This window comes from Oreochromis aureus, linkage group 3 (assembly GCF_013358895.1).
Source record: "Oreochromis aureus strain Israel breed Guangdong linkage group 3, ZZ_aureus, whole genome shotgun sequence".
NCBI lineage: Eukaryota > Metazoa > Chordata > Actinopteri > Cichliformes > Cichlidae > Oreochromis > Oreochromis aureus.
Genome location: NC_052944.1, coordinates 65,164,976 through 65,309,154, shown reverse-complemented (window position 1 = coordinate 65,309,154; position 144,179 = coordinate 65,164,976). Strand labels below are relative to the sequence as shown.

Sequence of the window (144,179 nt, the reverse complement as noted above, 5' to 3'; positions counted from 1 at the left end):
TGTTTAAAAATGTGCTAACCACGGTGGCACCGTGGTTAGCACAGCAAGAAGGTCCTGAGTTCAATTCCACCATCAGTCCGGGGTCTCTCTGTGTGGAGTTTGCATGTTCTCCCCGTGTTTGTGTGGGTTCCCTTCGGCTACTCTGGCTTCCTCCCACCGTCCAAAGACATGCAGTTTGTGGGGATAGGTTAATTGGATCCAAATTGCCACTAGGTGTGATTGTGAGCGTGAATGGTTGTCTGTCCCTGAGTGTTGGCCCTGCGACCTGTCCAGGGTGTACCCTGCCTCTCGCCCTATGACAGCTGGGATAGACTCCAGCGCCGCGACCCTGAAAAGGATAAGTGGATGGATGGATGTCTAGTTTGTCTTAGTTTTTCCTCATGCAAATCTTCAGATGTCCTTTTTAGAGTATAAATACTCTAAAAAGTATTTATTATATTTTATTTTATTCTAGGCCTTTTACCGTTCCAAACAAATCTAGAGATGAGCCAATCACAGTGGTTGAATTTCTCCACTGGGATCTTAACTGGCAGGGATTGGAAAAGGTACAATAGCTGTGGGAGGATACTCATTTTTATTGTTGTGACTCTTGCACTAAAAAAGTCTAGTTGAAGAGTTGACCATCGGTTTATATCATGTTTAATATGAGTACTCAGTCCAGCTGTAGCAGATTAGTAAATAGATTTGATACACATCACAGCACCGTCATTAAAGCCAAACCTTTCAAGCACGGCGTATAGGAAGCTCCAATCTACACTGTGGAAAGCCTTGGTAAATGGTAAATGGCCTGTATTTATATAGCGCTTTACTAGTCCCTAAGGACCCTTCTCTGGATCCAGACTTATTAGGGCTGAACTGTCCTTTTTTGTTTGTATCCAATTAACTATCTGGAGGGTCCTTCTTATACTGCCTTGAGTTCTACGTCCTGTGATAAAGTCAGTTTGACCTTCATTAATTAAATCTGTCATAATTGCCCCATATTGTTTAGCAATTATAGATGTGTATTCAGTAATCCACAGTGAGTACCGATATGAGTCTGTAATTGATACAATATTCAGTGACTTTTCCCTCTTTAAGGGTTACTGAGATAATCATGATCGCCTCTCTCCACATGGCACAATGATCAGAAATATCTGTCACTCCAATTGTGTATTCAGTTACTCTATATAGATCCCATCTGTTCATTACGACATAGTCAATTCTTGAGTAAGTGTTGTGAGTCTTTGAGATGTGTGTATCCTCCTTATCCAGCGGATGATGTTCCCTCCATACATCTACCATTCCCTGCTCTTTCATAAAGGTATTAATCATTCTCGCCAGGCTGTTTTTGCTTCTACTCATACTTGTATCAATCCTATGGTCAAATACTACAAAGTCTCCTGCACACAACACTATCCCTTCAGATTCTGACATGACTGTTGTAAGTAGTCTTCACATTTTGTTGATTGCTCTCAGGGGGAATATAGAGATTGATTAGCGTCACCACCTCCCGTTCTAGTTTACCTCTTACAATAATGTCCTCAGTTTCTTTAGAACATTCAAAATTAACTGAAGTTTTTTATAATTTTGCTACCCTTTGCTACCTTTCTCATTTTAAGCATCACTTTACATCTCTTACTTGAGTTATTCATCCCATTGACATCAGAGACCACTGTCCTCTGGTTGATGATGGATGAACCTCAAACCTGAGCCACACTTGTGTGTTTGTGTGTGCAGAGTTTCTACCAGAGCCAAATGTCATCGACTCCTCACTGAAGTCGTCCACCAGTCCAACCACTGGAATCCAGCTGCTGCTCTCTAACTGGTCCACACAGCAGCTCAGACCTGACACATTCACTGTAAACACACTGGTTTATATTCTGTTTGTTCTCCTCATGAAGGAAACCTCACACAACCACTGAGAGCAGAAAGTTCAAATGGAGAGTTTTTGTTATTTTTTTTTCTTTTATAAAGACGCTCAAGAGAACAGGCTTTTCAGAATAAAAGTGTGACCAAGACATAATTTATACATAAACAATAATAAATGGTATTTAACTAAAATTTAATGTAATCCATGTTTTCATGTCTTCAGTAACTTTGCTGTTATTTATGTTATTTCTAAGTGTGCTGTCGTCTCCACAGCAGTGATCTGGTTTCTCTGCAGGTTCAATCAACTATGGTCTCACTTGGTCTTCTCGTGTGCTTCTGTGGGTTTCACAAAGATGTCTGATGGAAACGTGAGATGTTTTCTTTTCCTGATGGGAACATAGAACCAGTTCTAGATTGGTCACTGTCTCTATAAATACTGAGGTACGACCATGAACACAGCTGTCTGAGCCCTCGTGCAAAGTCCTGGTTGAGCCAGTTACACCGACACCTTTGTATGACCAAGTTATTTAGTTTTTGTTTTCTGTTCATAGCATCAAGAGACAACAGCTGTATAAACTTGTTATATTATGACAATTAATGTCTAAATGTTGTCTCTCGTTACAGTTTCAGAGTCAAAGTGAGAGAAAGTCAGGGAGCAGGTTTTCTGTCAGGTTTTTAATGCAGTTTGATTCTTGCTTAGATCCAGTTTACACATCAGCTCAGTGAGGTTTGTTTGGGTCCAGCTCAGATTCAGTTTCACTGCAGGATTATTCATGAAGCAGCAGGAAACAACAAACACCATCTGAAGGCACTTTTACAGTAAAAACATGAGAAACACAAAGTCCCTGAAAACTGCACAAACTGAGTCAACAGGTCAGAAAGTTACATTAAAAAGATGAAACCTCATCATCCACTATTGTAACATGCATTAAAAGTAAATATATTAAATAAAGAACAATAACAAAGTTAAGAAGTGCGTTCAGTGCTTAAAGCTGTATATAATCAGAAGCTCCTCTGATATAAACATGAGAGAAGCAGCAGGTAGTTTGATCTTAACCTCCTAGGACCTGGCGTCTGTGATCCACACAAACATGTGGTCACAACTGTGAGTTAAGTGGTGTGATATATGGAGGTAATTGTGCATATGTCACTCTGCTGGTTTACTGGTATAATGAGGTTCACACAGTCAGACTAGTTTTGTATTACAGGGGAGGTCACATCACTCTGGACAGCAGAGGGCAGCAGAGTGCTGTGGGGACTGAGTTGTGCGCACAGCTGCTGTGAGCTTGTGGTTCTGGTACGACTGACCAGGCGAACAGCAGCGTGTTTCCTGTGTTCACTCTCTCAGCTGGGCCTGTAACACATCCACACATGTGGACATCACATTTTGGGTCGTCTTGACCAAAATACAGAATTTTACTCTACAAGGGCCTGATATCCACGTACGAGGACGTTATACTGACACTGTTCTATGAAATTTAAAATTTAAAAGAATTTAAAATGTCCTCTTATGTGGATCTGATTTTTCTCAGAAACAAAAGTCAGATTAAAAAAATAAAATCTGGTAATTCTTTGTTTTCACACTCATCAGGTCCCAATCAGCCCAAATATCAAAGAGAAATTAAAAATGCCATGAAAGAGTTTGAGTCTCAGGAGGTTAAAGTAAAAGTTAAAGAGATGTTAGCTCAGCAGGTGGTCGAGGTCGAGACTCTATGATGTATGTTTAAACATAAAACCTGAAAATGTTTCCTGGATTGTTTGTCGACATTTTGCACCAAAGAAAAAGAAAATGTAAAAATAATTACAAATCTTTTTTTGGCACTTCGTAATGGCATGTGTGACATTTGAGTCTGCACATGTTTCACTTACATGATTGGAAACCACAACTGTCTTTACTCTGAATGCTCAGTGTCACCTCTGAGAAGCTGAAACAGCAGGAGACTCAGATCAGCTGGAAAAAACTGAAACATTTCAAACAGACTGAAGTTCAAGTGGAGCCTGATATGGAATCTGGTTACATTTTTTTGGGTAAATCAAAAAAACAACACCACCAACAAGAAGCACAGCAAAAATGACCAGACCAACGATCAGTCCAACAGATCCATCCTCTGTGTGTTCTCCTGTCTGACCTGCAGGTGAGAAACAGGTGTGAGGTGTCAGCTGTCAGGTAGGTGATGAGTGAAGAACAGAACAGAATCCATTTCCTCTTCAAACTGCTGTCAGACATTATCTACTGCACTCTGATCACATCACTCAGACCAGCTGCTTTCTACAAAGTCTCATCAACAACATCTTTAGAAACAAACATCAACAACCAGGAAGCAGCTTCACCTCTGATCACACACACACTCAACTCTACTCACTCACCTGGAGGATCAACATGAAGGTAGATGCTGCTGATGAGCTTCATATTGTTTTCCTTCTTAGTCATGACACGACACTCGTATGTTCCAGTGTCATTGATCGTCACATCCTTCAGAATCACAGACACGTCTCCATCCTTCATCTGTCTGTCCTGCAGATCCACCCGGTTCTTGAAAGATGGATGCTGGTCATCTGGAAGAAAGCGACCATCCCGGTACAAAAGCACATATTCATCTTCCTTCAGGTCAGCTCTGCTCCACTCTACAATTATGATGTTGTTATTGTTTGGAGCTTCACATGTCAGAGTGATGTCCTGTCCAGGCTTCATTGTGATGATTTTCTGCTCTAAAACTGGAAACAACACAGAGCAGAGAGGTTAAAGGTAAAAGTACAACTGTTCACTTCTACAGCAGCCAATCAGATGAAAGAAAGAATTGTGATGTGTGCTTGTTAAACCGCTTGTTAAGCCCATAGTCTGCAGTAAGAACAAAGGATGAAATATCTATTCCAGTGCAAATAAAAGTTACAACTAAAGACACAAAACGTCTAAAGAAGTTCAGCTGCTTTCTTTTACAAGCTCTTCACAAGGGTCTTCCTGGGGTTTTTTGGGCGTTGGCTGTTTTTTCACTCAATTTCAGTTCTTGTACCACTTTACCAAAAATATTGAAATTATCATAGTTGTGGTCATTATTTATTTCAACTATGATCTGGGTGTATTTGGAGCTCGACATGTCAGAGTGACGTCCTGTCTAGACTCAGCTGTGACAGATTTAAGGTCTGAAAGAGGACATGACAGAGCAGAGAGGTTAAAGGTCAACTATTCACTTGTAGAGCAGCCAATCAGAGTGAAGATCAGAGATAAACCACTGACCACCTGAGCATCACACCTGTTAGACTCTTTTAGAAGAAGAACAGGGAATCAAATTAAGCCCAAAGTCTGCAGTAAGAACAAAGGATGAAATATCTATTCCAGTGCAAATAAAAGTTTCATGTCAGCTCAGTGTTCTCTAAAGTAGATTTTAAAGAAAGAGAAAGTTGCTTATTTATAGTTTTGAATTTGGTTTGAAATTTTATGAAATTCTTAGTAAAAACATGTTTTTATGTCAAAATGTGTGATGTTGGTAGGTTTCTAAGTATCACTTTAAATAATGAGGATCAAGAACTTCGTGTAGACCAAAAAGGAGTATAGTATTTCCAAGCTACTCGTAGAATCCAGCATATGAAAAGTCTCTCTGTATTAAGGTTTCTGTGTCCAGGTCACTGTTGAGCTCAGACACTGAGCAGATGAACGATGCCTGCTGTTTTACAACTAAAGACACAAAACGTCTAAAGAAGTTCAGCTGCTTTCTTTTACAAGCTCTTCACAAGGGCTTCCTGGGGTTTTTTGGGGGCGTTGGCTGTTTTTTCACTCAATTTCAGTTCTTGTACCACTTTTAGAGGAATGATTTATTTGTTGGGCCACTTTACTCTAAACCACAGATCCTTCAAGTATATAAAGCTATCTAACTCAAGAGGTGTACTACACATAACTGACAACATAGCAAGACAAAAACAAAAGAAAAAGTGTCTTTGGGCACCTTTTTCCTAGCACCCATCACAAAAACACATTATTTCTCCTTATTTCCTATCTGGAAACAATCTGACTGCCAGCGCCTTCTGCAAAATCATACCTGGATAGAAAACCCCCCCACAATGGGAGCCCAATACATGACTTAGTGCCAGTGCCAGGAGCAAGGATCCACATCTTTTTATGAACAGAGTCAGAGTTGTAATTACTGAATTCATATTTTTAATACTACCACTTCTACTTATCACACGTGCATGTTTTAATGAGAACAATAAGCTGGAGTTCTGGATCGTGAAGACTAATATACATCATCTAATCACTGGAACACCTGGATCTAAAGTGTAATTAAAGTGTAATAAATATTATATAAACATAAAAAAATAATTTATAAAGGTCTTATTTGAATGATTACTGTCATACAGATGAGAGAATGACAGACACTGGTGGGTGAACTCCACTCACTCATATCAGCAGAGAAACCTGTGCTGTAAATTCATTCAAACATCTGAATGAAAACTGTCTCTGCTTTCAGTGAGAGAATAAAGTTTCAGCTCCGACTCCATCTGTTCTCTAGTTTTTCTACTTTCAACAGAAAATGAAGTGACTTCATTCTCATTGTAACCTGTTGTGCACACACACTGTGCCACCATAAAGAATATATTAATACTGTAAAAAGAAAAACTTCAAAAGCACATCCATTAGTTACAGATGATCTGTTTTTCAACTATTTTAATAACAGAGGAGCTTTTCTTTTACCTTTTTATTCCCACTTATGCTTCTGGTGTGAATATGTCATAAACGGGAGTCAGGTTCACTGTAACAAAACCTCCAGACTCACAGTAAAACATCATCACGCCAGTGTTATAACATCCACAGAGGTGGAAAGTTCAGGGAAGTGTCTTCATGATCCAGAGGTCGCTAATGGAACATTACCATTGGTTAGAAATACCCCATCAAAATATAATAAATGAAATAAAATTTACTCTTTTTCCATTTAAATATATTTTTTAAGCTTAATTAAACTAAAACCTAACACTATGCCAGCTTCTAGCTTTGCTTGACAGCATGTAGAACAAACATGATGACATGAACTCCTGGAAAACTTACAGTCAACCAAACAAATCAAAACTTTTTCTTTTTTTTTTTTGCTGTGAGCAAACAAACAAAAAAGAAGTAAAGCCGACTGAGCCCAAAAGACAGCTGTAAACATGTGTGGTCATTACAGTCACAGATTGCTGATCATTGAACAGCGAATTGACCAGCAGGTGTCAGGTTGTTTTCAGACTTCAGTGTTTCACGAAGCCTCGCTTAGCTTATCACTAGTTTTCTTCACCATGTTAATGCTATGCTACTCCCACACCAAGCTCACCTGTATTAGCTCATTAGTATTTACATACAAATAAGTTACGACACGATAAATAATTAAATATCCCAGAATAAATCACTTTGATTCTTCGATGAGCCTCGGTAAGTGAAGTTGTATGTACCCACTACAGTTGTAAAACTTATACATAACGGAAGCCCGACTTGTTTTACGCTTGCGTGAAAAGAGCGTTTTCCCTTTTCGTCCTTTCACAATAAATCTTGCCCGCAGTATATAAAATGCAAGCAATTTATAACTACGGAAGCGTAGAGCTGCCACCCAGGCAAAAGAAAAAAAGAAGTATATCACGTTATAACGTGAAAAGTTTATTGTTCTAACAAGATACTTTTCACGTTTGTACAATATACTATCATGTTTGTACAATATACTTTTCACGTTTGAACAATATAATATCACGTTATTACAATATGCATAAATATCACGTTCGTACAATATATTTATATTGTACGAACGTGATATTTATATTGTAATAACGTGATATTTATGCATATTGTAATAACGTGATATTATATTTCAAGCGTGAAAAAATATATTATTACACAAACATGATAGTATATTGTACAAACGTGAAAAGTATCTTCGTTAGAACAATAAACTTTTCACGTTATAACGTGATATACTTCTTTTTTCTTTTTTGCCTGGGTGGCAGCTCTCACGCTTCCGTATATAACAGATTTTAGTGTTATAAGATAATTATGCGCAGCTTCTTTGGATGGGTCCTATGGACATTACAAACTACGGAAGCGTAGAGCTGCCACCCGGGCAAAAGAAAAATAGAAGTATATCACGTTATAACGTGAAAACTTTATTGTTCTAACAAGATACTTTTCATGTTTGTACAATATACTATCATGTTTGTACAATATACTTTTCACGTTTGAACAACATAATATCACGTTATTACAATATACATAATTATCACGTTAGGTACAATATAATCATCACGTTAGGTACAATATAAATATTATATTGTACGAACGTGATAATTATATTGTACGAACAATAAAGTTATCACGTTATTACAATATACATAATTATCACGTTCGTACAATATAAATATTATATTGTACGAACGTGATAAAGTTTTCACGTTATAACATATCTTTTATTGTTCGAGCATGATATATTGCCGTAAAACATAGTGAAGTGGTGACAGTACAGATCAGAGTGCGAGAAAATGGCACGTTTATTGGAATTAATTAAGTTCTATTTTATGCTTGGATTGAGGCATGGGGAGATTTTGCTGTTACTGAGCAGTTTGGACAGTATTGTGATAAGCATGCGGACACTTAGAAGAAACCTAAAACGCATGGGACTGTACAGGAGAAAGAACGAGTCCGATCCGATTGAGGTGGCAGGATTTCTTATTGATCAACTGGAGGGACACGGGAGGCTCCATGGATACAAACTACACCACCTGAACTGCATTCAGGCAGGTTATGTTGTCACGCAGAGTACTGTGAGACATTTACTGAAATATCTTGACCCTTACGGTGTTGAGCAACGACGCAGAAATCGCCTAATGCGACGCACGTATGTAAATCCTGGACCAAATTTCATGTGGCATGTTGACTCCTATGACAAACTCAAGCCTTTTGGAATCTGTATAAATGGAGCTATTGATGGCTTTTCGAGAGTTATGATTTGGCTTCATGCCTATTCAACAAACAATGATCCCAAAGTCATTGCTGGATATTTCATAGCAGAAGTTGAAAAGAGGATGGGAACACCTGCTAGGATTCGCTCTGATTTGGGAACAGAAAATGTCATAATGGCCGAGATGCAACGATTCTTGCGATGGACTATGGATCCGAACGTCAGAAACTGTTTTATTACTGGATCCAGCAATCACAATCAGCGTATTGAAGGCTGGTGGGCCTTTCTGAGACGACATCATGCTCAGCACTGGATAAATCGTCTCCAGGAACTAAAAGACCATGACTGCTTTTCTGGATGTTTTTGGACAAGCAGCTCATATTGTTTACGTGCCTGAACGTCATCGAGGTATGTAACCATGTTTATATTCTTTTAATGAGTCATTGTGTGTGTGTGTGTGTGTGTGTGTGTGTGTGTGTGTGTGTGTGTGTTAGAGAAAGAGAGACACGGAGAGAGAATAAAAAGTTTGCTTTAACACCCATCATGCACCATCCCTATTATCACTGTGTTCAGGATATGAAAAATGCATATTTCACTGACCAGAAACATAAAATCACACTGTCTAAAACAATTCACGTTTAATAACTTTAAATTTTCCACAGTATCACGTGTCTATCACTGTTATTCTTGTTGAGTATTTTGATAAACTCTGTTTTCTGACTGTCACTGTGTGGTGCTTTTGGGTAACATGTTGAGCCAAGAGAAATGTGTTCTTTTACTGATATGAGATTTTTAATTTTAATATTTAATAGGAAGAGCTGCAGCAAGTTGCACATATGTGGAACACCCACATAATCACGCAGAAGCAGAAATGCAGTTGCTCCAAGTGGACGTCCGATTCTCATGTACACCATCCCTCATCTCTTTGGAGGACAGGATCATCTGAAAGAGGTTTCTCGGGAGGCAGTGGATGCTTGTAAGCAAGAATGCCAACAGAGAGGACCTTATACCTGTGATGAAACCGTTTTCAGCTTGTGTTGCCTTATAATGTCAGAGAACTTCTTACTTCCACCAAGCACAGCAGATGAATCCATTGAACTGTATCTCTTCCTGAGAGCCTATATACTGAAGGACTTATAAACCTTAATATAATTGGGTTTGGGACTTTTTACGCACATATTTTTTGGTACAATGTTTTATTTGTGCAATAAACAATAGAAAAGACAATCATTATTATTTTGTTTGGATTTTTGGTTCAAGATAGTAGCAAGCAAGCATGTCTAAATATATTTAACCAAATCTGTGTACTCCAGTGAAGAATCAAAATTAAAGCAGGTCCTTGTATTAGTATTGCATTTCTTTTTTTAATATTTTGACTGAGACATTTATGCAAAAAACAGGTGTTTGCTTCCCATCTAAAGAAAACATTTGACACCTGTTTATTAATGAGAACATTGAAGTAAATGCTTGAATACGCAAATGTTTTTTAAAATAAATCAGCAGAAAGACGTGCATTGAATAATCTCAACCTTTTGGCATTTCCAATTATTTTTAACTGAATTTCTATTATATCTGATTTCTGTTTTAAGACTGTTGAAAAAACATTTTTAAACTGCTGATCCTATACATTCTCATTCATGAAATATTGTTTTCAATTTTACTGAAAACATTGTGCAACTGTTATTCACCCACGAACAGTTTCTTGTAAACTGGCAAATATAAAAATTCTGCATTATGTAATAATTACCAAACACTGTTAGATGTTAACCTCCCTTTTATTTGTGTTCAAGGAGAAGAAAACACGGACTCTTGATAAACACTACAAAACTTAACTTATGTGCCAATTTTCTGTCTTTTATCCCAGTCAACTATTGCATCAAACACACTGCCTTCCAAAGTTATTCCCTTAAAATATGTTCTAAACAAATGACTGGTGGAAAGGTAAAAAAAAAAAAAGATACCTGAAAATAATTAATATTAAATCTTTTGAATTATTACTAAACAAAACATCCCCTCTAGCAGACATCTTGTATCCTACAAAACTGTACCACAGACCTGTGGAAAAGGACCTTGACACATGATAAGAACTAATAATAAGCATAGTTCACCTCTTGCTGGTAACCATATGAACTTATTAAACATAATTAGTTAACATTTAAACTAGTAAAACTTTTAAGTATGAAAACTTAAACTGAAATTTACATTTTCATGGTGGAAACCAATTGATGTTATCCACAATTTTTGAAAATAAATTCAAATATGAAAAAAAAAAAGTTTTTGGGGGTTACTAATAAAACACTTCCCTGAAATCTAAGCTCTTTTTTTTATTATACAGCTATAAAGTTTGGTTAAACCCACAAAGAGGAACACCCTGTTTGTGGGTTTAACCAAACTTTATAGCTTCATAGCCCTCATTGTTATTGCAAACCTTTCATTATTTGGTTTAAACATGATGGACTTTAATCAAGCTATGCTGAACTCATAAGAGCTTTTAGCAGCCAAAACATTGTCCAGTTCATTTCGTAGTTCTGGGTAGGACGTGTATGTCCATGGTAGTTCCAGAAGAGGGCCGCATGTGTGTGCCACAGGTCGTCGTGCCAGTCCATCCACAGGCGTGAACAGTACCTCAACCTTGTCAACACAGATGACATCTGACCCAGTAAGAAACCTGAACATCCTTCTCAGTCCTGTATCGTCAAGTCCTCTGATGTACTGGTGCAGAAATCTGAAGCTCTGCTTCTCTGCTTGAGTGGTGGGAGAGGCAGTAAGCAACTTCAAAAGCTTTCTCGTTGTTGGCTTTTTATCTTCATACATTTGTAGGACATCTTGTGGGCTTTGAAAAGCTTCTTTTAGGAAGTGGCTTGCAACTAAGGACATTTTCTCTGCGGCATATGCTGGTTTTGGATTAATTGTTTGTGTGCGACTTTCAGAAGAAGGCCTTTTAAGTTCTCTTTGGTTGGAAGCACTGATACATCCAGGCGATCCATGAGATCCAGCACTTCATCCCTGTCTTCATCTGAAAGATCTTCTTTTAGAGCCCTTGTTATCAGATCCCTATCTGATTGACTTAGGTAAAGAGAAGACTTTCAAACAGCAGATCATCTGATACTTGATTCTCACCGAAGATGAGTGCCACTGTGAAAACAGGAGCAAGGCGACAAGGAAATATCCATGGTCTTGAAATCCCTTCAGTAAAATTCTACCCATGGATTTCCACTCTTCTTCCTGCCATTTAGGTGACAGTGATGGCACTCTGAACTCCTCTCCTTCAGCTGTGTTGTCCACAAACTCTGACCAAAATGCAGCATACACATCTCTTGATACACCGTCTGCATCAGCTCCTTTTTCATCAATGTAGGTGTATTTTAGAGGGTGTATGAGGAGTGCTGGATCTTTGAACTGGCTGATCATCTCCTCCATAATAGTAACCCTGTGAAGTTTGATGGTAATGCAGACAACATCATATGATCCTGCAGAGCTTATTGCTTCATTGCTTATAGATGTATCTGGACTACTGACTGCTGTGTTTGTTGGAGGAAGTGTAATGGATGTGATGACCAGATCATCTTCCTCAAACTGCAGGAATGGTTCATCTATTACAGTGTCATCAAGTTGACAAGGCAGAGGCTCTCCAAGGTAGGGTCCAATCATTACCTCAGATGTGTCTAATAATACATCTTCATCAGCATTCCTAGATTCTGATGATGAGATCACAACAGTGTGGAAAGCTTCTTCATCTCCTTGATGTGAGTCAGTCAGTTGTGTAACATTGTTTACATGTGTTTTCCTCTATCATAAACTTCTTCATCATCTTCATCATTGGAAAATCTTCTTGTGCACAAGTAAAATCTCAATATTCCCATTTTAAGTGCTGAGTAGAGTTCTCCAACTGTGACATCTTCATCAAATACAGCCTCTTCCTGATAGTCTAATATGTCATGACTGAACACCTCCCATCTTCCAAATTTGCTTTTTCCACTTGGAAAGAAAAGATCTTTAGCATACTGTAATATGTCAGCTTTTTTGGAGTCTTTGGGCACATCAAAGGTCCTTGTTCCTCCTCCTCTGCGCTTTCTCACTTGCTTACCTTCATGGATCCACCCTAACTCAATTTTTCGAGTCTTTTTCTCAGCCCATCTGTTGTTTTTTTGCATATGTTCTTTTCTCTTAGAAACAAATGCCTCCTCATGATCAGGTTTCTTCTCATTTTCATTGATTCCCATCTTTTCCTTCAATTTCTCGAGCAATGAGTTTTTCTTGATTCCTTAGTACTTGCACCACTGTTTTCCAAGCAGAACCGTCTGGCAGCTATTCGATCACCATATGTTGGGATGTAACCAGACAGGGTCTTGTCATCCATGAAATCAATCACTGTGGCATCAATCTGTAATAACAGAGATATTTATTACCATACAGAAGTACAAGGTATACCTGCTGCCACACCACATGAGGTACCTCACTAAAAAATGTATGTACATTTCACATGTGTTTGTGTAATTGTCTGTTATTATTTTAGTGGCAGCCATCAATATTTAGCATTTATTCTTTTCTCTCTCTATGCCAGCAACATTAATCAGATTCCCTAACATGTCATTAATAGAAATATTACAGTATATACAACATTTGAAAAAAGTAAATTAGTATTCACGTATCTTTCATTTGCACAGTGCACAAAGGGTTGAACTCATTGGTTTTTAAAATTGAAGCCAAATATCAATATAAACACAGTTTAATTCATTTGTTTTTAGATAAACAAGGAAACATTGTGCATCACATAATATAGTGATATATTTAAGAAACCTGGAATCTGCAATTAGTAACATTTAATAACTGTGGTCATAACAACGACCCAGTTTTATACAGCGGGTTAATTTGTTTTACATTCTCGATTCCATATAGATCCACACCAATGCAGCCTACCGTTACGTCCTTACGCAGTCAAAGCGAGAGAAGCGAAAACCGCTGTGGTTGCTAACTTAGCAATATGTCACATTTTTAGACGCTGTAACTTCGTAAAAAGCGAGTTTAACAAATTTCCCCCTCAAGAGAGCACTTACGCGTTCTTGTAGCATTCGTATGAGACAGTCCTCAGGTACACCACGATTCCGAAGAAATCTCAGAAGTGGGCTATCACTGTTTATGTCCATGTTGAAAGCAGGGCATTGAAAGTTAAGTGCCAGTTCTGAAGAGCATGCGCTCTCCACACCTACCATAGATTTGGGTTTCCGAACGCAAGACGTTTTATACGGAAACGTAGAGCTGCCACCCAGGCAAAAGAAAAAAAGAAGTATATCACGTTATAACGTGAAAAGTTTATTGTTCTAACAAGATACTTTTCACGTTTGTACAATATACTATCATGTTTGTACAATATACTTTTCACGTTTGAACAATATAATATCACGTTATTACAATATGCATAAATATCACGTTAGCACAATATATTTATATTGTACGAACGTGATATTTATATTGTACTTAACGTGATATTTATATTGTACTGACGTGATATTTATATTGTAATAACGTGATATTTATGCATATTGTAATAACGTGATATTATATTGTTCAAACGTGAAAAGTATATTGTACAAACATGATAGTATATTGTACAAACGTGAAAAGTATCTTGTTAGAACAATAAACTTTTCACGTTATAACGTGATATACTTCTATTTTTCTTTTGCCTGGGTGGCAGCTCTCACGCTCCGTAGTTTTACGTTCTTACAATAAAAATGTTATTCTAATGGTATTTTTTTTTTACGTTAGTAAATATAATATTTATATTGTACGAACGTGATAATTATGTATATTGTAATAACGTGATAACTTTTATTGTTCGTACAATATAATTATCACGTTCGCACAATATAATATTTATATTGTACCTAACGTGATGATTATATTGTACTGAACGTGATAATTATGTATATTGTAATAACGTGATATTATGTTGTTCAAACGTGAAAAGTATATTGTACAAACATGATAGTATATTGTACAAACATGAAAAGTATCTTGTTAGAACAATAAAGTTTTCACGTTATAACGTGATATACTTCTATTTTTCTTTTGCCCGGGTGGCAGCTCTACGCTTCCGTAACAAACACACTACTGACACTGACAACACTCAGTATAACTCTTTTATGCATTAACTTGGTTTGTGTGTGATTTTAGTGACATTTCTATTTGTTGAACTTTATTAATATTTAACAGCTTCTTGTTTTTTGAGCTCTGTTGTTTTTATTTACTACTAATTACATGTAAATATTTAGATTTTTGAACGTTATTGTTGTTATTACATCGTAAAGTTATATAGTGTATGTCTAAAGAGGTTTACTACTTATGGAAATAAGTGGCTTTAATTCAAGCTTTCTCCATGAAAACAACATTCACACACTCACACAAACAAGAGAGTGTTTGATAATTTCAGGAATCCGCTTTATATAACACAGACTTCGACGTAGACATATTATACAGATGTTAAGTAAGTGTTTCAGTTTTTCAGTCTTTTTAATTCAGCGCAAGTGAGAAAAACACATTTCCTTCACTGGGACAGGAAGTAGGTTTTTTTTCTTTTAGACTTAGGGAGCGGGGCTTGTTTCTGGGAAAGCTCGGCTGTGACAGTGTTGTGTTTCCTCGCTCCTTCTTTTGACGGATTCTTTCGTTTGAGAACAATTTGTTTTATCTCAGTCGTTAGAGAGATGATAGAAACAACTTCTGAACACAAACGCTGCGTAATTAGAAAGTTTAACGAGGATATTCAGACGACTTTAAAGAAGAAGGACCGTGTTTGGTTTCGGAGAGAAGCTTCATGAACAGGCGTCGAGCAGACACCGCCCTCATCCTCCGCGTTCTCTGACGTCGATATGGGAGGACTTTTGAAAACATGATGTTCATGGTGTCTGTTCAGAAACAGACACGAAAGACAGCTGCATACAAATGGCCTCATAGAACTCATATCTTAAACTAGATGTCTGTTCACAGTGAGAGCGGGGCTGACTGAGTTTGCACAAAGGGGAGGACATTGGCTGATATCGTAACTATGATGTGAAGGTGGGTTGTTATGTGTTCTTACAGAGTAACCCGGCATTCCAGTTGTAGCAATGGGAATTTTATACAGAGAACAAGATGAAACACCAGTGTGAAGAAAAAATCAGGTTCTCGCTTTAACTCACCTGCAGACACGATCGAGAACAGACAAGCAGCCAGCAGAGTCCAGCAGACTGATGTTCCATCCATTACTCGTAGTTTTGTGGGTCCTGATCAGTGTTGCCAACTCCTCAGTAAGGAAAATCGCTATTGGCTGTCCTAAAAGTCGCTAGAAGTCGCTAAATGACGTCATCACCTAATTTGCATAATTGGTCACGCTAATATAATTGTAACCTATGTTGTTGGAGAGAGAAATAACATCGTGGAAGAGACATAAAGTGAGTAAAAAACGTCCTAAATGCATTTAGAGTTTATTTAGAACTACAAATTAAATTTCTTTTAGCAATTATTGTTTTTTTAATGTCACAATTCCAACCCTGCTCCTTTACCCGGGCTTGGACTGGCAAAAGTGACCCGAAATAGGCACTCTGGTGGAGTTACTTTGTGTTTGTGTGTGTTTATAAGTAGTTTTAAACCTTGTGATCCACAAAACAGCAGAAGAGTAAAAGATTAAAAGAAGAACTGACTGCGTTACAGCACCCGCTGCTTGTTGAGAGTAAAAGCGATACGCGCTTTCACGTCTTTTTTTAGCGACTTTTTATAGAAAAAAAGTCGCTAGGGGGTCTGAAAACTCGCTAAATATAGCGACAAAGTCGCTAAGTTGGCAACACTGGTCCTGATCAGATCAGAGTGGTACAAAAGTTGGAGTGAAAAGTTCCCGACCGATCGTGAATTGTTGCTGGAGAATGATCGCTAACGCACCAGTTACACAGGACAGCAGATCGATGAGAGACCCGCTGACAGCAACCGAAAAATGTGTTGCTCGCCGGGATGGTAAAACCTGTGCTGTGCTGCTGTTGGGACAGTCAATGTGTCTAAGTTGAGCACAAAAAAATCAAATGAGGGTGTCTGACACTGTTGCAGTAAAGGGACCTGGCTTCCATCAGTCACATGATTACTATTAACCAATGATCGCCCTTGACGGCAAAGCGCGCTGGTTAGGAGCTGGGAATGAGCTCACGAAGAAAAGGAGGAGAAACACAAACTAACTCAGAGACACAGACTGATGCGACACAACCAGTAAGTAGTAGTAAGTAGGTAAGTAGGTGTACGGCGCACACTGTAGTCTACAGCACACAGCAGTATTAGCTTATTATGTACACGTTGGTAAGTTGTCTTGTGACAACTGACGAACTGAAACAAATGAGGGTGCTGTGTGTGCAACAGCGCGACAAACCTTACCTGTCCTTTTATTAACTGCACAAGTAGTGCTGGTCATAGCTGCTGGCTGACTGGGTAAGGCTGTCATGGGTCTGTAGCTCTGTCACCGTTTTAGGGAACATATGTAGTTTTAAAGTAAGTTACAGGGCTTTTCCTGCCTTTCTGGGGGGATTATATTTCACTAAAAACGATCTAATATGCATGTCAACATAATTATGCATTATTATAATATTTTAAAAAACACACTGTATTTAAAGATAATACATTATAAAGCAGATTATATTAGATTTATATTTTAAATATAAATGCTGATTTTACAGCAGTAAAGTTATTGTATCTCTACAGTTTTAACATGTAATAAGCTTCCTGCCTGCACAGAGTGGATAGTGAAACAAATGGAATCATCATAAATTATTTTGATGATTATAATTATATTGATTAAATTATTTCAAATTTATTACTTTTTTCCCGTATTGCCTTATTATTGTAGCTCTAGTAAGTAACATTAACACATGTACCAGTTGTTGGAGAGGTATTCCAGTATAAAAATAATAATAAGCACAACTGGAATGTTTTGCTTCTGTAACATTTTTCTGTCATCATTTTATTATAGATTAAGTGTAAGAGTTGTTAATTGTGGATAATTAAATAATAGAGTGTGACTGATAGATGAGATGATGGGATGGAAGGAGGAAGAGAGGCAAAGAGTGATTCACACACAGAGCCGAGTTTATTTCTCACAGTTTTTTGTTGCCTTATGGTTCCAAGCGCTGTCACCAATCTTTGCATTTTGTTATTATCTCATGACACTTGTTTAATCAGCTACCATCTCTCCTATGGACTTTTTAATGTCTACAGTCTCAGATCAGCACAGCCCTGCCCTCCAGCACTATCAGCAGCAGAAGCAGCAGCAACCCCTCAACAGCAACATTGTACCCATCAGGTAAAACATAGGCTACGTTTGCTTCGCCTTGTCGTCCATATTAGATTTTTGATAAATATGAATTGTTGTTATTCAGCCTGGTTCAGTGTGCCCCTTTTTAACTTTGAGCACCCGCCCCTTTAAACGTCTCTGCACGGCCCTGCTGCTCTGTGTTGTAGCATCCTGATGACACCCAGTTTGTGCTCCAGTGGATGATGAGAGTCAAACCTTAGATACTGATCCGTATGTGTAGGTTTACAGTACACGTCAGCTTTTAGATGTCCCACATTACTGATGGAAATCTCACAGACTAAGAAGGCTAACCTGCCACTTTTCATATCCTCCCTGGTGAATTTGATGTGTCGGTCCACCGAGTTAATGTGATCCGTGAAATGTAGTACGTCCTGAGATTTGATTTTCACCCAGGTGTCATCCACATATCTGAACCAGTGGCTTGGTGGTGTTTCAGGGTAGGATAGCAAAGCCCTCTTTTCCACTTCTTCCATGTACAAATTGGCCACGATGGGTGAAACTGGGGAGCCCATGGCACACCCATGTTTCTGCCTGTAGGACTGACCCTTGTATGTGAAGTAGGTGGAATGAAGACACAGTTCCAAAAGCAAACACACTTGGTCGATGCTGAGAGTTGATCATGCAGACAGTCGGTTTTAAAGGTGCACCCTGTTCATGTATTTTTGGTAAACCATACAGACTTGGTGTAGATTACCCTGGGTACAGCCTGTGGTATGAGGTCCGGCCTTGTCTTGTTCTAACTGCTTCAGACAGTCTATCACCCTCTTCCTGTAACTACTCCCTGGGTCTCATTTCTGGAGCTTATAAGTACTTTCGTCAGTGAGCAGTGACACAATTTTCTCATGATAGTCTTTCTGGTTTAGCAATACTGTGCACCTACCCTTGTCTGCCGGAAGGATGACAATGTTGTTGTCATTACTAAGTGGTCTGAGTGCCTTCCTCTCCTCCATATGATGTTGGATGCTGGGGGCTTTGCATTGCTGAGAGTTTCATTCGTAGTAGTTCTGCTTCCACTTCTGCAATATTGTTGTTACGAATTGCTGTTTCTGTGGCTGTGATCAGCTCCACTAGCGGGATTTGTCTCGGGTCACAGCAAGATTCAAACGTTTCTCCCACTGAAAACACTACGTCCAGATGAACAGAATCAACTTTTGGGGATTTACTCACCTGGATGATTGAGCATGCATCAAGACTATAAGTGACAGTGCTAATGTCTGTTCATTATTTAAGTTAATAAACTGTTTAGCAAATGTTCTTGTTGCCATTATTACTCTTAACACATGTTATCATTTGATTTGAGGATTATCAGCTAAATACTATATTAAAAACACTCAGATGAAGGATGTTTGTCCACCAGTGCTACACTGTGGCAGTGTGACTATGGCAGTCCAACCATCTCTCTCCCTCTTCCTTTGCTGTCAGTGTGTGTTTGTTGGTGTGTGTGTGTTATTTGTCTTTCAGAGGTGGTTTGTTTTTGATTACCTGATTTTGTACCTGCACAGTATCAGAGTTGTTCCTGACAGCTGTGGTGATCATGGTAGATTTACATACCATAATCTATTTATATAACTCTTTAAAACAACACACGGCCGACCAAATTACTGCTCAGAATTATAAAAACTACAATAAATACATAACGATTAAATAACACTGTGAGTTACCCGCTGAAAAGCCAGCAAATAAAAAAAAATATATTTAACCTGGATTTAAAAACCAACACTGAAGTAGATTGGCGATCATCAAAGCTTCAGGCCCCCAGTAGAGAATGCTCAGTCTCCTCTAAGTGAGACCATTTAAGGATTTAAAAACCAGGAAAGGGATTTTAAAATACATCCTAGATTTCATTGGAAGCCAGTGTAAGCAGACCAGAACCAGAGTAATATGTTCCAATATTCTTTTTACCAGTTAGAAAACGTGGTGCAGCATTTTGCACCAGTTGCAGGCGTGACAAAGTGCTTTGGCCAATTCCTATTAAAAGGGAGTTGCAGTGATCCAAGCGTGATGTTATAAAAGCATGGATGAGAGTTTCCAAGTCACGGTTGGAAAGAAAATCTTAACCTTTGACAGAGTCTGAGGTGATAGAATTTATGTGGCCATCAAAATGGAGTGCAGTGTGGATTTTTACCCTCGCGAAACAGCGAGGCTGCGAAAAGTGAACCGCGTTATAGAGAGAGACCACTGCAGTTCAGTGGCTAAAGCTTACTTTCAAAATCTGATAAAACATTAAAAAACTTTCCACGTCGTTCAGTTTGTCAAATAATTTAAAAAAATTAACAGTAATGCCCTCCCTGTACCAACATAGAGCAGAGCAGCTACCTGAACGCTACTCCAACAGAGGTCGATTATCTTGTTAATAATTTTACCTCCTCACTACGTACGACTCTGGATACTGTAGCTTAGGGCTGCACGATTAATCGTTAGAAAATCACGATCTCGATTCATACTTATGTGCGATCTCATTTCCAAATGACAACGATTTAAAAAAAAAAAAGACGACGACGATTGTACCGCATTTTGATCCGGGACGTAATCTGCATGAAAACAAGCGCTCCCTCTTCCTGCTCAACAAATGACAAGGGCGGAGCCTTATACCACGTGATACAGAAGCTGTGCCGTGATGCTCAAATTGGCAGGAAAAAAACAACGGAGAACACGTCAGGGATGACGAGAAAGTGACAGGAGAAAATTCGTCCCGGTCAACCACCCAAACATCAATAACGGGAACCTTATACAGCGCTTCCCTATACACGTCGACCTCCCGCAGGCACAAAGAAATTACGGAGGCTATTACTTATCACCTGACCAAAGATATATCAACGCTGTGCAAAACGAGGGATTTAGGAAAATGATCAACACCCTAGACAAACGCTACACAGTGCCGTCCCGCAACTATTTTTCTATTGTTGCACTACCTGCTCTATACACGCAGTGTCGAGCAACGGTGGAGACGGAATTTCAAGCAGTACAACATTTTGCGGCAAACACAAAATGTGAGGCATTTATTGTTTTTATGTTTATTTATTGTTTTTATGTTCAGTTTCAACTGTTACGAAGTTGATGTGCAGTTAATAAGTGCAATAAATATTTATATTGGAAAAGAAAATCGTGAGAGAATCGTGATCTCAATTCTAAGCAAAAAAATCTTGATTCTCATTTTATGCAAAATCGTGCAGCCCTACTGTAGCTCCAGTGAAAACTAAGGTCTCAAATCAGAAGTACCTGACTCCATGATATAATTCTCAAACATGTAGCCTAAAGCAGATAACTTGTAAGCTGGAGAGGAAATGGCGTGTCACAAATTTAGAGGATCATCATTTAGCCTGGAGAAATAGTTTGCTGCTTTATAAGAAAGCCCTCCGCAAAGCCAGAACATCTTACTATTCGTCACTGATTGAAGAAAATAAGAACAACCCCAGGTTTCTCTTCAGCACTGTAGCCAGGCTGACAAAAAGTCAGAGCTCTACTGAGCCAACAATCCCTTTAACGTTAACTAGTAATGACTTCATGAACTTCTTCACAAATAAAATTTTTATCATTAGAGAAAAAATTACCAATAATCATCCCACAGATGTAATATCGTCTACAGCTACTCTTAATACCATCAATGTTAAGTTAGACTCTTTTTCTCTAATTGATCTTTCTGAGTTAACTTCAATAATTAATTCCTCCAAACCTTCAACGTGTCTTTTAGACCCCATTCCTACAAAACTGCTCAAAGAAGTCCTGCCATTAATTAATTCTTCAATCTTAAATATGATCAACCTATCTCTAATAATCGGCTATGTACCACAGGCCTTCAAGCTGGCTGTAGTTAAACCTTTACTTAAAAAGCCATCTCTAGACCCAGCTGTCTTAGCTAATTATAGGCCAATCTCCAACCTTCCTTTCATATCAAAAATCCTTGAAAGAGTAGTTGTCAAACAGCTAACAGATCATCTGCAGAGGAATGGCTTATTTGAAGAGTTTCAGTCAGGTTTCAGAGCTCATCACAGCACAGAAACAGCTTTAGTGAAGGTTACAAATGATCTTCTTATGGCCTCTGACAGTGGACTCATCTCTGTGCTTGTCCTGCTAGACCTTAGTGCAGCGTTCGATACTGTCGACCATAATATCCTAGTAGCGCGATTAGAACATGCTGTAGGTATTGTGGCCACTAACTTTCTGCTTCTTAATTCAGATAAAACTGAGGTTATTGTACTCGGTCCTGAAAATCTTTGAAATTGAGATTCTTACTCTGGATGGCATTACCTTGGCTTCCAGTAATGCTGTGAGGAACCTTGGAGTCATTTTTGACCAGGATATTTCCTTCAACGCACACATTAAACAAATACGTAGGACTGCTTTCTTCCATTTGCGCAACATCTCTAAAATTAGAAATATCCTGTCTCAGAGTGACGCTAGTTCATGAATTTATTACTTCCAGGCTGGACTACTGCAATTCATTATTATCAGGATGTCCACCCTGAAAAGCCTTCAGTTAATCATGTGATTGTTGCATTTCTCTCTGTATGTACAGTTAAGCCCATAATTATTCATACCCCTGACAAATTTGACTTAAAGTTACTTTTGTTCAACCAGCAAGTTCTTTTTTGAGCAGAAATGACGCAGGTGTCTCCCAAAAGATAATAAGACGATGTACAAGAGGCATCATTGTGGAAAAAAATATTTCTCAGGTTTTATTTATATTTTAGCAAAAAGTATCATGTCCAGAATTATTCATACCCTTCTCAATAATCAATAGAAAAGCCTTTATTGGCTATTACAGCAATCAAACGCTTCCTATAATTGCAGACCAGCTTCCACAGGCATTTTTGCCCATTCATCTTTAGCAATGAGCTCCAAATCTTTCAGGTTGGAGGGTCTTCTTGCCATCACCCTGATCTTTAGCTCCCTCCACAGATTCTCAATTGGATTCAAGTCAGGACTCTGGCTAGGCCACTGCAAAACATTAATGTTGTTGTCTGCTAACCATTTCTTCACCATGTTTGCTGTATGTTTTGGGTCATTGTCGTGCTAAAATGTCCACTGGTTCCCAAGGCCAAGTTTTTCTGCAGACTGCCTGATGTTGTTGTTGAGAATCTTCATGTATTGCTCTTTTTTCATGGTGCTGTTTACTGTGATTAGGTTCCCTGGTCCATTGGCTGAAAAACACCCCCAAAGCATTAGGTTCCCACCACCATGTTTGACAGTGGGGATGGTGTTCTTTGGGTTGAAGGCTTCTCCTTTTTTATGCCAAATGAAGGCAACATCATTGTGACCAAATAATTCAATTTTTGTTTCATCTGACCATAACACTGAAGACCAGAAATCTTCTTCTTTGTCCAGATGAGCATTTGCAAAGGCCAAACGAGCTTTTGCATGCCTTATCTGGAGAAGCGGAGTTTTCCTTGGTGTGCATCCGTGGAACCCAGAAGTGTGCAGTGTCCGTTGGACTGTCTGCCTTGAGACATTGCCACCAGCAGAGCCCAGATTCACCAGAATGGCCTTGGTGGTGATCCTTGGATTCTTTTTCACCTCTCTCACTATTCTCCTGGCCAGCACAGGTTTCACTTTTGGCTTCCGACAACGTCCTCTGAGATTTTCCACAGTGCGGAACATCTTGTATTTTTTAATAATACTTTGCACTGAAGCCACTGAAACTTGAAAACATTTGGATATGGCCTTGTAGCCCATTCCTCACTTGTGAGCAGCCACAATGCGCAGCCGCAGGTCCTCACTGAGTTCCTTTGTCTTATCCATGAATGTCCACAGACCACCTGCAGAGAGCTGCTGTTTTTCACCTGTTGAGTTGATTAAAACAGCTATTTCCAATTAATCAGGGTAATTAGGATGCTTTAGAACAGCTTTGACTATTTGGAATGGTATGGAACTTTGGATTTTCCCAGAGACTGTGACAGTTTGTAAAGGGTATGAATAATTCTGGACATGATACTTTTTGCTCAAATGTAAATAAAAGCTGAGAAATATTTTTTTTTCCACAATGATGCGTCTTGTACATCATCTTATTATCTTTAGTGAGACGCCTGTGTCATTTCCAGTCAAACTTGCTAGTTGAATAAAAGTAACTTTAAGTCAAAATTTGGCAGGGGTATGAATAATTATGGGCTTAACTGTATTATTGTAGGGTCTACCTTACAATATAAAGCACCTTGAGGCGACTGTTGTTGTGATTTGGCGCTTTATAAATCAATCAATCAATCTTTATTTATAAAGCACTTTTCATACAAAAAAAAGTAGCACAAAGTGCTTTACATGGTTAAAAGCAGCCCACCCCACCAACCCTCCCACTCACTCCCCACACTCTCATTAACATAAACGATCATGAATACACACATTCTCCCCCCCACACACACGCACACACACACGCACAGACACACACACGCACACTTAAAGAGTAAAATTGGGCTGGGTACGCATTAGCCAAGTGAGGAAACACTATCACAGGGAGCTATCTGCACCGGGAGCCAGTCACAGACCGCAGCCTCCAGGCTGGGCACACAGCAGGAGGGAGGCAAAGAAGCCCCCCAGCCAGGCTGAGAGGATCCACAGGGCCCCAGCAGCCACGGTCGATCACAGCCCCGGTGCAGAGAGCCCCCTCCGAGGAAACACTGGAGATATGACCCAATAAGGATACATACAGGATAAAGAGATAAAATAAATAAGAATGGGATACAATATAAACATAAATATAAATAGAGTAAGAAGATAAAAAATGAATAAGAATAAAATCAATAAATATTAGGTAAAACCTAAATTAATAATATAAATAGAATAACAGGATAGAATAAATAAGCATAAAATAAATAAACGTTAGGTAAAAGCTAAATTAAAAAGGTGGGTCTTGAGCCTGTTTTTAAAAACATGAACGTTCTCTGCGGCCCTGAGCTCCTCCGGCAGGCTGTTCCACAGACGAAGACCATAACACTGAAAAGCTGCCTCTCCGTGAGTATGTGTCCTGACTTTAGGGACAATCAAAAGGCCAGTACCAGAGGACCTCAGGGTCCGCGAGGGTTCATATGGTAAAAGCAGATCTGAAAGATAAGAAGGCCCAAGACCATTTAGACATTTAAAAACCAATAAAAGAATAACAATAAAATCGATCCTGAAACACACGGGGAGCCAATGCAGCGATTGTAAAACCGGTGTAATGTGGGCCCGCCCTCTGGTCTTCGTCAGCACACGAGCTGCAGAGTTTTGTAAAAGTTGCAAAGGTGAAATATTCTTTTTGGGGAGACCAGAGAGCAGGGCATTACAGTAATCAATGCGACTGGTAATAAAAGCATGCATCAGCATCTCCGTGTTGGCCCGAGAGAGAATAGGGCGGACTCTGGCTATATTTTTTAGATGATAAAATCCAATTTTGGTTACGTGTTTAATATGTGGGATAAAACCAAGCTCAGAGTCAAAAATAACACCCAGGTTTTTCACTTGTAGTGAAGGGCATAGTGAAAATGCCTGTAATGCCTAACCCTTTAGACAAGAGTTTCTCTCTCTGAGCCTCAGGACCGATGATTAAAACTTCAGTTTTGTCCTGGTTAAGCTGTAAAAAGTTTTCTGCCATCCAAGATTTTATATCTAGAATACAGTTAAAAAGGGCATCCATTGGTCTGGTGTCATCAGGAGACACGGAGATATACAACTGAGGATCATCAGCGTAACTGTGGAAGTTCACTCCATGCCTCCTGATGACGCCGCCAAGAGGGAGCATATACAAATTAAAAAGTACAGGGCCTAAAACCGACCCTTGAGGCACACCACATGTCATTTTATGGATCTTAGAGGAGCATGTATCCATACACACCATAAAAGTTCTGTCTGAGAGATAGGAAGTGAACCAGTTGTGTACAGCACCAGAGAGGCCCACCATGTGTTTCAGTCTGTTTAAAAGTATAGCGTGGTCTACTGTATCAAAGGCTGCGCTTAGATCCAGTAGCACCAGGACTGAGAGCTTTTGGGCGTCCCAATTACATCTAAGATCATTTAAAACCTTTAGGAGAGCGGTCTCTGTGCTGTGGTTCACCCGAAATCCAGACTGAAATATTTCTAGGATCTGTTTATCATTCAGAAAATCATTAATCTGAGTAAAAATGAGTTTTTCTAAAATTTTACTTAAAAATGGTAAGTTGGATACAGGTCTGTAGTTATTAAAAATCATTACAATCCAAATTGCTCTTCTTCAGAAGGGGCCTCACCACTGCCGTTTTAAAGGCAGCAGGGAAGACACCCGACTGAAGAGAGCAATTCATCATGTATAAAAGCTCAGCTTCAAAAAATCCATAAAGTGTTTTAAAAAGTGAAGAGGGGATTGGATCTAAAAGACATGTGGTGGGTCTCACTGTGGAGAAAACTTTCCTAAGGTTCTCAGCATTAACCAGGACAAAGCTGTCCAGTGTCTCCTCGGGTACAATCGAGCCCTCAGAAGTGTTTAAAATCATAACACAAGAAGATTTAATATCACATCTGATGGTGCTGATTTTTCCCCTGAAGTGGTCTGCAAACTGCTCACAGAGTGAGTCTGTGGGGGTTCTTTGGGAGCTGTTAAAATCAGGGTTAAATAAGTGATCTATGGTGGAGAAGAGGACCTTGGGATTATTTTTGTTATTACTGATTATTTTGGCGAAGTATGAATTTCTTGAATTCCTTAGTGTATTATTGTAAATTTCAAGTTGCTTGCAAAGTATTTGATGGTTGATTGCATTTTTATTTTTCCTCCATCTCCTTTCTGCTGCCCTGCAATTTCTTTTGAGTGTTTTGACTTCTTCGTTTCTCCAGGGTGATACACGTTTTACGTTAATCTTTTTGGTGGTGAGTGGAGCAACGGAGTCAAGGCTTTTCTTCAGTTTGCTGTTAAAAATATTAAAAATAAAATCACAGGGTGCAGGTAAAATCACAGGGGGGCATTCGTCTAAAACCCTGGTAAAATTTGCAGCCACTTCAGAGGTTAGATAGTGCCTCCTCACAGTTCGCACCGAGGTCTCCCGCTGAATAAAACCGGTGATGTTAAAAAACACACAGTAGTGGTCAGAGACAGCCAAGTCAACAACAGAGGACACACTGGTGGACAGCTCATGGGTGATGACCAGGTCCAGAGTGTGTCCTCTGTTGTGAGTCGGCTGCGTGACGTGCTGGGTAAAATCCATACAGTGATGAATGTTTAAGAATTCTTTTGATGTAGGGTCAGAAGGATTATCTATGTGCAGATTAAAATCACCGGTTAAAATTATCATATTATATTTTGAATGTATGTTTGTTAAAAATTCTGAGAATTCCTTGATAAAAGCAGCACTGTCTTTAGGTGGTCGATAAATGGTGACTGATAAGACTGGAGGGCTGCTAAAAACAATAGCGTGGAATTCGAAAGTGGTAAAATGATCAAATAGAATTTGTTTGGTGGTGAGTGTGTTGTTGGTTAAAGATGCAGTCCCACCACCTCTCTTACCACTTCTAATAGAAAAAGAGAAATTAAAATTTGGTGGGGAGGCCTCAGTGAGAACAGCTGGTGCATCCGAACCCAGCCATGTTTCAGTTAAGAATAAACAATCAAGTTTATTATCTAAAATTAAATCATTAATAATAAAAGACTTATTCAACAGAGAGCGGACATTTAAAAGTGCCATACTAATTGAGACTGGTGGATTTTTGACAGTAGAGTTCAATGAATGCTGACATTTTTGAAGAGGCCGGATGTTATTAATGTTTTTGGAGTTACTGGATTTATGATAATTCTGTTGCTCTCTGTTTGTGATTATGACTGGTATTGTGTTGACTGTGGGAGAGAGAGTTTTGTGTATTACTGTTAAAAGTGGAACAAATATAGGAGCTGGGACCAGGGGGACATCAGTCAGTGGCGGACAGATCAGCAGGTAATGTCGGTTTGGGGTAATGACAGGGCCATGTGCGGGAGTGCTGTACACCAAATACCAAATTGGCGGACAGCAAACGGCGTCCCCAGGCATTGAGGTGGAGCCCGTCTGCCCCAAAAAGATGCCTCCTCTCCCAGAAGGCATCAAAATTGTTAATAAAACCCACACCGTGGGAGACACAGGCGGAGGAAAGCCAGGTGTTAAAGGTTGAGCAGCCGGCTGAAACGGCCTATCCCTCTGTTGCAGGTGGGGGTGGGCCCGGAGATAAAAGCACTCACCTGCAGCTGACCAAGGAGGCTGAAGAGTTGGCCTGTGGGTGGGACGCCAGGATGTTGGGAATTCTGTCCACTATGTCGACGACGGTGGCTCCCGGTAACAACAGCGTGAGCGCCCCCCTCATCCGCACGTTCCTGACGATGGAATCCCCGAGGACCAGCGTGGAGAGAGGAGGTGCCACCGGGGGCTGCTGACCATCTGAGACGCCCACTTGTACAAGGTAAGGTCTCCCTTACCTATGCAAAGTGCTGTCACCAGTCACCTTTGCACAGGTTATGCCGGGCTCACACTGTGCGATTTTTGGCCCATTTTGAGCCGATTTTTGAGTCGTGCGACCATTTTGTCGATCGGCCCGATTTTGGCCTTCATCGTGCGTCGTGCATCGTGTAGTGTACGTGGGGTAACGAGAAGCGATTAACACCTCACGACCAGCTCCCGATTGCTTGGTCGTGAGGGTGTCACCGCAGCTTTTCACACTGCGCACGCGCAAACACAAATGTCAGCAAAAAGACGGAGCAGCACGGCTGTGCAGCGTGTGATCTGGACACAAGCGATGGAGGCTCAGCTTGTAGAACTTTGGAAAGCTCATCCGAGCCTTTTCGATGTGGCCTCACAAAATTATCACGACCACAACAACCGTGAAAATAGTTGGATCTACATTGCTGCTCAATCACAGCTGCCTGATCAATGTTTTTCATTAGCAATTTAGCAAAGTTGATGGTGGTGGTGTGCGTGTCTGTGTGAGTGAAAGACAGAGAGGGAGAGCGAGCGACAGAGTTTCTGTTATAACCTTCATTTTTATGGACGCACAGTGTGAGCACAGTAAGAACAACCAAAAGCTAAGAAAGGTAAATAATAAACTGTTTTCTACTTCTCAAGTTTTCTCAAAATTTGTAAGGACTTGCACACGAGGGGCGATCGTGGCTCAAGAGTTGGGAGTTTGCCTTGTAATCGGAAGGTTGCCGGTTCGAGCCCTGGCTTGGACAGTCTTGGTCGTTGTGTCCTTGTGCAAGACACTTCACCCGTTGCCTACAGGTGGTGGTAAACAGCTGTCAGGATTGTTTATTAAGGCTGGATTTGCACATTAACTATCTGTTTTTGTAGTCAAGTACCTCAAAGTCCATGGACCCCATAAAATATAAAACTGCACAAATCATGTATAAAGCCAGATACAAGGCTAGCAAACGATGTTTTTTGACAGAGAAGAGGACTGTAACCTGAGGAAAAGTTAAACTTTAAAACTCCTAATACATTAAAAACAGTTTTTTTTTTTTATTTCCATTTGTGGAGTAAAACTGTGGAACAAGTTTACTAATGTTCAGGTGATATTCCATAAAAAACTCTTTGAAACCTTTTGGGAGAAACGGTGGATGAATGATGAATGAATGAAATGGTGGATATAATTAGATGGTAGACATAAACTATAGCTGAATTATAGCTGTCATTAAATGTATACATAATGTGTTTCTTTCGAGTCCTTACAAGTGCTGATGGTGAATCAAGTATTGATCGTGGTGTAGTGATTGACAAACGTGTGTACTGCTCCCTCCTCCATTTTGAACGTTGTGTGTATGTGCGCACATATTATGCAGGCGTGTGTGTATATTGGTTTGTTTCATATGCCAGAAATAAAAGCTCATCATCACCTTGAGAGCATTTTGATGTCCCACAGTGGTCACACTAACTGATCAGCCACAGGACTCAAATGAACATCACTGTCTTGGTTTTATTTTGCAGCAGCTGTATTTTTTTTCCTCCTATGGAATAAAAACATATTCTGACTTTTTAAACAGAATATATTTTTGGCTACTTTTAGTTAAATTCACGAAACAGCATTACAATAAATAATAGATCATTTTTATTATTATTAAGAACACATTTTTGTTCTTCTTAAGGTGAAAAAATTCAGGCAAACTCTGTTTGAACAGAAATGCAGGTTTAGAGAAGCTGGAGTTGAATATCTATTTAAATTTATTTTGAATATGTTGCACTGTGATGGTACACTGGCATAAACATGTGTGTGTTCGTGTCTGTGGTGTGTCTGGTGACCATTTAGCCTGATGTGATAGATCCAGTGTGTATGTTATGTATGTTTGCACTGATTGCCGATCACGCTTCAACTGAGTCGTCCTCGGTCAGAAGGAATGGCACTCCACAGTGATGTAGTTCAAGTAACTTTAATACGGAGGTGGCAGATGACATCAACAGGATGTACAGCGTTGGTGGGGAGGCGATTGCATTACTGTATTCAAAAATGCAGGTGAAGGGAGTGTGAGTATGTATATGAGTGTGTGGTCATCTGTCAACAGAAAGAACAAACATTTGTATTAACCCCTATGAATAGCAGTGTACCGCTTCTGCAGTACTGTGGGTTTCCAGCGTAATGTTATATGAGCTGCCATAACCTCATGGCCACTAGATGGCACCCTAAGACCATAAATGAATTTCTAGCTGGTATATACATTAGCAAACAGGATCTCTACAGATTACAACGATTCAGATAATAAACACAGTAAATAGTTACATCCACCTCCAACCGCAATGCTTGACCGTAGGTCGTATATTAAATGAGATATCAGCTGCGAACAAGGCTGCCTGTAGTAGGCCAACAACGTAGCTTAGCGATAGCAACGGGACTAGCTTCTTCGTAGCAAATTACACAGAGCAGATTACACAGATAAAGTCAAACAATTATCACTCTCATCTTATAATACTCACATGATAAGCACGCACACAGGGTTAACACACACAGGAATGCAAGGAAAACGTTAATCCTCCGACACCTCCGACACACCTCTCATCTGTGCAGAACTGCGCTGAACACATTCCCAACCGGAAGTACAGATACCGAGGTGCATCATGGGTAACGTAGTCTAAACAGTTAAAGTGACCAAGCGGACTTTTAACAGCCGCCCCTGTATTTGTATGGAAATACACACATGCTAAAGTCCTTCTATTTTGAAACAGTATCATCTGAGTCCTCAGGAACTTTGGGAAGTTCCACCAGCTTAGTTACCGGGCGAACATAGATACTGTCTTTAACCTTGACTTGCAGCTCGAACAATGCCATCAGTCCCTGGAAAAACTTGGGAAATGGTACCCACAGGCCAAAGGCCTCTAGGCAGATTAGCGTCCACAATCATAACAGCTTGTCCCACGGCCATGTTGTCAGTGGACTTCCTCCATTTCTGTCGGAGTTGCAGTCCTGGGAGGTAGTTCTGTATGAACCGCTTCCAGAAGTGGTCGCTGATGACCTGACTGTGTCTCCATCTTCTGGTTGAAAGAGTACCTGAGGGGCCGTAAACTGCCTGGGGCAGTGCTGAATCATGTCGCCCCATCAAGAGAAGATTTGGTGTGATGGGATCTGGGTCAGCTATGTCAGCTGATGCATAGCCGAGTGGTTTTGAGTTCAAAATGCTCTCAATCTCTATGAGGGCTGTGAGTAGGACTTCTTGGCCACAACTTGGTCCTTCAGGACTACTTGCAGAGCTGACTTCACTGCTCTGATTTCCCTTTCCCAGGCTCCTCCGAAATGAGGAGAGTGTGGGGATTGAAGCAGAAGTTGATAGTCTGCTTGGCTAGCTGCTGCTTGAGGTCAGGCTCCATGTTTTCAAACGCCGTTTGGAGTTCTCTGTGACCACCTCTGAAATTGGTCCCTCGATCCGACCACATCTCGTATGGCTTTCCTCGGCGTGCGATAAATCGGCGTAATGACATAAGGAAGGAATCGGTGTCAAGACTAGGGAGGAGATCGAGGTGCACGCATCTGGTTGTAAGACACTTGTAGATAATTCCCCAGCGTTTCTCTCTTCTACGACCTATCTTTATCGTATGCACGGTCCAAAACAGTCTACGCCCGTTGACCAGAACGGGGGCTTATAGAGTCTCAGCCGTGATGAAGGTAAGTCAGCCATTTTGGGTGTAGAAGGTGAGGCGCGCCATCTCCTACAGTCCACACACTGGTGCTGATGTTTCTTAATGGCTTGGCGTCCTCTGAGAATCCAATAGGTGCGCCGTGATTTCCATAAACAGCCTCTCTGCACCTGGATGAAGGAGCTGGTCATCATAAGTTTTATGATGAGCTTGGTCAGGGGATGTTCAGCTGCTAACACAATGGGATGAATACTGTCTGGATCTAAGTCGGCGGCTCGACGGAGGCGGCCTCCGACTCTGATGAGACCGGTAAGACTGTCATATTCAGGGGACAGCACGCTAAGACGGCTGTCCGAGCGGACTGGGTGACTGATCTGGAGGGCTTTGGCCTCCTCTGGGAAGCTGTCAGTCTGAGCCGAGCGAAGCAGCATGGTCTTGGTTTCTAGTTGCTCCGCTGCTGTAATAGGAGTGTCGGCCGCCCCGTGTAGGGTACGGTGTGTAGCAGCAATCAGCTCATCTAGTGTGGCATACTGTGTTGGATCTGGTAAGGTCGGGATACCGGCGTGCCCACAGAATGCAGTCTTCCTGAGCTCTGCCTCGCTGCATGCCGGGAACTCTGTTGGCAACTTAGGCCAAGTGTCAGCAGTTTGTGACAGGAAGGGTGGACCATGTGACCAACGATTGGGGACTGTTAGGTCGGCGAGATGTTTCCCTCTGGTGATGTCATCAGCGGGATTGAGGTCAGAGGTCACATACCGCCACTGTTCAGGTGATGTCAGCTCCTGTATTTCACAGATTCTAGTCCCCACAAATACCTTATAGCGACAGGAACTAGACTGGATCCACTGCAGCACCGTCGTAGAATCTGTCCACAGGTAGATCGACTGCAGGAGGATGGTGAGCTCTGTCTGGAGTACTTTGGCCAATTGGGCTCCTGTGAGTGCTGCGCAAAGCTCCAACCGGGGCATTGACACCTGTTTGCGTGGGGCCACTCTGGAACGAGCCAACAGGAATGATGTGGCGATGGGCATTTGTTGCTCGATTACTCGGAGATAAGCCACAGCCCCATAAGCCTTTTCTGATGCGTCACAGAATATGTGAGCCTCATATGTCGCATTGCTGGAGTTGTGAGGAGGAGCGTAGCAGCGGGGAATGGTGACGTGCTGGAGGTGTGACAGTTCACCTTCCCACTCAAGCCAGGACTGAAGTAGATTCCCTTCGATGGGCTCATCCCATCCTCTCTCGGTGCTCCACAGGGCCTGTACAATCAGCTTGGCCCTTGTAGTATAGGGACAAATGTAACCTAGGGGGTCATACTGGGTAGCTAGTACCTTGTACACATTGCGCAGCGTGACCGTGGAGTAGGTTATAGGGCGGTGCTTATATCCCAGGACATCTGTCGGGCAGTGCCAGCTGAGTCCTAATGTTGACTCTTGTGGGTCGAGACTTTTGAAGTTCAGCCAAAGCTCGCAGCTCTCTGATCTAGCTGAAGCGGGCAGGTGAGCAACTACTTGGGCACGCGTTGCTCGCCCACTGTCGTATCTCAAATCCTCCTTGAATAAGTAAATCTCTCATCCGGTCGATGAGCTGCTTTGCCTCTTCTGGGTTGGACAGGGACTGTAAACAGTTATCCACATAGAAGGCTGTGTGGACAGAGTCGCAGATGTCCCTGTGGGTGTCTTTGTGCTCCTTGCATGTCTCTGTAGGGGCGAAAAATAGCACAACAGGGGCTACATGTCGTTCGAAGGGCAACACTCTCCACTCATATACGTCTGGGGGCCGGTCAGTTTCACAATCCCTCCACAGAAACCGTAGCAGAGGACAGTCCTCTGGGAGCAGCCGAATCTGATGAAACATGGCTTTGATATCTCCACTCACGGCCACAGGGTGTTGGCGGAAGCGGAGCAATACCCCCAGCAGAGTGGGCCCCAAGGGAGGTCCTGGTAAGAGGTAGTGGTTCAGGACGGTCCCCTGAAACTCAAACGAACAGTTGAAGACCACTCTAGCCTTATTGTTGTGATGTACCATGTGGTGGGGTACATACCATGACTCAGAAGAGCTATGTGTCTCATCTGGGCTCAGCTTAACAACATAACCAGAATCTACTAACCTGTGGATCTCCTGGTTGTATGTGAGGGTCAGATCAGGGTTCTTGGCCAGCTTACGTTCGGTAGATCTGAGGAGGCCTTTTACTGCTTCAGGAGAGACACACATCCGTGGAAAGTCCCTTCTTCTCAGCAGCGGAGTGGCGTATCTCTCGACACCATCTACTGGGACTCTGATGGTCTTTGTTTCCAACATAGCTACTGCCTCTCTGTCCTCCTTCGACCGTATGACCTCCTTCTCTGTCCTGTAGGGGGAAGCATCTAGTTGCCACAAACGCTTCACATCTTGATGCAGGGCCTCTGCAGGAGAAAGGCACATGTTCAGGCACTGCAGGTCCCCTCAGATGTAGGCATACTACTGGCCGGCCCCTGGATGGCCCATCCGAGCTTGGTGCAGACGGCTACCGCCCTTTGGACGACCCCCTCAAGGACAGGACGGATGGGGTGATGAGATGAGCATTATCTGAGCCAATCAGCACCAAAGGTTGGACCTGGTTGAATCCTTCAATCTGGGCTTTCTGCAAGTGAAGATACTTCTTCTTCAGCTGGTCAGCTGGACATGACTGAGTAGCTAGACTCAGCTGGTCGGCTGTGAAGGCATGTGCTACTTTGTGCCTCACTTTGGGCTTAGCCCTTGGTGACACCTGAAATGAGACAAAGCCTCCCTTCATCTGGATTACATCTCGACGGATAGTTCTTAGTGAGGGTGTTGCTTCCTCCTGTTCCAAACCTAGAGATTTAACTGCCGCAGGAAGCACAACAGTCTTCTCTGAGCCGTCATCAAGCACAGCAAATGTGTCCAGAGATTTGCCACCATGATGTAGTTGGATGGGTACTACCTTAAGCATAACACGACCTGAGTGACTTGAATAGTCTAGGTAAACCATACTAGTACTCACAGTTAGTATGTTAGGGTCCCGCTTCTTGGCCTCAACCAGGTCATGGAGCACCGACAAATGCTGGTCACCACAGGTGCTGCACGGCTTCTTCAGAGTACACTGCTCTGGAGAATGTTTACGGCCACAGCGCCAGCATTTGGCCTTCTCGGTAATCCAGGTAGCCATAGCTTTGAGGTCTAGCCTTTTGAATCCATCACAGCCATTCAGATAATGCTCTGTCCCTTCACAGTATGGACAATAAGGTTTGAACTTCTGTCTCTTCTTAGGTTGGACTGCCGGCTCTGGAGCTGTAGATTCTCCCTCTTGTTTTAGCTTGGCTTGGGCTGGGTTTGGGCCGTAGTAGATGGACGCAGATTTGTTGTGTGGCTTGAGCCCTGCTGAGGCTTTGAGTAGGTTCTTCTCTGGACGTGGCCTGTCAGGGGGCATTTGAGAGGCTTGTCTGGATAGCTGAAGGACTTGGGATTTCCGCCCAGCCATTCTGAGAAGTCGTACATGTTGTACGCTCGGCTGCTGCCAGTGCGGATGATCCCCGGGTGATACAGTACTCGATGAAGCTGTCTCTGTAGTGCAGGGGAGCTTGGTAAGCAGTCTGTCCACATGTGAACCACAATGGAGCTCACTGGCTGCTACTTCATCCATGGTACTGAGAAGCCCGACCAGGCTGGACACAGACAGGGACAGGTCTTCAATAGCTTGAGAGTCTCCGGTTCTAATAGGGGGGCAGTTTAATATAGTGCTAAGCTCACTTTGGACTAACTGCCTTGGCTGTCCATACCTCTGCTCTAGCGCCCTCATTGCACTAGTATAGGGAGTGCGGTCGTGAATGTAGCGCTTGGCTACCTGTAGGGCGCTGGGATGCTCTAGATGATCTAATAGGACCTGAAACTTGTAATCTTCTCCCAGATGAGAATGTGGCCCTAAGGTGCTGTCCAGCCCTTTCTTTAATAAGGCGAAGTCACTCTCTCTGCCCGACCTGAAGATCACCAGCTTAGGCTTTGGAATGCCATATGAAGACGCTACCATCATCTCCATCAGGTTTGGTAGAGGCGTTCCTGCTGGGTAAGTTGTGGCAACCTGTGGATTATGGTGTTCAGCAGAGGAAGATGATGGAAAGTTACTTCCTGAGGGATAAGGAACATAGTATTTGCCAGCTGGATCATGCAAAGCTTCAGGATGCAGTATGTTGGGCACAGGGCCATGAGCTTCTGCCCACTGTGATGGCTGGGTCGCAAGTTCTGGTGGACGTGAAGGTTGGTAGGTAGGATCAGCAGGATGTGGTGGTTGCTGCAAGTACACAGGATTAGCTGGATGTCTGGCTTGGAAGACGGGAGCAGCGGGATGTGACGTCTGCTGCAGACTCACTGGGTCCACAGCCTGTGATAGCTGGTGTACTGAAAGATGAGCAGGTTGTAGTGGCTGATCAGCTGGGGATGCAGGATGTAATAGCTGCACTTGGTCTGGCCTGCTTATAAGGAGCTGATGTTCCGATCGCTGATATGAGAAGGGTTCAGCAGTGCATCGTTCAGGTCTCCTGAGTGGCGTCGATGCGGCTACATAAGTGGCAGGGTGCAGCACGGGCTGAGTGTGAAGGCGCACTTTACGAGGAGGTGATGGAGCGGATGTTTCCACTGGCGTCAGCATGTTCACAGGTGTTGTGGTGTCCTGCTCTGAGGGTATTACTGGCACAGTTACTGGCTCTGTGGTGTGATGTAACACCTCACTGCTAGGTTGTAGTGGTGCAACTTCTGTTGTGGAGGAACTAGGTTGGAGTTGTTCTAACGCTCCTGTTTCTGGGGGGAGAGGACTGCCAGGTTTAGAAGCCTGCTCCAAACGCTCCACCCGCTTTAGTAATGTCCCACGAGTTTCCTCCATAGATACCTGCAATTGAGTCATGTGACGGAGGACACTGTTCCAGACTGATTCCATCTTCTGCCATCTCTCCTCCTCTTCATTATCGGAGCTGCTTGAACTACTTGGAGCTCTAGATGGCTCGGATGGCTCAGTTAGGTTGTGCTCATAGTCCACCAGATGTCCCGGAAGTTTCTTCTCCCGCTTTGGACGGGGGCTACTCGATGCACCTCTATCCTGAGGGTTTGCCATCTCATTAACTCAGCCAAGGCAATCCGGCTCGAAGGACCACTTGTTATGTATGTTTGCACTGATTGCCGATCACGCTTCAACTGAGTCGTCCTCGGTCAGAAGGAATGGCACTCCACAGTGATGTAGTTCAAGTAACTTTAATACGGAGGTGGCAGATGACATCAACAGGATGTACAGCGTTGGTGGGGAGGCGATTGCATTACTGTATTCAAAAATGCAGGTGAAGGGAGTGTGAGTATGTATATGAGTGTGTGGTCATCTGTCAACAGAAAGAACAAACATTTGTATTAACCCCTATGAATAGCAGTGTACCGCTTCTGCAGTACTGTGGGTTTCCAGCGTAATGTTATATGAGCTGCCATAACCTCATGGCCACTAGATGGCACCCTAAGACCATAAATGAATTTCTAGCTGGTATATACATTAGCAAACAGGATCTCTACAGATTACAACGATTCAGATAATAAACACAGTAAATAGTTACATCCACCTCCAACCGCAATGCTTGACCGTAGGTCGTATATTAAATGAGATATCAGCTGCGAACAAGGCTGCCTGTAGTAGGCCAACAACGTAGCTTAGCGATAGCAACGGGACTAGCTTCTTACGTAGCAAATTACACAGAGCAGATTACACAGATAAAGTCAAACAATTATCACTCTCATCTTATAATACTCACATGATAAGCACGCACACAGGGTTAACACACACAGGAATGCAAGGAAAAACGTTAATCCTCCGACACCTCCGACACACCTCTCATCTGTGCAGAACTGCGCTGAACACATTCCCAACCGGAAGTACAGATACCGAGGTGCATCATGGGTAACGTAGTCTAAACAGTTAAAGTGACCAAGCGGACTTTTAACAGTGTACGTCACACACTGAAGGAAGACAAGGTTCATCCAGGTGCACATTGAGATTTATTGCTATGAAACAGCAAAACAGCAGTTCTGTGTTACTCACGGCTTCCATTACAATAACTGGCCTACGTTACTGTTTTTTTAGGGATTACATGTATTGGAACTTTAGTAATCAGAGTAACTTATAGACAATAAACCAGTTAACAATACACAACATAAGATGTGCTGGCTGGTTTCTTATAACTTTAACTTAAACCAAATTGTTTTCTATCACATTTCTAATGGAACAGCACGGTTACACAGTCTAATGCAGGAGATTAACATCACTTAGCGTTACTAGTGTTAGCCACAGATAACCTGAATTAACTTCTTTATTTGGTCTCATTAAAGGCCTTATAAACAGGAATTACACTCCAAACATGTCACTTTAAATAAGTATCAACTTTACATGAATGTATACAGTGCTCGTATGCTGCTCTCACTTGAAACAACAAAACAGCAGTTCTGTGTTACTGGCAGCTTCCATCACAATAACTGGCCTGTGTTACTTTTGTACGCGATTACTTTGCCAGTAACTCATTTTTCTGAGCCGCCACTGCCACCTACTGGCGGAAATCAACATCGCACCACTTAAGGTGGCAGCAAATGACCTTTCCCCTCTGTGCTATGATGTAAACTATCATCACAACAAAGGCAAAAAAAAAAAAAAAGATGTTTTTTTTTTTGGGGGTATGGAACGCCAGGACTGCCATAATGAATTAATTAAATACACCATTAAATAATTAATTAAATGTAGCAATAATTAATTAAAATTGGAATTAATTAATTAAATAAATAGTTATGACACATGTAAATAATTAATTATTGACACATTTAATTAATTATTTAATGGTGTATTTAATTAATTCATTATGGCAGTCCTGGCGTTCCATAGGGGATTGAAAATGCATCAAAACAATATTTAAATATAGAAACAGAAATAAAAGCACTTTTAATGTTTCCCAAAGCTCAGTATTTGAAACAGAGTTAAATTTCACTGCTGTAAATTTTTAATTAAATACGTTTCAAACAACACTTTACAAATTGATCTTTAGGTTTAATGGCGAGAAACCCTCAATCTCACTGTAATAGCAGAGAGAGAGAAAAACAGCGGCGCAATTTAAGATCCACACTCTTACAACACAACCATAAACGTTTACAACCTAAAATAACTTAAACTTCTACATTACAAACTTAACAAATGCAGTTTCTTTCTCCCAAAATATTTAAACATATACTTATTTACATCATAACCATACCTTGTGCCTCTATAAAGGGGGCTGCTAATAACAAAATAAACTTTTATAAACTCCATTAGTATACCTCCAACATCCAACCCGCGCCGATTGCCCCCAAAACAGTCAAAACCAAAATTGAAACCGGAAGTTTAGTTACAAAACTTCCGGGGAGGGTCTCCTCCAGTGTCAGCCAGTGTCAGCGAGCTAGTGAGTGATTGACAGCAGCCTTATCAAATCTAAGGCCAAGATAACAGGCGTGCTGTACTGTCAACATATCGCCTCCAGACTTCCAACATAAATCCGTTCGTGCAGTCTGAGTCTCCATTAGCTTCATGAAACATGTTTGCTGTAACATCTCCGTGGCTCTGCTGGACTTTACTGTCTGTCTCATTCGTGGGGTTTACCTGTGCAGGTGAGTTTTATTTTAAAATCCTATCGATTTATTTCTTACCCGCTGTTAGAAGTTAGAGCTGCTTTAGTTCCAGCTGCTCACAGAGAGGACGCAGGTCTCCTGTCAACAAACCTCCTCTGTCATGTTAGAAAGTGGATGTTAGTGTTTAGATGTTCTCACACACGTTTACATAACAGTTTGTATAATGAAGCTGTGAAGAGAAGAGCCTGCTGTAAAAGAAACAGTTTATAACTGCATTACCCATCCTACTTCATTTAAGTTTGCGGTTGTAAGGCAGAAAAATGTGTAAAGGTTATAGTGGTATGAATACTTTTTCAAGACACTGTATATGCAGGTATGTGTGTGTATATTGGTGTGTTTGTTTCATATCAGAATCAGAAAGACTTTATTTATCCCCAAGGGGCAATTAACATACAACAGAGCAGCATGAAGGACAATAAGAACAGGCAATGAGAGTGAGATAATAAATACACAGAATATACAGTTTTCAAATTACACAGTTTAAAATTAAAGTGACTGAAAGGTGAATAAATAACTGTAAGTGAGTAAAAGTGAATAAAGTGTCGGCAGTATAAAGAGTAGTTTATGTTTATGGGTGTGGGAAATGGTTTTATCAGTCGGTTAAAACGCAGGGTGGCTTTGGGGACAAAGGTGCCTCTCCTCCTCCTCTCAGTCCTGCAGGAAATGCAGCAGAGGCATCACCCAGAGGGGAGCCATTGAAATGCGGGTTGAAGAATGTGAGAGGGGTCGCTGATGAGTTTGGCTGCCTGTCTAAGGGCCTGTTGGCTGAAAACCTGTGCCAGAGTTCTGACAGTCAGGCCAATGATTTTAGAGCACACTGATGGTGTGCTGCAGTCTGTTGCTGTTCTGAAGGCTGAGGGAGTGGGACCAGCAGGTGATGGAGAAGGTCATGATGCTTTCCAAGAAGGCATAGTAAAAAGTCATCATGATGGGTGTGCTGACTCCAAAGGAGTTGAGTTTCCTAAGGAGGTATAGCCGTTGTTGGCACCACCTGAGAATCTCCTCTGTGTTGGCAGAGAATTTCAGGAGGTTGTCAAAGATGGTTCCCAGGTATTTGTACTCCTCATCTACCTCCACTGGCTTCCCGTGGATGATGGTGGTGACTGAAGCAGCCAGATCCCTCTGCCTGCTGGAGAATTCACCACCATCTCTTTGGATTTGCTCACGTTCAGTTCAAGTTTGGAGCTGTCACACCACTCAACAAACTCCTGAAGAGCAGGCCCGTGTTGTGTGTTGTGAGGGACCTGACAGCAGTGACAGGAGAACTGTGTCGCCAGCATATTTCACCAGGTGACAGTTGGGCTGTGTGGATCTGCAGTCATCAGTGTAGAGGGTGAAGAGCAGGGGGGAGAGCACACAGCCCTGGGGGGAGCCAGTGGAGGTGGAACGGAGACCGGAAAGAGAGTTGTTCACCCCGACTTTCTGAGCCCTGTTGGTCATATATATACACATATATGCCTGAAATAAAAGCTCATCATCACCCTGAGAGCATCTTGACGTCCCACAGTGGTCACACTAACTGATCAGCCACTCTTTCAGCTGTACCCAGATGAACATCACTTTCCTTCTACACCTTTGATTATAACTCTGTCTGCATCCTCCCGTCTCATCTTTTCTGTTACAAGGTCTGAATGAGTTTGGCCACATAGAGGGAGGCTAATAAAACAACAACAAATATGTGTCTTTTTTTCTAAGAAAATGTTTGTTTGTTTACACAAAAATGGAGGTTCATATTCTGTACTTTGAACAATACACTGGCATGCGTGTGTGTAAGCTGTCTGGTGAGCCATGTAGCCTGATGTGCTGGACCCAGTGTGTACACTTCTCTCTCTCATCTATTTCATGAGCTCTGCCTCACTCTGATTGGCTACGTCTCTGTGTTGTTTTTCTTTCAGGCCACAAAATCATCACAGCTGAGTCTGGAAAGAACATCACTCTGACATGTCGAGCTCCAAACAACAACATAGTAGTAGAATGGAGCAGAGCTGACCTGGAGTCAGAATATGTGCTTTTGTACCGAGTCGAGCTGTTTATTCGAGATCACCAGCATCCATCTTTTAAGGACCGGGTGGATCAGCAGGACAGACAGATGAAGGATGGAGACGTGTTTTTGATTCTGATCAACGTGACGACTAATGACACTGGAACATACGAGTGTTGTGTCTTCATGGGAGAAACACGCTCATGGAAATCCATCAGCATCATCTATCTGATTGTTGATCCTCCAGGTGAGTGAGTAGAGTTGAGTGTGTGTGTGATCAGAGGTGAAGCTGCTTCCTGGTTGTTGATGTTTGTTTCTAAAGATGTTGTTGATGAGACTTTGTAGAAAGCAGCTGGTCTGAGTGATGTGATCAGAGTGCAGTAGATAATGTCTGACAGCAGTTTGAAGAGGAAATGGATTCTGTTCTGTTCTTCACTCATCACCTACCTGACAGCTGACACCTCACACCTGTTTCTCACCTGCAGGTCAGACAGGAGGAGACACAGAGGATGGAGAGGAGGAAGATGGAGTTGGTAGAAGTCATCAAGGTCGACTGATGGCTGCTGATTTATTACTTGCTGTGATCATTCTTGTTTTTGCAGTTGTGATCTCTAAAAAACACAAGAAAGATCCTCCTCTTCATCCTCCTGATGAAGAAGCAAAGAAGGAAATGGTCTGAAGCAAAGCACCATGGAACAAGAGAGAGAGGGAGAATACATTAAAACCAGTTAAAAATGTTTAACTATAAAAATGACAATATATATACGTATAGATGGATAGTTGTATGAGGGTAACTGAGAGTGACTTTGGCTTAGTGAGATGAGTAGCTGCCTTGAGACTAAGAGGGCCAGGTTGGAATCCTGCTCAGGGCAACATTTTAGGGGGCAGGGATAACTCAGTAGGTAGAGTGGTGGCCCCATGATCGGAAGGTCGGGGGTTCGATTCCCCTGAACAGCTACCCTAAGGTACCCCTGAGCAAGGCACCGTCCCTACACACTGCTCCCCGGGCGCCCAAAGGCTGCCCACTGCTTCACTGAGTGAATGGGTTAAATGCAGAGAGGAATTTCCCCACAGGGATCAATAAAGTACACTTTCTTTCTTTCTAACGTCACGAGGAGAACAAAGAGAATATAAACCATATATGTGCTTAGATCTGTGTGGACCATTTTAGTTTAATATCAGAAGCTGTTTGAGTTACATTTCATTGCCCCAGATGGTAACACCTCCACACCATCTGATAAGTTTTGGTTGAAGATTTATGTAAAGCAAACTGTCAGAGAAACTCTTGGATCTGTGTCGGCTCCTCTTGATCTCAGTGCTTTGATCCTGTGGATCACTGCAGACGTTTAGAGACAGTGATAGAGACTCTCAGAGTTTCTGACTGGATTAAACTGCACAGATGGAGGATTCTTTGTACGTGGTAGTGAATCTTCATCCAGGAGCTACAAACTGAACCATGGCGCTCCACAGGGTCAGATCTGGGACCAGTGCTTTTAACATTTACAGGCTGTAACTTTGTGATGTCATCAGGAGACACAGAATGATTACACTGATGATACACAACTTTATGTTGCTGTGTCTCTTGATGACACAGAGCCAATCAGATCTCTCTGCATCTTACATATTAAATCCTGGATGGCAGCAAACTTCCTCCAACTCACTCAGGATGTGGAGACACAGACTCCTTCTTTCATCTGCTGCAGGATTGATTGCTGCAGTGCTCGTCTTTTTAGTTTTCCAAAGAAACCCTTGTTACTGCAGCTGCTTTAAAAATCAACTCCACAGCCTTAATTACACCAATGTTATTGTCTGTGCAGTCAGAGTCGTCTTTAAGATCCTTTTACTGGTTTTTAACACTCAGTGTTTCAGGACCTTCTCATCTTTCTGATTTACTTTTATGCTATGAGCACTTCAGAGCCCTCTGGGGCCCGTTCTTCGTACCTCGCTAAGTAAGTTAGCCGGATTTGAATGTTGACGATTTCGCGTGATCTTGGATTGTTCGGTTCTCCGAAGCTCATCTGGGACTTGCTGTCATAGCAACAGATCCGTAAGCGTAAACCTGCTCGGGAGCAGGTTTACTTTATGTAAACAGGATTAGATCGCGGCCACTCAGGTATGTCCGCTGCAGTTATATGAAAGCAAGAGCGATATTTCTCCACTGTGTTACCATAAATAAATATTATCAATGTCACTAAAGATAATGTAGCATTTGATTCTTTTATTGATTTCATACAGATACATACAGGTCATTTCCGAAAAAAAGGGAAATGTACTATTAATCATTCTATTACATGTAGTAGATCATGTCAGATGTAATTCATATTTTAGAGTAGTAATAGTAAATTACTACGTGCAATCAAGATGAGAGACCACGGCTATAAAAGCGAAGGTGGATTTGGGAAGTCTGTCGCAGCCATGTCCTGTCCGTTTGTACGCGAGCAAGGAAGGTGCAAGATTGATAAGGAGAGTTTACAGAATTTAGCGTATATTGCGGGATAGACAGGATCCTTTAGCTCAGCACGACGGTGTGCTCATAGAGAGATATCGATTCTCCCGTGAGGGTATTATTTTCTTTCTCTCTCTCTCTCACTCTCTCCATACATACATATATATATATATATGTATATATATATCTTTATTTGCTCTGCCCTTTTCTTGGTTGCTTTTATAAACAAACAAACAGATTATTTCAGGGTCTCTTTTCAAGAGACTAAAAGCAATATAAGTGATAAATATTACCATTCTGTAGAATATTCTTATATTTCACTTTTACTTGTTCCCATGTTCTAGTGGGTCCTGTTGTGGCTCTAATGTGGAAGAGGATATGATGTAATATAATATAATATGGTATAATATAATATCACATGATATAATGTAATATCATGGATCACTTACGAGTTTAATTTGTCAGCAACTTTCTGCCAGCCCTCTCTCCTTGCTTTTGCAGCCTTTGCAGTGTTCCCCTGCGTTTTAATTAAACTATGAAACTCCTGAAATCCCTCAATCAAGAGTTCTTGGTCTGCTGCCGTAAAATACTGAGGGCGCTCCTTCGACATCTTCGCCGACCAATCACAGGGTTGCCGATCAATGTTTCTACTATCGATGCGTAGCCCCTTTTAAGCCACCCAGTGATCTCAGATTACTTCATCCAGCTATACTAATCGTCAACAACAGGTGTGTTCGGAGAACCGGATTAGCGAGCTCAAAGTTAGCGCGATGATTTGATCTTGGATGTGTCATTTGATCTTGGATGTAGTAAGCGAGGTACGAAGAACGGGCCCCAGGACAGGAGACTGTTGATCATCTTTATTTATCATGCTGCACTTTATTTCATTTTACTTTTGATGTATTTACTGTTTTCTTTGTTTATTCCCTTTTCGTTATATTTCATGTATTCTTAGTAGCCTTGTTATGTTATTTATCATTTCTTTTTAATCTCCAGTGTTTCTGTATGATGAGTGTCTGATGTCTGGGTGTGGGAGTGGGGATGAAGGAGTGATGAGAGGATGTAATGAAGTTGATGTATGTGTATTTTTTCTGCTTTTAATTTAACATCATTTTGAGTGGCTTCCTTACTGTGTGAGAAGTGCTATGTAAATAAAGTTTTGAGTGATATACTAAGACTTGAGGCATTTATACAACAAGTACATTGCAAAAAAATCACAAAACACAATTTTTTAACTTGCCCAGTAACATATATACATGACAAACATGTTGTGTTTTGGGTAAAATTCGTGCTGGATTCAAACCCAGGACCTTGTTGCTTTGAGGCACCAGTGCCATCACCCAGTGGTGATAACAGTCCTCAGTCCTGCAGAGCAAATGTTTTACATTCAGCCTGATTTGTTTTTCTTCTCCTCCATCATCAGTGATCAGAGGTCTGCACTGTGGAGCAGGATTTAGTCTCATCCAAGTCACTACAGGATTAACTCTGGTTTTACTGCAATATTAAGATGGTTCACTTCTCATTCCCAGTTTATGCTTCAGTGGGAAATCTATGCTGGGACCTTACACATAATCTGATGTAACTACACATCGAGTTGACACAGCCTCCAACTACAGTACTGTGATTGGCTGATCAGCACTGTTGACTCCTCCTGTGCATTTCTCACTGCTTTTTCGCAGTTTTTGAATTTATCAGTGAGAGAATGATTCAGTGAGAGAATCACGATCATCTCCTCAGTATAAAGAATAATAATCAAGTGTTCTGATAGCACAGGGTCACTGCTGAGAGGTAAAATGTGTTGGTTATGTACAGCGGGTAAAATAAGCATTAAACATGTTACCAATTTTCTAAGTAAATATATTCATAAAAGTGCTACTGACCTGAAGTGTTTATAAACCATCCACACAGGCATTTTTTGTGGCCCACATTTGGCTGTGATATAGACACCAGTGTGGATAGTTCAATGATTTTATGACTGATGGAAGTGAAACAGGACTTATTTCTATTTAAAGTGTGTACTGTACATATTTGTAGGCTCCAGCAGCTGAATGCTGACCTCTTCCACAGAGCACTGAGGGGTGAGTGAGGAACTTACAGTCAAGGCCATCTGCACTCTGATGACTCAGGTGTTTCAGCACCAAGGACAGTGTGAGTCCAGGGTCTGTTCGTCTGCCTGCAGTGAGCTCTGTTACCAGAAGGGGGCGACCGGCCTGTGGGCCACCACTGCTCGTGTTGTTGTTGGTGAAGGAGAGCAGAGTTGTAGCACGCAAAGAGCTGAAGTGTTCAAAACAATTAAAAGTGTGACTGCTGTCACTGTCTGTGCTTTTCATACTTTATTTATTGGGATTTGAACTTTTCCCGTTCACGGTATTGCTCTCCGCTCTAGCCATCGCTTTAAGTCACATGACCGACTCACTACCCTGGTGGGTAAGACATTACTCCATCGTGACTCCAAATAGTGGAAAGTTTCTTCACCTGTCTGGAGCCAAAACTGCTTGGATCTGTCAATGGAGGAAAACGAAGATATGAATTTTGACATTTGTATCACCATCATTTCCTAAATTTATAAAGTTAAATGTTTTCAAATTAATTTATTCACAACCAAAAGTCATTCAGAAAAAGAACACAGACCGTAAAAGTGATTTAAATGAATCTAAACGTTGGTTGTTGTTGGCAGACAGGCTGGTCTGAGTGTTTCACAAACTGCTGATCTGCTGGGATTTTCCCACACAGCCACCTCTGGAGTTCACAGAGAGTGAAAAAGAGGAAATATCCAGTGAGCAGCAGTTCTCTGGGAGAAAGTGACTCTTCGATTTCAGAGGTAAGAGGAGAATTACAAGAATTTGGTGAAAGCACATTTATTTGGCACATTTTGGGCTTCTTAGTACAAACTAGGCAACTTTGAGACATGGTGAAGCAGGAGAGTTACATCATGGAGCTGAGAAATCTGCAGCAGCTGTGTGACGCTCTCACGTCCACATGAACCAGAACATCAGAGGAATGTTTCCAGCACGTTTGAATGTTTGAATCTCTGCTGTAAAACATTAAAGCAGCTCTGACGGCGAAAAATGTGTACCTAATAAAGTGGCCAGCGAGTCTATATTACTGAAATTAAATAAAAACTGTGAACACATTTGTTTTTATATCATAAAAAGTATTTACAGAAGACATTTTGTAAAGTTTACATGTGTTAGTGTGAAGTTTCCTCCACATCAGACACTAAACAGCTGCTGCACATTCACAAAGTATAAACAGTAAACTTTCATGGGTGCACAGTAGACTCAGAGAGTGTTGTTACACTTTAATGTCAGTAGATGGCAGCACGATGCCATGGTTTAATCTTGGCACAGCAGCAAATCAGTTTCTCATTAAAGAATCAAGCTTGACAAAAATAAATAAATAAATACCACCATCAAGTATAACCTCCTTTCAGGTGACGTCACACCTGATACCTGTCACACTGTCATATTTCTGGTAGCAGTGGTCACTTCCTTTGAATACAACCTCCCTGCAGCCCTGACTGGTGACAGAGCTGCAATAAGCATCAATACACTTATTACAGTCTCATGAGTTTCCACGGTGGTTGGTAAAAGCTGCTCAGAGACACACACGTTGTTTGTATGTGAGGAACATCCTGATGAGCATGCGCAGTGGGCCACAGAGAAACAGAAGCACAGTCTAACTCCACTGGAGGGCGCTCTAACATATACACGTGACCGTCTGTTGAAGACCATTTCACTCAGAAAGAAAAACCCTACACACTGTAGATGAAGGCAGTTTATTAATAGAGTAAAAGAATCTCCATCATTTTACAAACCACATCTGTACCTGTTAAAATAAGTGATAAATATAAATTCATAAGATATGAATCCATGTGACAAATCATCTATAAATATTTATATCTGTACACTGTTTACATTTACACAATCGATGTGTTAATATTCAGATTTTAAATCATCGTATCGCACAGTGACACAGACAGCTGTGACATCACAGTGATTCATTCCCCTATGAAGACTCTCTGGTTCCACCTGATTAGGACTCTAAGGAGTCGGGGTGAGTAACACATCTGCTACATAAAAGTCATGCTGTGAGTGAGACAACGTGGTGTGTAATAGCAATAGATGAGTATCTGAAAAGAAAAAGTAGTCAGTCTGACCCAGGCCCTAGCAGGATTAGTGGTCAGAAGAAAGCAAAAAAGGTATACTGAGGAAAAACTGAGCCAATGCCTGGTGCACGGGGAAAAATGATCAATACACTTATTGTGACTTTTTGGTTTGGTGGTGTTTTTTAATGTTAAACATGTCGTGTTTGGGAAACACTGATGCAGGACCTTTAAAGAAACAAAAATTCGAGTTTAGTCTTGTGTAAGCCTTTAGACTAAAATTTGGTGGATATTACCACTGTGTGGCTGTAACTGCAGCCATCACAGTTATTGACTGATTCCCTTTCTGACAACGATCGTCAGAGTAACAGATGTTACAGATGTTCTCTTTATGACTCGTGAGACAAAACCTGACCAAACGTTCCTGCAGCTTTTACTTTGTGGCTGAAGTCGACTCATGTTTGTTCTTTGTTATCTCAGACAGGTGTGTTTGTTAGCCACAAGAATTCATGTTTCCATCAGACAGAAACAACCAGTGAGGCGCAGACACACACTCACATTTCACATCTTCAGAGGTTTCCTTCATGAGGAGAACAAACAGAATATAAACCAGTGTGTTTACAGTGAATGTGTCAGGTCTGAGCTGCTGTGTGGACCAGTTAGAGAGCAGCAGCTGGATTCCAGTGGTTGGACTGGTGGACGACTTCAGTGAGGAGTCGATGACATTTGGCTCTGGTAGAAACTCTGCACACACAAACACACAGGAGGAGAATATAAGCACAAAGCAGAGCCTCTCTGTTCTCTTTATGTGTGTCATTCAAAATGCTGCGTTCAAATTTATCAGTTTTTCACGTTATTTTGTCATATTTAATAACACGTGAACATCTTTGTAGTAACATGTTTACCATCTGTTTAATTGAAGTGTTTTTCTTCATTTTCTGTTTAAAATATAACAGTGCTTCTCAAACTGTGGTCCGCGTACCACTGGTGGTTTGTGGGCTCCCTCTAGTAGTTTGTGGGAAATCTCCAGAGTTTTAAGATTAAATAATATAAACCATGTTCTGATTGAGGGATTTCTGAAAAATTAAAACGTACAGCTCTGAATGAACTCACAGATGTCTTCACAGTAAAGTTGGGCAACTGCACCAATTTATCGACCAACAACCAGAGGCCAAGCGTTTCACTGATCGCTTTTAAAAGAGTGATTTATTTATTTATTTGTCCATGAGTAAGTTTGTTAATAATGCTGATTTAAGCAGTGATTCCCAAACTTTTTTTGCTAGCCCCTCCTTTGTTTTTACAATAAAATCTTTGCGCCCTCCCAGCACAAACACCTCCTCCAACCACACACACCCGTATTTTGTTATCAAACTCCACTGCAGTTTATTTCACCCTCAAACCTTTTGTGAACAATTAAATAAAAGTAAACTGCAATCAATTCCAGGTTGCAATAAAATAAACTACTACCTCTTTTAAATAACCTGAAAACAAACCGTCTTTATGCTGTAATTATTTTACATGTAATTATTGTTTTGTTTTTTTACTGTGTAAGAATATTCAACATTGCTATGAATACACATAAAAAATGTCTCTCTGTGCAAAAATGGGTTTAAAAACATAAACAGCTGCAATGGATCTGAAAACATGTACACATGAAAACCAGCAGTACTGAGCTCAGTCTCTCAGGAACCTGGTGGGACCGGACTGACTAGATTCCCAACTAATGACGCGGTGAATGTGCATCATCATCTGTCCTCTTGTCCACCTTTGATAGATTACACTGATTCTCTTGTGCCTTTATTTGCCTTTTCACCATGTTACTGGCACATACCCTCCAGAAAGATTAGCTATTACTGTCAAAGACAAACCTCAGATTACAGAGGCAGTGCCATTCCCCATTCTCTGAACACTCACAGTCCCTCACAACTCCTACAGATTGAGCTGTGATGAAGCTCCACTGTGATGATGATGATGCTCCCGCACACACACTCTACCCTACTGTACTCTCCTCCCAGTATGCATTAGCCAGGATTACCGTGGTGTTAGTTCCAATTTCCAAAATATTTATCAACCCAAAGTGACCCACAGGAACACACATTTTATTACTGTGATGGTGGTCATGCTGAGCAGGGAGGGGATCGATATGGATCAACAGCACTGTAGTGTAACATTGGTTTATAAAAAACAAAGAAAAAAGACATGAGGGGAGATTAGGTAGAGCATATGAAGGTCCAGTCACGCTACATGGATTTATTTTTACCAACAAGTGTTTTAAAGATAGCTCCTGCTTGGCACAAACACCTGTGTGCCTTCAGAGATTCAACTTCCATCAAATATGTGTTTTTTAATTAAGGCACAAGTGCATAGGCAGTAGTCTACGCTCAGAAAAACCCCCCAAAACATTTTATTTAAATGTAAAACACCATAGTGGGGAAACACAGAGAAACTTCTTTTCTGGACCAAATAACGAATACAAAATTAAACAAAAACAAAGTATTTTGTGCGATGTGACACATCTCACATGAATAAATACATAAATACTCCAAACAGTAGCTATATTAGCAGTGAAACAAACAACAAAAGAAGTTAAAAACAAAATGTATAAATTCTAAACGAGCAAATCAGTCTGTGCATGATTACATTGCTCCGCCCATCAAAAAGTGACCTGTGCGAATATCACATCTCATTTATACGACTGATGAATGTTGGTTGGAAAAATTTTAGTCCAATCTTACTTCACAGAAATCTTTAACACATCACTGAGTCAGGCTGTCGTTCCCACAAGCCTCAAAGTTTCCATCATCATTCCTGTACCGAAGAGGTCGTGTCGCTCCTGCTTCAACGACAATGATACAATTTCAACTGCTCTGCACTCAGCCCTCACACATCTGGACACTCATACGTTACAATGCTGTTCATAGACTTCAGTTCAGCGTTCAACGCCATCTTTCCCGAGGCAACTCATTCACAAACTGGATCTGCTGGAGATCAGCACCTCACTGTGTAACTGGCTGCTGGATTTCCTGAGAGGAAGACAGCAGCCAGTACGGGTCGGCAGCAACACGTCCAGCACAAGAACACTGAACACGGGGCTCCCCAAGGATGTGTGTTGAGCCCCCTTCTCTTCTCTCTGCCCCATATATATACATAGACGCTGCTGTGTATATAAGATTGTATTGTATTCTCCTAATAAGGTGTAGACACAGTAATAAATATTAACTACCTGAATATCAGTAAACAAAGCGACCCCTGTGTTCTAATTTCTTATAATTTGCGGTGTTTTAAAAGGTGAAGTGTTCAAAAGAACAACAGGCCTGATCTATGCTGAGGTGTTAAAGAGCCCTGCATGAAACCAACCAGGTGGACCAAGCTCTTATTTTAGGATGTGATGATAAGACCGCATACAAACTTACAATTACGTGATAATAATACATTTGTAATACACAACATTTTGCTTGTAATTGGTGACATCTGTGATATCACATTTTTTTTCCATCAGGGGAGAAGAATGATGTGATTGAGACCTTTTGAGGTCAATATGGTGACTGAGCACAACGGGTGTAGAAAGCTTGTCAAAGCATTTGAACCCCACCTGTGTTCTTCCCACAGGGCAGGTGTGGATCTGAGTACGAGTATTTTTCTTCATATTTTGCCACAGGCCCACTCAATGTAATATCTGACAGTGTTGTCCCTGTATGTGTCTTTGTTCGGTCACTCAGACATGTGCTCCCATCCTTACACACCTGCTGTGTGTCATTCTGATATTTACTCTTCCTTTGTAATCAGTGTGTTTACATGGGACACCTTCCACCCTGCAGAGTTTCTATTCAGCCTGATTTGTTTTTCATGTCTTCTCCTCCATCATCAGTTATCAGGAGAGCAGACAAAGTACAAGAATTCAAACAAACACAGAGATTCTACTTACAGAGCAGACACAGCACAGATGTTTCCTTCATCGTCCTTCTCACTCATTTCAGCTTTTTTTCATTTCTGTCACTGACACCAAGTAAAGCCCGCCCTCTTCCTCTGAGCACCAGCTTTTCTTTCATTGCAAAGAGAAGAAACCATTAAAAAACTTAACCACAAACACACTGTCGTGCCTAACAGGGGTTAAGGTGATCACCCAGAGTCAAGTACATTGGTACCTACGGAAAGCGACGGTGGAGAGCACCAAAGTCTAAGCAGCTTGGAAAGAAAAGCGTCTGGACTTCTTTGAGTTGCTTGAAGACGTTTCACCTCTCATCCAAGAAGCTTCTTCAGTTCTAAGGTCAAATGGTGGAGAGTCCCAGATTTAAACCTACTGGAAGTTTCCCCCCAAAGAGGGACAAAGGACCCCCTGATGATCCTCTACCTAATCACATGAGCCAAGGTGTGAAAGTGGGCGTGGCACATTGGCTCATGTGATTAGGTAGGTAGGTGTATTTATGTGGAACATTGGTAATATTTCATTTGAACCTAGGCCAATATCAACGAGTTACAGCAAGCTTTGAATTCATTTCAGACTGGATGTAGCCAGTTACAATTCAAGTCTCCCATAAGAAGTATTTTGTTAACTTCCAAATCAGATAAAAGCTTCGTTGAAGAGTGTACGGCATCACTAACACCTGAGGGTGTTCTATAGCAACATCAGCTGTGATGTGCAAACGTTTGGAGGCCTCGAGGGCCAAAAGGTCAGATCGCTGACTCACTGACTCAGAACAGGACGTTTACATGGAACTTGCTTTTGACAAATATTGCAGTACCTCCACCTTTTTTGGGTTGATCTGTCCTATATACATTATAGCCATCAATACTTATAAGCCTACTTGTAATAGATTTGTTTAACCAGTCCAATGTGCCCATACACGGAGCATATCCATCATGGAACATAAGCTACCAAGATGGATATGATGTGGTTCAACATTCCCAGAGGTAAGAAGTAGCAGAAGAACGACACGCTTCAGCTTAAAGATTTCCTAGAATTATTCTTTAAGAAAGAGACATAGAACTATTATATTATTCCCTCTTTGTGCCCAGCAGAGGGCAATGCAAGCTTAAGCTGACTACCAGTGTAAATTACCCACATGCTCAAATATTCAGCATTAAATTAATAATATAGTTTTCATTCTAGACTGACAATCAAACCATTGAAAACAAGACAAAGATTATGAGACAAATACAAACTCTTTATTCAAAACATGAACTTTTTGTTCCTATAAATATATTTTAACAAAACCAAACACAGTAACAACAAATGACAAATGGCCTTTCAGACTGAAAATATGGAAATCAAAGTAAAAGATTGATAAAAGAAAGAAACAAATGAAGCATATAAAAAGCTTGATACACTCGTTCTTTTTAATGTACACTACTGGATGAATGGTTGAAAAAATAAAGTATGTTAAAAAAAGGTAATACCTGTATTATAATATGTGACTTTTTTTAAGCTTGCCTCTCGAAACAATAATGAAAACCTCTCTTTTCTTTCTCAAAAAATAGTGGGAATGCTTTTAAATTACCAAAAGGAAAATATGGTGAAATTACCAGCTGAAACATACTGTCTCTTATTTTTTGTCAGCTGTTTTGAAACACAACTTCTAAAAAAAATCATCAGAATTAGACCAGGACATTGTTGTTTTAACTTACATAAAACAGACAGCAGGACATTCCAGTCAGCTGCATTTAGACTCCCGGACAAACTCCCTGTGGTCGTGAGGAGGGCACTGCCTGACTATAGCGTGCAGGAGGCAGGAAACAGGATGACCACTCATTAACTGAACTCAGCAGAATATTCTCTATTCTTGATTTTGTACAATTAAACATCATGCATTTTTTACTAGAGAACTGGCATGTTAAAGACAAGATCTAATGATTCATACGGTTTAGGGCTACATAGGTGAAAACAGCCTTTTTGTTGCTTGTGGGAAAACGATCTACACTAAAAAGAAACTGAAGAACAATTTTGAATATTCATGAGCAAAATTATTCAAATCTTTAACTGTGGATGGCAATGAAAAAAAACTTTAATTCTGTAACATAAAGGGTTGCTCAGTTTGAATGAAGCTGCTTTTAGATGGTTTAAGTAAGGCACTTTCAATTGGAGCATTAAAGTCTCTGCTTAAACAAGGTCAACAAAAACAGGGCACCAAAATCTTAGCGCAAAAGGTATTCAAGATATTATTTCTGATACTTTCCCGCGCTCTATTTTCCTGCTATACAAAGCTTATTGACTGAACTGAGCTAAATAGTTAAGCTGTTTTACATAGTCGTGTTTCAAATCCACTCTGAACCCTTTATGACTCCATATTTGCTGCTACTGCTGGTGCCGCTGCTACCTCTGTCTGTATCTGCCCTGCTGGAGGCGTGTCTGTTGGTCTGCAGGTGTTTACGTTCACGGTGGGGCTTGCTGCGGTTGTTAGTGTGGCTCTGCAGCTGGATGTAGGTCTGATTATCACCCTCCAGGGTTTTCTGAGGTCTACCGCTGTCCTCATGAACAGCCCTGGGTGCATCTCCCTTCCCAGCTCTGCACTGGTTTTCATCATTAATGCTCATGTGCTCATGGTTAAAGCTCCCACAACATTTTGTCTTTGTTCAAAACTGCTTCTAGCACAACAAGAGTGAGCGGAGGCTGGAATGAGACTTAAAACAGCTTCAGTCCACATTTCAGTCTGTTGAGGTCTCTGTTGCTCCAGCGGAGGCCCTCAGCTGGCCGGGCTGGAGCCGAGGCCCCCGGGGATGCAGCCTCTGCCCATTTGCGCTCCTCACTTCTCTCCGTGTCCATCGGTGAGGAATGCAAGGGACGGGCGTCCTGCCGGGAGTGTTGCATCTTGTCCAGCAGCATCGCCACAGTATATATGGGCTGCTGCTGCAGAGGTGTGCTGTCCTCAGAGCGCTCTGTCTGTGTGTAGATGGAGCAGAGCTGGAACAGCTTCTCTCTGGTTTCCTGAGGGGGGGGGGGGTGCTCCATGTCATCCAGGATAAGCTGGATCAGGTGAGGCGTGCTGATGCAGGGGGCATCCAGACATGCAGAGAGAAGCTGCTGCCACCTCAGCTGGATGCGGTTGATAAAAATCCTGTCCTTCATTCTGGCTTTCTTCTGCAACTTTGTCTCAAAATGGTATTCAAATTTGTTGTTGTTGCAGAGGAGCACTTCTGAAATCCATGCAGAAATATAGAAACACCTGTGACCGTTGGGCTCTTTTTTACTGAGCAGCTTCAGTTCCACAAAGAGCTTCTCCAGGAACAGGTGAATGAAAGATGGAGAGTTAAGCATCTTCAGCAGGAGCAGCCAAAAACGCAGGAAGGTTTGTGGGACTCTGGGCTCAGTGGGACTGGCACTGTCAGAGGTTGCACAGCCTAATGTTTCCAGCTGCTCCATGGTGGGAACAAGAAATCCGTCCTCCAGCAGCACATCAATCAAAAGCTCACTGGACTCCAGTGCAAACTGCTTGATCTTACCCAGCAACCGACTCATGTCAGCTAAGGGGGCCTGCCACAAGCTCTTCTCCTTGTCTTCAAAAGACCCATCATCAGAAGCTTGATACTGGTCCTTCTCATAAGAGATCAGCAGCTCCCGAGCTTTTTCTGTAGGCGTCCCACTTCTTTCTGCCTGGCAACGAGCTCATCCTCCTGGATGAGCTTGACATCAGCTTCCTCATCCTCGCCATCCGACTGCAAGTCCCAGCGCTCATCGGGGGCTCCTCCCGGCTGTCTGGACCAAAACTCCTGCTGGAGCCACTCCAGGACCACCTTACATCCCTTTCGGCACAATTTCAAAGAAGGAAACTTGTGATGCACGATTGCGTGCCTTAGATCCACCACCCACTCGGGGATGTTCAACTTTCTAGCCAGTTGCCTCAGCGGCTTGCCCCTTCTCCTCTGCCGGGACTCCAAGGTAAGATTAACAAATTTTACCAGGGCCATCGCGTACATCATGATCAAGTCTTCGCCGGTAAGCTGTCCGAAGCGGTCCCGCATCTGGCAGCGCACGAGGTACGCTGTGGATTCCACGGTCAGGGGGAAACTATCAGTGCACCTGGCCCTCCACGCCGATATCCTCTCTAACGCAAACCTCTGCTGGGAGGAGTCCATGGAAAAAAGGTAGTCTCTAACCTGGTCCCACTCCGCTTTGTTGAGCCAGGGTACCGCATGGCGCTTTTTCTCAGAGCCCTTTTTATTCATGCGCGCTCAGGACCTCACGCTCAATCTCTCACTCACCGGGAAAAGCCGCTCAGCCCACGCAGAGACCACGCACAGATTTATATGACAGCGGACCGCGTTCAGAGCTTCGAGTTTTACCGTTGCTAGTCGTACAGCATCCAGGAAATGACGCCGACGTTCGTTTCGGCTTCGTTTGCGGCTGACATTCACCCCGAGGGCCCGCTGGCGCCACCTGGACGACAGAGAAGGTATTGTGGGCGGGCCCTGTCAGATGCAAACTGGAAGGTATTGTTTCTGTATTGGGAAAACAATAGAAATCCAGGGATTGACTAATCCAAAACTTCCAGTTTTTGGTTTTTCTTCTTCTTCCTTTTAGGGGATGTTGCTGTTGGAGAAGGGGTGAAGAGATTCTTCTTCTCAAAGGCAGTTTCTCCAGTACAGTCTGGTTTGCATTTGAATCTTGGTATGTATGTATGAAACTAGACTGGGCACATGTATAGTGGATTAAATAATGTAAATAATGTAATCATGTAAAGAAAATGTGTTTGTTATGTAAATGAGTTAATTGTGTTAAAATTACTGCCTGGATTTCTCATACGCAACATAACCTAGCTGTACTCTTTTCACAGATCTTACAAGACTGTTTGACGGTGAGCCAGAACACTTGACTCCATCCACTTCTCAGACCTTGCTTGAGAGTGACATGTTTTTGGTGGCAGGTAAGAAAGTTATGTACAGAAATAAGAGGAAGAGTAATTTAAAATAATACATGTGCAGCACTAAAGGAAACAGCATTACTTCTGTTACATTATCCTAACTGTAACCATAAAGATGGAAAATAGATTGAATACAGTTACAAAACTGTTTGTTTTTACCCCCGTGCAATGTTAGGCTAAGTGAATTTATTATGTTTGATCTTAGGAAGAATAATGGGACATTCATTCATTCATGTGTGTCTGGTATAAGTCCTGCAATCATCCATGTCCTTTTTGGTGGCTCACCTGAAACAGCTACAGTTCAGATTGAGGATTGCCCTGACATTGATATCCGCAGCACTATTCAGCTGGTTTGCATTTTTGTACCATTATTTTAAAGAATTACCATCTCACTAAATATTGAATTTAGAGACATGATTGAATAGCCATCAGTACCTACTTTTTTCCCTCTGTCCTAGCTTGATGGCACTGCTGAATTAACAGAACTGGAACGAAGAAATGTTCTCGAGCTAGCCCTGACTTGGGACCTGCCAGGTGTCACACAAACCAATAGAAAGTGGCTGTATGAACGTCTGCTATTCCACACTGTGAGTACTGACTTACTCTCCCCAGTAAATGTACATTTTAAATAGAAAAGCACATCAAACCTTCGGATGTGAATAAGTACATTTTTCATATACAATTAAAAAAAATCTCTTTGGAGGCCATTTGAAATGCTTTTACCAGTACAGTGGATGTTCTTTAAGTATTTAACATTTAAATTGTGTCACTTTACGGACTCCAACTTCAGTTTTGGTTTGGTCTCACCGTTGTAGGTCATAACACGAACAAGCTGTCAAGTCAAGCAGCTGAGGAAAGGGCTTAAGGAGACCATGGCCGTCAAAGGAGCTTGCAAAGAAAAGCGTCTGGACTTCTTTGAGTTGCTTGAAGACGTTTCACCTCTTATCCGAGAAGCTTCTTCAGTTCTAAGGTCAAATGGCTGAGAGTCCCAGATTTAAACCCAGTGGGAGTTTCCCCCCAAAGAGGGACAAAGGACCCCCTGATGATCCTCTAATCACATGAGCCAAGGTGTGAAAGTGGGTGTGGGTCCCAATCAGCCAGGGTTTCGGGTGAGCTCATTGTGAAACCAGGCCCCACCTTGTCATGTGAATTCCTGAGGTCAGATGGCCCAGGATGTGAGTGGGCGTTAAGGCGTCTGGGGAGGGAACTCAAAACTGGATTATAGATGGCAGACAGTTGGTGTCGTAAACCACCGCCTCTGTTCAAAGATGGTCGCTCACAGTGATTAGAGGATCATCGGGGGGTCATGAACAGGAAATACCAATGGTTTCTCTTTCTCTTCCCACTGTGTGTTCAGTTTCCCGATACTTTAATGACACATGTTGGGGACAGCCGATGAGAAGTATTTTAATGATAAAAATCTGTTACACACAGGTGTATTAATAACATATTAAACAGTAAACTGGCATAGTGCATAGAACACAAAGTACACAACATTTTTTTATTTCTTTTCTTTTTTTAAATGTTCCTTTGTTTGCTCTGTTTTATGAGTATATTTGTATGTATATTTAAAGACAGACAAAGCCAGCAGTGCAAACATTCACAGATCGTTCAAGCCAAGCTCAAAATACATTCATTGTCACAGAGCAGCTTCCACCTTATCTTACAAACAGCATCAGTGTGAATGACTTTGCTTCATCGTGATGGTTCAAACAATAACTTAGTGTTGATACGAAAACAACAGTTACCGGAAAATTCAACAGCTCTTATAACTGAAATAACAATTTTGAGCAGCAATAAACAAAAATATTAAAGTTTTGACTTTCATCAATGATACACACTTATTTATTCCTATTTATTTCCCAGGGTGGGATCATTCAGTGCACATTTGTTTGCATTGTTTAATTCATGTTTAGTTTCGTTCACAGTGAGCTTCAACAATCCCTCTAAATATTATAACACCAGGTTGCATCATGACAACAACTGTTTTCATTTCATTGTGAAGATGTTGGACAATGATCATATCTAAAATATACAGTCTCTATGGGACCTTCTCATAAAACAGATATTTTAATAAAACTACCTCAAATTTTAACAGTATTTCTCATAAAATATGCACCAGTAAACCTGCACATATGCAAATGTAAACTCTTTATCATTCAGTCAGTTTGTGTTGATGCAGAAAAGCTTTTAACTTCCTGGTTTGCACTTCTGTGTAGTGACGCTGCCATCAGCACATCCAGAAGGTTCTGATTTTTAAAGTCATTCATTGAACCAGATCAGAGATATTCACAGTTACTTTCATCAGTTATTTTACCCAGTGCACGATATATTTCTTTAATTACTTATTTAAGTTAATTGGTGTTGATTAAATGTGCACTTTTTCATGCCTTTGTCCTCAAGCTTTGGAACATCTCAGTGCTACAGCAGCTAAATTTAAACAACCTGTGATAAAATAAAACCATAGCACAGTACATGACCTGATCACTATAAAAAATATCAATACTTCCGTTAAAAGAAAGGCATCTGTGTTTTTCCTCAAAGTTTTGTAACTTGAATTTAAAGAAACACAAACAAAATGGAAGAATAAGAAAAATATTGACGTTAAGTGTAAAATGTCCATCCTTTTACTCAGACCAGAAAACGACTAAAAGTGAAGTAGACTGGAGATGGTGGCCTGCAGTGTGTGTGTGTGTGTGTGTGTGTGTGTGTGTGTGTGTGTGTGTGTGTGTGTGTGTGTGTGTGTGTGTGTGTGTGTGTGTGTGAATGCATTTACGCTCATACCCAGGATTAGATGTGAATATTCTGAAGGTGAATTCAGCTGTTTGTGATGCTGGGTGGTTTTTCTTGGTTTATGAATGTGGTTTAATAAATTTGTTAAAAGCTGTATATAAATAAATGTAATAAAATGTGTTAATGTAACAAATAATGTAACAACGTGCTTTTCAATGCTTTAGTTTTAATAAAGAATGCTTTTATATTTCTGTAAAAGCTTTATTACACTTCAGCTGAGTCCTCAGTAGGAAGCCTTACTCGATGTTGCTTCTTATGTTGACGAGTTTGTCGAGTTTGAACCCCAAAAGCAACGGCAACAACAGCAACAACAGCAACAACAGCAACAACAGCAGCAGCAACAACAACAGGAACAACAACCTGAAGAGTCGGAGCTCTGACCCTTTCAGCATCATCCATGTTTCCATCCTTTTTCTCCGACACGCTTTCATGTGTTTCAGCTGCAGAGTAAACAGAAGTCACAGGTGGAAAGAATTCTAACAGGATCATAAAGATCGGAGGAACTTTTTAGTTTACATTTAATGAACTCCACAAACTCACCTGTGACTGTGAGGTCAATGAAGTGACTGATCTCTGTGTGAGCTCTTTTACTTCTCACAGGGTTCCTCACTGCTACGTGACACTCATAAATCCCAGTGTCATTAAATGTAACGTTCTTCAGGATCAGAGAAACGTCTCCATCCTTCATCTCCGGGTCCCTCAGCTTCACTCGACCATGAAAAGATGGATGTTGGTAGTTTTCATAGGAGCGTTTGTTCCTGTAGAAGTAGACGTAGCCGTCTGTGTTCAGGTCAGCTCTGCTCCACTTCAGCACTGAGATTATTTCATCTGTGGAAATCTGACACTGGAGAGTGACGTCAGCTCCAAGCTTCACCTGAACATCCTGCTGAAGAGCTGAAGACATGACAATAATGTTTTTTTTTCCTCTTTTTTAAATTTAGTTTCAGAAAACATTTTATTAATTATTAATCCTGAATGAAATTAATTAATAATTGTTACCAGCTGCTCCCACTCACAATAAAATAAAACATTGACTCAGACAGAATAAGGCAATCCAATAAAAATAAATAATTTTTGGGGGGAGACAGTGGGGACAGAGCATCTCCTTGGTAGATCCCGCACTTGATGGTGACTTGTGCTGTGGGCTTGAAGTTGGCCTCTAGTGTTGTACGCCACATCCCCATTGAGTTCCTGATGAAGGCTTTTAGGGTCCTGTTGATCATTCCAGGATCCAGGTGCGGGGCATTGAGTCATCGGCCTTCTTGTAATCAATCCAGGCAGTGCACTGGTTGGTCAGCCTAGTCTTGCTGACTGCTTGGTCCTTTCTGTGCAGTAATGTATTGACCCATGTGCCTCTTCATCTTTGCCGCTATGATGCCTGACAGGAGCTTCCACGTGGTGCTGAGGCAGGTTATTGGTTGGTAGTTGGAGGGGACCGGTCCCTTCTGGGAGTCCTTGAGAACCAGGACTGTCCAGTCTTCGGTTAGCCATTCTGGTTGTCTCTCGGCAGCTAGCAGCCAATTCATTTGTGCTGCCAGGCGCTCGTGGAGTGCAGTCAGCTTCTTCAGCCAGTAGGCATGAACCATGTCAGGGCCTGGTGCTGTCCAACTCTTCATACTGGAGACCCTTTCTTGGATATCTGCCACTGTGATGGTTACTGGACCCTGTTCAGGGAGGTTGCTGTGGTCTCCTCTCAGATCCACTAGCCACCGAGCGTTGCAGTTATGGGCTGTGTCCTTCTTCCAGTATTGCTCAATCTCCAGCCTTGGTGGTGCTGTTCTCATGTTGTTCCCCTGCCACTGAGAGTACACCTTGGCTGGTTCTGTGGAGAACAGCTGGTTTATTCTCCTGCCTTCGATCTCTCTGGTGTACCTCTTCAAGCGGCTGGCCAAGGCTGTGAGTCGTTGCTTGGCAGTTTCCAAGGCCTCAGGTATGGACAGCTTGCTGTACTTCTTAGGCACCTTCTTTGTCGCACCTTTCTGCAACTCCGATAGTTGGCTGACCTCTCTCCTTGCTCTGCAGAGCAAGTTTTTATGTTAACAACCACAACACAACTTATTAACTTGAAAAATATGAAATTGTTTTAAACATGACTAAATGATTTTGTGACTTTTTTCAATAAATAACTAAAAGCTGTGCCTGCAGTAAGCTGTTGGTTTCCTGTTTGTCTTTTATCCTTTAAAATGTTATCTTGGTTTATTTGTGACTCTGAGAACGTCGAGGTAACAGGAAGATGTTTTATTTGCACTGAAATGAGTTTTACACTTGTGTTCACTGCAGACTGTCAGGATCTGCTTCACAGTGTATTGTTTATATTCTGTGATGTGAATGGAGGGATTCAGAGACCTGTATGATCTCCTGCAGCTCCTCACTCTGATTGGCTGCTGTAGTAGTGAACCGTTTACCTTTGACCTCTTTAACCTCGCTGCTTTGTGTTGTTTCCTCTTTTAGAAAAATAAAAGAGCTGAGCATCGACAGGCGGTGTCTTTGACTGGATGTTACCTCGCTGTGAACACACATGGTTCATATTTGAAGATAGGAACCAACCAAATATTTGTTTTTTCAGACTGTAGAATCAGAATTTCGTGTGAACAACAAGAAAATGGATCCAGCCTGACTTAGTACCAGCTGAGCATCACAGCCTACCTCAGTGTTCTTGCTGATCTTGTCCGTCTCTTTCAGACCACATCTGCTGATGGCTGCTTCCAGCTAGATAACACACCACTGATTTCAAACCTTTTCTTTAACATTATGAATTCACTGCGATCAGACGACCTCCACAGTCACCCTATGAAACACAAACCTTTAGGATGTTCTGGAAATCTTCAGTAACGTTGGGTATCATGTCAGTTTGGACTAAAATATCTGAGAAATGTTTCCAGTATATTTTTTTTAATCTATGACATGAAGAAGTGTATTCATAACCTTGCCCCTCCTTATCTCTGTGATCTGCTTTATATCACCACTGTTTCCTGCTCTCTCAGATCTTCATCTCGTTGCTCCTTCTCTCTCCTTATCACTGTGGGGCACAGAGCTTTCAGTCGCTCTGCTCCTCGGCTCTGAAACTCAATTCCTTCAGTCCTAAGAAATATTGATTCCCCTTTTTTAAGTCACAATTCAAAACCTACTTGTTTAAACTGGCTTCCTCACTTTAATACTGATTTTACTTGATGTCAAATCTTGTTTATTTTTTTGTGTGTTTTGTTTTTATTTGTTGTTTTTTTTGTATTTTAATTTATTAGAGTATATTTTAATCTACTGTTTTATTGACATCTTTTTCTCTTTTTAAGGTGACCTTGGGTTTTAGAAATGCACCCTAAAATAAAATGTATCATTATTATTAGTAGTAGTATTTTTATTAGTATTAGAAGTGAAGCAGTTCCAAAGGCAAAAGGGGAGTTCAACTTGATACTTGACAGGTGTTCCTAATAAAGTGGCCAGTGTGTGTATAACACCATAACTAATTCAACAATATGGCCACATATTCTAGGGGTTGAGCAGGCGACCCATAGTTTATATATGTTAGTGTGATGTTTGCTCCATATCAGAAACAAAACAGCTGCTGCTCATTCACAAAGTGGATTTTTAAAATTTTGAGTGCTGCAGAAACAGTTTGACAGCGTGTTGTTGCAGGTTAATGTCAGTAGATGGCACCACTGGAGCATGATTTAATGTTGGAACGGCAGCCAAAAAAACCTCACTTTCTCATTAAATCAGCTTCTTATAAAAAAAATCATCACTGAAAATAAATATCAGATAATAGTGTAGGTGATACTTATTTAAAATTATCATTAAGCTAATTTAACGAGAAAGTGAGTTACACCTCTTATTCATCATGCTGTAATGTTTCTGGAAGCAGTAGTCACCTGTGTGAAAACAATCTCCCCGCCGCCTTGAGGCGACTTTTGTTGTGATTTGGCGCTATATAAATAAAATTGAATTGAATTGAATTGACAGAACACCTGCAGATATAAACAATATCAATAAATACACTGATTATAGTCTCATGAATTTAAGTACACGGAGGTTTGTAAAAGCTCCTCAGAGCCCTCAAATGTTTTGTTTTTGTTTGCTTTGTTTGTTTGTTTTTTGTATGGCCACCTGAATTAAAACCTGCGGGTAAGTGAAGACAAACACTGAGTGATCCACATATTACAGAGAGAGGAACTGTTGAGTCTATTACCGAGGTCTCCAAACGAATGTTTAAGGTCCAGTGTCTAACAGCCTTCCACCAGAGGGCGCTTTAACACAATCAGATGTGTCTGTGATGCATTCACTGAGCTTTCTTTTGAAGACAGTTTCATCAGTATGGTTAGAAGAAACTCCAACACACTGTATATACAGGCAGTTTATTAATGGAGTTTCCTTCATATCCCCAAATTTTAATGTATCTATTAAAAAAAAAGAGTTTGACTTTGTTACGATCTATTCTGAGTCTCCTTATAGAGTTGCCCCGTGTTTTTTTCTTCCTTCATTGAAACGTGCTGTTGAGCGTTTTAGTTATAAAATAAGGTTAAAAATCATGTTTTATAATGAACTACGATCCATCGTGTAGATACAGAAGAAGCTGAGTCCAGCTCTATCTGAGATTTATTTTTTCTATTAAATGAGTTACAATCAAATCTGTAATGTCTGATAAGCAGACGACTCTCAGCTCTGCTGTCAAAAGACATGAAACTTCACAGTAACTAAAACTCATGTGTGAAAGTGTTCCTGCTGCTTTAAGTCTGTGGCTCACATGAACTTTGTTATCTGCTCTGAAGAGGACTGAAGTGTGTTTGTGTTCACCACAACAACTCACGTTTTCCATCAGACATCTTTGTGAAACCCACAGAAGCACACGAGAAGATCAAGTGAGACCAAAGTTTATTGAACCTGCAGAGAAACCAGATCACTGCTGTGGAGACGACAGCACACTTAGAAATAACATAAATAACAGCAAAGTTACTGAAGACATGAAAACATGGATTACATCTACATTTTAGTCACATAAGATTTATTACTGTTTATGTATAAATTATGTCTTGGTCATGCTTTTATTCTGAAAGGTTTGGTAAAGAAAATGTTATCTTTTTAATATAAAAAGTTTGGGAAAGTCAGTTTTCTAGCTTCTTTATAAAAGAAAGGAATAATAACTGTCCTGTTTGAACTTTCTGCCCTCAGTGGTTGTGTGAGGTTTCCTTCATGAGGAGAACAAACAGAATATAAACCAGTGTGTTTACAGTGAATGTGTCAGATCTATATTTATTAAGTTATGCAGGCTTGTTTGCACAACGAAGCTAAATAATAATAATAATTATTATTATTATTATTATTATTATTATTATTATTAACAAGTTGTGCCTTTAGCTCCTCACTAACTGCTCAACAATCATGCTGAACTGTAAGCCTTTATATTTATAGTGTGCGAATGGGTGAATGACTGAATGTAGTGTAAAGCGCTTTGGGGTCCTTAGGGACTAAGTAAAGCGCTATACAAATACAGGCCATTTACCATTTATGTGAAAAGAGAAAGTTGCTACTTTTGCATGTTATATCAAACTACCTGCTGCTTCACTTTAAACAGATAAAACATATATTTATATTACAAAAGCATCTAACGTTTATTAGCTTTAAGCACTGCATGCATTTAACTTTATTAGAGCACACAGTATTTAATATATTTATTTTGACTGCAGACTTCACTAGTGATGATGAGCAGGATTTTTTATTATACTGTAAAAATGAAATGTTTCATTTATAATGTAATTGACTTCGATTCATACGATTGTTATGCTCCTGTTTCAGGGAGTTTGTGTTTCTAATGTTTCTACTGTAAAGATAAAGTGCCTGATATGATTGATATGACTGTTGTTTCCTGAATAAAACTGAAGCTGGAATCAAAGTGATCCATGTTTTGTTTGTTTGTTTTGTTTTTCTTGCAGTTTTCAGACAATTTTACTACAAATATTATTTTACCAATAAATATTAAGAATACAGAATGACTCCCATAAACTGGAGAGAGTTTATAAACACAACAGCTGCTATAAATGTTGTAAAACATGTTTATGTTTTAATTTGTTAACCTGGTTGTTTATGACCACAGAGAGAAAGAACAAAGGATTTAACTGATGTGATGTAAGTCATGCTCTGATGTGCAGACATGGAAACACTGAAACATCATTCAGATGTTTTACACATATCACTGATTTGGATGTTTTCTTTCCACTAATGTGACAAAAACATGCTTCATGCTTTGCCCTAAATGGCTCCCAGGTCGGCTGTTACACCATCTCTGCCTGTCCTCCACCTCCTGTCAGTGACAGGCCCACTGGATGTGGTGAAAGGTGGAGTATTCAGAGTGTTACAGTCAAAGTAAATCAGTATGAGGTAACCAGCAACATGGTGAGAAACACTTTGGTGTTTAAAGTGACAAATCATGGACACTATGAGGAGAGTATAAATGGAAAATGGTTCACGTGGCTCATCCAGCCTGCTCTACAGCGGCTTTTATATACACTTTATATCCCATTTTAACTTAAGGAGAAATTTCTCCTTGAGTTAACATCCTGTAGATTTTATTCCCTTTCTATGGTTCTATGTGTTTCCCATCAGGGAAAGTCTGGTTCTGCAGAGAGGTGGAGTTCACTTCAGTGCCAATAGAGGGCAGCACCTGAGCTCAGTTTCATCTCAGCACTGAGCTACTGTGTCTGAGATATATGAGAACTCTTCATGGAAACTTGCTGCTGGGCACTTTAGTTGTGTCTCTTGGCTCTGATGATCTGATCTTATTGAATCAGCTCCAGACTCTCACACTGAATCATGTCACAGATGGTTACGACTTAAGAACACGTCAAACTTTACAGGAACTTAGATTCACATGTGCAGCTGCTTAACATGAAAAATATCTGTTGCCCGTACTGATGTGTATAATATTGTGTGGCAGGTGTGTGATGCAGTACTATCACTATCCACCAGGGGGCATAGGTTTCCTATATAAGGCAGGCATTCGGGCCACAGTTGTGTCAGTTTTTCCCCCAACACGACGAGTTAGAAATTATTTCAAATTCCTTCAAGTGGAATTTAAAGGCAATTTTTGAACAATTTATTTCTGCCACTCAGCCAGGATCACAACCACACCTGGTTGTGTGAGGGTAACTTCATGAGGAGAAACCAGTGTGTTTCACAGTGAATGTGCTCAGGTCTGAGTTGTTGTGTGGACCAGTTAGAGAGCAGCAATTGGTTGTGAATACAATGCAGATGAGTGGAAAGGGTTCAGATAATGGAAGTTACTTTACATCTTTGCCAACTGGTTATAATGCCCAGACCAACAAAGGGGAGTTCCGGTGTAATGTAGGCAAGCTACAGGCAGGAATCAGTATGACTGAATGTTTGCAATCAGTGGGTGTGGCATAACTGCTGAACATGAATCTTTGTGAGTCAAAGAAAAGCTGAGGATGGAATTTTCCACTCTTTCCAAACGCAGCACTGATTCTGCATCTAGTATTTACTGCAGACAGATCATCTCAAAGGTGAAATCACAAAGTTTCTCTCTTAAAGAATATTTGATCCTATTTGAAGTGCCAAGAAGCAACCGATGCTGTAATTGATTAATGCATGTGTTTTATAAGCTGATGGAAGTGTTTTCTATGTGAATCTGAAGGTATCCTGTAACCTGACCTGTCAGATTAATGCAGCGCTGACAGCTAAATGACTCTTGGATCAGACTCTTTCCAGATAATTTACTTTATATTTGATTAATTTAATACAGTTGTAGAAATAACAGATGAAACACAAATCGTACTGTAAAGACAAGTGTGTCTCAGCAGATACTACTTCATCCCTGTGTTACCATTCTGGATCTGAGGCTGTTTTACTTGCTTAGTAATTCAATGCAATGCATAATGTGGCACAACAACCATCACGGGAGCTTTCAGAACATCATCCAGGTAAAATCTAGCATAAAAGCTGCAACTGCTGATTCCAGTTGACCATGAAAACCACAGGCTGTTGTACGGCTGTCCCACATTGTTCATCACTCTAAGATGTATCACAACACTGCAGCTGCAAATCACCAACAGTTACAGTACAAATGGACCTTACAGATGACCTTTAAATATCAAAGTTGATTACATGGGGCAAAAAGCAGGACAGGTGTCGAGCCAAGCTACTGTGGTTATGCCCAACAAAATGTGTTTACCCTGCGTCAGGAGCACCAGGCTATCCAATCATACAAACAAACAGTCGCCGTCATTCTTGGTTTTACTTCACAAACACTTCTTATGATTACTCCTGAAATTTAGCATTTTTTTGTGAAATTTTGAAAACTGTGAAATTTTGTGGTGATGGATTTCCATGAGCGTGTTTCTTTTATTAAGACCTGACACTCATATATCTGCCGACTCAATGTTTTGTGTTTCTTTATGCTTTTGTTTATTCTGATTATGTATTCTGTTATGATTTGCCATTTGTTAGGTTTCTGTTCTGTGCCTGCCCTGGTCCCACTTCTGTGTTCCCTCTGTCTATGGTGTCACACTGTCTGTTTGTGAATCTGTCTGTTTCGTTCAGTGTCTTGTCTTCTTCTCTGTGTCTGAGTTTCATGTTTTATTCTGAAGGTCCCCATGTCATGTGAGTGTGCTCAGTTTACGTTTCCCCGTCCCGTCAGCTCTGATTTCTCCCAGCTGTGTTCCCCTCCTGTCTCTCATCCCCTGATTCCTGCTGTGTGTATTTAAGCCCTGTGTGTTCTCCTGCCTGTTGCCGGTTCATCTCTGTTCCATGGTGTCCTCTGTCTGCGCCGCACCCCATTTCGTATGCTCTCAGGTTTGTTATTTATTTTTCCCAGTTTAGATTTCTTTAGTCATTTGTTGTTTCTCATTTGCCTGTTTTGCTACTCCACCACTTGTAAATAAACTTTACTCGTATCATCAGTCACTGCTTGCATTTTGGGTACTTTTTCCTCCCACACCACACGGCTCGCCCCGGCAGCCTTGACACATATGTTCCATTATCAGGACTCGTCTCCATCAGGGGCGATTTTTAGCCCATTTTTGGGGGTGCTGAAATGAATCAAAGCACCCCCAAAGATTTCTTACTTTTTTGACAATATTTGCTGTTTTTGTGACACACTACTAAAAATCTAAAAAGCATACAGTACTTGGTTGAGACGTAACATTTCAACAACAAAAGTATAGATAACCCCCCCCCCTCCCAAAGTGGTTTGTTCCAGCTACGCAGCGGAGCGGAGGTGTGACTGGCTGAAAACAGGACATATTAGCTGCATTTTACCTGCAGTTACTCTTTATATAGTTAGGTAGGAGTCAGACCATGTTTCTTTTTAGCTGAAAAACATTACACCAGGTAACCTGCAGTGTTGAAAACTTGTTTTCCGACGATGCTACCCTACAATCCGTCCTGCTCTGTAGTAAATTCAGCGACATCTGACCGTCCTGTTGCTCCCATTGAAATGTATACAGCCTATTTGAAATCTAAAACTTAAAATTGTCCGTAGCTTCTGTTGTTACCACTGTCCTGTTTTTGTAAATGGATACTAACTAGCTAACTGACCGAATGCCCTTTAACCTTATAACTCCTGTTGTGTGGGGTGTGTGTGTGTGTGTGTGTGTGTGTGTGTACACAGATACAGCCAGGTTCATAATGGATATAAGGAAGTTTTTTCAAAAACAGGTGCAACATTCAGGTAAAAGTGTAAAATCAAATGATGCATCAATAAAGGTTAATGTTGGATCTGTTTCAATATTTATATCTTTTATTAGATGTTCATGTGATTTGGTTATTTGCCTTTTGGTTGAAAGTAGACTGAGAGAGGACTTTTTGTTAGTGATCTTAATAGTATTTTTTCATATTAATGTAATTTTTTCATCTAATTGAATACAATCTATTTGTGTATGATTGTCAGTCCAAAGAGGGAGAGAGGAAAGAGGGGAACGTGAGGAGAAAGTAGAAGGTCAGGAAGAACCAGGTAAGAAAACAGACAGGGAACAGTGACTGGCAAAACAGAAACTGTTAAACTGACAAAGAGAAAAAACCTGATTTTACTTACACAATCTGGAAGTTGTGTCCTCCCTATATTAAAGCTGCTATACAGAATCTGCAAAACAAACTGGGTTGAAACATTTTTGACCCTCTTTAACAACATTCCAACATAACATTATCATTGATTGGGGAGATTAAAATTAATGATATATTTTTATGTGGTTCAGCCACAACTCTACTAAAACCTCAGCCAGTAATAGGTAGGCCAACTTTTGGACCGTCCAGGTGTCTGTATGACTGCAGCAGTACAGTATCAGAAAGTGCCAAACAGCCCTGGTGGAGTGAGGAGCGTAAAGAGAAGCAGATGCTCTGTTTATATTCTAAAAATGTTTTAAGCTTGTTTCAAAGATTCTGTACTGCAGCTTTAAATGTTTTCCAAAAGCACACATACACTTATCAGTGTTTCTCAAACTTTTTACAGTGTGTACCATTGGGAAAATGTCAAGCTTTCCCAAGCACCACTATGAAAGCATGAAACTCATAAATCTTACAACACAAAATTAGTATTATTAAATTAGTCAAATTAGTATCTGCAGTAAAGATTTTTTACGTACATTGTATAAATTCTACCACAGGCAAAGTTGCCTCCATTTTTATATTTTTTTTTTATTAATATTTTGTAATAATTTATTTGTAATAATTTATTCTGTTTTGGGAGTATTTTTATGTATCTGTATTATATTATACATACTCATTAAAAGTGAATCTCTGTCCAAAAATGCACTCAGCTTACGTTTTACTCACTATGAGCATCATTCATTATTCTCCCCAGGATTTAAGGTTAGGATATGTATTTTTTATATTCCAATCCATTCTTCTTTGGCAGCATTTAAATAAACTTTATCAGATTTATGATTTTGTTACAGACTTTTCAAAAAATTGTTTTGCTTTTCTTTCACAAATGTGGGGATTAAATTGTGTTAAAATGTACAAAACAGTGATGTCATGTTTTGTGACGAGGACCCAGGCACAGAGTGACTTGATGAATTTAAGAATCTTATGATTTAATAAAGAAATTTGCAGACTTGCACAGAGATGGTAAAATTATGATGACTGATAACGGAGACGAAGACAACAGACGACGAGGACAGGGAGGAACAGGGGTTTAAATGCACCAAAGAGACAGTCAGAGAGAACTCGGGACAACTGGAGACATTTAAGGATGCAGGGACTGACAGAGACGGGGAAGAAGTCTCAGTGTGACGTGTAAAGTTTATTTTGCCTGGCTGGGCAGCTCTCTGGGTGCTCAGCACCCCCAAAGCTCTGATCCTAGAATCGCCCCTGGTCTCCATCCTTCATCTGTCTGTCCTGCAGATCCACCTGGTTCTTAAAAGATGGATGCTGGTTGTCTGGAGCTAACTGTTCATCTCGATACAAAGGGACCTATTCTTCTCCCAGGTCAACCCTCTTCCAATCTGTAGCTGCAATGTTTTTGTTTGGAGCTCGACATGGCAGAATAACATTTTGTTCTGAAAGAGGAAATGACACAGAGCTGAGAGGTTAAAGGTCAAAGCATAACTGGATATAGCAGCTGATCAGAGTCAGGAGCTACAAAAAAAAGATCATAGAGCTCTCACACACAAACTCAATTCTATTTAAATTACTTTATTCACCATAAAGACGTATCATATTGTAAGCTAAAGACCTCACAATGCAAGAGAGAAAATCCCAATCAAACAAACCCATATGAGCAAAAAGTAAAAAGTTACAAAGAAGATCTCTCTTTTAACAGGAAGAAACCTCAAAGCATCAAGCAGAACCAGGCTCAAGGAGGAGTGGTCATGCGAAGTGACCAGTTAGGAGCAAGAGAAAAGAGAAGAGAGAAAGAGAGCACAGAGAGAAACAAAGCAAAACAAAAGAATCAATGATAAGCAGCATGGGCATAGAAACACCTGGAGACTGAAAAGATGTGAGTGGAGAAGAACTGCTCAGTGGGAATTCCTCCAGCAGCCTGTGACCTATGATGGCATGACTTAGTTTTATGGTCACTCAGTTCCTTATTATAACCTTTATCACAAAAGAAAAGAAACTCTATATCCTGCTGCAGGGTCAAGTACAGGCTTTTTAATTAATTGTTTAATTAAAAGGCCTTTGGTTTCTAGTGTGTTAATAAACATAAACAGATTATATTCAAATTGAAACATTACTTAATGGTAAGACTTCCTTGAGCAGTCTTGTAGGGTGGGGACAAAAAGGTGAAACAATGTCAGATAAATCAATAGATTAAGGCACTTTTCTAGGTAATGAGGTTGCAGAGAAATTCACTAAGTCATTATTAGTTAAAGTTAAAGAGATGCAGGACTTGGCTGCAGTGCAGAGAAATGCTGCTCCTGTTCTCCTCTAACAATAAGATGTTCAGTTGTTTAGATTAGGGAGTCCCACACCACCTTGCTTCCTAGACAGTATTAATGTTGAATATTTTATTCTAGGCCTTTTACCGTTCCAAACAAATCTAGAGATGAGCCTATCACAGTCCTATCACTTTACATCTCTTAATCGAGTTATTCATCCCATTGACATCAGAGACCACTGTCCTCTGGTTGATGATGGATGAACCTCAAACCTGAGCCACAGTTCCCTCACTGCTCTTTTCAAGCAGCAACCATCACAGTTCTGCCACAGTTTGACCTCTCTGTCTCCGTAATGATACACAGTGTGCATCACAACAGCTTTTCAAACCATGGTTACGAGTGCTTCCCAGAGACGAGTGAAAGAGCAAAGAGTAAATTATGAATCAAACTACGGCCACACAGACTCAAGTGTCATGTAGTGAATAACTTCCAACAGCTGGATGAATAAGATGAGTTAAAGTTTATATATTAGTCTTTAACAATGATTTAAAAGAAGACACTGATGAGGCGAGCCAGATTTCTTCAGGCAGGTCATCCCAGGATCGAGGAGTCCTCACAGCAAACATTCAGTCGTCTTTAAGTGTGAGCTGGGAACAGTGAACAGGTTTGTGCCTGCAGCATCTCAGGATGTACACACTGACTGGGACACAAGCACCAGTTCCAGTTAATATTCTGGTGCCAATAAACTGTTAAGATGGAGCAATTTAATGTTATTTAATCAGTTTATTTTTCATCCTGCAGTTAAAATGTATCAAAACAAGATTGTGTGTCTCTGCAGATGCTGTGTGATCTGACACACCAGCACAAAATGTGTCAAAGTTCAATAAGTTACATTATTGTAACTGTGATGCGTTCACTGACATGTCCTCATGCTTTGCTGTATATAAAGAGAACAGAGAGGCTCTGCTTTGTGCTTATATTCTCCTCCTGTGTGTTTGTGTGTGCAGAGTTTCTACCAGAGCCAAATGTCATCGACTCCTCACTGAAGTCGTCCACCAGTCCAACCACTGGAATCCAGCTGCTGCTCTCTAACTGGTCCACACAGCAGCTCAGACCTGACACATTCACTGTAAACACACTGGTTTATATTCTGTTTGTTCTCCTCATGAAGGAAACCTCACACAACCACTGAGGGCAGAAAGTTCAAATGGAGAGTTTTTGTTATTTTCTTTTATAAAGAAGCTCAAGAGAACAGGCCTTTCAGAATAAAAGCATGACCAAGACATCATTTATACATAAACAATAATAAATGGAATGTAACTAAAATGTAGATTGTAGTGGCGGCACTCCGTCTCTATTTCACTCTTCTGTCCCACCTTTAGGAGTCAGTCCGGCAACATGCATTTGAACGCGAGCAAGTCCATTTTCTTTTCTTGCAAAAAAGATGTTTATTGAAACTTTGAATTTACATGGCAAGGCTCGGTCAAAAAACTGTGTTGCTTCCAGCTTATCCGACTCCCCAACTACGTAATTACGGTGTGCCGGAAGCCCAAAATACTAAAAAGCGCATTAGAATGTCGCACTTCTATATTTTTATACCTTTAACAAACAGTATTTGAAATTAACTAGAAAATATATTCTTAGCAACAAACATGTATATTTCTCCTTTAATCGTTTTACCACTACCAATAAAATTAACCTTTAACTGGCTCTTACATCATCCGGCCCCTAATTGGTTAGGCGGGAGAACTAAACAATTACTAACTTACACATTAATCATTAAGAGCCAACCTAATTGTAATGTCCATGAGCAAACATTCTTTCTCTTCATCGTTCTGATGAAGCCCCCTCCAGAAGACACAACTTATTAACGGGTCTTTCCAGGATGTTGCTTTTAGTTTTTACTTTCAATCTTCGGACTGTTCCACTTGAATCTGGCAACGTCTCAACCACTCTCCCCATGAGCCAAGAGTTGCGTGGAGAAGAACTGTCCACCAGCAGCACAAGATCTCCGACCATGAAGTTTCTTCTCGGTTTCAGCCACTTCTGGCGCTCTTGCAGAAGTGGAAGATATTCACGAGTCCATCTGGTCCAAAACAAATCTGCCAGATATTGAACCTGTCTCCATCTTCTTCTGGTGTATGCATCATTTTTGTTGAAGACACCTGGAGGCATGAGGGGCTGTGACTTAAGCAACAACAGATGGCTCGGAGTTAAAGCTTCAACGTCATTCATGTCATCCGAGACGCTTGTGAGAGGTCTGCCATTAATGATGCTTTCAATCTCACACATTATCGTATGAAGACAATCTTCATTTGGCACTTGTTCCTTCAAGAGAGCGCTGAGAATTCGACGCACTGTTCGAATTTGTCTCTCCCAAACTCCACCTTGATGTGAAGCAGCCGGGCTGTTAAAAATCCACTTTATACCTTTTGGTTGTAGGACTCTTTCTATTCTGTCATTATCCAATCTTTGCATGGCTTCCCTCAACTCCCTTTCCGCTGCCACAAAGTTTGTGCCATTATCTGACCTCATGATGGTAACTTGACCTCTTCTGCAGATGAAACGTCGAATCGCATTGATACAGGAGTCTGTGTCAAGACTGTCTGCAACTTCAATATGTACAGCTCTGAGAGTGAGGCAGGTAAACATGACACCATATCTTTTGACAGTACCCCGGCCCCGCTTGACATCAAATGGGCCAAAGTAGTCAACACCAGTGTTCGTGAACGGAGGTTTGTCTGGTAGAAGACGGTCTTCAGGTAAGTCTGCCATCCTCTGTTCACCAACCCTTCCAGAAATCCTACGGCAAATTTGACATTTGTTGATTATCTTTCTAATTGCCGAATTGGCTTGTGGAATCCAATATCTGCATCGCAACCGGGCCAGCACATAATTGCGACCACAGTGACCAATTCGTTGATGGATATCTCTCAAGATGATTTCAGAGACTTTGCTGTGTTTAGAAAGAATTGCTGGCTGTTTAGCATTTTCTGGCAAGCCTGATTTATTGAGTCTGCCGCCCACTCTCAGCACCCCATCTCGCAGAACTGGGTCTAATTTGAACAGCTGGCTGCTACAACTGAGCTGTCCTCCCTTCTGTAGGATTTTGATCTCCTCTCCATAATGTTGTTTCTGGCTGAAGCGAACAATTTCTGACTCGGCAGCCTCAAGATCCTCCAAAGCAAGTGCTTTCTTTCCCATTGCAGATTTAAATGTCTCCATGTGCACTTGCAACTTTAACTTTTGCTTTTCAGGATCATTTTCATTTTTCTGGACTATGTTCGAGTAATGTTTTCTTTCTTCCTTTAAGATCCACAGCACCTTCCTTAGCTTTATTATCCAGGCCACTGCTCTTTTCAGTTTAGTCCAGTCTGAATAGTAGTCAATGACATGTTTCATCGGTTCCATGCATTCCTCAACTTTCAGCATATTAACCGTTGCTGAAGTCTTGACTTCTGGATCATCTTGAAGGTTTTCCCTCTTTCTCACTGGCTGTTCTGGCCATTCATTTTCATCTAGAAGATAGTTCGGCCCGTGAATCCATGAACCTCTTTCCAGCAGATCTTTTGGCTTTAAGCCTCTGCTTGCTTGATCTGCAGGATTTTCTGCCGATGTCACATACTTCCATTGCGATGGCTTGGTTGCTTCTCGAATCAGTGAAACTCTATTTGCAACGAAAGTTTTGAAGCGAGATGTTTCGCTATCAATGTATCTAAGCACAGTTGTGCTGTCCGTCCAGAAGACTGATTGTTGCAGAGGAACTTGAAGTTCTTGTCGCAGTAATCTGTCCATCCTCACTGAAATCACTGCTGCAGTCAGCTCAAGCCTAGGAATTGTGACTTGCTTGAGCGGAGAAACTCTTGATTTCCCAATGAGAAAGGCGCAATGTCTCCTGCCATGTCTATTTTCCATCAACAGGTAAGAGACAGTTCCATATGCGTAATCTGAAGCATCGGAAAAATGGTGCAACTGTGCAACAACGGTGCATCCGAAACCTGTAGGCTTTAGGCATCTACTCACATGGAAGTTGGAGAGGAGTACAACGTCTTCTTTCCATTTTTTCCAAACTGTTGCATGCTTTTCGTTGATCTCCTTGTCCCAACCATGCTGCTCTTTACAGAGATCTTTCAACAAAAGTTTTGCAGGCAAGATGACTGGTGCTAGAAAGCCAAGAGGGTCATAAATTGAATTAATGACTGACAAAATGCCTCTTCTGGTCATTGGCTTGTCTTGCAACCTTATAGTATAAGTGAAGGTATCTGTTTCTGTGTTCCACTGTACACCTAGAGTTCTCTCAACTGGCAAACTGTCATGCCTAAGATCCAGATCTTTCACCTCGTTAGCTCTGTGTTCTTCAGGAATTGACATCAACACTTTTCTACTGTTACTTGTCCATTTTGTTAATGTAAACCCTCCACTGGTACACAGAGCACGAAGATCACTGACTAATTTCACTGCAGCCTTTTCTGTAGCTACACTTTTCAGACAGTCATCTACGTAGAAGTTGCACAGGACTGTCTGAACAGCTTCTGGAGATGCTTCTTCCTTGTGATCTTCTGCCGTTCTTCTTAGCGCATATGAGGCGACACTTGGTGAGGAAGTAGTCTCGAATAGGTGCACCATCATCCTATATTCCTTCATGGGCTCATCCAGCTTGCCATCAGGCCACCAAAGAAAACGAAGAAGATCAGCATCCCTTTCTGGTACATTGACTTGGTAAAACATTGATTCAATGTCTGCCATCAGCGCTACTGGCTCTTCACGGAATCTTAAAAGAACACCCACCAGCGTGTTAGTCAGATCCGGTCCCTGCAGTAACTCCTTGTTTAGAGACATATCCTGGTATGAAGCCGTACAGTCGAACACGACTCGCAACTTTCTCTTCTTCGGGTGATACACCCCAAGGTGTGGTATATAGAACACTCTGTTGTCGTCACGGCTCAACTGATGGTCTGGCACTGGAACTGCATAGCCCTTGGTGATGATGGTTTCCATGAAGCACTTATAATCTTCAAAAAACTGAGGATTCTTCTTAAACTTCCTGAACAAACATGCTATCCGCTGCTCCGCAACACAACGGTTGTTTGGCATTTGCAGATTCTCATTCTTAAGTGGCAATCCAATGTTATAGTGTCCATTTTCGAAGGTCGTTGTCTTTTCTACTGCTCGTAGAAACTGTTTGTCTTCTTGTGACATTTCCTCTTTGTCATCATAATTACGTTCCGAAAAATCGATGTTATACTGTTGGACCAGTAGCTTCTCAACTTCCACTAAGGAGATTCGGCTTACTGAGAAATGTGGTTCTTTGTTTTCTGAATCATTTAGTTCTTTTCTTATGGGTCCATTCACAACCCAACCAATGGTGGTCTTCACTGCATAAGGACCTCCATTTTGTCCATTAATGACACGCCATGGCTCCATTGCTTTTGCACAGTTGGCTCCTATAAGCAGGTCTACATTAGCCTCTATCTCTGGTAGCTTCACTTCACGTAGATAAGGCCACTTCTGAATGTCTGACTGCCTGGGTATGTTTCCACTACTCACAGGTATACTAGTGTGAGTGAACACCTTGGGTAAGTCAACGAACTTGGAATCTTCCAACCCACACACTTCCAGGTCTGATATAACAAAACTGTTCATGAGTTTCTGTTCTCCTGGCTTTTCTTGACTCATGGTACTTAGAAGTATCCGTGTAGGCTTTCCTTTAACATTCAGTTTCCTTTGTAGATCTTCAGTGCAGAATGTTGCCGTGCTTCCCGGGTCCAAAAAGGCATATGTCTCTATACATTTACCACTCATTTTAGATTTGATCTTGACTGGTACTATAGAGAGCACACATTCCTCTTCTCCGGCCCCTGTAAGCCCACAAGTCTCTTGACTGACAGGAACTTGAGCACAAGGTGCCTCATCATTGTCATCAGTAACATCCTTCCTCTCTGTTTCCACAGAACTTTCTTTTGTCCTCATGTGCAGAATGTCTGGGTGCTTTAGTGAACACTCTTTACATTCCATTCTGCGCTTACAGAACTTGCTGAGATGCCCATAAACCAAACATCCAAAACAGAGTCCCTTTGACTTCAAGAAATCTACACGTTCTTTCTGTGGTTGATTCTTAATCTTGCCACAAGAAGCAAGAGTGTGAGGCTGCTGACAATACAAACATGGCTTCTCAAAGGCACTCACTGTCTTGATTGAATTTTCAGTTTTAACGTTTGTTTCTTGTCTTTTGTTCTCAGCGGAAATGTTGGTGGCAAAACTGCTTCCTCGAAACTCCTTCTTTGCTGGATATCTTTCCTTTTGGTCAGTCTTTCCACCTGTCACTGCACGGTTGTCTGGGATATTACCAAAGAGTGGATCCATAGCTATTTTAGCCTGGCGGTCTATAAAGTTCACCAAATCTGCAAATCTTGCTCTTTTGCCCCTCTTTTCTTGGAGTTCAAATGCTTCTACACGCCAGCGTTCTCTGGTTTTGTAGGGCAGCTTGGATATCACTGTGCGCAGATTGGTTGGATTATCCATCTCTTCCAAAAATTCAACATCCTCCATGGTGTTGCGACATCCAGTCAGGAACATAGCATAAGCATTTAATGCTTTTGCATCATCATTTTTCACTTGCGGCCATTTGAGTGCTTTCTCAATGAATGCGCTTGCGATCCTTAGCTCATCTCCATAGTGCTTATGTAGCAACCGTCTGGCCTCACGGTAACCTTTGCTAGGAGTCATGTGAACACAACTGCGAATTAGCTCCTGTGGTTCGCCAGCAGTGAACTGTTCCAAAAAATACAGCTTATCTTGATCGTTATCAGTCTTTTGCTCTACTGCATGTTCGAAGGCTCTTATGAAGGCCTTATACTGTAGTGCATCACCTTTAAAAACAGGAATGTCCTTTGTTGGCAACTGAGCCAGCTGCTGCTGTTTCACAAGTAACTCAGTGATTGCATTCTGTTTCTGCATGACTGACAATAGATCATCACTTCTGTTAATGTGAGCATTAAGCCCATGAGTGGAGACTGGATGAGGCAGTTGTGGTACCTGTGCGTTTTGCACTTGTGAATTAGCGTGACTACCCACATCAGCTTGTTGTGGGAGCATTATGCCAACTCTTTCCTTTTGAACTGCTCGACCTTGCGATCTTTGTATTGACACATAACTGTTCAGACCATCTTCAGATCTTTCATATTCTTTGAGCACCTTTAATTTTGCTTGACTTTCTGCTAATGCAGTCTCCAACTCTAACTCTTCCTTTTCTGCTTTGACTCTTGCTGTTTCAAGCTCAAGATGTTGCCTAATCCTAGCCAACTCTAACTCAAGTTCTTGCTTTTTCTTCAATGCTGCGGCTCGTTCCAGCAAGGCTGCGTGTTCTGCCTCCTGTTTAGCACGAGTGGAGGAAACTCTAGATGTTGTAGATGCTCGGCTGACTTGAGACCCACGCGAGCTATGAACTGCATCCTTTCTAGCTCCAACCTGTGATGCACTGTCATCTGGGTTCACAGCTTCCTCCAAGTCATCTGCAACGTGCTCCTGCTGCTCAGCTTCATTTGGAATCATATGCTTATGATCCTCTGCTATCCATTTCTTTGTTGTTTTCATAAACTCTGTTATTGATGCCATTTTGGGCTCAAACCAATTGTCCTGGTCAAACATTTTTTCTTCTTCAGACAAAAGGCTCATAACTTGGTTATTGTGACTGTGAAACTCATTCAGAGCCAATGCAAAGTCACTTTCCATCTTTTCATTCACATTTTGAAGGTTCTGAGCATCACTCATCATTGTCTTTATCTCCTTTATTTTGCCTGTGATTGTTCCTAATGTTCGTCTTCTTAAGGCAATGAATCTTTGTAATTTTTCTTCCAAAGCCTTCTCTGTTAACTTACACGTTCTTCCCACCTCTCTTTCATCTGCCATCTTACAAGTTGCAGTAGTTTATTGGCTCAAGTTGCATGCACTATTTGTCTTCTCCTTAGATTTTTTAATAGACATAGTGTAAACCAGCTTCATAACGTGCCAAAAACTCCACATTGACTGCATCAAATCCTGTTTTACAACATGCAGTCCCACAGGCAGAGAGAGAAAAAAGAGAGCAGGGTTGACGACAACGCGAAGTTAAGTTTCACTTTCGTTTTCCACCAAACTTAACGAGCCGCCGAAAGACGTCCTTTTCCTCTTACAGCATGAATAAAAGAGTTTGTTACCTTCTTCTAAAGAATAATCCAAAGAATTATCCGGTTCTGTGCCAGCATCCTTAAGCAGTGCCTTTTATCTTACATTCCGCTAGGCTGCGCCCTTCCATCCGAGCGCCGTGCAGCCGATCCCCCACTTACTGGTGAAGCGAGTTTTTTGACTTATGTAGTGGCGGCACTCCGTCTCTATTTCACTCTTCTGTCCCACCTTTAGGAGTCAGTCCGGCAACATGCATTTGAACGCGAGCAAGTCCATTTTCTTTTCTTGCAAAAAAGATGTTTATTGAAACTTTGAATTTATATGGCAAGGCTCGGTCAAAAAACTGTGTTGCTTCCAGCTTATCCGACTCCCCAACTACGTAATTACGGTGTGCCGGAAGCCCAAAATACTAAAAAGCGCATTAGAATGTCGCACTTCTATATTTTTATACCTTTAACAAACAGTATTTGAAATTAACTAGAAAATATATTCTTAGCAACAAACATGTATATTTCTCCTTTAATCGTTTTACCACTACCAATAAAATTAACCTTTAACTGGCTCTTACATAGATGTAATCCATGTTTTCATGTCTTCAGTAACTTTGCTGTTATTTATGTTATTTCTAAGTGTGCTGTCGTCTCCACAGCAGTGATCTGGTTTCTCTGCAGGTTCAATAAACTTTGGCCTCACTTGATCTTCTTGTGTGCTTCTGTGGGTTTCACAAAGATGTCTGATGGAAAATGTAAGTAAGTAAAATTTATTTATATAGTGTTTTTTAACAAATAAAAATCACAAAGTGCTTTACAACACAGGAAATGGGAATATAAAAACAATATAACAGTAAATAAAACAATGTAAAACTATAAAAACAGCATAAGAAGAAATTAATCAAATGCTTTTCTAAATAAAAATGTCTTCAGCTGTTTCTTAAAAGAATCAATGGAGTCCGTGCAGCGAAGAGACAGTGGGAGAGAATTCCACAACCATGGTGCCACAGTCTGAAAGGCCCCAACGTGAGTTGTTGTGGTGAACCCAAACACACTTCAGTCACCTTCAGAGCAGATAACAAAGTTCATGTGAGCCACAGACTTAAAGCAGCAGGAACACTTTCACACATGAGTCTCAGTTACTGTGCAGTTTGGTGTCTGATGATCTCTCAGGAACAATAAAGAGAACATCTGTAACATCTGTCTTCATCCAGTCTGAGAGAATCTGCAGACAGACGACTGTTTTCAGAAAGTTCATCAGTAAAGTAAATAACTTCAGACTGGTAGAGCTGAGAGTCAAAACTAAAGTGCTCACAGCACGTTTTCATACAGTAAGAGTGATGAGAGTGAAATGAAAGCATGATGCAGATTTATAACGTGACTCAGAGCAGACGACCACATGAAGAAAAATTTATTTTATTGTGTTCATTTACAGTTTAGAAAGGAATGAATCACTGATGATGAATGTGATGTTTGCCTGTAAGCTTTTACAGCTGTCTGTGTCACTGGGAGATGCAATGAACATGATTTAATATCTGAAAATTAACACATAAAGTCTACAGTCATACATACATACACATCATACATACATATCTACAGATGGATTTGTCACATGAATTCATATTTTTAAATAGAAACATTTTTCCATGTAAAAGAAAATAACAGCACCAATAAACTCTTACTGTACAATGTGTTCGAGTGTCTTCTAAGCATACGGGTGAAGTAATTTCCATAAGAAAACTGGCAGTAAATCCTTTACAGACAGGTCTGTGTATGTTAAAGTGCCCCCTGGTGGAAGGTTACGGTCATTTGATTGATGCTGATTTAAAAGAAAAATTGAGTCTATTCATGAAGCACAGGAAACAACAACCACCATCTGAAGGCACTTTTACAGTAAAACATTTTAATCAGGACTCCCTGAAATCTGCACGAACTGATTGGACAAGTCAGAAAGTTTCTATCAAAGCAGAAAGAAAACTGAACGCGATTCTTACTTATAGAAATAAAAATATTACATACAGTGTAGAATAACAAAGTTAAGAAGTGCGTACAGTGCTTAAAGCTGAATATAGTAAATATTAAAAGCTTCTGTGATATAAACATAAGTGTTTTATCTGTTTAAAGTGAAGCAGCAGGTAGTTTGGTATTAAAAGTAAAGTTAAAGAGACGTTAGCTCAGCAGGAGGTCGAGAGCAGGAAGTAGCAGCTACAGCTCACAGTATGAAGACAAGTTTGGTCTGACAAACTTATGAAGACTTCAGCTGGTGTTCATGAAAGTGGATGAGCAGTCAGTGAAAAGCTAAAGCTACAGCTTTAACTTTGGGACAGTTTTCTACTTCTTAAAACTCTGTAATAGATGTTTAAACATGAAATCTGAAAATATCTGCTGGACTGTTTGGTGATGCTTTACACCAAAGAAAATTCAACCGTCTGAATGCTCAGAATCACCTCTGAGAAGCTGTAGGAGCAAAAGAGAGACTCACAGATCAGGCGAGGAAAAGAAGAACCTCTGACACATTTCAAACAGGCTGCTGTTCAGCTGGAGGCTGGTAGGAATCCTGTATCTTTTGTTCTTGATGTTTTCTGTACATAAAAAAACCAACAACAGCAGCAACAAGAAGCACAGCACAAATAGACAGACCGACTATCATTCCAACAGATCCTGCCTCCTTCCCTCCATCCTGTCCATCTCCTCCTGTCTGACCTGCAGGTGAGAAACAGGTGTGAGGTGTCAGCTGTCAGGTAGGTGATGAGTGAAGAACAGAACAGAATCCATTTCCTCTTCAAACTGCTGTCAGACATTATCTACTGCACTCTGATCACATCACTCAGACCAGCTGCTTTCTACAAAGTCTCATCAACAACATCTTTAGAAACAAACATCAACAACCAGGAAGCAGCTTCACCTCTGATCACACACTCAACTCTACTCACTCACCTGGAGGAACAACAACACTCAGGTAGATGCTGCTGATGAGCTTTATACTGTCTCCATCTTTCTGGACATGACACTTGTATGTTCCAGTGTCATTAATCATCACATTCCTCAGAATCAAAGACACGTCTCCATCCTTCATCTGTCTGTCCTGCAGATCCACCCGGTGCTTAAAAGATGGATGCTGGTGATCTGGAAGAAAGTGGCCGTCCCGGTAAAAAAGCACACATTCGTGTTCCTTCAGGTCAGCTCTGCTCCACTCTACAATTATGATGTTGTTATTGTTTGGAGCTTCACATGTCAGATTGACGTCCTGTCCAGGCTTCATTGTGATGATTTGCTCTAAAACTGGAAACAACACAGACCAGGGAGGTTAAAGGTCAAAGTACAACTGTTCACTTCTACGTAGCCAATCAGATGAAAGACAGAATTGTGATGTGTGCTTGTTAAACAGCTCTACCAAAAATACTGAAATGATCATTGTTGTGGTCATTATTTCTTTCAACTATGATCGGGATGTGGGTATTTGGAGCTCAACATGTCAGAGTGACGTCCTGACCAGACTCAGCTGTGAGAGATTTAAGGTCTGAAAGAGGACATTACAGAGCAGAGAGGTTAAAGGTCAAAGTACAACTATTCACTTGTACAGCAGCCAATCAGAGTGAAGATCAGAGATAGACCACTGACCACCTGAGCATCACACCTGTTAGACTCTTTTAGAAGAAGAACAGGGAATCAAATTAAGCCCTGTTCTTGAAATTCTTGGTAAAAACATGTTTTTATGACAAAATGTGTGATGTTGGTAGTGAAGACTAATATACATCATCTAATCACTGGAACACTGGGATCTAAAGTGTAATTAAAGTGTAATAAATATTATATAGACATAAACAAATAATTTATAAAGGTCTTATTTGAATGATTACTGTCATACAGATGAATGACAGACACTGGTGGGTGGGCTCCAATCACTGATATCAGCAGAGAAACCTGTGCTGTAAATTCATTAAAACATCTGAATGAAAACTGTCTCTGCTTTCAGTGAGAGAATAAAGTTTCACCTCCGACTCCATCTGTTCTCTAGTTTTTCTACTTTCAACAGAAAATGAAGTGACATCATCCTCACTGTAAACTGTTGTGCACACACACTGTGCCACCATAAAGAATATAACTGTAAAAAGAAAAACTTCAAAAGTACATCCATTAGTTACAGATGATCTGTTTTTCAACTATTTTAAAAACAGATGAGTTTTTCTTTTACTTTTTTATTCCCACTTGTGCTTCTGGTGTGAATATAAACAGGAGGCAGGTTTGCTGGAACAAAACCTCCAGACTCACAGTAAAACATCATCATGCCAGTGTTATAACATACAACATCCACAGAGGTGGAAAGTTCAGGGAAGTGTCTTCATGATCCAGAGGTCGCTCATGGACCATTACCATTGGTTAGAATTACCCCATCAAAATAAAGAAGAGGAAGAAGTTTACACTTTTTCCATTTAAATATATTTTTTAAGCTTAATTAAACTAAAACCTAACACTTTGCCAGCTTCTAGCTTTGCTTGACAGCATGTAGAACAAACATGATGACATGAACTCCTGGAAAACTTACAGTCAACCAAACAAATCAACTTTTTTTTTGCTGTGAGCAAACAAACGAAAAAGAAGTAAAGCCGACTGAGCCCAAAAGACAGCTGTAAACATGTGTGGTCATTACAGTCACAGATTGCTGATCATTGAACAGCGAATTGACCAGCAGGTGTTGTTTTCAGACTTCAGTGTTTCACGAAGCCTCGCTTAGCTTATCACTAGTTTTCTTCACCATGTTAATGCTGTGCTACTCCCACACTAAGCTCACCTGTATTAACTCAATAGTATTTACATACAAATAAGTTAAGACACGATAAATAATTAAATATCCCAGAATAAATCACTTTGATTCTTCGATGAGCCTCAGTAACTGAAGTTGTAAAACTTATATATAACGGAAACCCGACTTGTTTTACGCTTGCGTGAAAAGAGCACTTTCCCTTTCTTTGGATGGGTCCTATGGACATTACAAACACACTAAAGTTATATGTGTATGTCTAAAGATGTTTACTATTTATGGTATAAGTGGCTTCAATTCAAGCTTTCTGCATTAAAAAACATTCACAAGAGTGTTTGATAATTTCAGGAATCCGCTTTATATAACACAGACAGCGACGTAGACATATTATACAGGTGTTAAGTAAGTATTTCAGTCTTTTTAATTCAGCACAAGTGAGAAAACCACATTTCCTCCTCTTCACTGGGACAGGAAGTAGGTTTTTTTCTTAGGGAGCGGGGCTTGTTTCTGCGAGAGCTCGGCTGTGACAGTGTTGTGTTTCCTCGCTCCTTCTTTTGACGGATTCTTTCGTTTGAGAACATTTTGTTTTATCTCAGTCGTTAGAGAGATGATAGAAACAACTTCTGAACACAAACGCTGCGTAATTAGAAAGTTTAACGAGAATATTCAGACGACTTTAAAGAAGAAGGACCGTGTTTGGTTTCGGAGAGAAGCTTCATGAACAGGCGTCGAGCAGACACCGCCCTCATCCTCCGCGTTCTCTGACGTCGATATGGGAGGACTTTTGAACACATGATGTTCATGGTGTCTGTTCAGAAACAGACACGAAAAACAGCTGCATACAACTGGCCTCATAGAACTCAACTCTTAAACTAGTTGTCTGTTCACAGTGAGAGCGGGGCTGACTTATTTGCACAAAGGGGAGGACATTGGCTGATATCGTAACTATGATGTGAATGTGTGTTGTTATGTGTAGTTACAGAGTAACCCGGCATTCCAGTTGTGGCAATGGGAATTTTATAGAGAGAACAAGATGAAACACCAGTGTGAAGAAAAACTCAGGTTCTCGCTTTAACTCACCTGCAGACACGATCGAGAACAGACAAGCAGCCAGCAGAATCCAGCAGACTGATGTTACCATTACTTGTAGTTTTGTGGGTCGTGATCAGATCAGAGTGGTAAAAAAGTTGGTGTGAAAAGTTCCCGACCGATCGTGAATATTTGCTGGAGAATGATCACTAACGCTCCAGTTACACAGGGCAGCAGATCGATGAGAGACCCTCTGACAGCAACCGAAAAATGTGTTCCTCACCGGGATGGTGAAACCTGTGCTCTGCTGCTGTTGGGACAGTAGTCAAATTGCGTCTGAGTTGAGAGATTGCGGAAGTAAAACAATTCTTCAAAGTAAAGTTTCGTCTCGTGCAACATGCTGATTGCAATGGTGAAGCAAAACTTTTAATTTGAAGGATCTTCAACATACACTCAGTGTATTCCCGCTGACTTTGTGTGTTAGCGTTCGTGTTGGGTGTTCATCTGTGGACAGAGCAGTTTGTCGCGAAAGTCACGTGGTCTGTCGATCATGCTGGAAGGAGGAGCTTTTCTCCTGTATGACAACACGTTGATGTCGCTCAATAAAGTATATCATATAATATTCCAGTAAATAATAATCACCCCAGTATTTATGAGCACAATCACCGCCCCATCATTTTAGCTGTTTTAACTTAAATATATCATCTGCTTATGGATTTATTTAAACACTGACTGAAATCATACTGGCAGAGTTTTTGACATTAATAGACCTCGATTACCCTAACACACATTAATCAAAAAACACATTAGATGACTAAATAAATAAAGCACAAAAAAATCAAATGAGGGTGTCTGACACTGTTGCAGTAAAAAGGAGGAGAAACACAAACTAACTCAGAGACACAGACTGATGCGACACAACCAGTAAGTCGGTGTACAGCGTAGCACACAGGAGTGTTAGCTTATTACGTACACGTTGGTAAGTTGTCTTGTGGCAACTGACAAACTGAAACAAACCAACGTGCTGTGTGTGCAACAGCGCGACAAACATAGTGCAGAAGCCGAAGCTGCATTCACTTACACTCGGATATCTGAGCTGCAGTGTGAAAACATAATGGTACATTTGATATTTACTTGAATTTTATTGTTTTAGCTGGCACCTGGGGTGGCCTGTGCCCCCCCCCCCAGGCCACCCCGTATGGGATCAGAACGATGCCACCTTGAAACGAAACCGCAAAAACCATTGTAACTGAAATAAATGTACTGAGAAATCTTGTGTTGAAACCGAAAAAAAAATTAATTGAAACTATTTTTTTCTTTTCAGTTACAATTTTTTTTTCAGTTTCAATCCATTTAAGTTAAGCTTAAGTTAAAATGTTACATTTTTCCTCAGATTTTATTTTAGCATTTTTTACTGAGTTTGTTACAAATATTCAGGTTAAAAAACTGTCCGAATTATTTTTAATAGAGAGCACAACATATATTTAACTTTCTACAGGACTTAAAGCTATTATACTATATAAAAGTCCGGACCCTCTGAGGATTATCTGAGTACTTCTAACATTACACAAAGCAAAGGTCTCCATCAGTGTTCATGAAATGCTGGGTTTATCCTTCTTGTGAGGGAGCTGCTGGTGAAGATCACGAGCCCTGCTTGATCCCGGCGATGACTTTCAGTCTTCCTGGTGTTTCTGAAATGACGCCTCTCACTGTGGGTCAACAGAACATCTGGCACAGGACAGCTGTGATGAAAGAAATTGAAGAAGTTTTGAAAGAAAAAAAATCTTGGAAATGCCCTATATGTGAGAAGCAGAGTTTGTATTTACTTTTCTTTTGCCAATCAAGATAACTAAAAGTATCATTTTCACCATACAATTACTAACCTCATCTCCTGCACTGTCTGTTTTGGGCTCGGGGCTTGTCCTTCCCAGCGCTCATGAGACTGCTTTTGGTGTACTGTGGTATGAGGTGCTAACCTGCTGACAGTGTTGGGAAGGTTAATTTTAAAATGTATTTCACCAAAGATTATAGAAGTAATGTATTCTGAATACTTTACAACTACATGAATGTCCTATTGCTGTGTGATTTATTACTATTACTGAAGGTTACTCTCCATACCAACTAGATGTTTAAATCTTACTATAAATGAGTAACAGTAAGTGGACATTAGGTAAGGCTGCACTCTTCACAGCGATTCCGCGCAGAGGTCTGCGGCTCCGACCCGTAGTAAAGGGACCTCTGGCTAATAGGTCGGGTTCCGTGTCGGGCTCGTAGCTGAAAACTAGCTTTACTTTGTTGTCTGGGTCAATTTTGCTAGCGAGAGACAGAGAGAGGCGTTGAAAGGCTTCTCCAACGGAACTTATTGTTTCGGAGGAAAACACGAACACAGTGTACAGTTGAGTCTTAATAGCTTACTTACAAATGGGCTCATCAGGCACTCTTCTTGGCTGCTGTGGTTATTATTATATTTACATGCTTCCAGCTCCCGTTTTTGCTCCGTGACAGCTCGGACTTCCTTTCTCTCCCTCCCTCGCTCACAGACACATAACGTGTATGGTAGTCCATTCTCCCTGCAGCACGGACTACACTGCCCATGAGGCTACATTCTTTAGAGCTATACCTGTAGCATTCTGCCTATTGCCTTCATATTAAATCATTTTTGTATATTAATTTTTAGAGCCTCTTATTGCGTGTTTTGTTTGGGTTTCCACCGGCGTGGAATTACCAAAAATTGAGAGACCATAGCCTAACATATGATACGGCAACATATGGTATTTGGTTGTTGGGAAGAAAAGGAAGAGAGAGAGCGAGTGAGTGAAAAAGAGAGAGAGAGTTTTGATACGTGAGAGATTTGTGACGTTTACCATGTTTGGAGTCTCAAGTTAGTGTGTTGTCTTCTGTAGTGTAGTCGTTTTGTTTTGTGTGTCAGTTCTACTAGTGAATGTCACAGTTGCTGCAAAAAAGCCACCAAAGGCAGATTGCAGTGTAAACGCTGAGTGACACACCTGCTGTCAGACCTGCAGGTTTATCCCTGTGTTGTTTTCACCTGTGTTATAGTGACACAAACTATTTTTTGGAGTTGCATAAATAATTTGTGTGTCTTCTTATTTGACGCAGCACACCTGATTGTTCTGTAAATAGCTTTGAATGGTTATATAAAAACGTCTGAGTCTTGGCTGCATTTTTAGGTAAATAGTACCAATGTAACTTTGTTGTTTGCAAAACTTGTTCATATTTCAAGTTATGAAAATGATTCATTAAACATGCTTGTGGTTTTTACAGTCAAAAATATCACTTTCTGTTTGTATTTTAAATTTTGTCTGAATTTAGATAAATTGTGGTGACACATTATGTCAAAATGAGTAAATAACAGTTTGGCAAGATAAACAGTTTTGAAAGGCGAAATATAGAAGCCAAATCAAAAGTAGTCGAAAACGGCCAATTATACCCTGGACACCAGAGGGTTAGAGGCTAAAAGCAAAGTTGCCACCAAGTATTGTTTATATTTGTGTGTATTGCTGCAGCTGTTTTGAGTATTAATTTGGTGCCTTTGGGTGAAATAATGGTAATATGAGTGATCCATATGGTCACAAAGAATAGCCACTTGTTTCTGTGCTACCAAAGTTCCCCGGCTTTCATTCAAAATGTGTTTATCGCCACCTACACATTAAACTACTGAAACAGTCAGTGCTGTTCTCCATGCCTGTCTGACTTGATGTTGGAAAAGCTTAAAAAGGGACCTTGAAAGTGCTTAAAAAGTGCTTGAATTTAACTCTGAAAAAAAGCTTACGAACCCTGAATATATAGTTTAATAGTTGTAAGTTTTATGTATATATTATGTAAGTCTTATTTGTAACTTTTATTTATGTATGTCATCTGGGACTGTATTAGGCTCAGATGAATATTGAGTTTAAAAAAATTAATAAATAAAGGGCCACGAGTCATACTTGAACCTGGGCCGGCCGCTTTCAGCCGTGCGATGTGACAACATGCTCATCCAACTGAGCTAAACCTGTGCCTGTCTGCATTAAAGCACCAAAATTGGAGAAGGCATAGAGAGGGCATAGCCTAGCATATGAAACCGGAAATGTCCGCTGTGTATTCTATTTATTTCAACATAGTAACTGTAATCTGATTACCACCTATTTAAATGGTAACTGTAATGGAATACAGTTACTCATAGTTGTATTTTAAAAGTGTAAGGTCGGTACATGTATTCTGTTACTCCCCAACACTGTTGTTGGTTTAGTTCTTTGTTGCACTGCAGCATGTGACAGTCATTAAAAGCTGCACTTTAGTGCCTAAAAGCCCACATGGACACACGATGTCATCTGCACCTATCAGGCGATCAGTTCACAGAGAGATAGATGTTACATGTAGTATTAGATATTTGACATTTAAATCCTGCGTAAATGATCAGTATTCAGGTTCATATGTACTTAATTGTAAAATAGTTTTACATGAGGTCCAGCTCCATCCCCACAACATTAAGGCCAGTAATGTTGTAGGGATGGAGCTGGACTCCCTCAAGGTGGTGTCGGAGAGGCGGATGCTGTCCAAAATAAAGACAATGTTGGATAACACCTCCCACCCACTCCATGACAGGCTGGTCAGTCACAGGAGCGCGTTCAGTGAGAGACTGAGAGTACCAAAAAGCACCACTGAACGACACAGGAAATCATTCCTGCCTGTGGCCATCTCCCTGTACAACGCATCTACTTAACACACTGTTTACTGCTACAACTACACGTTTGTTTTCCAGCTATTTATTAATGTGTGACTTATGTATAAATATATATATTGTACTGTTCTTAGTTAGCGTGTTGTCTGTTTGTCTGTTTTGTTAATGTTGGTTTATAATGGAGCACTGTAACAAAAAAATAATTTCCCCCAGGGATCAATAAAGTATTCTGATTCTGATTGCTTCATATTTGTTTGTGGCTTGAAGCAGGCACCTGAGAGTCCTTAAAGGTTACACACAAATCATTGCACACATTTCTAAGTCTTGGTTTACGCTTATGAATAATATCATACACGTTTGCAATTCTTCTGAGGTAAATTCTCTCCATACTTTTCTCATTATTTTCTCTCAGCCTTTCAGCTCCACTTTTCTGGGTGAGCGAACAGCAAAGGTAGAGAAGACAACCAGTTGTACCTTTCGGCCTCTCTTCTCTTTGGTGATCATTCATCTGTATCAGCTGACATCTTCTGTTCTCATTGCTGAGCAGACTGCAGCTCACCACTCTCTGCACAATAAAACACACAAAAATAAATAAGTGTGAACAAACAACCAAAAAGAAGAGTTTCACTGATAATGAGGTCTTTATTTCCTGTCTAGAATTACAAAAAATATTTCTTGGAAACTAACTGGCAGAAGGTCTTGTTGTGGATATTGTGGACAAACTCACGACCATATTTGTTATTAGCGCCACAAGAATGAGGAAACACACACTTTGCCAAAACAGAGCTATATATTTGCTGCATATTGTCTCATGCTATTTGCAAACCATCAAGTAAGATCCCAGAATCAGGTCTGAAGAACAGTCAGGAGATCAGGGGTCAGTTATGACTATGATGTGTGTGAGTAAGCAATAGTGTGCATCAAAGATCAAATGACATCCTAGAAAAATCATAATCAGAAACTGGATGAGGCGTGGCAACAAGCAGCGCGGACTCCAAAACGTTGTGCAGTTATTCTCTCACGCCATCTTTCCTCACTTTGACGCTAGCCCGTCCCTATTCAGCCCACGTACTCACAACAACTAAAAGGGATAGTGGAAAGAGGGCTTTTCCAAGACCGGTGCGTCTTTGCCAGTTCACAGCATGCGCAGATCTCCGTGACCTAGATTGACTGGTAATGTGGTGTTAATTTGTCAGGAAGCCTACTGCGTGGGTTTCATTGCGGCAGACAGAGAGAGGGAGACTGGTCTTTATTCCGAACAACATTTTAAAGTTAAATGTGCGCACACACTTCTCCGATATTAGAAATACATAAGACATTACCTGCACAGGTATATAGTCTGTGTTATGCAAACTTTCTAGTGTTCAGAAGCGTTTTGTACAGAATGCAGTAAACTGCAGGAGTAAAGTGCTTGCAAATGTGAGCAAGCGCTACAGATCCAAGCGAGCACAAGAACTCCCAAGATCAAAAAAGTGCAACACCAGGGTAATAGGATCAGATCTAATTTTGCATAGTTTTAAATTAGTTAAAGCTGAATGTGATATTTTGTGGCCTCTGTGTGATTCAGACTCTGTTTGACTGTTAAACAGTGACTCAGTGAGTCTGTTTAAATTTGGATCAGTTTTTCAAAGACTTCCTGTGTGTAAGAAAGCAGAAAGTGGAGCTTTGCTTATTTCTGGGATCAATATAATAAAAATGTGTTGATTTGAATCTCACACAGTTAAAGAATAAAACCAAACGTCTTTAACTGTGTGATTAAGAATTAGAAATCAAATATTTGGGCTGTCCTGTTTAAACAGCACAGAAAACAAAATGGAGAAATTCATGCAGAGTTTGTGGTTTTCAGCTGTTTTACGCTCTGCTGCACCTCCCACTGAACTTTCTTTTTGAAAAGAATACATAAAAAAATAAAGAGGAAGTACACACAGGGTGCAAAAATCCCGATGTTTGTTATCAGAGACTCGTGGCACTCTTCTCCTTGTATCGTACCCCACTAGACATGGATCCTGCCAGGGACCCTGGCTCCATGAGCAGTGTGAACTCTTATTATATTATATGAGTTTTAGCTGCACTGTGCCTCCTGACCTCGCTCCGTGGTATACCAACCCATGATTAATATTCACGATAAAAATATTAGCCGAACATCATGAAGTCTGTATGTGTTTCATAGTGTCGAACAACCTTTGTACAGTTAAAGCCAGTTACTACATGACGGAAACACCAACGTTTTCAATCAAAATTAGAAATGTTACTCTGAGACTGGGAGAACTAATAGAGCTGCATGTTGTGCAGTTAGTTTCCAAAACACGTAATTCATGGTTACATCCAATTTTAGACTGATGTGGGCCAAAGCCTAGCATAGCCTGTAACGTTATTATGATGGACACATTTTATGAGTGAGCTTGGCTTTAAGTGACTTACAGGTTTATTTGAAAAATACTTTCTTATATCCAGGTTCTTCCTTTTTGCTACCGTCCTCCTCTCAGCGCAGGATTGCCGCTGCTGAAATTAAACAGAGCTCCCTGAAAGGCACAGCCAATCGCATATGGCCATATTTGTCACATGATGTAGAACTCCAGTAGAGAACGTAATTTAACTCTTTCTGCACCGCTGGGTGACTGAGACGCTGACAGATCGGGTTTTTCTTTCTATCGGGTTTGTTTTTCTTTACGCGAAGAGATCAAATTATTGGTGGGGACAGGTCCCTTCCGTCCATGCCAAATCTACGCCCTTGGATCTGAGACATTTAGAACATTTAGAACAATCGAAGCGTCGGAGTTGAAGAACGGGAAATGTCTGCTGTGACTGCGTCACTCTGCTCGACTTTGCTGTTTGTCGGCCTCTTCGTGTTTGTCTCTGCAGGTGAGATTCACTCTGTGGGACAGAGAGGAAAAGCATCAGTCTGCTTTACATGTTAACAACATTTCCTGAAGAATTATTTTCATATTGATTCAGTTTCTCCGTGTTTGTGAAGAAGACACGAGGCTGGGTGGAGTCTGTGTGGATGTAACATGTCCCTGTGATCAGATCTCACAGTGTAACGTATGTGTCAGTGTAATGTGTTGTAGTGTCAGGAGTCATTATACAGCCAGAAGCAGATCTATAGAGGTGGCATGGAGTGACATGTGTCACCATATAATCTCTTGCCACACCGAGTGCCATCGTAGTTTTGTAAATGACAATATTCTTTATTAAGTGGTGGCACATGCCACTCCATGCCACCTCTATAGATCAGCCTCTGAGTTTTAAATGGTTGTACAAAAAAGTCAGAATCATTGGCTGCATTTTAAAACATATTACACAATGTAAAAATGTGTAAAGAAATGACTCTGACTTCTGTAGCTGTAGCTACAGAAAAGGCAGCATGCAGAGACTCACAGTGTTTTATAATGAGAGGCTGCTTTCTCTCACTGATTATGTTCACTTATTATCAGGACGTGTTTGTGGAACCTGCAGAAAGTCAGTTCATTAAGTAAACTGTGAAAAACACAAGAAACCAAATGTCTGTGAGTTCAGACCAACCAATAACATCTTTACATGTAACATCTCCTCACATTAATAATGACGATTATGAAAAATACTATGAAAAAAACAAACATAAGACACTCTGATGCAGTTAACATTTACAATATGAAACACATATATGGTAAATGAATCAAAGAGAACTGAATCGATGTGTGAGCTCTTTGATATCATTTCCTGTAGCTTCTCACTCTTTTTCGCTGCTATAGAAGTGAACATTTCTGCTTTGACCTTTAACCTCTTTGCTCTGTGTTGTTTTCTGTTTCAGACCAGGAAAACATCACAGCAAAGTCTGGACAGAACGTCACTCTGACATGTCGAGCTCCAAACAGCAACATTAGAGCTATAGAGTGGAGCAGAGCTGACCTGGGAGATAAATATGTCCTTTTGTACCGAGATGGACACTTTGATGCAGCCAACCAGCATCCATCTTTTAAGAACCGGTCGGATCTGCAGGACAGACAGATGAAGGATGGAGACGTGTCTTTGATTCTGAAGAATGTGATGACTGCTGATAATGGGACATACAAGTGCCGTGTCATCATGAGTGGGACAAACAATGAACACATTTGCAACATCACACTGAGTGTTGTTGATCCTCCAGGTGAGTGAGTAGAGTTGAATGTGTGTGTGATCAGAGGTGAAGCTGCTTCCTGGTTGTTGATGTTTGTTTCTAAAGATGTTGTTGATGAGACTTTGTAGAAAGCAGCTGGTCTGAGTGATGTGATCAGAGTGCAGTAGATAATGTCTGACAGCAGTTTGAAGAGGAAATGGATTCTGTTCTGTTCTTCACTCATCACCTACCTGACAGCTGACACCTCACACCTGTTTCTCACCTGCAGGTCAGACAGGAGGAGACACAGAGGATGGATCTGTTGGACTGATAGTTGGTTTGGTAGTTTCTGCTGTGCTTCTTCTTGCTGTTGTTGTTGGTTTTCTGATCTATAGAAAACATCAGAAAGGTGTTTTATAACTGAGCTGTTAAATCTCACTGTCACATGACATGATCCTATGACCCCCTCCGCAAATCTTTTCGTAGTGGAGGGGTTTGTGTGTCCCAGGTATGGAAATTTAAATTCTTAAATTTGAAAAGCAGAAATTATCTGCCTGATTTATGTCAGATATCACTTTTTATATAATTTATTAAGTTATTCTTGATTTCATTGTCTCATATTTTACAGTATCATTGATTGTGTTTTATCTTCAGGTTCAGCTGTTTGTAGATCAAACTTGTTCTGAGAGGTTTGAACAGTATAAATTAATCCTCATCTACAGATGAGCTGTTACAGTATAATTACTGACACTGACTGAACCAAGTGACAACACAAACACTGTATGTGATAAAGAAAAGACAAATTACTGTAGATTATAGACGATCAATAATCTGCCCGATAGTGTTCAGGACTTGTTGATCAGCTACAACTGAATAATTGTTATAATGAACAGTGTTATGAAACCAAGGAGAGAAATTATTTTCATGGAGCTGCAGAGTCAGATGTTTCCTCTCCGATCTGTGAAACTTTGAACTTTTCCTACAGTGAAGGAAAATCTTCAGTCTGTTGCTGCAGTTTAAAGCAGATCACACATTAGTTTAACATTTAACAATGTTTTTTGTGACTTTTCTTGTTCATTTCTTATAAAATTTGAAAGATCAGTCCTGAATTTTTTCTATTAATTTTCTTTAATTCTTCAATTGTTTGTTTTCTGTGGCCGTAAAAGATGAAAGAAGTTTTCTGACCTTTTCCTGCAGATTTTATCTGAGCTGAATGAGTCCAAACAGACCACTGAACATGTGTGAAGGAAAAAAACACACAATAAAAATGCTCTGTGAATCTTTTTCCCTGCCTGAGAGAAGAAGCTGAGATTTAAGTTTGTTCCTGTAACAAGAAACAAAAAGATGGAGGATTGTTCTCAGAGTGGAAACATGATTGAAAGCTGCTGTGAACAGATTTAAATGATGCTCATTTTTAGACAATGTTTTGATAACTGTGCAGGATTATCAAAGTTTTTCATTCTTCAACCTGAAAATATTTTCACTCAATAATAGATTCAAGAAAGTCCATATATCATATTTCACAGTGAATATATCTTCCTGGTTCTCGTCTCTCACCAACATGAATACATCGTGTTGATCACCTCTCAGGCTGTTTGAAGCTAACTGGTGTTTGTGTGTCTCACGTACAGATTCAGTCTATTATTTCCTCCAGTTGACAAAAACATTTTCACTTTCAAACATCTTGTTCTGAGAAACCTTTGAAACTTTTTCTTCAAAACAAGAAAAAAAATCACTATTAAACTAAATGTGCAGCACTCGGTGTTCCCATTTAGACAGAACTGATTGCACTTAATGAACAGATCATAAAATCATCTCTGTCAGCTTCACCTTCATCTTTGCCGTCTGATATTTTCATTTTCAATGATTCACATATACAAGTGATCTTTGTGTGATCCCTTTCATCTTTATTCAAAGTGGAATAAAACAGACATTTCTTAAAGAACAGGAGGAATCTTAAAGTCAAACATCTCCCTCTAGTGGCCATAAACCATGTGGGAAGATAAATATTACATCATAGATGTGAGATAAATTCAGATTATGTTACAACATCTATGTGCAGCTTTAAGCCACAATGTTTTCATTTAAATTGATTTAAGAAAAAAAATAAAATGGAAGGTTTGTTTTTTTAAACTGGTATACAACAAATAATTACAAATTTAATTCATGCCATGAAAACAGAGCATTGCTTGCTACTGTGTTTGAACCAATAGAAAGCTGGTGCTCAGAGGAAGAGGGCTGGCTTTACTTGGTGTCAGTGACAGAAATGAAAAAAAGCTCAAATGAGTGAGAAGGACGATGAAGGAAACATCTGTGCTGTGTCTGCTCTGTAAGTAGAATCTCTGTGTTTGTTTGAATTCTTGTACTTTGACTGTCTGCTCTCCTGATAACTGATGATGGAGGAGAAGACATGAAAAACAAATCAGGCTGAATTCAAGTTCAAAACACCACGAGGACCAACTGCAGGTCTGAACTGACTCTTTATCTTTGCTCAGGAGTCGAGGAAACACAGCGGGCAGTGAAAAGCTCAAATCATTCACTCATTATATCAACACAGCTGCACAGTGGACACATGACTTAACTGTGTTATTTAAATTTAATGGGTATTCATAGTAGACATATAGTCATAGTGCAAATAATCATAATGGACATTTTATTAGCTACTCTTATAATAAAAACAGCAGTAGAAGAGCATGAAGACTGGAAAATGTATATTTGTTTGTCAGTAGCTTTCATCAGGCACAATATATATTTAGTTTTACACCATTTTTATGTGTTGACCAAACTTCATTGAAACATGTTACTGACACTGAACTGAAACTGATTAATTAAAGATGAGTTTGTGTGTTTGTCAGTTGTTTGTGTGAAGTTGTGGTTCCTGATGGTTTTTAACATACAATTGTAAGCCCTTTATTAAAAGAAACCTGGCTTTGACCCTTTAGTTTGCTCAAATTTTAGCCCTATTTCAAGACTTCCATTCCTTTCAAATCATTGGAAAGAATAGTTTTTACCCAACTGAATAAGTTTTTAAATGCTAATGGCATCATGGAACTTTTTCCGTCTGGTTTTAAACATCTACTCTTCACTGAAACTGCACTTTTACCTGTTTTTAATGTTATCTTTTTAGCTACTGATTGTGGAAGTTCTGTGATCCTTGTGCTTTTAGATCTTACTGCAGCGTTTGACACTGTTGGCCACAATATTCTTATCTCGTGTTTGGAACACCTGGTTGGCATCAAAGGTGCAGCACTGGATTGGCTTCGCTCATATTTGAGTGGCAGAACGTTTAGTGTTAAAGTTGAAACTTTTGAGTCCACCTCAGCCCCCCTTTCTTGTGGGGTGCCCCAGGGCTCAATCCTTGGCCCTCTTCTTTTTTCATTATACCTGCTCCCTTGGGGGTCTATTTTCAGAAAACACGACATATCCTTTCACTGCTACACAGACGACTGCCAAATTTATTTGCCTTTAGCACCAAATGGCCCAGGCTCCATCCAAATCCTTTTGAACTGCCTTGAAGATGTCAAAGCTTGGATGGCTCTGAACTTTTTGAGTTTCAATGCCAGCAAAACAGAGGTGATTGTATTTAGACCTAATAATATTTCATGCAACCTGCTCGTAAATTGTGGTTGGCTAGGGTCTTATATCAAGCAGCATGTGACAAACTTCAATCATTATGTACTCAGATTTTAAATTGAACAAACATATTAGTTCGGCATAGCAAAAAAGCTTTTTCCAGCTGAGGCAAATAGCAAAGCCAGTTTTGTCTTGGCGTGACATGGAGAAGGAAATACATGCCTTCATTTCAACACGGCTGGACTACTGTAATGCACTTTATGTTGGAGTCAGCCAAGGGTCTCTTGCTCATCTTCAGCTCGTTCAAAATGCTGCTGCCCGCCTCTTAACTTGTACTCACAGGCATGAACATGTAACACCTCTCCTGTCTTCTCTTCATTGGCTTCCTGTTCATGACAGAATTAATAAAAGTCCTAACACTGGTTTATAAATGCCTTAATGGTCTCGCTCCCCCATACCTTTCCGAGTTACTTCACCCTTATATTCCTTCACGGACCCTCAGATCAGCTGACCAGCTGCTGTTGGTTGTCCCAAAATCAAGGCTCAAACATAGAGGAGAGCGAGCCTTTTCATTTATGGCCCCAAAACTTTGGAATATGCTGCCTTTAAATATTAAACAGGCATTTTCATTTCCTGTTTTTAAAATGCTTTTGAAAATACACCTTTTTCCCATAGCGTTCAGGATGGTGTGAGTTGATATGTTTTTTTATGTGTTTTATTATGTTTTATGTGAGTGTCATTGGTTTTATCTTGTGCTTTACTCTTTGTTTCTGTGCAGCACTTTGGGCAAACCTTTAGCTTTTAAATGTGCTATATAAATAAATTGGATTTTGTTCTTTATGTTCATCTCAAATCAACCTGAGTGTCATTTCTCTTTAGTTCTGATCTCACTGCTGAGCAGCACAACAAACCAAGGTCAGTAACCTTCTTCTTCTTTTTTTCTGTCACAGTTTTATTCTGTCACACGTCTTGACAATTAAAAGATTTTTTGACTTTAACCCTATATATATATATATATATATATTTATAGTGTTTTTCTATTTATTTTAACCCTCACAGCTCGTCTGACTGTGAGTCCCAGCAGCTCTCAGTTCTTTAAAGAAGACTTTGTGTCTCTGAGCTGTGAGGAGGACGACAGCTCTGCTGGATGGACTCTGAGGACCAATAATAAGATCACTCAGTGTGGAGATGGGTGGGGAAGATGGTCTGGTTCTTCCTGTGACATCACTGTTTATCCATGGGACAGTGGAGTTTACTGGTGTGAGTCCAGAGAGGGTCCCATCAGTAACATGGTTAACCTGACAGTCACTGGTAAGCTGAGTGTGTGGAGTTAGTGTTGATGAAGCTGTGTGTAAATGGATGAAATGCTGTAGTTTGTCTCTGTGTTGAGGTGGATCAGTGATCCTGCAGAGTCCTGTCCTCCCTGTGATGGAGGGAGATGACGTCACTCTGCTCTGTAAAACAAAGACCACTCCCTCCAACCTCCCAGCTGCTTTCTATAAAGATGGCTCCCTCATCAGGAAGCAGCCTACAGGTCACATGACCATCCAGCATGTTTCCAGGTCTGATGAAGGCCTCTACAAGTGTGACATCAGCGGTCATGGAGAGTCTCCATCCAGCTGGATCACTGTCACAGGTGACACACTCACCTGTCTGTGTTTCTGCAGGTTTCAACATTCACAATGTGACGACAACTTAATGACTGTGTTTGCTTTATTTTAGACAAACACACCACCACACCTCCACCTACATCCACACCTCCACCTACATCCAACTCTCCACTTGTTCTCTCTGTGTTGTCATGTGTTGGATCAGTCTGTGTTGTGGCTCTACTGGTGTTACTGGTTCTGCTGGTGAGACGATGTGTTCACAGGAAACCTGAAGGTGAGACTCAGACTTGTTGATTTATAGTTTTCCTTTGAAGGGTCTTTATACATTTATTATGATATATGATGAGATTAGATTTATGAGACATTCATTCTCCTCGTGTACTTTTTCCTGTTTTTAAGTTATTGTCATATAGAGTATTTTGCCATCAATTTTGTTTATTTCAGTAAATCCAGAAGAAGTTGCAGAAGATGCCATCAAGTACAGTAACATCAAAATAACAAATTGTCAACAACAGCCAGGCAAAAGAATCAGAGGTAGTGATGTTTGTCTTGTTGGGGGGTTTGGGGTATTGTTTCCAAATTTTGTATGTCAATGAACAGGAAACCTTACATAATTTTTAAATGTCAGAAGCTTTGCAAACAAATGACATAGTAGCTTTGTTATCACATTGCATCCACAGATTGGATGGGAGCATCACACAGATACAGATACCTGTTAATTAGTGCTCAGCATCATCTAAATTAAAGTCCTCAAATAAACTCAGTAAAACGGACTTCTTGGACAGTGTGTTAGTGTGATCAACCGCACAGCAGCCATATCATATGTGAGATAATTACATTATATAAAAGCACAAACACATTCCCGAAGTTTGGTTCAGTGACTTTAGGAACTCAGGTGTCAAGAAACCAGAGAAATTGATCACATTGACGTTCTAGATCAGGGTGTTAATGAAGCTTTAATGTCAGGCAATTTGGCACATGTATCGTAGAAGTTTGACTTTCAGGAGAAAGAAGTTAGATGAGGACATTATGGGGCAGGAGAGGGTTAGTCAGAAGTGAAAAATGTTTGTTGTTTTAACAGTAAAAAGAGTTTAAATCTAGACTTAACATTGTTGATGCTGAATATTTTCTATTTGATTAGTTTCCTTTGTCCAAAATTTGTGAGTGTTTGTCTTTAAAGTTTCACACTTTGTTGAAACTTTGAGTGTTGCTGACTGTGTGTTTGTGGTCTGTGAAGAAGAGAAACTAACAGCTCTGCAGTCATTCCACATCCTGTTTCTTATAGCAGAATAATCGAATCAATAAATAAAAACAAAAATAAAATAAAAATAATGATAACTCAACACAGGGCTGTTAATTTAAAAAGAGAAAATACACATAGTCTAGGATCATTAGCACAGTTGACCTTTTAACTGACTTTACTGTTGTTATGTCACAACAACATTTTAAATTCTATTTATCTCAGTGATGTGTTTTTCATGGTCAGTTTTGTCAAATGTAAAGTAGAGGTCTAGAAATACAGCACGGTTAAGTTATTTTGATACTCTGATTAGAGCAGTTTGAATAGTGTGGATTTAAAAAAAAAAGAACAGAGACTGAAATTGTTATACTGTGTTGTTGTAAAGCAGCAATAAGCTGTTTGGCCACAGTCTTCTCCAAACCCCCAGATCTTGTATTCTTCTCTCAGTTATGAACAGTCATGAGACAGTTAATCCAGTAATTCAGTATCCAGGGTAGGCACAGTCTCTCTAATACAGGTTTGAGAACCACAGTCTCATGGTAATTTCCTGAATAAGTTGGAAGTCTGTCTATCTGTTGAAAGCTCCCTCAATTCAGATTTCCCTCTCATAAAGGGAAAGCAGCCCGATATAGTCTGAGCCATATTGACACTGATCTCTACACTTGGACTGTTTACTTCGATTCAAGTTCATGGACTCACTCCTCACTATCTGCCTTGCCTCCTCTGGATCTTGGACTTACTCACTCACCCCACCCCTCTCCAATAGATCCTGCTGTATTGGATCAATGCCAATGTCTCATTCACTGCATAAAGCTTGATCCTCTTATACAGCTTTTCTACATCTGCTTCCCCCATTCCTTTTTCTTCATGTTCCCATCGCTCTGTATTTCTACATCTGTTACTACGACCATCTTCTTTTGTTTGTCCACCACTACCATGACCGGTTGGTTAGCCAACACCATTTTGTTTGTCTGTGTCTGGAAGATGTTCCTGTATATTAAGCCGGGCACTTGGTTATGGTGTGCACCCTGCTGTCATGTGCTGTATTCTCTCAGGGGCATCTTACACAGCCTGCACCTGGAGTCTTGTCTGGTGTGATAGACCCCAGTCCAGCAATGTCAGCCACTCATTGGGTTAATCTCTGATGAAGATGAGACAGAGGTAGAGAATTTGTCCACTTAATCTCCCAAGACACAAACGCTTTCATGGCATGCTTTTTTAATATCTCTTTGTTAATTGGCTTTATAATGTTGAACAGAACGCTGTAAAGTCACAACTGAGTAATGATGTGCAAAACTCTTTATTTGGTTTCTGAACACAGCAGCATTTTCCCCCGAGTACAAAAACAAAATGAGAACCTTTGAGGAATATGGCTCATTTGAAAGAACAAAATTTCATACTGGGCTCTAGACAACCCAAAACGTGATGTGCCTATATGTAGACACCAGGTCCTAGGAGGTTAAAACTGAACATCCGTAAAACAGAGGCACAGACAGGTCCAATCCCCTCTCAGTATAAATGGACGGGAAGGGGATTTCTCTCTCTCTTCAGATTTCTGGACACCTATATCTCCACCAGGGGCGATTCTAGGATCAGAGCTTTGGGGGTGCTGAGCACCCAGAGAGCTGCCCAGCCAGGCAAAATAAACTTTACACGTCACGATGAGACTTCTTCCCCGTCTCTGTCAGTCCCTGCATCCTTAAATGTCTCCAGTTGTCCCGAGTTCTCTCTGACTGTCTCTTTGGTGCATTTAAACCCCTGTTCCTCCCTGTCCTCGTCGTCTGTTGTCTTCGTCTCCGTTATCAGTCATCATAATTTTACCATCTCTGTGCAAGTCTGCAAATTTCTTTATTAAATCATAAGATTCTTAAATTCATCAAGTCTCTCTGTGCCTGGGTCCTCGTCACAAAACATGACATCACCGTTTTGTACATTTTAACACAATTTAATCCCCACATTTGTGAAAGAAAAGCAAAACAATTTTTTGAAAAGTCTGTAACAAAATCATAAATCTGATAAAGTTTATTTAAATGCTGCCAAAGAAGAATGGATTGGAATATAAAAAAATACATATCCTAACCTTAAATCCTGGGGGAGAATAATGAATGATGCTCATAGTGAGTAAAACGTAAGCTGAGTGCATTTTTTGGACAGAGATTCACTTTTAATGAGTGTGTATAATATAATACAGATACATAAAAATACACTCCCAAAACAGAATAAATTATTACAAATAAATTATTACAAAATATTAATAAAAAAAAAATATAAAAATGGAGGCAACTTTGCCTGTGGTAGAATTTATACAATGTATGTAAAAAATCTTTACTGCAGATACTAATTTGACTAATTTAATAATACTAATTTTGTGTTGTAAGATTTATGAGTTTCATGCTTTCATAGTGGTGCTTGGGAAAGCTTGACATTTTCCCAATGGTACACACTGTAAAAAGTTTGAGAAACACTGATAAGTGTATGTGTGCTTTTGGAAAACATTTAAAGCTGCAGTACAGAATCTTTGAAACAAGCTTAAAACATTTTTAGAATATAAACAGAGCATCTGCTTCTCTTTACGCTCCTCACTCCACCAGGGCTGTTTGGCACGTTCTGATTCAGTGTGCAAATGTGATGTACGTACTGCAGCAGTCATACAGACAACTGGACGGTCCAAAAGTTGGCCTACCTATTACTGGCTGAGGTTTTAGTAGAGTTGTGGCTGAACCACATAAAAATATATCATTAATTTTAATCTCCCCAATCAATGATAATGTTATGTTGGAATGTTGTTAAAGAGGGTCAAAAATGTTTCAACCCAGTTTGTTTTGCAGATTCTGTATAGCAGCTTTAATATAGGGAGGACACAACTTCCAGATTGTGTAAGTAAAATCAGGTTTTTTCTCTTTGTCAGTTTAATAGTTTCTGTTTTGCCCGTCACTGTTCCCTGTCTGTTTTCTTACCTGGTTCTTCCTGACCTTCTACTTTCTCCTCACGTTCCCCTCTTTCCTCTCTCCTTCTTTGGACTGACAATCATACACAAATAGATTGTATTCAATTAGATGAAAAAATTACATTAATATGAAAAAATACTATTAAGATCACTAACAAAAAGTCCTCTCTCAGTCTACTTTCAACCAAAAGGCAAATAACCAAATCACATGAACATCTAATAAAAGATATAAATATTGAAACACTGATCCAACATTAACCTTTATTGATGCATCATTTGATTTTACACTTTTACCTGAATGTTGCACCTGTTTTTGAAAAAACTTCCTTATATCCATTATGAACCTGGCTGTCTCTGTGTACACACACACACACACACACACACACACACACACCCCACACAACAGGAGTTATAAGGTTAAAGGGCATTCGGTCAGTTAGCTAGTTAGTATCCATTTACAAAAACAGGACAGTGGTAACAACAGAAGCTACGGACAATTTTAAGTTTTAGATTTCAAATAGGCTGTATACATTTCAATGGGAACAACAGGACGGTCAAATGTCGCTGAATTTACTACAGAGCAGGACGGATTGTAGGGTAGCATCGTCGGAAAACATGTTTTCAACACTGCAGGTTACCTGGTGTAATGTTTTTCAGCTAAAAAGAAACATGGTCTGACTCCTACCTAACTATATAAAGAGTAACTGCAGGTAAAATGCAGCTAATATGTCCTGTTTTCAGCCAGTCACACCTCCGCTCCGCTGCGTAGCTGGAACAAACCACTTTGGGAGGGGGGGGGTTATCTATACTTTTGTTGTTGAAATGTTACGTCTCAACCAAGTACTGTATGCTTTTTAGATTTTTAGTAGTGTGTCACAAAAACAGCAAATATTGTCAGAAAAGTAAGAAATCTTTGGGGGTGCTTTGATTCATTTTTGGGGGTGCTTCAGCACCCCCAAAAATGGGCTAAAATCGCCCCTGATCTCCACCAAACTTAACTGACCCACAACCCTAATAACCTGGTAAAAAAAAAAAAAAAAAAAAGGTAGCAGTGGCCTCGAGGCCATCGTCAGCTCGTTCTGTATCAGGAAACCAGGGCCATCAGAGGTGACCCCTTGCATCCTGCCCACCCCCTGTTTGACCCACTGCTCTCCAGTTGCTGTCTAAGGACAATCAAGTGAGTCTAGAGTACCACAAACACCATCTTCCCCTGGACCATTAGGACTGTTACCAAACAGTTAACAGTCTGAGCACTCCTGAGCAGTCAGGTCTTTTACTACAGGCCTGGTAGCTTGAGTGTCCTGCAAAGCATAGTTGTTTTTCCTAGGATCCGCAGTACTTTTGTACTTTTACTTTTACTTTTGTACTTTCCTAGGACTGTGGTACGGTTGTTATTATTATCATTTTTCACATCCTGTTTATGGCAGTTAAATTAAATAACATTCATCAAATCAATCAATTTCCTATAGACTTCTGGTGGAGCATAGGTCTGCAACAACACCACGCCAACGGACTCTGTGCTGGGCCGTTCTCTTCACCTGGGTCCAAATAACATTCATATAAAATAGTAAATGGCCTGTATTTGTATAGCGCTTTACTTATTCCCTACGGACCTCAAAGCGATTCAGTCATCCACCCATTCACACACTTTGTAAGAAATCAGCCAGAAATCTATTGCACATGGTCTAATTGCACATTTCAGCTATTGCACAGTCTATTGCAAAGTGATGAACACTACAGCTTCGTTTCCCCACCCTCCTTGTCCTCCTGTTTCCCTTCACCTTCCCCTCCAATGAGGAGTTAAACAGTTTGATGGTGTGTGGGACAAAGGAGTTTTTAGGTCTGTTGGTGCTAGACTTGGGGAGAAGCAACCTGTTGCTAAGCAGACTCCTCTTGGTGCTTATGAACATATGCAGTGGATACAGAGGATGCCCAGGCTTCTCCACTTCCCGAGCTCTAATGTTCCTTCTTGCTATCACTTGATGTAGGTACATCAATTGCAATAGCCGTCTTCCTCTGTTTGTCCACCACTGCTATGCCTGGTTGGTTAGCCAAGACCATTTTGTCTGTGTGTATCTGGAAGTCCCACGGGACCTTGCTTTGGTCATTCTCGAACACCCTGAGGGGTGTGTCCATTTTTTTCTTGGGGTTTCCAGACCATACTCAGCACAGATGTTCCTATACAGTATGCCAGCTACTTGGTTATGGTGTTCCATGTATGCCCTGCCTGGTAGCATCTTGTGCCCTGCTGTTGTATACTGATTATGTCAGTGCGAGTCCAAATAGCTAAAATTGAGATTATTTATTGCCAGCGTGAATTTAACTAAACAGAACAAAGGTTCTTTAATACAATAAATCATTCTGATTTCTGCATTTAAAACTATGGCAGCTACTTTCTTTGACATGTAGTCTAACACTAAAGAGACTTCCCACCAGAGTTTATTGGTTTGGCCAGCACTTGTCTTTATGCTGTGAGAAGGTGTTCATTTTGTGCTTTGTGGTGAAATGTGTGATTCTGTACTGAAAGAAGATGGCAGGTTTGTGGTCGTCTGAGCCCTCTTGTTAGCTTGTTAGCCAGTTCTTTGTTCTTTGTTTCACAGCAGAGGTGTTAAGAGGTTGGAGGGAAAAAAAAAACTGTGAAAACCTCCTGCTATCAACAACTATCACTTAATGTCGCCTTAAACAGAATTAAAGATGCTTTGCCAGAGCTCAAGTGTAATACTACTACATTACTGTAGTTGTTGTAACTTTGGTAATTTATGATTTTTATTCTACAGAGAGTGATCCACCTGTAATCTACTCGGCAGTGAGAACTGAAGACATCAGTTATGGACAAATAACTATCAGACCAAAGAGGACCAGAGGTACAGCAGCTCTTTAACCTTTACTTTAGAGTAATGATAGCTACTTTTAGTTTTAATGCAAAGCTAATTATGTTCTCACTTGAGCTCAGGATATCAAGCTTCTGATCTCACTATGCAAGAGACAAAAAACAAAAAAGGGGCTTTGGTGAAAGCTCTTCACCAAAGCCCCTTTTCCATTAAGACCTACTCGGCTGAGCATTCTATGGTTTTCATGATTTTCCATTAGCTCATAGTACGTGGTACCCAGCAAAGAGAGAATTGACTACAAAAAAACAAAGTCTGACAAAAAGCCACAGACTGAGTAGCAGTTGTCACCTGTGGCTGTGGCTCAGGTAGTAGAGCAGATCAGCTATTGATTGGAAGGTTGGTGGTTTGACCCAACTGCATGCTACATATTCTTGGGCAAGATACTAAACCCAAGTTGTGTTCATCAGAGTGTGAATGTTGTCATTTATTAAAAGCAGGCTCTATAACGCTTGAGCCTTTTTGCATTCGCCTTGGATCGCTTGGAACCCCGGTGGGATCGATACTAAAAATGTAACTGTTATCATCTATTACCCATTTACTATATGCCAGCTTCTCGGCTATGCACAGCACAGCTTAGCTGCCACACACACACACATGCATGCACACACAGGAACAAATAAATAGTTGAACTGGTGTTACGTTCTTTGTCCAGGCATGTATTGAACGCAACAAGAAATTGGCCCACTCCCGCTCCACCAAAGCAAGAACACAAACAGTCGTAACCTTTAAAGTGCTAAGCAGCCATTTATTAGCTTCAGCAGTGAGCAGTGCCAAAAATAACAAACAAAACTCCCTAATGGTCCCTATGCTTTCCTACACAAAAATGAAAACCAAACAAAAGACAAATTCACTTACCTAACTTCCTAAACGAAACGAAAAACAGGAGAAAACGTAATCAACAAAAATGGCTTCTCACGCCTACTAGGCTGCTGCAGTGAAGGATATATACAAGGTGAACAAAGTGTACGATCACTACTTGACAAATCTATTTACAGCTATTTACAAAATTGACATAATAATGCCAGACACACACACAAGGTTATACTGGCTGAACACTTTGTCAAAGAAACTCTACACTGCAACGAACCAACACACAGGTTCGTGGTTGAATGGTGGAGGTTAAGAGAGAGGGGCCAGGTGGCTGTCATCTGGTAGTTAAATACTGCAGGTGATTAGTCAATTATCCAATCCAAGGACAGGAAGAGACTCGGCCCAGCTACTCAGCAGGCACGCCCAGGTGTCCACCTCCTAAGAGAGAAAAGGGGAAGAAACCGACAGCCATCCTCTGGTTGGAGGAGTCACACATAAAACAAACACCACATTGGATCATAACAACTGGTTATAACTGGTCCAACTACACTAAGTACAATTCATGGACCCTCTGGGCTAGAACATGTCCTGTATCTTTAGAACATGTGCAAAAAACTATAAGGTTAATAATGCACTTTTTCTAAGGTATATTTTGCACAGTGGAAACTGAACTGAAAGCTTTCATTTTTATTAAAATATGGAAGAAAAAATCCACAATTTCGCTGGTGAACAAAGTTTCTCATAATGAGGCCAGTGTATGTACAGGTAATTCCCATCACCAATAACTCAGACTGCCCTAAACCTTTAGTTAATTAGTATTTCACTTCTTGGATCTGGACTATATGATGTCATGTCGACCGTGGCTCAGGGGGTTGGGAAGGGCACCTGTAACCAGAAGGTCGCCGGTTCGATCCCCGGCCTCTCTGTCCTGGTCGTTGTGTCCTTGGGCAAGACACTTTACCCTACCGCCTACTGGTGTTGGCCAGAGGGGCCGATGGCTCGATATGGCAGCCTCGCTTCTGTCAGTCTGCCCCAGGGCAGCTGTGGCTACAACCGTAGCTTGCTTTCACCAGTGCGTGAATGAATAATGGCATTGTAAAGGGTGCCTTGAAAAGCGCTATATAAATCCAATGCATTATTATTATTATTATGTCAGGAGCAGGAACAGGAATGTGTGTGTGGTGTGTGTGTGTGGGGGGGGTCTTTACCATTTATCAGTAAGAGCAGATATGCATGCCAGAGTGCTCTGGGAGGCACACAGAGTCTCCACAGACTACTAAGGATCAAACCTCTACCAACATGACATTGATTATAAAACTCTAAGCATATATGAGTAGTTATTTCTCAGCATAAATGGCAATCAACAATACAAATCTAACAGGACCCGTAATATCAGGTTGTATTTTACTCATATGTGAAGCAACAGTTTAAGAAATGCATTAATAATCTTCTAGTTTTCTGCTTCTAAGTTCAGCTAAATGAAATATATTTTCAAACCAGATAGTTACTCAGCTGTCAAGTTAAGATGAGAGATGGACCATAGATAGGTCAATATTATCACAGGGCATTTGATACGCATGAAATTCAGCTAAATCTTGTGATAAAGTCATTAAAGATGCAACAGCAAGATTGTCATATGTGAGCAGTCTGGGAGGCAAGGGTAGGACCCAAATGCAGGACTCAAAGAAAAGATTAATTTAAAGAGGCAGCTTTTGTTTGCTTTGATAATTAACTAAAACAAAGTAAAAAACAAAACAAAACTGCACACCAGTGATAGCCAATTTGAAAGTAAGGCTCCAGTGCATGTGTCCACACACTGCTTCAGAAACGACGTTTAAAGGGACGGGTGCTCGAAGTTTAAAAAGGGGCACATTGAACCAGGCTGAATAACAACAACACACATTCATCAAGAATCTAATATGGGATCGCACCATACTACATCACTGTTGTGAGGTGGCCACAAGGCAAAGCAAACGTAGCCTATGTTTTACCTGATGGGTACAATGTTGCTGTTGAGGGGTTGCTGCTGCTCCTGCTGCTGATAGTGCTGGAGGGCAGCGCTGTGCTGATCTGAGACTGTAGACATTAAAAAGTCCATAGGAGAGATGGTAGCTGACTAAACAAGTGTCATGAGATAATAACAAAATGCAAAGATTGGTGACAGCTCTTGGAACCATAAGGCAACAAAAAACTGAGAAATAAACAAGGCTCTGCCTGTGAATCACTCTTTGCCTCTCTTCCTCCTTCCATCCACTCATCTCATCTATCACTCTCCACTTGCTGCACATCTGAGAACAAGGCACAACTTGCTATTGCAATAAACTATTATTTAATTACCCACACTTAACAACTCTTACACTTAATCTATAATAAAATGATGACAGAAAAATGTTATAGAAGCAAAACATTTCAGTTGTGCTTATTATTATTTTTATACTGGAATACCTCTCCAACAACTGGTACATGTGTTAATGTTACCTGTGCTCTTTGTAATCCAGCTGCTGAGGGATCCACTGCCTTTAGTAGCCTCACACAGCTCCTACTGTTTCCTCCTCATCTCCTTACCAGCCATGTCTGGACAATGTTATATCATGAGTAATAATTTAAAAAATCCATATACATAAAACACACACATGCACGCACACACAGTGACATGTTAGACCTTCTTCAGAATACTGTATATAAGTTTCCATCATGGTGCTGATCCAGAATCCTTCCCTTATTATTTATTACTAGAGCTACAATAATAAAGCAATGAGGGGAAAAAAGTAATAAATATGAAATAATGTATTTATGATGATTCCATTTGTTTCACTATCCACTCTGTGCAGGCAGAAAGCTTATTACATTTTTAAACTGTAGAGATACAATAATTTTGCTGCTGTAAAATCAGCATTTTGTCTTATTTAAAATATAAATCTAATATAATCTGTTTCTTAATGTATGTTCTTTAAAAATTTTTACATATTATAATTGTAATAATCCATAATTATGTTGACATGCATATTAGATCGTTTTAAGTGAAATATAATCCCCCCAGAAAGGCAGGAAAAACCCTGTAACTTACTATAAAACTAAATATGTTCCCTAAAACGGTGACAGAGCTACAGACCCATGACAGCCTTACCCAGTTAGCCAGCAGCTATGACCAGCACTACTTGTGGGGTTAATAAAAGGACAGGTAATGTTTGTCGCGCAGTTACAAATAGCGCTATACAAATACAGGCCATTTACCATTTTACACACACAGCACACTCATTTGTTTCAGTTCGTCAGTTGCCACAAGACAGCTTACCAACGTGTACGTAATAAGCTAATACTCCTGTGTGCTGTACACTACAGTGTGCGCTGTACACCTACTTACTGGTTTTGTCGCATCAGTCTGTGTGTCTGAGTTAATTTGTGTTTCTCCTACAGCTCCGGACCGCAAAAAATGCGCGTGCTCTTTGTGAGCTCGTTCCTGGCTCGTAACCAGCGCGTTCTGCCGTCAAGGGCGATCATTGGTTAATGGTGATCATGTGACTGATACAAGCCAGATCCTTTTATTTAGTAAAACTGTGATTAATAGTTAAATATTTAAAAAAAATAACTAAAAATTAAAAAAAAATTGCCTCAACAAAAGGGCACTTTGGGCACCCACCAGGAAAGGGGCGGGTGGTCAAGCCCCCTCCCCCCTTCTGTTGTCTTTTGTACATGTTTTGGAGTTTTTACGTGCTTCTGAGGCTACGTCCACACGTACACGGGTATTTTTGAAAACAGAGATTTTCCTTTTTCGTTTTAAAAAATAATCCCGTCCACATGTAAATGCAGAAATGAAGGAAAACGCTGCTAGGAGCATTGCCAAAGCAACGGGTGCCGATATATTCCTAAACGTGTAGAAATGTTGGCCAACCAGAAGTCTAGAAGCCTCGGTGGGAAATAGTAAACAAAGCTGGGGCATAGAAGCAGAACCGAGTCGTATGTGTGGAGGGACAGTAACTGTGTGTGTATATGTAAGCATTTAAACACTGCAGAGAGGACAATTAACAGTAACACTATTGTAGAAATTCATTTCACCGAAACAAAACGTGGCACACAGTGTGACGCTGCGTTTTCTCTGTTTTCCTCATCCACGCGTAAATGCAAAAACGGAGTTTTAGAAAATATCCACCCTGACAGGCATTTTTTTTTAGAAATCTCCGTTTTCAAAAATTCCTGGGTACATGTGGATGTAGCCTGAGTTTTTATGTGTTTTGGAGTTTTTACGTGATTCTGAGTTTTTACGTGTTTTGGAGTATGTACGTGCTTCAGGGTTTTTACGTGTTTTGAAGTTTGTACGTGCTGCTTTGTCTCTAGGGGCCACCGTAAATATACTTTTATTTAGTCACTCCACATAAAATGTAATAAATAAATCATATAATACAAAAACCAACTAGTCACTGTTCAACTTTTAACTATTTAAATTTTCAGCTTTTCCTTTTAAACAAATTTAAAATGAAACAACACAACACACTGCAAACCACAACACAATTAAATATAAATTAAGATATGAATAAGAAGATGCATATTCTCTGTCATATGGGCCTGCATGAATAAACTTTCTGAATCCTTTATCATCTGCAACTGAAAATAGTTGTGGATGATTACTATACCTTTCTAATGTGACGTTGTTGTCCCTGGCTCTTTTTCTCTCTCTCTCTCCCTGCCGCTCTGTTCCTCTGCTACTGTGACTGTAACTACCGCCCCTCCCCCCTCTGCCCGGCGCAAAGCACAAGGCTCGCGTGCGGAGTGAAGCGGGAGAGAGAGAGGGTGAGAGAAAGAAAAGAAAAAAACCACAGCTCGCGATAAGGAGCCGGCTCGCGTCGTTCACTTCAAAGATCCGGCTCTAAGAGCCATTTCGTTCGCGAACGACCCATCACTATTAGAGACATGGAGTCAGGAAGAGATGACGCACTGCCTGTTCCTAAATAAAAAAAATAGTTCATCAGAATTCTGCTCCCAGGTCTAAAATGTACATAAGAAATAGACTATAAATATATAAAAGTTATAGTATATCATATATAAAAGTATCTTTCGACTGAATAATGACATAATCATGTAGAGGCAGGGACCTCACACCACAAGACAGGGGTTGGCAACCTTTCTGATGATGAGTGCCATCTAAAATTTCCTCAGAGGTCACTGTGCCATATGATTGCATTAGCAATAAATTTAATAACACCATATTAACAGTTGCACACTATATAGAATAACTTCATAGAATTATATTTGTTCGCAGATGTTGGCAGCTATCAGGGAATAGTTATCAGCTATTATCAGAACTCCATAACAGCAAATGAACTGTACAACAGAAAATACAAATGCTATTTATGGTCTCCTCACAACAATGATAAGAAAAATAAACTGGGCCAATGTGACATGTTAGAAACACATGTTAATGTGATCTCTGGTCTCCCACTCAGAGACACAGGTCTCAAAGTGTCCAGCATTCAGAGGCTACCTGAGGACACTCATGTGAGAGAAAATCTGCTCACACAGATATGTAGAGCCAAATCCTTTCAATAAGGCCTCTGCAATGTTCTGAAGACAGTTAAACTTGTCAGGTAGTGATGTCCAGCAGGTGAAAATGCAAGCTCCATGAACACGCACAGCTGTGGAGTCCAGCTGCATTGTCTTCCTACAAACTTTGACCCCCACAGAGTCGAGCTTTTCAGTTCAATCAGCTGCATTTCAATGTCCTCTGTGTCCAGCCAGTTAAAGAGAGACAAATCCAGCTGCTCATTAAAGCTTTCTGGTTTGATCAGCAAAGAAAACATTGGTCCACCTGAAAGTCCCGAAAACACATTGTGAATTCTGTCTCGAGTCTATGGATTGCTATAGTTTTTTTATTAGTAAAAAACATCAAAAAGTCAGAAGCACATGGAGAACACACAAGAAAGGTGTCAATGATTTATTATTAAAATTGACATTTTAATTGACAAGTTTTCAGATGTCTTTAAGTCTCACTTTTCAGTCTGTCTGGAAGCAGCATTTTTTTTTCTAATGTAATCTAATGAAGTTAATAAGCTTATTGATATAAAGGTGTGAGTTTTATGGATGATCAATCAAGACGCAGTTAAAGTGTGTGTGGATTATGGAAACTCAGTGATTTGAAGCTGAGCTGATTCTCATTCAGTCAAGTTTGAACTGCTTGTAATCATGTTTCCTGTTGTTTGAACTGTTTGTGTTTGTGTTCAGACTTTAAACCAGAGCCAGACGTCATCTACTCTTCACTGAAGTAGTTCACCAGTCCAACCACTGATGTCCAGCTGCTGGTCTCTAACTGGTCCATCCCAGAACCTTACATCAATGTGTTCAAAAGATTTTTTTTCTTCATGTTATATGTATTTTCCATCACTTAATTAGACTTTACCTATATTGACTGTACCTTTAAAAGTTTAGCTTTTTTCAACATAAACAGTCAGAAAATACATATTAAAATGTTTAAAATATTTTAAATAATTTTAAATTTTACATTTTGTTTGTTTGTTCTTGTTCACACAGCACAGATGTGGTTTCTATGCAGGACTAAAATAGTTTTGTTCTCGTTTGTTTTTCTGTGGTTCTGTGGGTTTCACCAAAGTGTCAGATGGGAAATTTATCTCTTCCAATTTGGTTGTGGCTAACCAGTGTATGCCTCTGTTTAACACAGAAAACAATCCAACAGAATAAACATTAATCTACAACACCAGCAGCTTTTTAGTGAAGCTGAACAGAAAAGCTTTATTACTGACTGTATGAAGAGTTTTAATTTATTTATTTCCTTAAAGAGCTGGAAACCAACCAACAGATGCAGGGATGGAAAATTGTTTCATTTTTATTAATTGTTTAATAAGAAAATTCTGCATTAGCAACTTTAAAATGGGAATATTTACCTTTTTGTTGTTGTTGTTGTTTTAATGATTTGAAACTTCTAATTTGTTTGTGTGCTATTCAGTCAAAATAAAGTAATTTCAGTAAATTATCTTGGACTGTATTAAAATTATATAAGTACGGGGGAGAGTAACCTGGTTATATTAGTAGATAGTAATTGCTTGGTCGTCTATTTATTGAAAAGCTGTTTTATTTATTGCTCCTTCTTCAGGGAAACATTCATAGTGTCTCCCTCAGTAGTTTAAGATCAGAACAGAAACCTGAACTGTTTTAGTGTCTGATAATCTACAAACTTGAACATATGACTCAGACTGGATCACAGCTCCTGAACAAGCTCAGAGACAATCTTGAATTAACCCTCTCAGTCAAGCTTGATAGACGGGTCTTATTGTCTGCTGCCATCTACTGGTGAAACTGGTTGTTACATCAGAGTGGCTTCAGTATTAAGATTTTAACCTCTTACCGTCTTAGCGTCCTCTTAACGTCCACCACCAGTTTTGATAAGTAGGTTATATTTTACTCACATCACATTCATTTCATTATCATCAGTGATCATTTAAATTCTTAACTGGTTCAAGTAATAATAATTTATTTGTGTGTTTTATTTTTGTTTGTTTTTTGTTTGTCAAGATATTGCTGTTGTTGTGTCGATGTATTGTGTTGTTGTTTGGGTTATTGAAAGTCCCCAAGTGTGGGACTCCACGTGCTGCCAGAGGAAGAAAACTAGCATTTTGTTTAGTTTTGTTTTTCCTCATGCAAATCTTCAGATGTCCTTTTTAGAGTATAAATACACATATGAGTCTAAGATGTGACAGAAATGTCAATCAGGCTTCGTATCAGTGAACACAGTCATGACTAACCTGCTCACTGTGTATGTTAACAATAATCAGATGAGTGTTTATTTTGTGTTGTTAGTTTAAACCTGATTTATTTTTTTCTTTTGTTTCAAATTGAACTGAATTCACAGAAGATGAAGCATCTGAACTGAAGTTAAAAAGAGAATTTCTTAGAGAGACATAAGCTGCATGAAGGAGTGGAAGCTGAACGTGATATTTTGTGCCCTCTGTGTGATTCACAGACTGAATGTTAAACAGTGACTCTGTGTTTTAAATTTGGTTCACAGTTTTTCAAAGACTTCCTGTGTGTTAGGAAGCAGAAAGTGGAGCTTTGCTGAAGGGTTTGTGGGATAAATCCAATAAAAATGTGTTGATTTGAATCTGCTGACTCACAGGTTAAAGAATAAAACCAAAAGTCTTTAATTGTGTAATTAAGAATTAGAAATCAAATATTTGGGCTGTCCTGTTTAAACAGCACAGAACATAAAATGGAGAAATCATGCAGAGTTTGTGGTTTGTAGCTGTTTTACGCTCTGCTGCACATTCCACTGAATTTCCTCTTTGAAAAGTTCAGAGTTGTGTTGTTGCTGAAACAGGAACTGTTGACTCTCTGTTGCTGACTCACTGAATGAACATACGTCAACTTTGTATCCATGAATATCACCAACATGCCTGCTGCTGTTTGTTCCTCTCTGTATTGTGAAACTGTGTTTAGTCTTGAGTGACAGTTGTGGAAGTCTCAGCAGTTTGAGAGATGATTGTTTGTACCTCTATTACAACAAAGGATACAAAATAAAGTTTAATACAGTAATTTGAAGCTATTCTGATGCGTGCAAAGACAGCAGAGAAGTTCCTCTTTAGCAAGCACCATGTTTTATGAAGAGAAAACAAGGCAAACTTTTCACTTAGTCTATTCCAGCAGCTGCTGTGTGAAAACTTTACAGGGGTAAGGGGAGGTCCAGAGTCTGAGTTCTCTTGTGCAGGCAAGTGTATTTGTTATAATGATAACATCCCCACAGTCCAAACCCATGAATGTAAGATTCTCTTTGTGTTGTAAAAGCAAAGTGTTTTTTTGTGGAGTACAGCCAAAGGTTGTCAGCTGGGAAGAGTCCACTAAGAGTAAAAGAAAGAAAGAAATCTTAAAAGAAAATCAATATTGTGTCCTTTCTGTTATTTTGTAGTAAGTCTTAACTCATAAACATTGAGGGTGCAGAGGAATCTTTTTCTGATTATCTCAAAAGCTGGAAGCCACCATGTTCTGTGGGACACAGAAGAGCTTGTGCTGCCACCTGTTGGTTGCATATAAACAAAGAACATACAGTGTGCAACTACCTGCTTTTTTGTGCTCATCTTATTTTATTTTATATTCCACAATATTCTGTTTGTCTTTTTTTATTTGCTTGACACTGTGACGTGATGGTTAGTATAGTTGCCTCACAGGAGTTTGCATGTTCTCTCTGTGTTTGCGTGGGTTCTACTCGGGTACTCCAGCTTCCTCTCACAGTCCAAAGACATGCAGTAAGTGGACTTAAGGTTTTAGTGTGAGTGGTTTTCTGTCTCTGTGTTAACCCTGCGACAGACTGGCGACCTGTCCAGGGTGCACTGTGCCTCTTGCCCTAAGACAGCTGGGATAGGCTCATTGTTAGACAGTAAAGTAAGAAAATAATCTTTTCTTTTTTAAATGAAGTGACTCAACAAAGGAAGGCTGCAGGAGTCTCCGTGACATACAGACAGTCCAGCTGCAGTCATCAGTGTCATGCTGCTATCCTGGAAGTCAGTCTCATTCTGGATTTCAAAGTAAAAACAATTTAATATCAAACTTATATGTAAGGACTTGGATCTTTTCTGCCTCACAAGAAGCTTCTGTTACACAGGATTTTACAAAGACATGCTTATGTTTTGGTTTCTGTCACCATTGCATCTGTTCCTTTATGTTATTGATATGTTATGTCTTAATTTGCATTGCTTTTGACCTCTTGGGGCCACCATAGAAAGCTCTATGTGAGCTTTTAAGCTTATATTTATTTGTTTATTTAAGAAAACAATTTTCATTCTCCAGGGCCAGTTTAGGATCACCAGTTAATCAAATACTAGGCATGTCTTTGGCCTGTTTGAGGAAACCCTGCAAAACTACCCAGTGAGAACCCCCATGAATATGTTGAGAACATCTCCAAAAGTTTTGTGAGAGAAACGTTTCGTCACTCATCCAAGTGACTGCTTCAGTCTCAGCTGACTGCAGTGTAAATGCTGTTAAAATGTTCTGTGTAGATTTCATGATGTAGATGACTGATTTATAATAAGTTACATAATTTCATGAATATATATATAGTTTGTGTTGAAATGTCTTTAATTGAAATGTACATGTGTAAAGTGTAAGAGCTAGTGTCTCGTGAGAATACCCTTAACGAGAGTACACAAGACTTTTCATGGACTGCGAGGGAGCAGATGTCTCTCATGAAGCGATTTTAAGCTAAAAGTTGACTAAAAGGAAAAGCAACACAAGGACTTAAGGACCTCTTTTCAGGACAAGCAGCCAACGAGGTATTTGTGATTTAAGAAATGTTTTATTTGTGTTTGGACTTAATATGTGTACTGTAAAGTTGCTAATTGGTTTGTACTGTTCGCTCGTGACCAGTTCTCACGCTGTATTGGCGTAATGGCGTATCGGCGTACTGGTGATGGTGAAGCTGAGGAGAGAAAGCCCAAGTAATAAACGCCCGTTTCAAACAACTGACCTGTGTCTGTGTTGTCATGAAGAGAGCTACATACAGGTTTCCCCAATCTTATAAACAGTACATTAGTGATGACAACAACATTATCATCCTTCCGGCAGACAAGGGTAGGTGCACAGTATTGCTTAACCAGAAAGACTATCAAGAGAAAATTTTGTCACTACTCAGTGATGAAAATACTTATGAGCCCCTGAAACGAGACCCAGGAAGTGGCTACAGGAAGAGGGTGATAGACTGTCTGAAGCAGTTGGAACAAGACAAGGCTATCGACCAGACCTCATACCACAGGCTGTACCCAGGGGAGTCTACACCAAGTCTGTATGGTTTACCAAAAATACATAAACAGGGTGCACCTTTAAGACCTATTGTCTGCACGATCAACTCGGTCACCTATAACATCTCCAAGTTTCTGGCTTCGATCCTCAACCCGCTGGTGGGCAGCTCTGAACACCACATCCAGAACACCCTGGATTTTGTTGAGAAGGTGAGAGATGTCATTATGGAGGCAGATGAAACCATGGTCTCGTACGACGTTACATCTCTCTTCACTTGCATCCCAGTCACAGAAGCGTTGGAGGTAGTCCGTAAGAGATTACAGGATGACACCAACCTCAGCAACAGGACCACTCTCAGCATCGACCAAGTGTGTTTGCTTTTGGAACTGTGTCTTCATTCCACCTACTTCACATACAAGGGTCAGTTCTACAGGCAGAAACATGGGTGTGCCATGGGCTCCCCAGTTTCACCCATCGTGGCCAATTTGTACATGGAAGAAGTGGAAAAGAGGGCGTTGCTATCCTACCCTGGAACACCACCAAGCCATTGGTTCAGATATGTGGATGACACCTGGGTGAAAATCAAATCTCAGGATGTACTACATTTCACGGATCACATTAACTCGGTGGACCAACACATCAAATTCACCAGGGAGCAGTGTTGGGTAAGTTACTTTAAATTAGTAACTTAGTTACATTACTAGTTACTTCTCTAAAAAAGTAACTCAGTTACTTCAAGTTACTCGTTACTTTCAAAGTAACTAGTTACTAGGGAAAGTAACTTTGGTTTTACTCAGAATTCTCTTGTTAATGTGTTGCTACCGTAAGTGGATACCCAGCCAGACTGCCAGTCTTCTAGCTTGCTTACTTGCCACAAGTGCACTGTGCCACCTACCAATAGAAAGGAAAAAATAATGTGCACATTTCCACGAGAGAAATCCCACGCCTGGACCGTCGTTGACCGCCGCATGATTCTAGCCTGCTTTTTACATCCAACACAAAAACTGCAGTCGTGGTGCTTTTGATTGTACTCAGAACTTGGAAATTCTGCCTTCTGAATAGGAAGATGTAGGTAACACCAGACTGCAGATGAGCTGCATACAGAGCTGGACTGGGACAAAAAAAATCGTCCCGGGCATTTTGACTAGAGACCGCCCACCATTATAGGAAAAATCATAAAGCCTTTGAATGAAAACAAACACTGTTGTGACAGTGATGTACACTGTTCTGATGGTATATATGTATCAATCTATCAATTGTTTGTTGTAAGACTCAGATAATTATTTGTTTAAAAGCGAGACATTTTAAATGAGAATAATAAAGAAAAGTATTTCCTTGTCCCCCCCTTTCCCTGTTAATGCCCTACCTGGCCCCCTGGCAAAAATTTGCTAGACCCGCCCCTGCACAGTTACCAGCTGTCAGCTACGTAGAAAAGGATCCTGGTGTTATTTGTCTCTCAGAAACAGCTCATAACTTCCCTTCAACTCATTCATGTCACCTAAAAGGTAAACCTGTTTCTCCATCACCTGTTCAGCTCTGATGATTCAGTAAGGACATCTCCAGGTTTCATCTGAATGTTTCCCTCTCACCAGATAACCAAACCGATATCATGACCAGCAGCTTTACAGCTGTGGCTCCAGCAAACATCAGCTGATACTAGAAATTAATATTAAATAAATTCTAACAACAGCTGATCAAGCTTAAACGTGCTGCTGTTGTTTAACGCGACATCCGCTGGTTTCCTCTTTCTGGCGCAAAGTGGGCAATAAATAAACAAGAGAGAAAAGCCGATCAGCTGATCATTGATCAGTTTCGTGATTGAAGTAGAAACGGGAGAGAATGAGAGAAGAAGAGGCAGCTGTGCAGCTTCAGCTTTGTGTCTTTTTCATTGTAGCTGAAGTCCGGGACAAACTGTGTTCCTTTTCACCTCAATACGAAACGCGTAATATTTTCTCTGAATACGAGACGATTCTGTTTTTTACGGGACGGTTGGCAACTCTAATAATTAACCGTATGAACGAAATAAAGTTCAACATCAGTAACATAGCACCCACCCAGCTGTATAGAAACTCCGTCATGCTAGCTAGCACGCAGTACGAAAATGTCAGCATACCGAAAATAAACTCCACCTAAACTTGGTTTATATCTGACCCAGATAGACTGCAGGTCATAACTTCTTACCTGAAGTTCAGTTCACCTGACACGCGGACCGGCGGCCGCTTCAGGTCTCTCCTCTTGCCTCCCTTTTCCTTCATCCACCTGCTGGCCTCCACCACTTGCTAATGTTACTGAATCTGTGGAAGCGCCGCGATATCCACCACACGAAGTAACGAGTAACGAGCCTATCTAAATCCCAGTAACGAGTAACGCGTTCCTGGTTTTGGCATAATAACTAGTTACCGTGCTCGTTACCACAATAATAACGTAGTTACTGTAACGCGTTACTTAATAACGCGTTAGTCCCAACACTGCCAGGGAGGATATGAAAAGTGGCAGGTTACCCTTCTTAGACTGTGAGATTTCCATCAGTAATTGGGGACATCTAAAAGCTGATGTTATAAAAGCATGGATGAGAGTTTCCAAGTCACGGTTGGAAAGAAAAGGCTTAACCTTTGACAGACGTCTGAGGTGATAGAATTTATGTGGCCATCAAAGAACGTGGATTTTCAGTTTTGACAGTCCTGCTGTGTATATGCAGTGTTGCCAACTCCTCAGTAAGGAAAATCGCTATTGGCTGTCCTAAAAGTCGCTAGAAGTCGCTAAATGACGTCATCACCTAATTTGCATAATTGGTCACGCTAATATAATTGTAACCTATGTTGTTGGAGAGAGAAATAACATCGTGGAAGAGACATAAAGTGAGTAAAAAACGTCCTAAATGCATTTAGAGTTTATTTAGAACTACAAATTAAATTTCTTTTAGCAATTATTGTTTTTTTAATGTCACAATTCCAACCCTGCTCCTTTACCCGGGCTTGGACTGGCAAAAGTGACCCGAAATAGGCACTCTGGTGGAGTTACTTTGTGTTTGTGTGTGTTTATAAGTAGTTTTAAACCTTGTGATCCACAAAACAGCAGAAGAGTAAAAGATTAAAAGAAGAACTGACTGCGTTACAGCACCCGCTGCTTGTTGAGAGTAAAAGCGATACGCGCTTTCACGTCTTTTTTTAGCGACTTTTTATAGAAAAAAAGTCGCTAGGGGGTCTGAAAACTCGCTAAATATAGCGACAAAGTCGCTAAGTTGGCAACACTGTGTATATGTGCTCTATTTAGCAACAATCAGCCTGTTTAAGTCTCTTCTTCATCTGATTTAAAACAGTTATGATATGACATGATTCACAGTAAAGGAATATTTAATATTTCACGCTAGAATTCATTTTATCAGAAGCTGACCAGCGGCTGATCAGAGCTTGAAAAGTTTCTTATTATTCATATAAGTCAGCTTTCAGATAAATATAGAGGTGCCAGTATATTAAAAGAACAATATTTGAATATAGAAACAGAAATAAAAGCACTTTGAATGTTTCCTGAAGCTCAGATCATATTTACATTATATTATTAAAGTGTGATGTCATTAAGTTCATTAGCCAGCTGTTGTTTACAAGCTAATCTGCTTTCATGGCTGTCAAACAATGCTGTACGTAACGTTTCAAGCCCACACTTTTTTAAACACTACGTCACAGAGTGACAGTGGCGTAGCCGCGAGTAACAGATTTAACTTTCTGTAGGTGGAGGCTGTGCCTTAGAAATAGGAGGAGGAGTGACTCCGTGACTCCCAACATAAACCCGCGGGTGCACTCCGAGTGTGCTTCATAAAACATGTTTGCTGTAACATCTCTGTGGATCTGCTGGACTTTACTGTCTGTCTCCTTCGTGGGGTTTACCTGTGCAGGTGAGTTTTATTTTAAAATCCTATCAATTTATTTCTTACCCGCTGTTAGATGTTAGAGCTGCTTTAGTTTCAGCCGCTCACAGAGAGGACGCAGGTCTCCTGACCAGTAGCGGTTTTAGATACGACACGGGCGGTTGCCCGGGGCGGCATCACGGGCATCGGCAAAAAAAAAAAAAAAAAAAAAAATTGCTCGTACTCATGCTGCCCCGACATCAGCCAGCGCATAGTGGGAATGGTACAGGCACCGATCGGTTTTCTATCGCCCATTTGCTGGGAGTAAGGGCGCCCTCTGTTTGCGGTGTAGGGAGGAGAGGGCGGGCCGGCGGGGGATTCTCTGACCGGCTGGAGCAGCATCTAATAACCAACTCGCAAAATAAAACAAAATAAAAACAAACCAAAAAACACGAGACATTATGATACAGACTTATAATTTGCACCGATGTTTTTTCGAAATTCTATACACGAAAAGTGAGCGCGAGAGCCCTCGGTGCGCCTGCGCGCTGCTGAAGTCAAAGTAAACTTTCTTGTCATCTCCGCTACATACAGTCCAGTATATAGAGAGACGAGACGACGAGATCCAGTTACAACAGTGCAAGTAAACAAACAATAAATATAAGAAGAGTAAGAAAATAAATATACACTTTAGGACTCGGGGTAAAGGGATCAATAACTATTTATAATTTACAGTTTGATGATTTAAAGTCTCACACACAACCCGTCTGCTTCCAGATAGAACACATTTCATTCATAATGTTGTAAATCCAAGCCCATTATGTATTCATGATTTGAATCCTGGGTTGTGCGAATTCCCAGAAATAAACCTTAGACAAAGGTGTAGGTCTATTAGGTTATGTTGTGGTGATCCTCGAGTTGGGGGATTTGTGTTCATACTGGAGTGCAAAATTAAAGTGTTACGGGTCCGAAATTGAGGACGAGAGTAAAACAATGATGGTCCAGAAGAGGTCGATCAAACAATTGATTTTAATGAATACACGCAGCGTGGGGAGACGTACACTGGAAACCATCAGTCGTAAATCCCCGTCCCAAAATACACTTCAGATTGCTTTTATAACATCAGGGTATTGTAACGCCCCCTCTTGCGTTTACAAGCACATAATTTGCATCTTAAGAACATTCTTTGCCCCTTGTACAGACAATGATCTATTCTAAGAGATAAATGCAGAGACAGAAGTTCCCCTTTCTGGCATCCTCTTTCAAATATGGTGATGATCTCAGGCCTTTGAGGTCCCCATGGACTTGTCCTCCTCTTTGCGTCACCTGTTGCTAGGCAAACTCAAATGCAACAAGAAGCTGAATACATTCAGGCCTTTGCTCAGCTACTATTTTACTGTAACAATATACTCAGCATATAAGCTTTTAAGATTATAGATTTAACTCAACGATTTAAAGTGGTTATAACTGCACCTGTAATAAACATGTTAATATTTGATTATGATAACCCCTGTAATACAAATTATAACATAATGCCAACAGCTTCAATAAATGCTTTGATGAAATGATAATTAATGCAATGATAAAGATGATGGTTATGAACAGTAACCATAAAATAATTCCTATAATTCTTCAAAAGCCAATGGAAGATGGACAAGAAAAGTTCAAAGCCATCAGGTCCTCACTTTAGAAAAAAATAGAAAAGAAGAGAAGGAGAAACGAGCAAAAGATACAGGTAAGCAGATGTGTCATTGGATAATGGCAGGTCAGATGACTGTCAAGAAGCCAAAGAGGAGAAAAGGCCGAGGTTTGCCACGTTACACAATAACTGCAAGCCAGTGAAGCACACTCAGGGAATCTTTCTGTAACCTGGATCCACTTATGCTCACATCATGAATCCTGATAAGAACACAGGAACAATAATTCACTCTTTGTCCATCTCACATAAAGACAGACGAGCCTCTAACAGCTCTCTAGATGAGGAACTGCTCTGAGCTCTGTGGACTCTTTACTTCAATCATCTTAAACTGTGATTATTGAATAATTCACAGTTTAACATCTTTATCTTTGATCCCGGCTCTCGGTGCAGCTCCTCAGTTCATCTACATCAGGACTCACTGTTCTCCTGCACACTTTGTTCCTCTACAACAACAACAACACAAATCATTGAGTTTTATTTATGGAAAATGTGTGAATATTTTTATTATCTTCATGATCCTTCTTGTTTCTTCTGTGGTTGAATGTGAATCCAGCATGAAGCCTTTGAATAACTGTTGTTAATAAAATGATGGTTAATTAATGAAAACTGAAAAAAATAATCATTTATTTTTTGCCTCATTGAACATCTGGATAATATTCTGTCTTCCTGTGATGTTCCTGCTGTGTGTGTTGTGATGTTTATAGATGTGACTGCATGTTAACTACAGTCTGATGTATTTGCCGATTTGTTGACTTTGTCCTTTTGAATGTCAGGACAGTTTTCTCCTCAGATCATCGAATATTCACACAGTGAAGGAGGAACTTTACTTTTTAATATTCCTGTTGTTTATCAAAGGAGAAAGAGTAAGCACTATATTTTACCCCTTGTTTATTATAGTCTATTTTAATAGAGGAAAGTAACCTATAAGATCGATAATTAAACTTTAAAAGAAGTCGTCTTCAGAGAGCAGATATTAAATTTTTGGGTCTTGAAATCATCAGTTGAAAGTTTTTATTACACAGCAGCATCTTTTTATCAAATATGAAGACACACAGAGTGTTTCTGTGAATGTGTTTCTCCATCTGTGTCTGTTCGATCCCTGAGGCTCGTTCAGCAGAGTTAAAGTGAGAAGATACAGGATCAAATGTAGAGTCAAAATATTTTATTGTATCCAGAAAACAAAACAAAAATGAAAAAAATAAAAACTTCTTTTTCAGTTTGTCAGTAAAAACTGACTGACAGCCACATGGGCTCAGCAGGACTTCAGACATTCAATTCTACGTTTCAAAGAAGAAGATCCACACTGAGAAAGGTGCAAACACTGAAAATCTTTTGTCTGATAATTTGCCTGTTAAATTAAAGTTAAAGTGAATGACCAAATTACAGATTTTAGTTTTTATTGCAGTTTTAGAAAGTTTGCCAATGTTTTTGAAAATGGGGTTTGTAAAACATAGAGTATTATTAATATCTACATATATTTCTATCTATTTGTGTTATACAAAAAGGACTTGCATAGAAAAGACATACAAACAGGTTCTTGTATGAATGTGTGTGGATGAGGAAAGTTATATAAAGCATTTTAAATGCTCAGGTCAATTACAAAAGCATAAGAACCAGTTCATTTACACAGTTCATATCGACATGTAACTTTTTATACTTAAAATAGACGTCAAAGGCAGTAAGTATCTTGGTTGAGTGACTCTGTCCCTGAGAGTTTATGGATGTTTACAGCTGAAGTTTAGCACTTTTTTCTGAACACAGTCCAAAGTAAAGCGCACATCAGCAGAGCTACTAATGCTGCTGCTGCTGTCAGGACAATTAAAATATTCTTCCAGTCTCTCTCTTCTTCTTGGGGTGGTGAAGTTGGTCTCTGAGGTTGGAGCTGATCAGCAGCTGCTGTAACAGACAAATAAAATGAAACCATCAGGATGTTTGACATAAACAACACTTCATGTTTTTCAGTTATAAATCACAAACATTGCACATAAAAGTTGAACAGACCAGTAAATATAAAAGTGATCATTCAGTTTTGACTTGTTAAAACTTACCAGTGACGTTGAGTCTACAACTCGCAGATCTGAGACCATAATCTGTGTTTACTTGACATCTGTATTGACCCGAGTCCTCAGTCCTGAGTCTGCACAGCTGGAGTCTGATTCGTCCTTCTCTGAGGGCGTCTTCGTCACTCTGAACTCGTCCTGAAAACTTTTCATCCTGAGACTCTGAGACTTCAGCACCATTGTGGACATGATACAGGAGTGAGGATTTATTACCAGTTACCAGGTCACAGTAAATTATTAGATATGTGGGGGATCTGCCTGTTTCTACTGTGAACGTCCACTTTACATAAAGTAAAAAAGTACTTTCCCTACTCACTCATCTACTCAGAGCGATACTGCTGAGGCCTACTTAGATTAGGGCTTCATTTTTCCTCTCTTCTGATATGAATTTACACTTTAACATTTCCAAAGCAATTTCCCAACAATCTCTGAACCTAAAACAAGGGTGGAATATTTCCCAAAACCATAGCATATTTTTTAAGGACACTCCAGTTTTGTGATTATTTTCCCCTCCATCGCACACAGCCGAGTCCATCAAGTGTAAATGAAGAAGAATATAAGGTGGAGATTTGTTTCCCCTGCAGAAGATCCTCATGGACGTTAGGATTCATGATCATGCTGCTGGTGGAAACTTAGTTATGTTTGTAGTCTGATGTGCATATGTTAACTTACATATGTAAACTTCTTGGGTGTGCTAGTATTACCCTTGAATGATGTATTTCAGGGGTAGGCAACCTTTCTGATGACGAGTGCCATTTAAAATTTCCTCAGAAGTCAATGTGCCATATGATTGCATTAGCAATAAATTTAATAACACTCTATATCAACAGTTACACATTATATAGAACCACTTTATAGAATTATATTTGTTTGCAAATGTTGGCAGCTATCAGCGAATAGTTATCAGCTATTTTGAAACAAAAAAAAGACACTTTTTTATCCATAACGGCAAATGAACTGTACAACAGAAAATACAAATGCTATTTATGGTCTCCTCACAACAATGATAAGAAAAATAAAATGGGCCAATATGGCATGTTTGTTAATACAGAGACACACATGTTAATGTGATCTCTGGTCTCCCACTCAGAGACACAGGTCTCTGAGTGTCCAGCATTCAGACGGCTACCTGAGGACACTCATGTGAGAGAAAATCTGCTCACACAGATATGTAGAGCCAAATACTGTCAATAAGGCCTCTGCAATGTTCTGAAGACAGTTAAACTTGTCAGGTAGTGATGTCCAGCAGGTGAAAATGCAGCTCCATGAACACGCACAGCTGTGGATTCCAGCTGCTTCGATGTCGCATTAACTGGCATTAACTCAGCCAGTTAATGCGAGACAAATCTAGCTGCTCATTAAAGATTTCTGGTTTGATCAGAAAATAAAACGTTGGTCCATACACCTGAAAGTCCCAAAAATGCATTGTGTCTCGAGTCTATGGATGCATTTTGACTAAAGACCGGCCCCCCAGACATTAAAGCCATAAAGCCTTTGAATGAAAACAAACGCTGTTGTGACAGTGATGTACACTGTCTTGTTGGTAAATGTATGATTTCTATTCATTTTACATCAGATAAAAACTTTGGTTGTAAGCTTTTGATAATTATTTAATAACAGCCAGACATTTTAAATGAGAATAAGAAAGTATTTCCTTGTCCCCCCCTTTCCCTGTTAATGCCCTACCTGGCCCCCTGGCAACACTTTGCTAGATCCGCCCCTGCACAGTTACCAGCTGTCAGCTACTTAGAAAAGGATCCTGGTGTTATTTGTCTCTCAGAAACAGTTCATAACGTCAACTCATTCATGTCACCTAAAAGGTAAACCTGTTTCTCCATCACCTGTTCAGCTCTGATGATTCAGTAAGGACATCTCCTGGTTTCATCTGCATGTTTCCCTCTCACCACATATCCAAACCGATATCATGACCAGCAGCTTTTACAGCTGTGGCTCCAGCAAACATCAGCTGATACTAGAAATTAATATTAAATAAATTCTAACAACAGCTGATCAAGCTTAAACGTGCTGCTGTTGTTTAGTGCGACATCTGCTGGTTTCCTCTTTCTGGCGCAAAGTGGGCGATAAACAAACAAGAGAGAAAAGCTGATCAGCTGATCATTGGGACGATTCCGTTTGTACGGGACGGTTGGCAACTCTACTAACTAACCTTATGAATAAAATAAAGTTCACTATCAATAAAATCATAGCACCCGCCCAGCAGTATATAAACTCCATCATGCTAGCTAGCACGCAGTAAGAGTTATTGTAACTGACTGTAAAAAGTCAGCACATCGAAAATAAACTCGACCTAAACTTGTTTTATATCTGACCCAGATAGACTGCAGGTCATAACTTCTTACCTGAAGTTCAGTTCACCTGACACTCGGACCTGCACTGCCTCGGGTCTTTCCTCCTCCTGCCTCCCCTTCCCTCATCCACCTGCTGGCCTCCACCACTTGTTAATTTTACTGAATCTGTGGAAGCTACGCCATGGCCACCACCAAACAACTGAGTTATTTTTACACACCGACCAGCGTCTGGCCAATCCACCACCAAAAAAAAAAAAAAAAAATCATCAGTCCAGCTATGGTTATGGTTTTTATAAAGGTGTAAAGCTATTCTTATTTCTGTTAATGATAAGAGACAATAATGATTTGGGGCATCAAAAACACCCTGGCAGCCTCTCAGCCTCTGAGTTAGTTGGTTACCAACGGTGGCACGCGTGCCTAGGGTTGCCGACCCCTGATGTATTTTGTAAATAAAATGAATATTATACAACTTAGCAGAGTTTGTAGTATTTAAATATAAATTTTTCTTATTTATTGAAGACGAGCACCATAGTGATGAGGCGCAGGCCGACCCGGCAGAGACGAGCGTGCCCACAGCTTACACTAGTGATGGTCAAATGAAGCTTTCTGAAGCTTGTATTGAAAAACGGTTCATGACTCCGGGCTGTTCAGCACAGTCCTCTCTGGTGACATCTGGTGGCCAAAAATATGACGAGCAGCTTGAATCTACAAAATAAAACGAGCTGCTTCGTTATGACTGCCCACTCTACAGAGTGGAGTTCTGTCTGATATTGGGCCGCCGCTGTGTTGATGTGAACGTGTATTTTTTAGGGGTGAAAAAAAATTGTTCTTTATTTGTTTCATTACGTATTTAATAAATAATTTTGATCGATAATCTCTGTTCAAACATGCGCCATGGTGTGGTCTTTTTTTACTTGTGACTTCTTGATGCTGATAAATACCACGTTACAGTATACATATAATAATGTACAACACATTATGGAGTATGCTTCTGCTGTGAGGTGCTGCCTCCATGTACTTATGCAATTAATCGCCGGATAGCTGGACAGGTATGTTTATAAATAATATTATATTACGCCAATTTTCTTATACATATTTTTGACCTGGGGGTAGAATTGATTGCGAACTAGAGGGGGAAATACTTATGAACCTGTAAAGTAAAAACATGCATTTAAAGTAACCATTTTTCATTTTTATTTAAGAAGAGAATTTGGCCGAACCTGTTCCTTTTCGTGGAGATAATTTCTCTGAGCTTATTTAAAAAGATTATTTAAATAATAAAATATATTTTTATGACATGAAATGTAAAGAGTCAAATGGAAGTCTTTCTAAAGTTATTTAATGATATTTAGATTATGAAAAGCAGGTTTTTGACATTTTAAGTTTGTCCCGTTGTCAGACAAAATAAACACACACAAAACAAAAGCAAACAGCCAGAACACAAAGCTGGAAAACCCACCCGCCTGACCAAAATCAACTCAAACAACATAACCTCCTCTCTTTCTCGTTGGCTCCATTTCTCAGTAGAAATATCAGTGGTTCGCTATCTGTCACCATCAAAACACTCCTCAAATCCCGCAAATGACTCACTTCCTTATAAACCATTGAATCAGGTACCGAAGCAGTTCTAAGGTTCTAAGCTTCAGACGTCACTGATCACGTGACTCTGGCCAAACGAATCAAGCCTCAACCAGGGGCGGAGCGTGGGGGTGGCTTACTGGGCTTAAGCCCGGGTTGTTTTTTCAGAAGCCCGGGGTCTTTTGGAGTGTCATTTTTTCATAGTTGGATGCCTGGCTGACAACTGTATAAAACAAAAAACTACACACAATATTCGAAGCACGTAGTGCACACTGTGGGAATTTACGACTGTGCGTAAATCCCCCCTAATATTGGTATGATCCGAGCTCAGGCACTAAGCGACTGAGCGAGGGGGCGGGGCAGCTGCTGCCTGCGAGTGCGCTGAGAGAAACGGAGCCAGCCAGACAGAGGAGAACTGAAGTTTGAGCAGGTACCAAAGCAAATCATTCGTACTGTACAAATAATGTAAATATGACGGTTTATCACAAAAGATTGATATCAAACTGATCACTTGACCCATATTACGTTACTTGCTCTTCGAGTGAATCAACAAATGGCGAAATGAAAAGCCGAACAACAACAATGCTGTTTTTTTTTAGAGAGAGTCTTAGCTTACATGTGTGTTTATTTCATATTTTAAGTTGTTACCTTCCACGGATAAATAAAAAGGTTTCGGTTTCAGTAATGCACTGATATACAAGAATGGACATAAGGGGCTTCTTTCAAAGAAAAAACTCTGGTAGTATTTTATATATTATGCTTTGTATGTTGTTCAGTATATTTCTATGCAAAACAAGAGGAACTTCAATACACAGCAGTATATTCACAACTGAAACCAGATATTTACATACACTTTATGGAAAACAGAAGAACATTTTTTTTAATGTACAACATCAATTTAGAGTAAACTTGTTTTGTTTTAGATAAATAAATGTTGAAATATCTTTTGAATTAGTTAAATGTCAGAATAAAAAGAGGGAGCTGTCTATTTTAATCACTTTCATCAAATTTAGGAGCACATATACACTAAGTTTATTGTTAATTAATAAGAAAACTCCAGACGATTCCATTCTGAGCTGAAGAAGCTTCTGATAGGTTAGTAGAGTCCATGTGAGTAAATTGGTGGCACAGCTGTGGATGCATATAAGGCAAAACACAGAGCCTGTTTCTTTGAAATGGGAAAATCAAGAGATGTCAACCAAAACACCAGGAAAAGAACTGTGGAGCTCCATAAGTGTGGCTCAACTTTGAATACAATTTGGTGCCATTTACAATTAAGAAATACAGATAGTTTCTCTCTTTACTCTTAAAGTTAACAAATATGTTTTATATATTTATCAATCTAAAAAAAATAAACATTTAGTCTGATTTGATGTTACAATTAAAAAAGTGTTTGTGTTTTGATCTGAAGAGTATGTAAATATCTGATTTCAACTGTATATTTGATGATTGTCAGCACAGAGAGGGAGAGAGAGGAGCAGAGAGGGGGAGAGAGGAGCAGAGAGGGAGAGAGAGGAACAGAGAGGGAGATGGAGAATGAGGACAGAACAGAGATGGAACAAGAGCAGGTGAGACAGACATGTTAGTCAAATGGTTGTTTACCAAAAGTATCACCGTATCATAGGTACTCATGTATCTCGTAGCTAAAAAGAAACCTAAAAAACCTAAAAAGAAACCTAAAAAAACCTAAAAAGAAACACTATAGTGTTTCTTTTTAGGTTTGTTATTTTTCAAATTCTATATTTATTAAGTTATGCAGGCTTGTTTGCACAACAAGGCTAAATAATTATATAAACTTTTCTCAATCTAAATAGTGGACTTTGGTAGAATTAAAAAATAAGTGTAGTGCAGGTCTATGATGATTTTGAGTGTTTTGATTCTGGTTCTGTCTTGGTTAAGTCCTAAGTAGTCCTGATTTTGAACTGTTGTAGACCTGTTTTAATTCCGGATCAGTTCTGGGTCTGGTTGAATTGGGGTTTAGTCCGCGTGTCTTGATACAGCCCCGTCTTTGTTCTGTCTTGCTGCTTAATTAAAAAACTAGCTTAAGGTGTCCTGCAGATGTGATATATATTTTTCCCTATATGAAGTCATTCTTTTTTTGAACAAAACTCAAAACAGAGCCAATTAATCTTTCAGTCATTTCTACCCCCCCCCCCCAAAAAAAAAAATCCCACATGCATACTACCCTTTAGGGCTAAGCCCCGGGTGTTTCAAATGTCTGGCTCCGCCTCTGTATGGGCCTGCATGAATAAACTTTCTGAATCCTTTATCATCTGCAACTGAAAATAGTTGTGGATGATTACTATACCTTTCTAATGTGACTTTGTTGTCCCTGGCGCGCTCTCTCCCTCCTGCTCTGATCCTGTGCTACTCTGCCAAGCACAAAGCACAAGGCTCGCGTGCGGAGTGAAGCGAAAAAAAAGTGTGAGAGGGTGAGAGAGAGAAAGAAAAAAAAAACAGGGCTCCCAATAAGGACCCTGCTCGCATCGTTCACTTCAAAAACTGAGTAAGAGGGGCTGCTATTGTGTGTGTGTGTGTGGATAATAGCAAACACTGAAATACATTTTTTGCACGCAGCTGTGAATTTTCTTCACTCAAAATAAATTTCTCCACAAAATGCAACACTTGCACCTGCAGATTTTTTTTTTTCAATTTTCTTTTACATGCGCTCAGAATAGTGGCACAAAAATAATGGCATAGGAAACAGCTTACACTGTTTCCGGGTAGAAACTCCTCTTTAGTTCCCAAAGTCAAACGAACACTGCTGCATCACTGAGACTTTAAAACTGCCTAAATTCTTTCATCTTTAATAAAATGATCAGCGTTGCTGCTTTACCAGGTGTAACAATTAAGTTTAACATCCAGGCATCCATGAAAACAGACTTTATTACATTTGAGTTAGAAGTTAGCAGGAAGTTAGCTCGCTATTTTCCACCTAAATATAATATACAATGTTCTGACTGATAATGTGCTACGTGACCGCTAGCGACACAACTATCTTAGAATAACAAACACAGTGAAGCAGGAGGATAAATCTAACTTTTGTCCACTCGATAAACATTAATGCAAGTGTTCCTGATGGTCAGGGACAAATGCAATCGCATGGCAGGATGTTGTAAACGGACCAAACTTCAGTCAGTAGAACAACCGAGATAATCCATCAACAATACGAGGTTAGTCATTAATATACTGCTGGATGGGCTGTAGTTAGATCATGAGGTTTAATCAAATGCAAAAATAAAAAAATAAATTAAATGATATATTTTATATGTTATACATGTGTACATTTTACATATAGAAGCACGATCGCAGTCACCCACTGAAAGATCATCTGTAGAGTCTTTTTACAAAGATGGTACAGGACAGAAATGCTCCCTGCAGAGACACTCATGCTCCCACATGGTGTTATAAAGAGAGAGAGAATTTGTAGGAGTTAAAATACAAACATATTCTGTTCACTCACCTGTTAACTCAGAAAGTAGAAACAAAAACAAGGATTCTTAAATAAGCCATGTTTAACAGGAGGATGACGACCACAGAGCAGCAGAGTCCAGAGTGAAACAGAGACTTCCTGGTATGAAAAGGGCTTGCACGTTCAAACTACTTAACCCATGGGTGGAGGATTTAAAGGCAAATGAGTCAGTGAAAAAAAATAACTCACCACATTAATTGTAAGAAACAAAAGCAACCAATGAAGACGTATAATAGAGAGAGATATTCTCAGCTCAAAGAATCAGGTTTCGTGTGCATCAGTTGAGTTTCGCTTTACTGACACCAGCAAAAAATAACCCAGCGGTAAAGTTTCAGCAGCACAAGCTGTGTGTCACATTACATTCATTACATTACACATTACATGTTGTTTGTGCTGCAGAGAGTACCTGTCATCCATGTGTACAGAGTCTTCAGGGTCAGACCTGAAGTCACTGAACAGCCTGTAGCAAGTCCAGTTTAAAGTCTAAATCTCAGATCTGACATTAAAATTGTGTAAAAAATGCAACAACAGTTAAATTTAGTTATGAAGAAACCTGAGAGGGTTTTAAATATGTTTAACTTTGTTTTAAAGCTGTTTCGCAGGCCTGTGAGGGAGAGTCAGCTCCCCTGTCTGTGACCTGTCTGTGACCTGTCTGTGACCTGTCTGTGGGCTCAGGGGTGGTGAAACTCAGTGTGCTGCTCTCTGTTCTTGGCACTGAAACAAAGACCTCCAGAGGAACCACGCCTGGCGAGCAGCCCAAAGGAATAAGTGCAGAGACCCAAAAGGAATTTGTATCAGCTCAGTTTCAGTTTCACAAAAGAGATCAACGTCATGACTCACACTGTGTTCACTGAACCAGTGGAGTGTAGGAGGGCTCAGAGGATGTAACCACACACAGGCTGACTGAGGAACCAGGAATAAACTGCTTCACTGAACCTCTGCAGAGCAGGTTTTTATGTTAACAATCACAACACAATTTATTGACTTAAAAAATATGAAATTGTTTTAAACATGACTAAATGATTTTGTGACTTCTTTCAATAAATAACCAAAAGCTGTGCCTGCAGTAAGCTGATGGTTTCCTGTTTGTCTTTTATCCTTTAAAATGTTATCTTGGTTTATTTGTGACTCTGAGAACGTCGAGGTAACAGGAAGATGTTTTATTTGCACTGAAATGAGTTTTACACTTGTGTTCACTGCAGACTGTCAGGATCTGCTTCACAGTGTATTGTTTATATTCTGTGTTTGAATGGAGGGATTCAGAGACCTGTATGATCTCCTCCTGCAGCTCCTCACTCTGATTGGCTGCTGTAGTAGTGAACCGTTTACTTTTGACCTCTTTAACCTCGCTGCTCTGAGTTGTTTCCTCTTTTAGAAAAATAAAAGAGCCGAGCGTCGACAGGCGGTGTCTTTGACTGGATGTTTCCTCGCTGTGAACACACATGGTTCATATTTGAAGATAGGAACCAACCAAATATTTGTTATATACAGTTTCAGACTGTAGAATCTGAATTTTGTGTGAACAACAAGGAGCCATGGATCCAGCCTGCCTTAGTACCAGCTGAGCATCACAGCCTACCTCAGTGTTCTTGCCGACCATCTCCGTCTCTTTCAGACCACATCTGCTGATGGCTGCTTCCAGCAAGATAACGCACCACTGATTTAAAGCTTTTTCTTTAACACGATCAGTTCACTGTGATCAGACGACCGCCACAGTCACCAGATGAAACACAAACCTTTAGGATGTTCTGGAAATCTTCAGTAACTTTGGGTATCATGTCAGTTTGGACCAAAATATCTGAGAAATGTTTCCAGCACATTTTTTTAAATCTATGACATGAAGAATTGAAGCAGTTCCAAAGGCAAAAGGGGAGTTCAACTTGATACTACACAGGTGTTCCTAATAAAGTGGCCAGTGAGTATATAACACCATAACTAAATCAATAGTATGACCACAAATTGTGGTGGTTGAGCAGGCGACCCATAGGTTACATCTGCTAGTAAGACGTTTGCTCCACATCAGACACAAAGCAGCTGCTGCTCATTCACAAAGTGGAGATTTTAAACTGTCAGTGGTGAAAACTCAGAGGTGGAGAGCCTGTTGTTGCACTTAAATGCCAGCAGATGGCAGCATCAGAGCATGATTTAATTTCTAAGGAGCATTTATGGACCAGCTCCAGCGTCTCATAGCTTTGCACCAGAGGGCACTTTAACACAATCAGTTGTGAAGAGTTTCATCAGTATGCTTAGGAGAAACTCCAACAAGTTGTACAGGAAGGCAGATTATAAATGGAGTTTCCATCATATCACTAAATGTTGATATGCATCTGTTATAAGAGTTTGACTTTGGTAAGATCTATTCTGAGTCTCCTTATAGAGTGCTGTGTTTTTTCTTCCTTCATCTAAACTTGATGTTGAACATTTTACTTATAACATAGTTAAAAAATCATATTTTATAATGAACTCTGATCCATCATGTAGATACAGAAGAAGCTGAGTCCAGCTGTGTCTGAGATTTATTTTGTCCATCAAATCTGTTAAAATCAAATCTGTAACGTCTGATAAGCAGACGACTCTCAGCTCTGGTGACAGACATCAAATTGCACAGTAACTAAGATTCTTGTGTGAAAGTTTTCCTGCTGCTTTAAGTCTGTGGCTCACATGAACTTTGTTATCTGCTCTTTGTTAATGTCATTATGATTTAAAAAGGTCAAACATAAGCACATGTGAAATAAAAGATTTTGTATTTTCTCTCATAATTCCCACAAATTCTGCCAGGTTATGTAAATTTATGAGTACAGCTGTACCTCTGCTGTCTGCACATTCCCATGGCAGTAGATTGAGGGTTCATATCAAGCAGTATGAACTCTTATTATATTATATGAGTTTTAGCTGCACTGTGCTGCTGTTCTGTGTCCACGTTTGTTTGTAGGCATCAGAATCAGTTGTTCATCAGCTGTGCAGCTAGTTTTCCAGCAGGGTCCTGCTGTATATTTTTATGTTCATCAGACTGCAGATTTTCACGTCTCTGGAATAGTTGGCACTAATAAGGATAGATTTCTGTGGAATAACATAGAATAGAATAGAATAGAATAGAATAGAATAGAATAGAATTCAACTTTATTGTCATTGCACATGTCACAGGTACAGGGCAACGAAATGCAGTTTGCATCCATCCAGAAAGTGCTTTAGTCGTGATATAGATATATTACAATATAAATTAGCAATAATAGAGATGTGTAAGTATATTACAGAAATGGGTCTATTATGGTATGTTATAATGTACACAGTGTGAAGTATGTTATGAATATTCTATAACTAAGTATGTACAGGCTGTAGTGAGTATAAGCTATGTACAGGATATGAACAGGATATAAATATGAAATAAAAACTATACAGAAATCTGAGATATACAGTTATACAGAAATGTGAACTATGCAAGTTATAAACAGTTGTAGGATTAAAAATTATCGTATGTACAGAATGATTATTTACACAGAACTATACAGTAGTGATAAAGTGCTAGTGGTTGTGGGTGTGTGTATGTTCAGTCCATGAGTTTAACGTGGGTCAGATGTCAGGAGGCAGAGTTCAGGAGTCTGACAGCTGTGGGGAAGAAGCTGTTCCGGTACCTGGTGGTCTTAGTCCGGAGGCTCCTGTAGCGCCTCCCAGAGGGCAGGAGGGTGAAGAGTCCATGTGATGGGTGACTGGGGTCTCTGATGATTTTCCCAGCCCTTTTCAGACACCGCTTCCTGTAGATGTCCTTTATGGCAGGAAGTGGTGCTCCGGCGATGCGCTGGGCAGTTTTCACGACCCTCTGCAACGCCTTCCGGTCCGAGGCAGAGCAGTTCCCGTACCAGACTGTTATACAGTTGGTCAGGATGCTCGATGGTGCAGCGATAGAAGTTCACCAGGATGTCTGAGGAAAGGTGGTTCTTCCTCAGAGTCCTCAAGAAGAAGAGGCGCTGGTGAGCCTTCTTGACCAGCTTGGAGCAGTTGGTCGTCCAGGTGAGATCCTCGGAGATGTGGACTCCCAGGAACTTGAAGCTGCTCACACGCTCCACAGCCGTCCCCTTAATGTGGATGGGTGGATGTGGGTCAGCATTCCTCCTGTAGTCCACGATGAGCTCCTTAGTCTTCTCGGTGTTAAGCAGCAGGTTGTTTCTGTCGCACCACTCAGCCAGACGATCCACCTCCTCCCTGTAGGCGCCCTCATCGTTGTCACTGATGAGGCCAATCACCGTGGTGTCATCTGCAAACTTAATGATGGTGTTGGAACCATCAGCAGGTCTGCAGTCGTGGGTGAAGAGGGAGTAGAGGAAAGGGCTCATCACACAGCCCTGTGGTACACCGGTGTTCATTGTGATTGTAGATGAGCAGCGGTTATCCAGTCGGACATGTTGGGGGGTTTGGTCAGGAAGTCCAGTAACCATTTGCAGATGAGGGAACTGATGCCCAGGTCTGTCAGTTTCCTGATGAGTTGTGATGGGTGGATTGTGTTGAATGCTGAACTGAAGTCTATAAACAGCATTCTGGTGTAGGTGTTGTTGTTGTCCAGGTGTGAGAGGACAGAGTGCAGTGCGATGGAGACTGCATCCTCTGTGCTCCTGTTCTGGCGGTATGCAAATTGGTGGGGGTCCAGGGTGGGGGGGAGACAGGATTTGAAGTGTGCTAAGACCAGCTGCTCTAAGCACTTAGTGATGATGGGGGTGAGGGCTACTGGGCGGTAGTCATTGAGGCTAGATGGGTTGGAGTTTTTGGGTATCGGGACGATGGAGGTGGATTTGAAGCAGGCCGGTACCACAGCGTGGGCCAAGGACAGGTTGAATATGTCTGTCAGGACTCCTGCAAGCTCCCCGGAACATGCTTTGAGAACACGCCCGGGGATACCATCAGGACCTGCAGCCTTGTGGACATTGATCCTGCTCAGCACCGCTCCTACATCGGTGGGGGAGAGAGTCAGAGGTTGGTGGTCTGGCGTCATGTCTGTTATGGTTGTGGTTGTGGGGTTCCCTCGCTCAAAACGAGCATAAAAGTTGTTGAGCTCGTTGAGGAAGGAGACATCAGAGGATGCGGGGGAGGGTTTGATGGTCCTGTAGTCTGTAATGGTCTGGAGTCCTTGCCACATGCGTCGGGGGTTGGAGTTGGAGAAGTGTTCTTCTACCTTCTTTTGTAATGGTGTTTGGCTTTTTGATGCCCTTCTTTAGATTAGCCCTGGCTGTACTGTAGGCGTGTGCATCTCCTGACCTAAAGGCGGTGTTGCGGGCCTTCAGGAGGAGACTAACATCCCGGTTCATCCAAGGCTTCTGGTTGGGGTACATGGTGATCCGTTTCTGGGTGGTGACACTGTCTGTGGTTTCGGAGATGTAATCCAGTACAGATGAGGCGTACTGGTCCAGGCCTGTGTGGGTGAACATATTCCAGTCTGTGTTTTTAAATCTGTCCTGGAGCACTGCGTCTGTCCCCTCTGGCCACACTTTAATTGTCCTCACAGCAGGTTTCACACGTTGGATGAGTGGTGAATACCTAGGTGTGAGGAACAGGGAGAGATATGGATATGAACCGGGGATTAGATTCATAGATGGTCCCAGTGTTAGGCTCAGTGATTCCAGGTAGCACAGTGATATCCTGCATTTGCTGACCTCTGTGGTGTACAGGGCTCTGAGACAGCAGCTGGGGTGCCTGTTTACCCGCATGATTTAATGAAAACACTAGTTCAACATCGCAAAGTCTGCATGTGTTTCATAGTGTCTAACAGCACCTGGTACAGTTCAACCATTCAAAATAAACGGTTGAAACAAGCAAGACATACGAAAATCAGGAAATAAATAAATCAAGTCGTGTTCAATCACTGAGAGGTGACAGTCAGTGGGAGGTATGACAGTTGTGTACAGATGTGGGACTCGCGCTTTGTCAGCAGTATAACAGCTCGAGCGCGTGGATCTTGTAATCAAACTAAATCCAGAAAGGTTTTGGGTTGAAGTTCAGCTTCACCTCTCCCACTGTTTATTTGTCTTTTTTTATTTATTCATTTTATAGTGTTCTTCTTCTGTGACTCAAAAGAAGAAAAAACTGTAAATCTACATGTCTGTATCTGGAGTGCAGTTCTGCAACTTTTGAACCGTCAGTATCAGCTGTTTGTGAAAGGGTGTCTTTCATTTTATTCATCCTGTAAACCAGGTGAAACAGTATTTAATGCTAAAATACAGCAGAAACTAAAACATAAAACATCAAAGTAGCAGAAACAAAAACACAAACAACATATTTAATCGGTAAAAATAGGACAAAATACATAATCACTCAATAAAATGATAGCAGGTTTTTCTTTATTTAAAATGTTTTAATATTTTTTATTTACTTTTTCACAGAACCAAAAATGGAAAAACTAAACTATCATACTACATTTTTAAAAGTATTATTTAGTTTTTCCTCATGCAAATCTTCAGATGTCCTTTTTAGAGTATAAATACACATATGAGTCTAAGATGTGACAGAAATATAAACCAGGCTTCATGTCAGTGAGCACAGTCCTGACTAACCTGCTCACTGTGTATGTTAACAATGATCAGATGAGTGCTTATTTTGTGTTGTTAGTTTAAACCTGATTTGTTTTTTCTTTTGTTCCAAATTGAACTGAATTCACAGAAGATGAAGCATCTGAACTGAAGTTAAAAAGACAATTTCTTAGAGAGACATAAGCTGCATGAAGGAGTGGAAGCTGAATGTGATATTTTGTGGCCTCTGTGTGACTCATAACCACAGACTGACTGTTAAACAGTGACTCAGTGAGTCTGTTTAAATTTGGTTCACAGTTTTTCAAAGGAAGCAGGAAGTCGAGCTTTGCTGATTTCGGGGATAAACACAATACAATATAAATAACTACAATAAAAATGTGTTGATTTGATGATCAACAAAGATATCGGGGAATTGGCGACAAAATGTTGGAGATGTGGGGGAGACTGAGCTAACCATTTCCATATCTTTTGGGACTGTAAAGTTATTTGCCAGTATTGGTCTCTAATCCATGATCGTCTACAAAATGTTTTCTCATTTGTTTTACCTTCAACCTTTGAGATCATAATTTTGTGCAATTTACGAGTTGACAAACTGAACTCCAATGATAAACGACTCCTGTATATCCTACTGGCCGCAAGTAAAAAGCCTCTTACGAGGAGATGGCTAAAACCTGAACCACCGACGATGGAAGACTGGATACATTCTGTACAAGAGATGGAAAACGTGTCATTTTCTTTTAAACTTCAGAGCAATATCTTCTACAGAATATGGTCTAAATGGACAGACTATGTTAAGCCTGTGAGGTGTGATTTTGTATAAGACGTTAAAACCCTGAGTACTATGTAAACTTACCTGCCCTGCTGCCTCCTAACCCAAGTCCTTTTTTCCCCTTTTCAATTATAAGTTAAAAATGTGAGAGCAAAGACAGCAGTGTAAAAAGCCACACTACTATGTTCAACTGCTTTCTCAATAAAAGAGATAAAGATTAAAAAATGTGTTGATTTGAATCTGCTGACTCGCAGATTAAAGAATAAAACCAAAAGTCTTTAATTGTGTGATTAAGAATTAGAAATCAAATATTTGGGCTGTCCTGTTTAAACAGCACAGAACATAAAATGGAGAAATCATGCAGAGTTTGTGGTTTGTAGCTATTTCACACTCTGCTGCACCTCCCACTGACTTTCCTCTTTGAAAAGTTCAGAGTTGTGTTGCTGCTCAAACAGGAACTGTTGACTCTCTGTAGCTGACTCACACAAGCAAATTCCTGTGTCACATTTACTGCTGTAGGGTCCGAGTACTAAAACAGCACGTAACATTGATGCTAATCTGAGCAGGGATCATATTTCTTGGCACCAAATGAACATACATCAACTTTGTATCCATGAATATCACCAACATGCCTGCTGCTGGTTGTTCCTCTCTGTAAGTCTCAGCAGTTTGAGAGATGATGATTGTTTGTACCTCTATTACAACAAAGGCCACAAAATAAAGTTTAATACAGGAGTATCTGTAATTTGAAGCTATTCTGATGTGTGCAAAGACAGCAGAGAAGTTCCTCTTTACCAAGAAACCCTGTTTATGAAGAGAAAACAAGGCAAACTTTTCACTTAGTCTAATGCAGCAGCTGCTGTGTGGAAACTTTACAGAGTAATGGGGGAGGTCCAGAGTCTGAGTTCTCTTGTGCAGGCAAGTGTATCTGTGATAATGATAATATCTCTCTTTGTAGAGAGATCAGTAGCTCTTTCTTAGTAGCCTCCAGGTAACATGACCATGCTAACTATTGCAAACTGTTTCTCCAAGGCTGTGCATTTTGTTACTCTCCCTAAGCATCCTTCGGCCTTAAAGACCACTCAGCTTTTCACAGAGCACGTCTTCATGTTACACAGAATCCCTGGTGACATTGTCTTGGACACCTCCCTCACGGGGGGTGAGCGGGAGAGGAAATTGTCTGTGACCATCTGTGCCCCCGGCCTGTGGACCAACTTGAACTTAAAGGCTGCATAGCCAGATACAATGAGCTGTCTGGTGATCTGGGCGCTGGAATCCTTCATGCAGTGGAGCCATTGCAGCAGGCGTGGTCTGAACAGAGGGTCAATGAGCGTCCCACGAGCTATATGAAGGACTTGAACGCTCCAGCTGCTGTATAGGATCGCACGGTCGACCCCACTTACCTACTGGGACAAAACGGTCCCCAGCCCTCTGTTTGAGGCGTCCGCCTTCAGTATGAAAGGGAGGGAAAAGTTAGATGTGTGGAGCAGCGGCTCCCCACAGAGAATGTTTTTTTTTTTACCTGCACAAAGGCCACCTGACACCGCTCCGCCCACTGGAGTAGATCCCCGGCACCCTTATTGGTGAGGTGAGGTTGATTAAGGGGCTGGTTAGGCCCATGAAACCAGGAACAGTAATACCCGGCCAGTCCCAGGAACTGCCTCACCTCCCTTTTGGTCTTGGGACATGGGGGGGTTAAAGAGATGAACGTATATTTGTTTACTTCTAAAGCATTGAGCTTTGAGATGAGCTCCAAACAGAGTGCTTGTCTCAGCTGACCAAAGGAGGTACAGCGTGCACTGAACTCAGTAACAGCAGGGACAGAAATTTTCTCAAAAGAACTAATCAAATGTTGCTGCTACTCAGACCATCTCCATGAAGAAGGGGGCCTCCCTCTGACCACGCAACAGCTGTAGTAACAGCAGGAGACCGATGTTGGACAGGAGTGTCAGCACTGCGGCCAAGGTGAAGGGTATCATGCCCAGTGGGACAACCCTGCGCTTCATGATAGCATCGTGTAAGAGAGGTGGCAGCCATCCGGACAGGGCAAAGACCTACAGCTGCTGGTGTCCCATTCGCTACGCCCCCTGGTGTTCAAGGTCCATGGCTCAGCGGGGCAGGGCAATTTGGCAACGCCAAGACCCTCCATCGCCTCAGGGGACAGATTTACTGGCCTGGCTGTCACTGCTGTGACACTTGTACAAGGTCAGGTCTCCCTTACCTGTGCAAAGTGCTGTCACCAGTCACCTTTGCACAGGTAAGGGAGACCTGACCTGTGTAACGGGCTATCTGGTTATCTGTCTACATGAGACCGGGACATGTGTGACCGGAGAGTGTAGATCCACTCAGGGGATTTAGGGGAAATATTTAATATCATTACCATTCTGTGGACTTCTGGTCCAGAGCAGTAGACTGTTTTCCAAAGTTCAGTAAGAACAAACAGAAGCTAAGAAAGCTAAATAATAAACTGTCCTCTACCTGTCAAGTTTTCTCAAAATTTGTAAGGACTCGCAGACGACGAGAGATAACCTGTATAAATATGAAAAGGAAAAGGAAATAAAAATATAAGTGTCAAACTGAACAAGAATCTGCAAAAATGTCATTCTTTCATTATTTTAAAATTGCTCAGAGAACGTTCTGTGCGCATGCGTGTGTGGTGGATTTTCAGTTTCGACAGTCCTGCTGTGTATATGTGCTCGATTTAGCAACAATCAGCCTGTTTAAGTCTCTTCTTCATCTGATTTAAAACAGTTATGATATGACATGATTAACAGTAAAGGAACATTTAATATATCACATTTTATCAGAAGCATGCAGCTCATCAGAGCTTGAAAAGTTTACATACTCATATAAGTCAGCGTTCACATAAATGTAGTGGTTCCAGTATATTAAAAGAACAATATTTGAATATAGAAACAGAAATAAAAGCACTTTGAATGTTTCCTGAAGCTCAGATCATATTTACATTATATTATCAAAGTGTGATGTCATTAAGTTAATTAGCCAGCTGTTGTTTAGCTAATCTGCTTTCAAGTCTGTCAAACAATGCTGTACGTAACGTTTCAAGTCCACACTTTTTTTTAAAAACAGACAGCACTGTAATAATCACAGCTGTCATTCTGTTTGTTCACAGAATGACTGTGAACAAA

The 144,179-nt window shown here is 40.5% G+C and overlaps 4 protein-coding genes, 2 long non-coding RNA genes and 1 pseudogene across 8 annotated transcripts; 2 read left to right on the top strand and 5 right to left on the bottom strand.

Moving 5' to 3' along the window:
- Positions 1-34,605: 34,605 nt before the first annotated feature.
- On the bottom strand, positions 34,606-38,646 carry LOC120434117. Its single transcript, XM_039601645.1, has 2 exons — positions 37,883-38,646; positions 34,606-37,462 (listed from the first exon to the last, which is right to left on the bottom strand). The coding sequence occupies exon 2, from the start codon at positions 37,201-37,203 to the stop codon at positions 34,606-34,608; it is 2,598 nt and encodes an 865-aa protein (XP_039457579.1). The 5' UTR covers positions 37,204-37,462; positions 37,883-38,646.
- Positions 38,647-53,516: 14,870 nt separating this feature from the next.
- LOC120437659 lies at positions 53,517-56,573 on the bottom strand (annotated as a pseudogene).
- Positions 56,574-72,949: 16,376 nt separating this feature from the next.
- On the bottom strand, positions 72,950-76,861 carry LOC120436773. The gene has a single exon (XM_039607645.1). The coding sequence runs from the start codon at positions 76,648-76,650 to the stop codon at positions 74,107-74,109; it is 2,544 nt and encodes an 847-aa protein (XP_039463579.1). The 5' UTR covers positions 76,651-76,861; the 3' UTR covers positions 72,950-74,106.
- A 4,469-nt stretch (positions 76,862-81,330) lies between these two features.
- On the bottom strand, positions 81,331-87,284 carry LOC120436878 (CD226 antigen-like). Its single transcript, XM_039607721.1, has 3 exons — positions 86,275-87,284; positions 83,370-83,714; positions 81,331-83,135 (listed from the first exon to the last, which is right to left on the bottom strand). The coding sequence occupies exons 1-3, from the start codon at positions 86,333-86,335 to the stop codon at positions 82,951-82,953; spliced, it is 591 nt and encodes a 196-aa protein (XP_039463655.1). The 5' UTR covers positions 86,336-87,284; the 3' UTR covers positions 81,331-82,950.
- A 338-nt stretch (positions 87,285-87,622) lies between these two features.
- On the bottom strand, positions 87,623-93,437 carry LOC120436965. 2 transcript variants are annotated; one of them, XR_005610715.1, is made up of 4 exons: positions 93,326-93,437; positions 91,379-91,469; positions 88,107-88,202; positions 87,623-87,965 (listed from the first exon to the last, which is right to left on the bottom strand). It is a non-coding gene; the product is annotated as an uncharacterized LOC120436965 (long non-coding RNA). The 2 variants fall into 2 exon arrangements; XR_005610717.1 differs by having other exon boundaries at positions 88,107-88,199.
- Positions 93,438-93,520: 83 nt separating this feature from the next.
- LOC120436910 (selection and upkeep of intraepithelial T-cells protein 7-like) lies at positions 93,521-96,275 on the top strand. The gene is made up of 3 exons (XM_039607739.1): positions 93,521-93,766; positions 94,695-95,030; positions 95,269-96,275. Exons 1-3 carry the CDS (start codon positions 93,697-93,699, stop codon positions 95,397-95,399), a joined length of 537 nt encoding a protein of 178 aa, XP_039463673.1. The 5' UTR covers positions 93,521-93,696; the 3' UTR covers positions 95,400-96,275.
- Positions 96,276-100,124: 3,849 nt separating this feature from the next.
- LOC120437007 lies at positions 100,125-114,999 on the top strand. 2 transcript variants are annotated; one of them, XR_005610757.1, is made up of 3 exons: positions 100,125-100,188; positions 107,127-107,213; positions 114,267-114,999. It is a non-coding gene; the product is annotated as an uncharacterized LOC120437007 (long non-coding RNA). The 2 variants fall into 2 exon arrangements; XR_005610751.1 differs by lacking the exon at positions 100,125-100,188 and adding an exon at positions 100,397-100,436.
- The last annotated feature ends 29,180 nt before the right edge of the window (positions 115,000-144,179 follow it).

What these genes read in the sequence shown, in the direction of transcription:
- LOC120434117 (XM_039601645.1), bottom strand. Translation starts at nt 37,203, where the DNA reads ATGGCAAACCCTCAGGATAGAGGTGCATCGAGTAGCCCCCGTCCAAAG.
- LOC120436910 (XM_039607739.1), top strand. Translation starts at nt 93,697, where the DNA reads ATGTCTGCTGTGACTGCGTCACTCTGCTCGACTTTGCTGTTTGTCGGC. An exon ending in CTTCGTGTTTGTCTCTGCAG is followed by an intron (nt 93,767 to 94,694) that starts GTGAGATTCACT and finishes TTTCTGTTTCAG; the next exon opens with ACCAGGAAAACATCACAGCA. An exon ending in GAGTGTTGTTGATCCTCCAG is followed by an intron (nt 95,031 to 95,268) that starts GTGAGTGAGTAG and finishes TCTCACCTGCAG; the next exon opens with GTCAGACAGGAGGAGACACA.
- LOC120436773 (XM_039607645.1), bottom strand. Translation starts at nt 76,650, where the DNA reads ATGTCAATTCCTGAAGAACACAGAGCTAACGAGGTGAAAGATCTGGAT.
- LOC120436878 (XM_039607721.1), bottom strand. Translation starts at nt 86,335, where the DNA reads ATGGTAACATCAGTCTGCTGGATTCTGCTGGCTGCTTGTCTGTTCTCG. An exon ending in GTTCTCGATCGTGTCTGCAG is followed by an intron (nt 83,715 to 86,274) that starts GTGAGTTAAAGC and finishes TGTTGTTTCCAG; the next exon opens with TTTTAGAGCAAATCATCACA. An exon ending in GAGTGTTGTTGTTCCTCCAG is followed by an intron (nt 83,136 to 83,369) that starts GTGAGTGAGTAG and finishes TCTCACCTGCAG; the next exon opens with GTCAGACAGGAGGAGATGGA.